Source organism: Zonotrichia leucophrys, chromosome 12 (assembly GCF_028769735.1).
Source record: "Zonotrichia leucophrys gambelii isolate GWCS_2022_RI chromosome 12, RI_Zleu_2.0, whole genome shotgun sequence".
In the NCBI taxonomy this organism is placed as follows: domain Eukaryota; kingdom Metazoa; phylum Chordata; class Aves; order Passeriformes; family Passerellidae; genus Zonotrichia; species Zonotrichia leucophrys.
The window spans coordinates 18,044,220-18,186,086 of NC_088182.1; the positions used below are offsets into that span (position 1 = coordinate 18,044,220).

General features: G+C 44.6%; 4 protein-coding genes across 7 annotated transcripts; 3 read left to right on the plus strand and 1 right to left on the minus strand.

The window, feature by feature from the left end:
• Positions 1 to 11,375: 11,375 nt before the first annotated feature.
• Positions 11,376 to 69,600, plus strand: PPARG (peroxisome proliferator activated receptor gamma). Its single transcript, XM_064724262.1, has 7 exons — positions 11,376 to 11,492; positions 45,183 to 45,410; positions 48,346 to 48,515; positions 51,648 to 51,786; positions 56,478 to 56,677; positions 60,642 to 61,092; positions 69,011 to 69,600. Exons 2-7 carry the CDS (start codon positions 45,191 to 45,193, stop codon positions 69,256 to 69,258), a joined length of 1,428 nt encoding a protein of 475 aa, XP_064580332.1. The 5' UTR covers positions 11,376 to 11,492; positions 45,183 to 45,190; the 3' UTR covers positions 69,259 to 69,600.
• Positions 69,601 to 111,583: 41,983 nt separating this feature from the next.
• TSEN2 (tRNA splicing endonuclease subunit 2) lies at positions 111,584 to 121,922 on the plus strand. Of its 3 annotated transcripts, none has more exons than XM_064724306.1 (12): positions 111,584 to 111,637; positions 112,634 to 112,823; positions 113,521 to 113,602; positions 114,524 to 114,560; positions 117,158 to 117,620; positions 117,717 to 117,794; positions 118,213 to 118,263; positions 118,880 to 119,018; positions 119,983 to 120,019; positions 120,670 to 120,781; positions 121,158 to 121,247; positions 121,637 to 121,922. In XM_064724306.1, exons 2-12 carry the CDS (start codon positions 112,650 to 112,652, stop codon positions 121,694 to 121,696), a joined length of 1,323 nt encoding a protein of 440 aa, XP_064580376.1. In that variant the 5' UTR covers positions 111,584 to 111,637; positions 112,634 to 112,649; the 3' UTR covers positions 121,697 to 121,922. The 3 variants fall into 3 exon arrangements, with proteins under 3 accessions (XP_064580376.1, XP_064580377.1, XP_064580378.1); XM_064724307.1 differs by having other exon boundaries at positions 111,631 to 111,960; XM_064724308.1 differs by lacking the exon at positions 111,584 to 111,637 and having other exon boundaries at positions 112,732 to 112,868.
• An 821-nt stretch (positions 121,923 to 122,743) lies between these two features.
• MKRN2OS (MKRN2 opposite strand) lies at positions 122,744 to 126,690 on the minus strand. Its single transcript, XM_064724303.1, has 4 exons — positions 126,473 to 126,690; positions 125,655 to 125,704; positions 124,983 to 125,145; positions 122,744 to 123,420 (listed from the first exon to the last, which is right to left on the minus strand). Exons 1-4 carry the CDS (start codon positions 126,667 to 126,669, stop codon positions 123,171 to 123,173), a joined length of 660 nt encoding a protein of 219 aa, XP_064580373.1. The 5' UTR covers positions 126,670 to 126,690; the 3' UTR covers positions 122,744 to 123,170.
• MKRN2 (makorin ring finger protein 2) lies at positions 126,659 to 141,549 on the plus strand. 2 transcript variants are annotated; one of them, XR_010441845.1, is made up of 9 exons: positions 126,659 to 126,834; positions 127,448 to 127,576; positions 128,476 to 128,621; positions 132,143 to 132,459; positions 134,460 to 134,674; positions 136,243 to 136,353; positions 136,769 to 136,913; positions 137,968 to 138,170; positions 141,420 to 141,549. XR_010441845.1 is itself a non-coding variant. In XM_064724302.1 (8 exons), exons 1-8 carry the CDS (start codon positions 126,809 to 126,811, stop codon positions 138,118 to 138,120), a joined length of 1,242 nt encoding a protein of 413 aa, XP_064580372.1. In that variant the 5' UTR covers positions 126,659 to 126,808; the 3' UTR covers positions 138,121 to 138,429. The 2 variants fall into 2 exon arrangements, 1 of the variants encoding a protein (XP_064580372.1); XM_064724302.1 differs by lacking the exon at positions 141,420 to 141,549 and having other exon boundaries at positions 137,968 to 138,429.
• Positions 141,550 to 141,867: the final 318 nt, after the last annotated feature.

Below are 141,867 nucleotides of genomic sequence, written 5' to 3' on the forward strand. Positions count from 1 at the left end.
TGGAAATGTCTTTATTTTCTTATATTCCAGGAATAACTAAAGGAATTTCCCAAATTCTGCTTTGAGCAGAAAACATTCTGGAAACTTTGGCTATGGCAATGCTTTAAAAATTACCCCCAGCCTAATTAACATCTGCTTCAGGAGCTGAAGTTATTGCAGGGCCATTTATCGGCTCCAAGGATCTTGTTCACAACTGATTTTTAATGTTTAACATTTTAATGTTTAACATTTCTGCCCATAAACCACCAACGAGAGCCACTCACCTGAGGTTGCATGTAAGGGGTAATTCAGGGCTGTGTTCCTCATCAACATTTCCCACTAATTCCAGATTTTCTGCTCCCAGGAGAGCTGAGAGCACCCATATCAGAAGTGCAATTCTTTTTAGAAAGCTCAGAGAAGATCTTGAGATTTTAGCACTGGAGGATAAACGAAAACAACAAAAAATATTAAAATATAAGTATTAAAAACCAAACTGAATATTCAATAATTGAGAAAACTCTTTCTGCAAAAGGCCTGATGTGAATGGTCTCAGGTGCAGTAGGTTTATGAGGAAATAAATATGGAAATATGTTTTGCTCCAAAATGCAGCTTTGCCCACCTGCAGCCTGGCTTTTCTGGGACATGGCTGGTCAGAAGGTGACAACCAAATCTTCTGCTATCCTCAAGTTTTGGGGGAATTTTTCCTCTATCAGGGGAATTTCATTTGTTAGACTGGCCAGGAGAAATGGAATTTTGGGGCACGAGGCACAGGATGCACCATCCAGGCAGGGAATAAATTCCAGAATTTGAGAAGATTCATTTCCCTCAGCTCAGGCAAACTGCAGCACATCCATGGTGTCTCCAGGACCCAGAAAGCTCAGATTTTACCAAGGGTGATTTCAAATTTAAGAGATCTGAAGTCAACCCTTCCTCAATTAACTTTGGCTTTTCCTAATGTTCTCATTATGCAAATCAACCTAAAGCCTTTGCAAGGACTTTTTGATCATTATTCTGCCTCTTCCTTCAGTTTTGGTTTGGTGTTTGGGATTTTTCTTCTTATTGCTGTGCCTTACATAATGAGCATAAATTTCTAGAGTAAGGAAGTATTTCTTCTACCTGGTTGGTGTAGAAACAAAGGGTAAAAAGAGGATTTTTAAAAATCTTGGGGGCTGCTGATGTTCCTGCAGCTGAAACCCAACAGGTAAAAGGTGGTGGGTGAGCAAATCAAAGATCCCCAAACAATTTTTTCAGTCCTGTCTCACTTAAAAGGGATTTTAAGCCTGGCTTAAGTCCAGGGCAGCTCTCTACCTTTGAGTCACACATTTGAATTTGAAATGAGTGCTGGGGAAGGTTTGTAATTTATTTAAATGGCCATTCAGAAGAGCTCCAGCAGCAGCTCCATGGGTGTTATTTAAGCTCAAGGGGAACAGATAATTGGCTTCTGGAAAAGCAGAGCTCTGGGAAAGTGGGAAGGAAAAGTGTAGCTGGAAGCCAACAACACTCCAGAAAAAAAAACATCTATAAACCAGGGTTTAGACAGGTGAGGAAATAATTATCAAATATTGTCTCATAAATAACTTGAGCAGGTATTGGAGAAACACAAATTATTTAGATAATCATTTTTAAAAGATGGAAATAAGTGAATTTAACAAGTGGATTTGCTGCCATGCCCACAGATCCCAGAGCAGCTTGTGCACATTCCTACTCTCACCTGGCCACCAGAAATCATTATTTATTTTCTCAATTTAAGCAGTTTCAGAGTTTTAGAGAACCAAATAAATGTCTCTGGGAAATAAGTTTTAATGCTGTCTAGTTGAAAAAAAAACCCAGATATTTTTATAGAAACTGTTTCTCAAAAATACAAACATTAAGTAAAAGCAGTTTAAAACCATTTAAAAACCTGAGCTGGTAAATGGATCAGACCATCAGAGATCACATCACACAAGTTAAAAATAGGAATATTGTAAAATTAAAACAGCTGAGGCAAAATATCAATGGAGCTGAAATTCCCAACAGCATTTAAAAAAAAAATCAATTAAATTAAAATGAATAAATGACTGCGAATATGAATGAATGTGAATAAAGTTTTATGAATAAAACTCCAGCCAAAACCAGCCTGGAGCTGCATGATGAGTAAACAGGAAACTGGAACCAGAGAGCACAGAATGGGAGGAGGCTGCTGCCATAGGTGAGAGCAGTGACCCCAAGTTTTTTCCTTCTCCTGACCTAAGATCAGCAGGTTTAATCACTCAGTTCCAAGAAACAGCCTGAATTCTTAAAACAAATAAATTTTTCTCCCAATTTCTAGTAATTTTTTGGATGTATATCTGCAGACAAAGGCAATTTTTAAATCTTTTTTGTTCTCCTGATCTTAATGGAAGTTCAAATCCTGCATTACTCCCGCTCTGCATTGCTGCGTGGATATTAAATCTGAAATTCTGCTTCTCACTTCTTGGGCATTTATTGTCCTGCTTTTTAAATTCCGTTATGAATCCTTGTTATTTTATCCTGCCAAAATGTCCTCGTAGAGCAAAGCTGCCCAAGCCCCAGCACACTTTTCCCCCAAAAAAGCCATTTTCCCCCCAAAAAATCTCTCCTGTTGTAACTTCCCCCTGCTCTCAGTAGTGACCCATCTATTTCTAGGAGTGAAAGTGAGAACTGCGCCCAGTGAGCTGAAACTTCTGTGCTCTGGCTGGAAGGAAAAGGTGTACATTGGTTTTTACTCATATTTAAATAAATGTTTTGCTCTCTGGAAGCAGCTGTAAATTATTCCTGAAAAAAAACCCAAAATTATGGAAAAGCAGCTGGTACCAAAAAAGTGATTTCAATTGTGACCTGATTGGAACTGTCACACTCTGAGGAGAGGGGTTATGATAAGATAATCTTGATTTCTGATACTCTTTATTATCTGTATTTTATCCTTTAAAAACTCAGCTTTTCAGTGATTTATGACAGAAATTGATTTACCTAAAAAGTCTATTTAGAGAAAAAAAAATTCAGCAAAGGGCCAAACTCCACCCAATACAAAAAGTTTTTACAAGTGGATAGTTTGTTGCTAAGCATATTTGAGCAGGAAAATAAATAAAATAAACGATTCAAAGGCACAATAAATTACAATGTACCATGAGAATTTCCCACTAGAATCCAATTTTCTGTCCTACCATTCTACCCCCATTTTTGCACTTTTCGTCCACAGGTTTGGCTCCAGGTTCAGCTGCTGGAGCACAGAACAACGACCAGGCCCAAACCTGCACAATTCTCAAATAAAGCAGGGAATTGATATTAAATTTACTGTGGTTCACTGAAACAGCAGTGGACTGCCAGGTTCTACTCCATGGTGTACTGAACTGCTGCATTTTGTTATTTATTGCTTTATATAAAACTCAAATGCAGAAATCAGCACAACGTCCTCTGTAAATTGCCAGAATTTCATCGTTTTGCTCACACAACCACAGGGGAAGAAAATGCTCTTAATGAAGTTCACAAAGAAAAAGGTTTCTGTAGGAAAAATGAGTTTGATGACATCTGCTCCACATCCCATAGAAGGGATGCTTCTATATTAACTTATGCAAATAAAATTAAGCATGCTAGCGTATGCAAATGAGCTATTAATAAAAAATTACCATACCTCACATGTGTATAAAAGACTTTTTGAAGAACTTTTTCAGCTCTCCTCTGCTAATAGTGAGGGCTGAGAGCCACAGAGAGCAATTACAATGCTATTGCAATAAAAATAACTCCAATTTCATTCTGAAAAATATTTTAAAAAATGTTATTTGCATTATCAGCTAGATACAATCTGAGGGAATAAAAAATCCCAGCAATGTGGAAATATTTTTAATTGGGCTTTGAAACATATTAAAGCCATCAACCACCACTACCCTCTACTCTAGAGCTGCCTTTATTCAATCAATTGCATCTTGTAACAAAGAAATTTTCAGCAGGGAGTATTTATATCCCAAATTAGAAATACCAGGTTTCTGGCTGCTTTGTGTGTTGTTCCTGACCCAGTGTTATTTTTCCTCCATTTCTGATCCAACCAGCTATTTAAATTCACCAGGATGTTTGCACATGCTTCCTAACTCACTTTATAAGTTAGCTAGCACTTTTTTTTTTTATCATTTTAAAAACTTTTTTGGCACTCAACCCTCGACATGAAAAGGCAAATTCTATAGAGCTCAGGTTGAGTCAGCAGAAGGGCTGCTGCTATAGAATGGCCAAAAAAACCTCCACAGAAACTGTCAGATGTCCTGAGAGAGCAAAACATGACAAACCCAGGAGCTTCTCCAGTGATGATGAAGGGTTTCAGGCACACAGTGGGCAGAAGTCCTAAAACACTTGAAAAATATTTAACTGAACAATGATGGAGCAGAGCCAAATACTAAAAGTTACCAAAGATAATTTTAATTGTTGTAGATATAATAGTGTTCAATGACAGCTGTTTTGGAACAAAAAGGTTATTTCCTGAAAATTATTGTAATATTTTTCTCCCCAAAATAGCCCCTGATTCACTGCTCAAGTTACCTGGCATCCTCTAATGCTCAGCACAGCCTAACAACCAGTTATTAACTCTATTTTTTAGGAGTCTTCAGATCTTAAATGAAAATAATGACTTATTTGAAGGACTACCAAGAGTCAGTTGAGCAGGGGAGCAGACAAAGCAGGAGAGCAATTTGCATGGCTGGAACACGATGCCTTTAATGTAACACCTATCCCAAGCTGCTTTGCCTGGCCATATTCTGTTTTCTTGCACTTCTGCAAAGCATCATTCAAGTAAGGATTAAACTCCCTGTTTCTCTGCCCAGCAGAATTCCCTGCACGTTTTTATGATGAAGGTTTAATCACGGAGTAAGGAGATATTTATTACACTTTTTAAAATCTCATCTGAGGCCTTTGGGTTCAGCATCTGAGTGCATTTACACAAAATAACCTGGGAATGGATGAAAAGGATAAATATTGGGGTGATTTTTCACTGAGTTCTGTCTGGATCTGCCACTCCTGACTGGATAAATCAGAAGGCAGAGTTTGGTGTGTATTTTGTCAGCTCACAACACCTGTGGATAAAGAAAAGGATGCTCACATTTTATTGTGATCCTTTCAGAACTGACAGGACTAAAATGGCATTGTTTTAGGATACTCAGGGTTATAATAATGTATATTAATTACAAAAACAATCAAGAAACTGCTGTATTCAATCTTTGGTCTTTTATCAAAAGCCATGCAACCCATTCACTGTAAAGACTAATGAAGGCATTCCAGCAAACATCATTAAATCTATAGGATAAGCTGAATGTCATCTACTTCTCTTTCAGTCTTTGTCACCTAAGTAATTCCAAAATGTCTTTAAGCCTTTAAGTCAATAAGTCTCATTCACAGGACATTTGGAAGAGACCCTGATTTCCTTGGTTTAGAACCTCTTTGCAGCAGAAATGCAAACTGTGGTGATGGGAATGAGAGCTCTGTGACAGGAGTGCTGAGAATGCTCCTCAGGAGGAGGAGATGTTCCCATTGCAGGATTTCCCTGGGATTGAGGAGCTGCAGGGAGAACTGCTGCTCTGCAGCATCACCAGCGTTTCATGGGCAGGCAGCGTTTCCTACGTCCATCCCAGCACCCTGGAGATTTGGGGAAAATATGTAAAAAGCAGGGGGTTTAAAAATAGTGCTCCAAATTAACTCCATCACAACAATGTATAAAAACTATAAAGCAGGACAAAGGTTATAGGAAATGGAAGTACCAAGAGATCTTCAAGCAGTCCTCCAAAAGAAACAATGGCAGGGGGGGGATTAATTATTTTTTCACGATTATGAGGGAGTGAGTACCTTTCTCATACTCTGACAAGGAAAACACAATCCTCCTCGTGAGCAAATGTCTGATTGCAATCTGGAGGCAAAGTTCTCCAGGTATTTTGAGTAAAAGTTTGTACTTTGGAGTTTTTTTGTCTTTACTGGAATCATTGACTTGCTGTGTAAGACAGCAAATTGTCCACAGGAGTTACTTTAGGAATGTAGCTTTATAACTAGATATATATTCCTAAAAATTTGTGAATATAGCTTTATAACCAGATATATTCCTATGAATTTAGGAATATAGCTTTATAACTGTATACACTTTATAAATTTAGGAATATAGCTTTATAACTAGATATATTCCTATAAATTTAGGAATATAGCTTTATAACTATATATATTTCTATAAATTTAGGAATATAGCTTTATAACTAGATATATTTCTATAAATTTGGGAATATAGCTTTATAACTACGTATATTCCTATACATTTAGGAATATAACATTATAACTAGGTATATTCCTATAACTTTAGGAATATAGCTTTATAACTAGGTATGTTCCTATAACTTTAGGAACATAGTAGTGATCTGCTGATACAATTATACACAAATAATGAGCATAAAATAATTGTATAGACAGCAATGGTTTGGCTCACAGTGCTTTAGCAATGCAATATTATTTCTATTTTGTATATGAGTAAAATGAGCAGTCCTCCAAAGGAAATAATGGGGGGGATTAATTATTTTTTCACAATTATGAGGGATTGAGTACCTTTCTCATACTCTTACAAGGAAAACACAATCCCTCCCATGAACAAATATTTAATTGGAACCTGGAAGAAAAGTTCTCGAGACATTTTAAGTTAAAATTTGTATTTTTGAGGTTTTAGTCTTTAGTGGAATCATTGAATTGCTGCATAAGACAGCAAATTTTCCAAAAGGAGTTACTTTAGGAATGTGGTTGTGATCTGCTGACCCAAATTTCTTTTCTGAGCATAAAACAATGGTACAGACAGCAGCGACTTGTCTCGCAGTGCTTCAGCAATGCAATATTATTTCTTTTTCATAAATTAGTAAAAAGAGACAGAGCTCAGTGACTGCAGTGACCCACAGGAAGTCAGTGACACGACCAGGAATAGAAGCAGGACCTCTCAGCAGCTCAGTCCCATGCTTTAACCACAAGCCAGCCACCTCCTTCCCATCTCAGATTAGCACAACCCCGAGCCCTGGTTGCATCAGCTCCTCATTTCAGACGCCTAAGCATGTATAATTGTAGAAATCTGGATTTCTGAAGTTAACTTACATTCATAAATCTGTCTCAGCTCAATCAGCCAAGAACTTCGGATAAACTGGTTTTAAATGAGGCTCAAAACCACCTTTTGGTTGCTTTAAAAGGATTCCTTCAGAAACGAATTTGGGATGGATTAACACATCTGACACATCAGTTTGTGCTTGAGCTCCTTATTCCTGTATTTCCTTTTGCCTGCCAGCTGTCTGTGATGTGCAGTTTGGGCCCATTCAATCAGAAAGGGACTGGAACAGCAATATCATATCCCACTAGAGAAGAGCCAGGCAGTCCTAGGGAGAAAGTTATTCCCTCCAAGAAGAAATCAGAGAAGAGCTGGGGGGAGACTGAAGATGAGGAAGAAAACCATTAAAATCAGACAAGAAAGCCTCCCTAAAATTAGGTAGGCAGGCTGGTGTGATCCTGGCTTGAGTGCATTTAAAGCAGGCATGGGTTGGATTTTGCTCTCTTTTTTATCCAGGCCTGGAAGTTCAGGCAGAGGAGGCTCATTTCGAAGGGGTTCTTGTTTTGACCCGCTCTGCAGTTATCTGTGCAAAATCTGCACCGTGCCTGCCGCTCTCCCTCCTGCAGGATCCCAGCAGGGACTCACCCAGCTCTCTCCCCTGCCCAAGGAATGCACTTTACACCGAGCTCATGCAGTGGATCTGTGTAAAATGCCACTGATAGCAGCCGAAACTCGGAATTCCCTGCAAGAAAAGAGTGTGCAAGCCGCAGATAGCAGCGTGCTGTGATATTATGACTTGCTTTTTCAAAACAATCCCTTCCCAGACCAAAAACTGCCAGAATGAGATATGCTGAGGCAAATAAGATATGTTTTTTATCAATAAAAGGACGCCAGATATACGAATTAAAATATTGCATTACCCAAGAGACAGAACACGGGGTAGCTTTTAAAAAAAGGCAGCAATACAGGACATTTTTAACTTATTGAAACTCCATTCCTTTAAAGCATTGCATTTTGCACAATCAGGGCTTGCTGCTGAGGCTGTCAGATTTCTGGCTGCACTCTCAGAGCAGGAGATTGCCCTCTAGATGTTAAAAGTTTGGCTCCTTCTCCACTGCATCCCAGAGCACCAGGATGGGACACACTGCGTGAGGGGCGGTTTGAAACTTGAGTAATGCACCCAGAGACTGAGCACAAGCCCAGGGGAAGCATAAAAAGTCAGTAAAAAATGGAATTTGTGTCTTTGCAGAGATGGGAAGGGGTAGAAATCCTTGCGAGGTTGCCAGCGTGTTCAAAAAAATTGTCAAAATCACAGCATCACCTCCAATAAATTAGTTTTTCTAACCATAAATGCCTACCTGGAATTCCTTAGGAATTGTTGCACAGAAATTCCTTCACCAAGATGGAAAAGAGAAATGAAACCACTCAGGGGAGGTTATTTTGTCATTGCTAACACCCTGATCCATCTGGAGATTCCACAAAGTCCTCATTTCAGTTTCTCATCTCAGTGAGAACTATTTTTGCCACATGATTCAATTTAATCTACTTCAAATTTTCTGAATAATTGAAACACATCATGTACAGCCAGTCAGTAATAACTGCAAGCAGAAATAATATTTTTTTTTCAGATGCAATAAATGCTTCAAAAAGACTCACCCTGAAAAACGGGCTGATTAAAGTGAGTTTAAAATGCAATTCTTTCACATGAAAAGAATTAGCTAATGCTTTTATACCCAATAAAAAAAAACAGAGTATAATTGATCTTGTGTGAAGGCAAATTATCTTCTAATTTTAAAACCAGAACTGATGCTGAGAGAGTCTTTTCTGCTTGTCTTTGAACTTAGGGCAGAGCTGCCCATGGTTCAGCAAGGCCTGAGCCTGACATTTCATTCTTGTTTCATAACTCCCAGAGCTCCCAGCCAAACTCAGGAATCCTCTCAGATAAGCAGGGGAGAAAGTCTGGATCATCAAAAACTGCACAGCCAAACAATGCAAACAAAAACTTACCAGAAACTGATAAATGTCTTTATTATGACCATTTCAGTACTGTATAAAGCAACTTGATTACAGAACAGATAATACATTTGTAGCCTGTTTTATTTCTTTGCCAGTATAGAAATTACTAAGTTTTTCTACAAAAAACACACTCTTTGTTAAGGAAAAAAAAAAGAAATAAAGAGATTAATTCAAATAATAAGTAAGGCACGCTTTTAATTACCAGAGAAAATGTATGGGCTCTTCATCTCTTCATTCTTCAAATTAAGATTAGCTGTCCAAAAGAAACATTTAATAGGATATCAAATCCTACCTAAAAATCCGTGTTAAGCAGGAAATCAGAGTAAGTAATCTTTTCCTTTCCTATCTCCATCTGCTAAAATGCATATTTACAAAATCTAAGTAATTTTTACATAAGTTATCACTCTGGTTTTGCTTTATATTTAATGAGTTCTGTTCAAAAGATGAACTTGCTAAAGAAAACAACGCTTAGCACAGAAACAGACTGAGAGTGTATTTGCAATATTTCTGTGGAAGCTGTGTTTGGCTGATTTCTCTGGACTGACAGAGATATCGGTCTCACCCGTGCCATTTAATTAAAATCCAAACTGTGCTTTGTATTTCTGCCGTTATTAAAAGCCTGGGCTCAAAGCAGGGCTGCCCAGTCCCCACTGGATGTTATCAATACCTGCCAATTTTTGGAATGCTTCCAGTTGCAGGGGGTTTGAAAGAGTTTGCAGGTTAAAACCTCGATTTTGGGGAGGAATCCCCTTTTTTCAGACACTTAAACTAAATGGGGAATTCTCCAGCAGCAGAGCAGCAGTTCTGCTCTCACCAGGGGTAAATCAGAATTCTGTGAGGGTCCAGCTTAGATCCTTCTCCTTTTAACTTTCTATTGAAACTCCACCTCTGCTATTGCTGTAAAGTGGTAGAAATATTAATAACTGAGGCATTTAAAACCTCTTTGTTAAGATTGTTTTACCCACATTTGCTTCTTTGTTCATCCATGGTAATTCTGAGGGTTTGTTTTACTTGTTTTCAGGACCTGGCTTCTAATTCTGAGCCAGGGTATTACTGGAATAGGTTATTACTGCAGTATGTTAAAATAATTTTTCAAATACCCAACCCAAACAATAAAAAAGAACCACTTAAAAAAAATATTTCCACATTTCCAAGGCTAAAAAAATTTCAGATGAAAGGGAAAAAGCAGGAATTGAAAAAAAAAAATCCTTGATCTGTCAAGGCAGAGGTAACACCTCAAGCCTATACAAATAGACAGATAATTCTCATAAAAATTAACACAAGGCTTCAAGCCTCTGCAGACAGAGAGATTGTTCTCATAAACAAAAGGCTGGAGGCAAAGTTAGTATCTGTAGGTAGTCCAGGTATTTTGACGTGTTCAACCCTAATCTATAAATTGCCTTCAGTATACAAATAATAAAGCAAATGTGGGCTCTCTTTCAAAACTCTTGATGACTAAGAGACATAATGAGGCAAATTTGGGATCCTCTCAACCTTGCAGTGATGTCCAAGGGATCAGGAGTTTTTCAAGATAAACTGTTGTATCCCGGGGCACCTCGAGTTCCAGGATGACTCTCTTAAAGCCTGTTGATCTTATGCCTTTTTTTCCACATCTGACTTCTTTTTCAAAGCCTCAGAGGCTGAGATAGAGGAGGTGACAGGCTTGTCGGGGCTTGCTGCCTCTGGAGAGAGGTACCGAGCACAGCCTATACCATAGCTCGGCTCTGCATTCCTGGCAGGGGGGAAGAGCGCCCACAGATAATCTCAAGCAAAAAAAAAAAAAAAAAAAAAAAAAAAAAAAAGAAGAAAAAAAAAAGTTAAAAGAATTTGCTTTACCTCCGTTACTGCTAAGAACCTTGTCAGAAAAGCCTTTACTCCTGTCACAGCAGGACACAGCCTGACGTGAGGCGAGCCGGCCAAAGCAAACCGCGCAGCGCGGAGCGGAGCCGGCTGCAGCATGGCAAGGCAAAAGAGAAAGCAGCCGGCAGGCGGAAAAAGTGAATTTTCAGTTACGGGAGATTACAGGGAGCAGAGATCAAACTCCAGCTGCGCTGCGGGGCCGCGCTCTGCCCTCGGCTCCACGCGGCCGATAGCGCTGTGCGGGCCGGGCCGGGCCGGGTGCAGGACGGCCCGAGGGGACAGCGAGGAAGGAGCCGCCTCCTTCTCATCATCATCCTCACTGCCCGCTGCCTGTCCCGTCCCGCTCTGCTTCGCCATCCCCCGGTCCCCATCCCCGTCCCTGTCCGCGTTCCCGTGCCCAGCCCGGCCCGTTCCCGGCCCGGCCCCGCTCGCTGCCAGCCCCGCTCGCCGTGGGCCGGCGGAGGCGGCGCCGGGGGGAGGCGGGCCCTGCCCGGGAGGCCGGGCCGAGCGGGGGAGTTTATCCCGCTGGAAGGGAACGGCTGCTCCCGCTGAGAACTGACAGCGCCAGCGCCGTGCGGCTGCGGGGACCGGCCCCGAGGTGAGGGGCGGCGCGGGCAGCGCGGGGCTGAGGGAGCCGCGGGCCGTGAGGGCACCGCGGGCTGTGAGGGCAGGGCCGCCGGGGCTGCGGGGCTGCGGGGCTGAGGGGGCTCGGGGCGGGCAGGACGCGGAGCCCGGGGCCGCCGGGGATGGATGCTCGGTGTGCCGGCCGGGCGGGCCGGGCCCCTTGGAGCGGGCAGAGCGGAGCGCTCGCTGGCGGAGCCCGGGCGGGATGCGGTGCCCGGAGCGCCCCGGCCGCGCTCCAGGTGCGCTCCCGGCGCTGCGGCCGGGGCAGCCCGGGCGCTGTGTCCATGGTGCTGCAGCAGCGGGTCCGGCACGGCGGCAGCGGGGAATGCTCGGGGCCGCCCCGCTGAGGTGAGGCGGTGATGGGCAGGAGGATGCATGGATGGATGGATGGATGGATGGATGGATGGAGGGATGGATGGATGGATCCGCTGCGCGCCCTCCATCCCTGCCGCCCGTGGGGGAAGCACCGCCAGGGCACTGCTGGGCTCACCTGGCTGCTCTCGTAATGAATGAACAGCTCGTTCCTCTTTTTTTTTTTTTTTTTTATCCTTTCCTTCAATTTCCCAATCGCAGAAAGTCGGGGAGCCTCTCACAGCCTGCAACAACCGAGATGCTATGTTGAAATATATTGTGTCTTGATGGCATGCCTCAGGTTCGCAGGAGCGTTTTGTAATCTTCCTGGTGTCATTTCTCCCCAGGGGATTCTGCAGCTAGAGAGTGCAAGTTCCTGTGGTGTTGTAACTTTGTGGCCCTGTGTACACACGACAATACTATGCTGACTTAACAGGGATGCGTTATTAATATCGGTGATGTAAGGCTGGTATTTATTGTCATCAAAAGCTCAGGGAATTATCAATTTCTGGATGTCCTGTGGAATTTAGGTTCCTTTAAATCAGTTTTAATTCTCCTTGAAATAACCAGGGGTTTGGATTCATATTTGTGATTGGCTATCCCATCTCTGAACAAGCTTTTGCTGTAGAACATTGTTACAATGTTCCATTTAAAAATATCTATTTTCTAGTGGGAATAAGCCTATCATTTAATAAGTAATTTACCTTTTAAAAGGTTACTATGATTTGTTACTAGTTAACCAAAAATTCCCAGCGTACACCAAGCAATTGTGGCATATGATACTGAGTGCTCTCCTGTGAAAAGAAGTTTCACGTGGTGTGCTCTCGTTAATATCAGAATTGGGTGCATCAAGTGATGTGTTTGACATCATTATTCACTTTGGCTGTCACAAAAAAAAAAAATTGCTGCAAAAATTGCTCAGAGATTTAATTATGAGATTACAAGAAATCACTGCTAGCAGTGTGTTAAGGCATGTGGCACAATATAAGCATGGGCTTGTCAAGGGGAGAGAGAGCTGAAAAAAATAGTTGGCACTGACTTTGAATGATAACCAATCAGAAATATAATATAAAGGCATTTTTACACAGACAGCTTTTGAATTTGAATGGTTTTAGGCATCAGTTTTGTAAAATATCTCACTAACTTGTAGTGGTTCAGAGATTCTGTACTTCCAAACAGCCTTAAGATGGTCTGTGTTCCTTAGAAATGCCAAATTCCTGGATAATACAATGTATTTAACATCAACATTCAACGAAACATCCATTATAACACAGAATATACAACTAATATTTTTCCTGATATAAATTTGTGTTCCATGTAACGAATCTGAAATGAAGGCAGTGAAATATTAGAATTTAATTGAAGGATATCGAAGCTGTGCCTTTTAACCTTCCTTGTGGGACTGATAAATGCACTCCTTATCAACAGTGCTTCTGAATCTGACTCTTTTGTGGACTTTTTTAAATAACCATAAGTCCATTTCTAAGTCAATAAAATAAATTTAGGCACTGTTTCAATCACTTTTAGTGTAATTTCCTCCTTATAGCAATGGCTAATAAAATGAATTTTGAAAACAATTTTGTTGTAAAAACAAGAAAAATTTAAAAGTGGAATGAAAACTTTGTCTTGTACAAAGCCAGATCAAATAATGAAAAGTGAAATTAATGCTTTTTTTCAACTTGATTGGTGAGGCCCTCTTCAGGTTTTTTTAAATGTAATCTGCTCAGAGTGGAGTTGAAGATCTTTCCTAGGCTAATTGTGAATCACCAACTGTGTGTGTTTGATATTGAGAATCTGAGTTTCTTTTACAAGCTTTTTCACGAGGATTGTTCCCATGTCCTTCTCTGCCAAGCAGTAAAAGTTTGCAGTGCAGTTACTCAAGAGGAATCATCCCACAATTACAAATTCTCCATGAGGCTTTTGAAGTCATGGACACAACACTTTCCATTAGTTATTGCTGCTGGTTTCATTTTTTAATCACTAATAGGTTTGTTAAATCCAGCATGGTATTAGGTGATGAGTGCTGATTATTTCACTCTGTATTTCCATAATGGTGTCTAGTTTTTAACAGCAGGATCTGGTTTTCAGGGACTTTGTGCCACATGTTCTTTGTGTGTCAGGTCACTTGGTGTGAACTAACAAGAGGAAGAGTTAGAAACAATCCAAAGCAAGAGAACATTGATGCACTCAGTTCTACTCCTCACGCCTCAGACAGAACTTGGGGGTTCCCAATAACAGGACAAGTTAAAGGAGGTAATTTACAATTTAAAGGACTCCATTTACTTGGGGAAAAGTCTCCTCCTCACCCCTGTCTTTTTCCCTGTGGAGGCTTTTCCAAGGCAGCTTGAAAAATGGAAAAGCCGTAAGATTTGTCTTTGGATTCTTAGGAATATGAAACATCAATTGATTCCTTCATTAAATTATAAACCTTTTCTATTTCTTTCGTCTCTTCCCCCTTCCACTTTTTATTTTCCACAAAGAGAAGAGCTCAGGGAGTTTTTCCAGTTGTGCTTTGTTTTAAATGTAGGGTAGTCCACCTTTTTCCAGTGGTGCTGCTCTCAGGCACCAGGGACAATGCAGAAAATGCTGGTGCTAAGCAAATTATCACCCTGCTACTCAGCCCTGTGGTGAGTGGGCTTGGGATACTCCCAGGTCTTGCAGGTATAAGGAAATAGGAAGGAGAAAATAAATGTGGCAACCATAGGAAACATTAAGTTTCTACTTCAGCATCAGCTCTTCTGCTGCAGCATGCGCTTCCCTCTTCCTCCTGCTGCAGGGTTGTCAGCTCTGCTCACACTGCAGGGCAAATTATAATAAATCTGTCGTGGAGTTTTGCTCTGTAAATTTAGAGGGGGAAAAAAAAAAATTGAAGCAAGGCCTATTCTGCAGTCTTCCCATCCGGAAACTTTCGCAGAACTGAAGTCAGTTTGATGATGTTCACATTTTTCTCCCACTCCACCCACACCTTCCATTATATTATTTGGCCTGTTTGCCCTCTCATAAACCACTCTATAGAACTGAACTAAACAATGACATCATTCCCCAATTAAAATTCGTGATACATGAACTATATAGATATTTTTAATTACCTGTGTTGCAGTAGTACCGAGCAGCCTAGTCAAGACTGGGGCCATCTTCTTACTCAAATGAAATAATTGAATAATTGCCCCTGTCCTCAATACAGTGTGATCTGGGATGTGAGAATGCAAAGAACTCCCCATTTGCAATGGAGAAACAATACAGGAGTGAGACTGAGGCAAAAAATGAAATTGAAAATTTTAACTTGTCCATTTATGCTTGCAAGAGTAAACGATGCTGATAATGGTAATAGATTCTAATCAGCATTATAACAGAAAAAGTTAGGGGTTTGTGTAATAAATCTCTAAATTTGCAGCAAAAAACATCTCAACTTCTAAGCAGTATCCTCTTTTCTTTACCTGGCAGTTTCTAAGCTTTCCCTGGAGACAGGGGAATATCCCCCTTGGACAGGGGAGGAGGAGGAGCAGCTCCAGAGCCGGGCTGTGAATTTCTGGAATGGACTAGCAGGAGATGCTCTGTGGACTTGCATAAGCCACCCCCTTTCCTCATGACTAAGCAGATCTCCTCCATGCCATGCAGGCTGCACATTCAGGACAAAGTCTATGAATCCAAGTCTCTGAATCCCAAAGTCTACTCTGCTGGTTGATAATTAGCAGTTTACAAAACACAAAGTGCCGCAGCTCTGGGGGTGTACGTCCGGCACTGCGTGGGGTGAACATCCCTGTGGGGTTCTGCACATGCTTACAGGGGATGTGTGTGTGTAGGGAAGGGATTAACCCTGTGGTAGGAATGGCTTCCTGCTAATCTCAGCACTGCTGAAAGGCTCTGTGTAATTTCTGATAACACAGGATAATAAATATTAGGTAATATCCCAACAGAAAATACACAGAGCACTCCACGCCAGCGAAGGAACTTCTTGGTTTCGTGGGAGATGCATAGAATCTAAAAACTGGATCCAAATCCCAGCTTCCTTGAGGTCAGTGGTGGATGTGCTGTCTCAGAAGGATCAGGTTTGCAGTGATAAAAGTTCAGTCCTCTGTACAGTTTGCTCCCTTGCAATTACTGCTGGATTCCTGCGTGGCTGTGGGTTTAGCGTGCTCAAAATTGAGGCTCCGGCTCTAAAGGAATTACTGCTTGCCCTGTGAGACTAAATGCCTGAAATTAAATAACCATGAGTATGTATTATAGCTCAAGTCCTACATATTTTGCTTTAAAACTTGTGAGAAATGCCAGTGTAACAGGAGGAGTAAGTTCATCTGCCTTTTACATGATCAATTGCTTAACGTATTTCAGCTCCAAATGAAACGCCAACATTTTGGTGCAGACGTTGCAGTTGGTGTTAGTTTATTCTAGACTTCCAATTAGGCATGGATTCTACTTTTGGTCTTCTCACAGCTCTTATTGTGCCATTGTAAAATCGTCTCCTTCGTGCTGCTTTACGGGCTGCTGGAATTTCATGGGCTCCATGGGGATTGGTGTCTTTCCTCTTTATCACAGATCAGATTGGGACATTTTTTAGATCCCCTTTTGCCAGAATCCTAGAATATTTTGTAGACCTCCAACTTCTCTAACTCACCTGTGTGTATAAAATCCAAAATATGTGATTTGCATCAGTCATACTACTTTCAGCTGTATGGAATATTTATAGGATAAAGCAGAGCAGTGGAAGTTTTCTTCTTGTATCTTGTGTTTCCCTCTGAGTTTCAGCATTTACAGATGAGATTGGGACATATTTTAGAATCCCTTTTGCCAGAATCCTAGAATTTTTTATAGACCCCCAATTCCAACTCCCTTAACTCACCTGTGTGTATAAAATCCAAAATATGTGATTTGCATCAGTCATACTTTCAGCTGTATGGAATATTTATAGGATAAGGCAGAGCAGTGGAAGTTTTCTTCTTGCATCTCGTGTTTCCCTCTGAGTTTCAGCATTTACAGATGAGATTGGGACATATTTTAGATTCCCTTTGGCCAGAATCCTAGAATTTTTTATAGACCTCCAACTTCTCTAACTCACCTGTGTGTATAAAATCCAAAATATGTGATTTGCATCAGTCATACTACTTTCAGCTGTATGGAATAGGATAAAGCAGAGCAGTGGAAATTTTCTTCTTTCATCTCGTGTTTCCCTCTGAGTTTCAGCATTTACTCTGCAGAGAATTTCATATTTGCACAGAGCAGTCCTGCCCAGAATTATGATCTCGTCTTAAACTTTTTACACAATACGTGATTACAGCGCGTTGCATAAAATGGGATTTTTTATGTTATAATATTGCATGAGGAGTCCATAGTACTTGTGTGTTTGTTTAGATTTATTGAACTGAGAGGTTGTGTAACTGCTGTTAGTATTTGTGGCCGTGTAGCAGCAGTTCTGAAGTTTGAGAGGCTTTGAACTCAGGTGCCATCTGTGTACAAACAGAGGAACATTTTCACTCCCTGTGCTGGGGGAGGATTGAATATTGCTGTGAGCTCACCCATGGCGCTGTGAGAGAGATGTCAGCCTACCAAAAGACTCAGATTGTTCCACCAAAAAAAGGAACTATGGAAAGAAAAATGTTAATTACAGGCTTTAACACTCACACCAAGATCTTCTAGAAGGGGTGGTCAGAAAAACAGGTTTTACTACCTGGACCTGGTGCTTTGTGGTGCTATCTAATATGGGGGCTTGTGGAAAAATGCAGCCACTTCTATTTACTGCCTTTCATAATGTACATATTTCCTCATGATAGGTTTAGGTCCTGACTTTTTATGTCTACAGTAAATAAAACTGAGAGTTTATCCTTCCATCTCGAATGTGTTTTCCTTGGAGTTGCTGTTCCCTACAGTGGTATTTCAGTATTTCAGCTACAGCATTTTATGCTGAATCTCAGTTTTTAAGCTTCATGGAAGCATGTTATTATGTGGTACGTTGCTAGATTGATTTTGAATCCTACCTATGAATGTAAAAAAAAAACCAAGAAACCCAAATTTTATTTTCAGTTACACCCAAAGAAATCTATAGATAAGCAAGTACAGAAGTACATGAGGGCAAAAGGTTGCTTTATTTACTCAGAGTTTATCTGTATTCTCTAAACTTATTCAGGGAGAAATTTTGAGTAGCCTGCAGCAGAGGGTCTCATTCCCTTCAGGATTAGGAAAAAAATATAATATTTATTTGCTTTCTAGCAGTTATTATGTCTAAAACAAATTAATGAATTAATGATGAATGCTCCAGTCTCCCTGGAGTTAACCAGTGACAGGGGATGGATTTATTTCATGGAGTCACTGAAGTCCTGCAAGGCTTTCACTGTTTTTCTTCCCTGTTGTCACTCCCAGATGCCAACATTTGCACTTAAACTGCATTTCTGGCATGCCTTGTTTGTACATCAGGGCATGGTAACGTGTTTGAGGTTTGAAATTATTGGGAATACTAAGAAAAACAGGCAAGTGTTTTATTTCTTTTAAAGATCCCGCAGTGTTGGCAATATAAATTGAATTTTACAAATGGATGCATATTTGGGGGTACTCATATGGAGGTGCAGACTTTTAAATTTTTTCCTAGAACAGGATTAGAGAATGTGGAAACAAAAGTTCTGCAAATGTGCTTTCACTTTCAGAATTTCCAGCTGTTGCTGAAGCTGGTTTGAGAGGATAAACAAGAGGAAACTTTAAGCCTTATTTAAAACAAAAGGATTTCACATTAAATCAGCTCTCTGAATGAAACAAGCACCATTTAAAAGGTTTATTTTCCTGCATTTGGATGTTTTTGCATTTACATTACAGCTATTGCCAGAATTGCTGAATTGGCCTGGAGTGGATTCTTTAGTAAAGATCTCATCTAAATAGGAGTTGTTCATTTGAGTACAGAAAACAATTCTCCAAATTGGTGCTGCAAAAGTTTCAGGTCTTGAATTTAAAATAGGAAAAAAAGCAAATATTCAAGAATTCTATTGAAAGGCTCAGGGTTTTTTACCAACAGCTTCAATGTATTTTTTATTAGTAAGGCAAGGCAAAATAATTTTTTTTAATCTGATGGAAGCTCAATTAGTCGTTCCTACCTTGCTTCTTTGGGTTATTGTTGTTGCTGCTGTTATTAGTATTATTACTATATTTAATTAATGCTACTGGAAGCAAATTCCAGCCCTGCTTTGCCAGCTTTTGGAGCATTATTTGTGATGTGAGCTCGCCAGTTGTCTCAAGCTGGTGAATTGTTTTTGTGACACAGAACATTAGGCCATGATGAACAGGAAACTCAGGAGGGTTCCTTGCACGGCTTCCTTTGGGCACTGCCCAGATTTTGTTCCCTGACCCTCCTGTGGCCAATCCAGCAGGATATTTATGTCCCCAAAATCTGCTTTAGTGTCAGGTTTTTAGCAGGGATCCAAGCCCTTGGATAAAACCCACACTTGGAATCCTTGCACTGCTCCAGGTTTTCAGACAGGGTAACGCATCAGGTTATGCAAGCTGCATTCTGACACAGGTAATGACATTTGAGGAATTATTTTCTTAGATCAGGATTACTGATTTATTAAGAAATCAGTGATTACAGCACAGCTGGCGTGGGCAGGAACTCTTGACAGTGCTTGAAGTACTGGGAAACCCTTCAGCACCAAGAGCCCATTTTCCTAAAGCAGAGATATTTTCTTGTAGACATCTTCTTGAAAAAATGTTGGCAATGAAAATCATAATCCAAAAATAGAATATTAAAGATCCACATGCTTCATTTATATAAAAAACCCACTTAGCAGGGGAATGTCAGAGTCCACAGCAGCAGGTCCCATTATGAAATGAGCCTATCACTGTTTTCATTGGTATCTGTCAATTTTTTCATGAGTCACAGTTTTGTTGAGAAGGGCATTTTTTATGCAAGGCAAGAGTTGCACCCAGCGCAGCAGCTGTGCTGTACACCGTGAGCTGTACACAATCTGCTGTTTCATCCTTCATGATGTAACACCGAGGATGTGGAAGTCATGTGCACTTCTTGCCATTCTTCATTTTGGTGCCAATTTCGAGTAGGTGAGAGATCAGACAAAAGCCCAGAGAACTCCTCTGTATATTCTCAATTCTGCTTTTACAAGACAACAACATCACCAGTGCCCTCCTCTTTTCTAATATTCAGAAAACAGAATTTATGCAGAATAGGTGGAGTAATGTGTGATGTTAAGATTGGCTCTGGCTTTTTTAATCTTGTGAAATAGCAAGATTATCTTTAATCTTAATGGAGGCTACTGGTGTGCAGCGTGATTAGATTAATTGCAGTGGTGGATTAGGGCAGGGATCGAAGGCCAGTGTGGGACTCTGGAGGCCCAGCAGAGCAGGGACTTGGGAAAATGGGAAGAAGCTGTCCACAGTGAACATCAGGAAAGGAAGTTAATTGATTAATTAATTAAAGGAAATTTCAAAGGAAGGCAGTGGGCAGATTAGCTATGCCTGCTGGGTTTCTGTATTTGTTTAGCCCTTTTTTTTTGCCAATGAAAAGTATTAAAAAATGGGAAAATTCTTTAAAAAACTACAGATGTTTGAATTTCTTTCTCAAAGCCTAAAGTTTATTGTTGGAACCTTCTTGATTTTGAATTCTTCTCTCTGGTCTCTTATGAGATTTTCAGCTTTTCTTGGTTTCAGATATGCTGACAATGCCATAACGTGGTCTTTCACTGTATTTTGGCATCCTTGCTCATTGTTCTTTTTCTGCCCAAGTTTGCTCTGTTTTTCAAATCTAGCCTTACTTACGACTCCTCAGAGAACAGGAACTGTGTGATCTGCTAACAACAAGTGACAGCTTTCCTGTCCCTGGGGACAGCAGGGCAGGCAGGGAGCGTTGCCGCGCTCGAGGTGAGTTCAGAATAACAATAACTCGTCCGTAGCCCCAGTTGTGTGTGCTGAGCGTGCCTCTGACGCAGGCTGGCCCGCAGATTCCTGTCTCCTCCCCACCAACAGGAAGGCACAGCACACAAACCATGTGGCAATTTGGAGTTTCTGCTCCAGCTTGACCCTTAGACACGAGGGTGACTCTTGGTGAAAGAGCTGGACTGGGCATCTCCACAGAATGGCAGAGTTTTCATTTGAATTTCTAAAAAAAAATTTAACATTTTTTTATATTTAAAAAAAAAACCAAACCCACAACAAACTGCTAAGTGTGAAAACATCAGGACCATCTCTCCCTTTCCTCCCCAAAGTTTTGAAGAGAGGAATAAAGGGAGGAAAAGGGTTGAGGTGAACAAAGGAAGAGAAAGTAGAGAGAGCCTTTCATTGTCCTGGAAGGCAAGCAGGAAAAAGCAAGGAGGAAGAAGGAATTGATGCAGGCATGGCTGCCACTTTCCTGACAATTACTCCAGGAAAGGCTGATGAATGTAGTAATTATACCTGGCAGTGACTCTGTGAAATAAAGGGATTCTCTGGAGTTCAAAACAGCCAGAGTGATAGAGCGCTCATTTAGCTATGAATATGGAAATGAAATAAATGAAATAAAGACAATGTAGGCTAAGTGCTAAATAGCACTGCTGTCTACTTCCAGGGTGTCATTTAAACAGAGGAAAACATCCTCTGAGTAAGAATTCCTGAAATTAAATCAGAGAAAAAAAAATTGGAAATATGCTGCAAAAGGGAGGGTGGCAGTGGGAAGAGATACTGACAGAACCCACACGATTTTCCTCCCTTCATCTTCTAAAAGCCATTCTTCAGAACAAATTCCCTTATTTCCTTTGGTGCTGAGCAGCAAATCTGGTGAAAAGGGAATTTTCCTCTACATCCATGGAGAATGTGGGTTATCCTAGAAGCTGGGGGTGATTTTGGGGTGCCAGTATGTAATTCACTATTTCCAGAGTAGGAGATGAGATTAATATTTAGAAATATTAATATGAATATATTAATATATGAATATATATTATATATATATATATATATATATATATGAATATATCAATATAATAATGAATCATTAGAAATATGAAGCCTTAAAACTGCTTTCCAATTCACTGCAGTATTGCCATTCTTACATTGTGGAGTCTTGAAGCAGCAAAACATCTCCTGTGTCTTTATGAGACATGAAGATGGATGGGTAAATGCCTCTGTTGGATGGCAACTACAGGAATTTGATCATTATCAAGAATGGAACTTGTGGTTTAGGGTTTTCCATCTGTACAGGGGTTTCTGCACGGATATTTCACTGAAATGAACTGCAAATTTGGGATAAAGAGGTCAGTGCCTTTGTTAGTGCTCAGTAAAGTGATGGACAAGAGAAAAACATCCTGGTGGGATTCAGGAGAGCCCTGTTCATGTTCACACTGGGGCTGAAGCTCCAGAGAGGGGAGAACCCCCCACAGCAGAACTGGGAGCACGGGTAGGAGAAAAGCTGCTTCACAGTTGAGTAAAATTGGAGTTAAACCCAACAAAACCCCAAAGCAATGATGTTCCCCAGTCTCACCAAAGCCTTGGAGCCACCAGTAAATCAGAGAATGCTGAATTTGGGCACAGCTGCAGGAGGGAAGGTCCAATGGATGCATTCTGGACCTGTCCCTGCTCCAGTTCTAGCCCAGCTAATTAAGAGCCACTCAATCACTGCCCTGAAATAATTTAGGAGCCAGCAGAGCCCATGGACCATTTGCAAAAGGCCATTCACAATTTCCACCCAGGTTGATAGCATGGCCAGAGTGGGAGCCCTGGTGAAATTCTTCAGTTTGTTGACATGGAATCTGCTGAAACATCTCCCAGAGCTGTCAGCATTTCTTGTTCAGTTTCTTCCTGCCCTCAGAGCAAGATGAGCTCTGCTTAAAATTCTACTCCTAGATTTTTAGCTCTAAAAGAGGAGTGATTTGTAATGTGGAGATCTTTCTAAAAGAGCTTGTGGCACCCAAGACATCATTTGTATGTTTGGTAAAGTAGAGGTTGGAGTTTCACGAAAAGAAAAATCTCTGCAGGTCATTTTAGCCTTTGTTGCCTGTTTATTTGGCTGCCATGTAAATAAATAAAAGAGATAAAGCCCAGAATTTTTTAAATTACTCCAATTTTTTTCTCACCCCTGATGAAACAAGTTGCAGGAGTTTGTGGTGTGAATAAAGAGCAATAATTTGAGCTAAACTTGTAAAAAATATGAATTAAAAAATCCAAATGAAGAATTAAAAAAAAAAAAACCCATAGGCAACAAATGGAATTGGTTCTGATGCTGAAAGAACTCTTTGGATAAGGGCAGAGCCCCACTTTTTAACAGCCACAATATTTCCCAGATTATTCCTTTTATTTCTCCTTTTGTGTTACTCAGTCCTATTATAAACCATTGAAGTTGGAAAATTTTGATTTTATATTAACACACCAGATATCCATTTTTATGTTTTATTTTCCATTTTAGCTTAAGTAAATACAAAAATTTATTCTCTTTATTCATCTGTCCTGAGCAGATCTTAGTGCAATACTCGTATATGATACAGTCACAGCTCTGAAAAAATAATTTGAGTTTTTTATTATCCTACTGTCTGTTCCAAGAGCCAGAGACAACATTGTAACTCACCTGTAAAGAATATATTACAAACTGTTTGCTCTGAAAATTCCTCCTGGCTCCAGTGAAAGCGCAGAGGGCAAACAAAGCTCGGAAATGTGTGCACAAGGTGTGAGAGCAGGGGGTTAGGCCTGGCTTTAATTCCTGCTCTGCTCACCATCCCCTGCCCTCACTGGCATTGCAAAGGACAGCAGGGCCAAACTGTGTCACCAAATAAACCATGGAATTTTCATTTGGTGGTCATTAAATAGAGAGCATTTCACGCAGAAGTGTAAAATCTAAAAGATGAATGTGTATTTTAACACCTGAAAATTTGAGAGGTGAAATATTTGACAGTGTCGGCGCTGTTTGAAATTTCATTTTTACCTTAAAAGTTGATAAATATTTTAAGTGGTAAATTCTTTCAGCTCTGTGATCACTGATTCAATTAAAGGAGCTGAAATTATCATGTTTTGTTGAGACTTAAAAAGAAATGTCAAGAACCTTGTATGGGTAATGAAACAGGTGAAGCATTCAAGAAGAAATGCAGAATAAGCTGTAAGATTTTTCAAAATAATTAGACATTTAATTCATAATAAAAATTGGGCAATTCAGAGACTCAAAGCACAACTTTAGGAGAAAATTTTAATATTTTAACTTCAAATAATTGACTGGGAGGAGGAATCTGTTTCTCTTTGTAAGGCTTTCCCATTGTCTTCAATGGGAAGCTAGAGATGGGGAAAGCATTTATTTCTACAGAAAAGCATTTATTTCTATAGGAAAAACACCCCAACACTCCCCAAGCTCTTTTATTCTTAATTAAAGATGAATTTTTAAAGGAATTTTTTAAAAACAAAACTTGTCATTTTTTTCCCACTGAACTGAAAGAAGGGGATTCTGGTTGGGTATTAGAGGGAAATTCACAATTGGGAGAGTGGGGAGGCCTTGGCACAGGGAAGCTGTGGTGTTTAATAATATGTGGTGTGTTAATGTCAAATCAAAATTGTCCAACTTCATGGTTTGTAATAGGACTAAGAGTAACACAGAAGGAGAAATAAAGTTAATAATGTAGGAATTATTGTGGCTGTTAAAAAGCGTGGCTCTGCCCTTATCCGAAGAGTCCTTTCAGCAGTAGAACCAATTCCATTTGTTTCCTATGGGTATTTTTTTTTTATTCTTCATTTGGATTTTTGGAATTCTTCATTTTGGAATTCTTAGTTTAATTTTTTTTTTTTTTACTAGTTGAACTCAAATTGTTGCTCTTCCAGTGGTGACACCAACAATGATATCAGCCCTTTTTGTTCAACCTCCTCTACATTTTTAGTCAGTTCTGGCTGAAAAAACCCAAGAGTTTCCAAAGCCCTCAGGATGATGAGAAAGAGCCCAACAAAGACACAATAGGAGTGAATATTTTAAGCTTATTTTCTTTACAATGACATTGTCAACTGAAACATTATTTTTTAATGGGAATTATATGAATCAATCTGTTAAACAAATATTGGTGTTTTAGGATGCATTCCAAAATCTGAAGTATTCTGCATACCTTTGGGATGTGCTGGCAGCTTCTGGAGCCACTGAAATCCGGGGCTTCCTACACGTTCCTCATTTCAGAATGAGTCTGGATCTGAGTATTTCACTACAGGGAACTGGGAGCACCAGAATTCCCACAGGGAAACATTTCCCTTTTGCTAAATCAATCATGGCTTCCAGAGCAGAAGGCCCAGAAAGGCATCTAAACATTTCCACTTCAGCCTCAACTACTTTGTCCATCTTTTGAATTTCCTTCCTCGGTATCTGAACCACGAGCTGCTATTCAAAAATTGTGTCAAATCATCAATTCATAGAGCCTGAAACTTTTCCAAGAGAATAAAAAAGCAGTTTGTGGCCTCTGGGAGAGTAAATTCCAGGGTTAATTTATAACTAAAGCAAATGTATCTATAAAAAGAAGAAAAGCTCCATAAGAAATATGTTAACAAATGACAAGAAAAAAGAGGCTTGATAAAAGATATCAGGACTTGTTTGGCACCAGTGATTTTATGACTGAGGAATTCAATTATAGGTGTGTTGGGAGTAGCAAATCACAATCCTTTAAATTACTAATGGGAGACAAAGCTCTTTATCATGGCCTGAATGTGCTCACATGAAATGTTCAGTCCTGCCCTCTGCAAATAAACTTTTAGTGCCTGCACTGTGCATCTGCACCAGCCCTGTGTCACCGCCGTAAAAAAGATACCCCAGTCTGTTGAGTCACTGCTCAAACACTGCTGGAGCAGGAATGATGTTATCCAGGAGATTCCTTCCTGTAACACGGGCTGTTCAGCTGGCCCTTTTTCCTGCTGTAGTATTGTTAGTTATTATTATTATTATTATTATTATTATTTTTCTGGAGTGGTGCTGGGTTGGTTGGCAGCAGAGCCGGGCTGTGTGACCCCAGGGCTGGCGGCGATAGGCACTGAATGCTATCGGCGGGCATTTGTTTGCTCTCTTGTTGGACACACGAGTGTCACAGAGCTCCTGGGCTGCTGATGCAGATAATGACTTTGGACTTGCCCAGGAGAGGCAGATTAGGCCGGGATCATTGCAGATTGAGCCCTGCCTAGAGCCTGACACCATGGCAAGGCTGTCAGCTCCCTGCTGTGGGAGCAGTGAACCCGCAGCAGTGTCAGCCTGTCCGGTTTATCTCGGCTGTTTGAGGGGCCTGAAAAGGCCCGAGGTGGCCTTGGGGCAGCCCGCGTATCGAAGGACGAGAAGAGGCTTCAGTTCTTCTTTCGGTTTTTATGTTTATTAATTGTTTATCTAAAAGATTTTCTTTCAGCCGAACAGAGCTCTGCTCAGCAGTCAGCCATGAGCACACTGTGCTGCCCTCCGGGGCAGCCACCTATCTTTATACCCATTGTTACGTGTACAATATTTATCATTTTTCCCCAATACCATTTATTCTTATTACTCGGTGCACTCTCAGTAATAACCAATCCAAAGGTGCCACCATCACCACAGAAGATGGAGAAGAAGAAGAAGAAGGACAGGACACGCCCCAATTCCTCCATCTTACTTCTCTAAACCCCCCTGTACAGAAATCCTAAACCCTGTGTCTCACCCTCTAATTAACCAATCCCTTCACCATTCACCCCGGTGAAACCCTCCTGTCCTCATACAGGTGTCGTCTCCTGTGTAGGATCAAAGTCCAGCCACCAGACACTTCTGGAACATTCCAGGACTCCCGAGCCCCCCAAGGTGGTCTCGGTGGCTCAGCACCTCAGGACTGAGATCCTGAGATCCGACATCAGCCCTGCGAGGAGGAAGGGCTGCTGCTGGAAATGCAAATTCCCTGCTGGGGAGATCCCCCTGCTCCCAGCTGGGCCAGGGCAGTGCAGAGAGCTCCTCCTGAGCCTTCCAGACACGGAAACTCGTAAAGGTGGCGGGGCTGGTTTGAGGCTCCTTTGAGTCTTTGTGGGCTTTTGTTGGTTTTGGCATTGCCGTGACCTCCTGACCCTCCCTTTCTACTGGGCCGTCCTTGCACCAATGTTTTATGCCCACCCCAACCTATTAAGGCAGCCAGTTATACAAGTAATAGTAACAAAAATAGTAAAAGTAACAAAATGTAATTCACTTTATTTCCTCATCGCTTCCTTTTCTTCTTTTGGCATCCATATAGCTGACAAAAAAAATGTTGTTTGCCTAGCAAAGGTTCAATGCATAAAGCTTTCACCCTGAATATCCAGAAAGCAAAACATGTACTTCTTTTGTGTTGACACTTCTTTTTGGTTGTCTCTTTATTGGCCAATGGGTTTTAATTTTAGGAAGAAAGTTTAAGAGCTTATTAACAGTTCTTGGTTTTTACCATCTTGAGCATTTGAAAAATTTTAAAATATAAGCAATATCATTCAACTTCTAGTTATTTAACTAATTGTCTTTGTTGGTTTCATTGACATAGAGGCAGAAAGATTAAGAAGTGTTGGAGTACCCCTATTTTAAACTATTAAAAATGTTTATTATACACAATATATAATAAGTAAGTAACCACTGTGACTGGTAGCTGGTAATCAGCCCATAGCACAAATATGGAGAATTAATTTTACAGCCTCCTGCTTTTAGAACAGGTTCACGAAATCCCAGGGAAGTGTGTGGATTTCTGAGCCAGAATCTGTACTGTGAAGAGGAAAAAGCATTGCTGTAGAGGCAGATATTCCACACAGGAATAGGAATGTGTTCCACAAAGCCAGTGCTGCCCTGGTGCTCTGCATGCAAGCTCACAGGCCTTAAAACTCCTCACAGATGAGACTGAAAAAAAAATTTAAAAAAAAAAAAAAGGTGAAAGATTTAGGGAAATACCTTTGTTAAAATACTGTTTGTTTTTGGGGTTTTTTTGTTTAACTCCCTCTCAGCCCCTAGGAATGCACTGGATGTCTGTCAAGCCCACAGGGCTGTCCATGCTTCAGGAGTGTATGAATTTGTCTCTATGCAGAACTGCCATTGCTATTTTCCTTATCTGTGAAGGAAACACAGCAACTCCCACTGGGGAAATTTCATCTTAACTTGATCTTAAAATAAAAAAAATCAAGGGAAAGGTCATATCCTAATAAGCTGTGCAAATCTAAATTCCCAGGGAGCTTCAAAATGACATTGTATGACTAGGGCATTAACAATTTTCCAGCATGTATTTTTGAACTGCTTACAATAGTGGTTTTTACATCCCAGAACAAATAGTAAAAGCAAGACACAACTGGCAGGATCCAAGATGTGATTCACAGCACGTGGCCCATTGATAATCCAGGGGAGCTGACAAACACAGTGGGATTGGCAACTTACTCTGCTTCCATTGAGATGGAGATCTCAGGAGGAAGCTTTTTATTGCTCACTCCGTGTGTTAATGTGATGGCAGGATCAATAATTTGCACTTTTCCCCCAGTCTCAGATTTTGGAGCAGTGATTCCCCCAGGCTGGCTGAGGAAGGATGAGCTCTGTGGTACCTGCATGCTCTGGATGGAGATTTTGGGTTGTTCTGGTCAGATATTGAGCAGGAGGCCCAGCACTCCTGTTCCAAACAGATGCTGCCATTGCTGCCCTGCAAAAGGTAAATTGAGTGCACTGGTGGAAATTTTACAGCCAGGTTCAAAGGAGCCAGTGTTTGTCTGCAAACTATCTCGTCTGACTCAGTGGCCATATGCAGAGAAAGCTGTAAAAATAATCCATAGTTCTGAAGTGAACCAAGCCCAGTAGCAGATTACATCAGAAGCAGTTCAGAAATCAGAATTAGACCAATTTCTGGTTCTGTTAGTTCTGCACACCACCCCACAGAGGTTTCAGCAGCCCATCCCCTGCTTTGGGAAGGTGTGCCACGAGCCCAGCACTGCTTGGAGCTCAGTGAACACCTGTCTGCCCCACAAATACTCTGCTTTAACCTAATTTGTGATTTGCTGTATGACAGCAGAAAGGGAAGGTGAGAGATCTACCAGGCTCTACATTCACAAGGCAGTCTGGGTGGGTGGAATGGAGTTAGATCATGGGTGTGCTTATTTCCATGCTGGTCATGTCCCTGTACAGCAGGCACATCGCTGCTGGTGAGGAGTCAGCAGAGCTGCTGCAGAATCCCTGCTCAGTTTGCCCAGAGAGCAGGGGTAAGGTTTAAAGCAGATGTTCTCACTTTGTCAGCAGGGGCAGGAAGGGTGTGGGGAGCACTGGAGACCCCTTGTGACCTCAGGGACTGCAGCTGATCCCACAGCTCCAGGGGCAGCTCTGCACCAGCACAGCCTCACCCTGACATCCAGCAGTGCTCTGTCACACTCCCCCTCACTGGGTGGGATCCAGCGTCCCTTCCTGCTTCTTGGTGATATTCTCAACAGTATTTTAACATAATTCTTTTTAATTACAGCTGGATCACTAAAGAGATCAACCAATAGAGAAATTTGTAACTACTGAGCTTGGTTTGGCAGCTAAAGAAAACTGAGAGCAGTAAAAAGTGCCAGGAGCTCACCCTCAGTGCACATCAGAGCCACATGTTTGGCTGTTCACACGCCTGCTCCAGGGGTTACAGAAAGTCACAGAAATCACTTTTGGTTCCTCACACCAAACTTGCTTGCCTAGAAAAGGAATCTTCTAAAAAGAAAAATGGGGTTAGGACAGTAATCATTTATTGCAAAGTTAACTGTTGGTATTCTGGCCCAATTGAGGATAAATTGCTGATTTAAAAATAAACCAGTCCAGTTATCAAATATCCCAGAGTCTGCGGGCAAAATTGCAGTGTGTGATTTGTAGTTTGTGTGTGAGAATGGCACATGCATTTAGATTAAAGAAATATACTTACACATAATTATTCAAAACAGCACTTCTCAGGAAGTTAATTAATATATTTTTCAGTAGAAAAAAAAAGGGCAAGAAATTAGCTATTAATGTTATCAAACATAGCAAATTGTAACTCTAGTTTTTTTGTTTTCTAGTTTCTAGAAACTACATTTTTGGCTTGAATTGTGGTATATCCTTATATTTAGCACAATATGAAACTGAAGGATTTGCTTGGTTGCCCTCTTAGGTTCCTTGCAGAAGAAATTCCTACAGCAATTTAAATATAGCAAAAGCCAAGACGATGACAAGAACACATGACAGAGAAGGGAACTGAAATTTTCTCAATCTCTTTCTTCCCCTCTTTTTAATGCTGTTAAAATTTAACACAGCTGCTTTGCTGGTACCACTATTGTTAATGTTGCATAACCCTATAATTATTAATCTTTTTGAAACACTGTTCAAACTTGATTATACACTTTTCTCCTCAAGTGAAAGCAGCAAATGCTGTCAAAGACAGGATGGCAGCTGAGGTTTTTAATGACAGCAGGTGAGTTTCCATGGGCTGGGATCTCTGTGAGCTCCCATCTCAAATTCAGAGTTTGGGAGGATTCCAAATCCATGGGAGCTGGGGCACCCTGAGATTGCCACTCTCTCCATGAGATTTGTGTGTAAAACACAAACTGCAGGGGCTTTACTGCTCCACTCAAGCACTGGGAGATTCTTTCCAGCTGCAAACACATCTCCAAAAATGACTGGTTAGGAGCAGCTGTTAAAAATAGCAGAATTGTGAAATTGGCCAGAAATAGCTTTCTCCTGAGCTGCTCTCTGCGCGGATCCTCCGCTTTCCGTCGGTGTCCTCGAGTGATGTCACTTGAGCTCTCGGACATCTCAAAAATAGCAAGGCCAGTTCCCATCTCCTTGAACAGTGGCTGGGACAGTGGCAGGGACCCTGGGGGTGGCACTTGCCACCTGCTGACTCTGTGGGCCAAAGATCACCAGTGTTAAGAATCACATCAAAACCACTTTTTAAATGTTTGGTTTAGTGCAGAGACAAAGAACAGTAGCAAAAGCCATGGAATTCTGTTTGGCAGACACAAATGTTTCATTTATTTACTTATTATAGATATTATTTTATATTTATTTATTTTAAATGAAATAAATTTATTCATATATATTTATTTTATTTATTTAAGCAAATATGAATACAAATAGCCCCTGCTTTGGGGATGAGGGACGCTCACAGGAGTGACAGGCAGCTCACAAGTGTGGAATCATTTTCCACACCTTGGCAGGTGAAAATCTTCCTTCCTTCCTTCCTTCCTTCCTTCCTTCCTTCCTTCCTTCCTTCCTTCCTTCCGCCACTTCCTTCCTTCCGCCACTTCCGCCACTTCCGCCACTTCCGCCACTTCCGCCACTTCCTTCCTTTTCCCATGGGGGTATTGAAAAAATTTTACTTCCAAACAGACAGGTTGACAAAAGTAGGAACAAATCACACCAGATATATTCTTAGGATATTAATAACACAGAGGAAGAATAACCCAACAGAAAATAAGATCAAAGAAATGTCTTCCTTTTACTTTTCAGGCACATTATAAAATCCAAGCCATGCCAGATACTTTATTAGAAAATACAGCAGGTTTATGAAACTGTAACTAAGTCAGGACTTTGTAGATTTTCCCATTAATGTATCATTATGCAGGTTATATTTAAGTTCTTTTTGAAGTGCATTAGTGATTTTGAAATTAAATAAAAGATGAAATCGTGTCCTTTCCCCACAAATATTTTGTCTTTTTGTTGTTATAAAAGGGCTGCAGGGGGAATATTCATCTCTTAGTTCAGGTTCAGACAGCACTACCCCATTGTGTTTTCTGTAAGTTCCTTCTGTGTTCTGAAGGGAATGGTGTCTTGGGGTTTTTTTCTCTTGAAAAGTACATTTGGAAAAAAATTCAATATTTCCATCAATTCTGGGCTGTGTTGCAGGGGAGCTTTTCTCAGAAAATTTTGAGGGGGAGTGGCAGGAGGATTCAGGTCCCCTTCTTTAATTATCACCTAAAGTGAGCTGATAATCCCCTGTCTGATCCATGGATTGTGGCATTTTCTTTTTGAGTGGTAAATGGGGTTCAAGTTTATCAATTTCAGAAGGAAAATCACATCACTGAAAATAATTTGATTTGCCCAATGTATAAAGTGACATCCAGGACTACTTGGAGTTTGGTAGGGAAACTGTTGCTATAAACTTACAATATTATCCAATATTATAAACTATTAAATTGCGGTATTAATATTATAATATTAATGATAATTGTTTAGTTTGGAGCTCAAGACGAAGCAGTTCTGTTCTGGGGCTTTCTGGTATCATTGCTTCACAGAAATTCAGATCCTGGGTGCTGGATCTAAGGGTATTTAGGGGTTTTTTTCTGCTGCTCAGTAGTTACTATAGTTTCAGGTACCAGTTTGCACAAAGCTTTTCTGAAGTATGTAAACCAGAAAAATCCTGATGAAATTCCTCTGTTTTTTGCTGAAAGTTAGAAATACAAAAGGAGGTGTCTTGGTGCTAACTTAATTCCCAGTTTTTATAGCTTTAGCATTCTTTAGAATGCTTTAGCATTCTTTCTCCCAGTTTGCTATTATTTAGTCAAATACAGGCTTTAAAATTAATATTTCTGATACCAATTCCCAATGCTTAATTTCCTTCAGAAATTCCCCACCTCTTTTTCTTCTGGAATAAAACACTGAGCACAACATTACTTAATATTATATTTTATATTGACCCCCCTAAAAAAAAGAATGGGGAAGATTCTCTTGAAGCTTGCAGTCTAGTAGAAGACTGAAAACTGTTGAAGGCCACTTAAATCTGGAGCAGAACTGCACATTAATTTCCTGGTGCTCATGAAATCCTGCCCAGAGTGTTGCAATTGCAGTTGCAGCAGCTCACCCTCCCCGTGCCCCGAGCCACCTTGACTTGAGGACACCCTGAAAGCTGCCTGGAAAAAATTACAGCTCCCAAAGAGGGAGCACATGGCAGGCAGAGAACATTGATCTCAACCTGTGATAAGCATCCAGCACTATTGAGAGCAATCGCTCTCGGATCACATGTGAAAACATGTCAACATGCTTCAGCTGGGAAATTTTTGGAGGGTCAAAAGTACAGGAGTCAGGTGACAAGGGATTGCTCTGCTGCGGGAAAGTGGCTGAGCAGGTTGGATGCTTTGCAGTCTGTACAGTTGAGAAGGTTAATTTTATTTTTTTTTTCTAATTTAAAAGATGAAAGGGATCCATTTGTGCAACAGATGATAGGTGTGCAAAAGTTCATGTGTGTTTATTATTACATTATTTAATTGTAATGAATTATTACATTATTTATCGTGTGTATTTATTATTATATTATTTAACCCTACTCAGTGTAGGGTAGAAAGCCTGCTGTTGGATATAGACAATTTTGGGGATCCTTTTTAGTTTATCTGGTCAGAATAATGTTGGGATGTCACCTCTGCTTCCCCTCCAAGCTTAGGAAAACGTGCTTGAAGAATTGCAACCCCTAATGAAAATACCCTTCAATAACTGCGTCTAAAATCCAAAATCTGATGATCCCCAATAAATTAAAAACAAACCAATCCAGTTATCAAATATCCCAGAGTCTGTGGGCAAAATTGTAGTGTGTGATTTGTGATTTGTGTGTGAGATGGTGAATTTGGGGGCAGCTAAAAGAGGAGAGGGGTGAATGCTCAGCCCTCTTTGGTGCCATTTATCTGCTTTCTCAGGATTGGTGTGTTGGATTTATCTTGCCATCCCAGTGGCTGCAGAGGCACACAGAGCATGGTTTTACCCTGGATGCACAGAAATCCTATAGAATTCTGTAGAGGAAAGTGTGTTTGCTGTTTCTCTGAGCTCCCTGTGTTCAATGCAGAAATGCTCAGCATGTTTACGTTCATGAATGAGTTTTGCAACATGGTTCTTTTTCACTTTTACAACTTGGTGATTGTCCAACAGATTAAATATTTAGCCAAAACCCAGCGCTCAGTCAAATCACGTGGGCCCTCCCTCCAGTCTTGCTGTATTCAAATAATTTTGCATTTTTAGTGTTGTGAAGATGAGAATGTGATGGAAACGACTCATCCCAATCAGAGAGTTGCATTTTTATGGATTATTTGCAGTGTGTTTGACTTCCAGGAAAAACTCTAAAAGTGGGATTTAATTCAAGGAATGAGTTTAAATTCATGTGGCATTTTTTTCCTCCTCCACCTCCTCCTCCTCCTACTCCTCCTCTTCCTGTGGGAGTATTCAGTACTCTGCCATGGCAGGGAACTGCATTTAGGATATTAATGAGTGTATTTCACCCCAGTCCAGTTGTGTGCCTTATTAGCTCATCTCTTGGAAACAATACTGAAGTTTACTGTCTTGTGAACATTAAAAAGCACTGGCATGACAGAGTCTGAGGAGAGAAAATAATCCCAGGCTTCTTCCCAACAGAATTCTGCATCCTTAAATTCCCTATTACTACAGCATGGATTGAGAAAACTTGGTGGGGTTAGTTCAGTATTAAAATTACAAAAATTCTTCAGGGTTAGTATCAAATTTATCACATCCACAGTGTTTTAAAAGAAGAAGATTAACTGGATATGGTGCACGTAACATTTACTATGAAAGTTATTAACATTTCAAAAACAAACGCAAACTTTGGGTTCTGAATTCCATAATGGACTACAACCATTTAAAATCCCATCCTAAATTGATACCTCAGCTGTTAATTATTGGCCAAGCACCATTTCCAGAGAATGGAGTCTATTATTAATTTATTAAACTGCATTAAGAGACATGTTGATAATGCCCTAATGAAAGCAGATAAGCAGTGCAGCAGCAGATTGTGCTGTCAATAGCTGTGCGCTCACACAGGTTTGCGCTCTGAAATCCCGGAAAATCACATTTTCATACAACACACCCTGTGTGAGCACAGGATAAACTCCTGTGTGAGCACAGGATAAACTCCATGGATGTTTTTGTGCTGTGTTTGAAGGCTTCAGACAGAGCTGTTCGCTGTTGAAACATCAGCAGGCTGCTGGCTGACAGTGCCGCTGGGACTCTGTGGTGCTGGGAGTTTGTTTCATTAACTCTGGGCACAGCCTTGCCACTGCAGCAGTCGTTCTACACAGGAAATGGAGCATTTTATGAGCCCCTAACTTCTGATGGATGTGTGTTACGACACACATTGATTTATCTGTCTGTAGGAGATGTAATTTAATCATGTATCTTGGCCAAAGAAGTCCTTTCTTGGCCAAAAACTGAGGTTTTAGAAGTGTTTAACTTGAGGCAGGTGTTTGGATGCCATTAGCACCACTGTAATATTCAAAATGAGCGTTTTTCTCAATTTTGAGCCAAACACTGAATTTCTGTCAAAGCTGGAAAACTTTCTGTTGAGTTCAAAGCAAGTCTGACTCCTGAAAGCACAGTCACAACTCGTGCAGATGAACCTTCTGGATGGGTCACTTGCTCTTAAAATACTTTTAATGTCAAATATGATATTTTGGAATTCTATTAATTCCTTGTAGCTGGTAAAACTTTTACTAGAGCCAGCAATACGAAGCCTGCCCAGTCGAAATAAATGCCAATTATTAAAGTATGCTGAGCCTTGGAGCCAAGCACAGGCCTGAGAATGTTAACACTCTTATCAATTGAATTGTGTGCTGCTGTTCCAGCTGACAAAGCCCTGCTATCTTGTGTCCCACACGGCGTTTTTGGGGATATTTTAGAATCAATGACTTCCTTCAGCCTGGGGAGGCACCTCCAGGGCTGGAGCAGACCTTCCCTCAGCTGCCTGCCAAAGGGGGCAAAGGGCTCTCCCAAGAAGTCAGCCCTTGCTGATTACAAAATCCAAAGTGATTCATTGCCTGTCTATCAGGATCCTATTTTAAATCACAATGATTCATCGAGAGCAACGCCCACATTTTATATAATGAGGCACTTTTACAATACTGCCAGCGCAAGGCAGGGACGTGCTGCTTGTTCCTGCTTTCCTCCAATCCCTCAAAACCAACAGGAGCCACATTTCACTTCTGCTGAGGCACAGTGTAAATGCCAATTTATGGTCTTTGCCCTCAGAATCCTACAGGGGTTTATTCTGATTTTATATTACCAACCAAATGATACCTTATTTTTCACATTTTTATTCTTCTTATGATATATAACATCATTTTTTCCCTCAAAGAACATAAATAATCATCTCTATTTTGAAGAGTAGGAGAGATTTTGAAGACATTTTCAAACAAAAGGCTTTGGAAGAGAAGCCTTTCTTCAGAATCACACATGGTGCCTCACAAAGCACGACTGGAACTAGCAAAGTGCAGTTTCTCTGCTCAAGGATTTCTAAGAACAGTTTGAGGATTCTTTCCCACAAACTTTGAATCTGATTTAACAGAAATCATCTCCTCATCTCCCTGTTCTGCCAGTGCTGTGGCTGCAATAGAACATTTTATTTCTCTTGTAGTCAGATTTTACCACCAGGAGCCCAACTCTGTCACTTCCAGGAATTTCTAGTTAAGTTCTCCATGATTTTGAAGTGCTTTTCCTTTTAAATCTGAGCTGCCTGCCCGTTTTTCAGATCCATAAATCAGTATTTCTTATACAGAAATTTCCCATTGTCCAATATTCTCAATTTCTATGGAAGCTCCTTGAGCACAGCCTTGCAATCAGTTTCTTTCACACCCTGGAATAACCTGAAGTTTCGTGGCTCTCTATCCAGTATCAGAATGCAACAAACCCTACATTAACAAATTAAAGTAGGATGGGAAAATTTGTAGCATATCTGAGTAGCCTGTGGCATTGTTGAACTTGTTTCTCATTTGCAATTATATTTACAAGGGTTTATGTTGCTGCAAGGGTATAGAATGCTGCTATTCCAAGTAACCCAGGCCACTTTGTGTGAATTCCATGGAATAGAAAATTTATTTAACATTAAACAGCTCTATTATTCCCTGAATGGGCTTTTCTTCCTTGTTTCTATTAACAACTGCCTCTTAAACATTGTGGTAAATTTTATGGACTGTGCTTTTAGTGAGCACAGCTTGTAGTTATAATTCAGCTATAGGAATAAAATACATTTCCCACTGATTTATGAGTTGCTTTCTTTTGCCCTTTCCAAGTGTTTGGATTTATACAGTTTCTCCTGGTGTTTTACTGTGCAGCCTTGCTGAGAGGATGAATGGATTACCTCCTCTTTTACCTTTTATTTGCCTTTTTGAAGGATGTGGTTTTAAACACAAGCACTCTGCAGCCCTTGCACCACTGGGATTTCTGAGGCACCCTGCACTGGTCAGATGGGAGATGGGGCAGAACTGAGCATCCCCAGCAGTGTTTGATTTCTGAGGCACCAGCCTGGTCAGATGGAGATGGGCAGAACTGAGCATCCCAGCAATGTTTTTGATTCTGGACATCCAGCCTGGTCAGACTGGGAGATGGGGCAGAACTGAGCATCCCCAGCAGTGTTTGATTTGTTTGTTCTCTGAGCTTCCCAGCCCTGGTCAGACTGGGAGATGGGGCAGCAACTGAGCATCCCCAGCAGTGTTTGTTTGATTTCTGGACCATCCAGCACTGGTCAGATGGGAGATGGGGTAGCAATGACCATCCTCAGCAGTGTTTGTTTGTTCTCTGAGCCTCCCAGACCTGGTCAGATGGGAGATGGGGCAGAACTGAGAATTCCCAGCAGTGTTTGTTTGTTTCTGGACCATCCAGCACTGATCAGACTGAGAGATGGGGCAGAACTGAGCATCCCCAGCAATGTTTGTTTGATTTCTGAGGCATCCAGCCCTGGTCAGACTGGGAGATGGGGCAGAACTGAGCATCCCCAGCAGTGTTTTTGTTTTCTGAGCCTCCCAGCAGTGGCCAAATGGGAGATGGGGCAGAACTGAGCATCCCCAGCAATGTTTGATTTGTTTGTTCTCTGGTCAGACTGGGAGATGGGGCAGCAATGAGAATCCCCAGCAGTGTTTGTTTGATTTCTGGACCATCCAGCACTGGTCAGACTGGGAGATGGGGCAGAACTGAGCATCCCCAGCAGTGTTTGTTTGATTTCTGGACCATCCAGCACTGGTCAGACTGGGAGATGGGGCAGAACTGAGCATCCCCAGCAGTGTTTGTTTGTTTCTGGACCATCCAGCCCTGGTCAGACTGGGAGATGGGGCAGAACTGAGCATCCCCAGCAGTGTTTGTGTTTTCTGAGGCACCCAGCCCTGGTCAGAGGGTAGATGGGCAGCAGTGAGCATCCCCAGCAGTGTTTGCAGGTGTTCCTGGGTTTGCTGGCACACCTTGAACATTCCTGTCAGCCCCAGGTCGCTGCTTTTCCTTTTGCTCTCAGGGTCTGGCCCCTGTGCTGGTTCTGCAGGTCGGACAGAGGGTGGGAGAGGAGCTTTCTTTCCTCAGCCCCCTCCCCTCCTACTCAGTGATTAACCCTTGAGGTGTGCCCTGGGCTGACAGAGCTCCAGAACCCTCCTCTGCTTTCATTGATTACAAACACTGAGTGTTTATTTCTCCTTTCCAAAGTGTATTCTCTGGGTGGCTTCTTTTGGGGGTTTTCAGGTGGATGTGTCAAGTTTTTGGGGCCATTTTTAGATGGCTTCAGAGCTGGACCTGATGAACGGAGAGGAAAATGTCATCTCATGTGCTTGGAGTCAGCAGTGCTTTTAAAGTCATCTATGTCAAAAAATGCCATTATTGGTCATTTGTGAACTCATTTTTTTCATTAAATTACTTTTTATCATGGACCTGTTTTGGCACCCAACATTTGCTAGAGATCCTGGATATTTTCTTTGTTTTCACAGCTAAATTAAGGTGCAGGGAACTCTCATTTGCAGTTCTTTATTTGAAACAAACCCATGAAAATTTGCTTCTTCTGTCCCATAGTGAGGTCAGTTTTCATTCCTGTGAGTGTTTTTGATAAATTCATGCTTGAAAAGGAAATTCCCAGGTCTGGTGAGGCTGTGGTGCCCCAGGAGTGTGCCTGGCTCTGGGCTGGGTGCAGGGGGCAACACTGTGGCTTCAAAAACACTTTGAATTTCCAATCAAAAATTTAACTGCACTTATCCTCTCAGTAGCCTGGACCCTTTTCCCACATCCATAGTGGTTTCTAATGTGTGATTTCTTTGGGAAATTAGTAGTTTGGATAATATTTTAATCCTATCAGTATTGCTGTTCAGTGTGTTTGTTCATCATCACATCATTGGAACATTTTTGCTTCATTCTAAAAATGTTTTGAGTGTGTGTGGTGTGTGGATAAAAACTAAGAAAAAAAAAATCTTTCTATCTCTCCTTTTAAATAATAAAAATTCTGTTGTGGTTTTTATAAAGCAAGGCTTTATAGGTATTTTTTGTTGTTCCTTTGCTTTTCCTGCTGCAGTTGGCAGAGCACTGATTTTGTCAGACTCAGAATTGGGGGCATCAGCCACCGAGGCTCTTTCTCCTCCCTTTTCGTGCTTGTTTATTTGTTTAGGAGCATCTCTGGCTGTGCCAGCGGAGTTCTTGGAAAGAGGTGGTTTTTTTTTTAGTTAGGTTGTGCTCCCTCTGCTGACTCTGCAGCAACAGGACACGGAGAGGTTCGGGTCCCGTGCCGGGAAATGGGGGGAAATCGGGAATGCGAGAAACAGCAACGGGCAACAGCTTTGAGTCATTGTTTGGGACACAAAATATTCACAGTTTGGTAAATCCGAAACAAAATTATCTCTGCTTGATACAAACGATGTCTATTAGATAAAGTTCATTATAGTGGCGGTTGCTATTAGTGAGAAATATATAATTTTTGTTATCGAGGAAGGTGTCTCCTAAAGATTTAAAGCTTAGAGCTCCACTCTACTCTGGCATAAACAGGAATATTCAAAATCTGTGGGGTAATCCCACACCTGCTGAGAGGAGAGATGTTCTATGGGCAGCACAGGGAACGGAGGGAAGTTCTCTCACTGGAAAAGCAGAGAATTGAAGCAAGAACCTGAGGGGGTTTGGCCAGGAAAAATCAAAGGCAGTAAGATGGGATTTTCTCTCAATAACCTGAAGTTCACATCCCTCACATCTGGGAGCTGAGGGCAGCGCTGATAAATGCAGAATTGAGCTGCTCCAGCATTGCCACACAGAATTTGTGTGTCAGAGGCAACGAGAGAGCTCAGTTATTGGGAGGGGAAGTGCCGGTGGAGCCATCGCTTAGGGGAGATGTGCTTTTACAAGGCACACATAAAATGTGTTGTTTTCTTCCAAATAGATCAATAAATTGGATCTATGGGGCACCAAGCTGCCCCTTCACCATCTCCAAATTCTTCCTAAAAGCTGAGGATGATTGTATAATCTTAACCAACTTTTGTAGAGATTATTTCACAGAGGGTCTGAGCTGCCTTAATTAAATTAATTGGGGAAAGTTCCATTAATTTCTGTAGGACTTGTATATGAGTTTACTTGACAAACTCTGACACATTTATACATGAGAGGAAATCCAAACTATTCCATGAAATTTGTCTTCATTAACAAAAACCCACAGATTTTGAAAAACCCATGATTTTGAAGTGCTTTTCCTTTTAAATCTGACCTACCTGCCTGTGAGTATTTCAGATCTATAAATCAGTATTTCTTATATAGAAATCATATTATTTAGTGCACATATTTATTTTAACGCATTTATACATGAGAGGAAATCCAATCTATTCCATTAAATTTGTCTCCATTAAAAAAAAAAAAACACTGTTTTGAAAAACCCATGATTTTGAAGTGCTTTTCCTTTTAATTCTGACCTACCTGCCCATGAGTATTTTAGATCCATGAATCAATATTTATATAGAAATAACATTATTTAGTTCAGGTATCAATTTGTTCAAATTTATTTCTGCCCACGTCTTGTCATTATACCTTCCTTGATTTTAATAAAGCTGAGAGGCTTTACCTATTTATTTTTGTATTCTTATTTTCTGTAACTCCTGTCAGTTGGGATATTCTGGTTGCTTCATTAAATACCTGTAGGGTCATATTTTGGTAGTTTTGTCTGGAAAGAGCGTGTCCAGAATGCAGCACAACAGGCCCTTCAGGTTACCTGAGCACAGGCAGTGTTTATGGTAAGGAGCAGCTCGTGATCCAGGATGTTTTTCATACCACGGCGATCTCCTCTGTTAGATTTTATGTTCTCCCAGCAGGGAATAACTGTCTGAGGAGCTGGAGAGCAGATCAATCGGGGGATGATGAGATGAGATTTCTGCCTCTCAGCAGCAGAGTGACCAGGGCTGGCTGTGCCAGGTGAGCTCAGTGCCTTGAACATGACCCTGAGCAGCTCCAGAGGGATTAAACAGGGTGAAGGCACTCAGCAAGCTCCGTATCTCAGATTTAAATGTTACCTCAGCAGCGTTATCTCTTTCACTCCTGCTCTTTTGGAGGATTTAATGTCCAAGCTCCTCCATCTGACTTCCCAAATAACATCTCTGCTGCTGTTCTGCACGGCCTCTTGCAGGCTGAAGAGGATTTTGTACATGAGGATCTTCTAAATCAGAGAAATACTTACAGATCCATTACCTGGATGTCACAAAGCAGCTTTGAGTTATGAAAGCATTCTCTAATCTCTTTGTTGGACTTGTCCATTGGATTTTTAATCTTGGTTTGTTGGCTTTTCAGTCTTTTAAAGCCATGGAAGACAACAATTAGTTGATTTTCTCTTTTCCAGAGGGAAATGTTGTCATTCCCCTGGCACTCAGCAAGCTCCGTATCTCAGAATTAAATGTTACCTCAGCAGCATTATCTCTTTCACTCCCGCTCTTTTGGTGGGTTTAATGTCCAAGCTCCTCCATCTCACTTCCCAAATAACATCTCTGCTGCTGTTCTGCACGGCCTCTTGCAGACTAAGAAGGGATTTTGTACATGAGAATCTTCTAAATCAGAGAAATATTTACAGATCCAATACCTGGATGTCACACAATCAGCTGTGAGTTATAAAACCATTCCCTACTCTGTTCGTTGGACTTGTCCATTGGATTTTTAATCTTGATTGTTGATTTTTGGGTCTTTTAAAGCCATGGAAGACTACAATTAGTTGATTTTCTCTTTTCCAGAGGGAAATGTTGTCATTCCTCTTTCCTGGGGAGGAAAGTACAAAGTACACAGCAAAAATCAAGTAAAGCTACATGCAAAATAGAAGTGTTTGTAAAATAACCATTAAACACAGGAACAGTCTTCATATTTTGGTTTTCAATAATAATACAAGAATAAAAATAGCATGGAAGATGTTTCCTTCATTTGAGTATCTCTAATATAAATTAATCTGAAAAAAAATTTATTTCTATTGTCATAGAAAATTTTGTTAAATTGAACAAGATACTCATAATTTGCTTAAATCATATGTGAAGATTGAAACTTTAAAACTTCAACAAGATGCTTTGTGTTTTATACCCAAAACCTGAGCAAATCTGGAAGTTCCCATCATTCAGAAATGCTTGTTAACAGTATAACTGTGGGATCTTGAGAGTCATGGGACGTTAACCTCTGGAAGGGGTGGAGTTTACAGGCTTTACACTAAAGATTTGTAAAGATTTTATTACCTTGCAGCAGAAAGAGGAGCAGGATAAAGCAGAATTGCTCAGTGCCCTGCAGTGGCTGATAGGTGCAGCCACAATTCCCTGGTTTTCTCTTCAGGGTGATCTTGGCATTTGTGTTTCCTCTGTTCTCTGTGTGTGATTTGGACAGACACAGAGATAAAAACAACTGGCAGGGGAAAAACATGAAACCCAATCCCTTCTATTCAATAATGCTTAAACAACAGGTTACTTGCTAATTATTACATTTTATTTTGTTTCTTCTAAAACATAACAAAAATCTAAACCATCACACTTGTAGGCTAGAGATACTTTTACCACAAAACCACTTTGGCATTTTTTGGTTGACTTTGCTGAAATGATTTGGCTGTGCTGACTGGGAAATGAGATTTCTGATAAGGAATTACTACAAGCTCTTAGATTTTGGAGCTTGTGAGTGGCAAGCCAGACCTCTGGACTCACCTGCTTATCTGAGTTTGTCTGAGCTGTGAGATATCTGCACCCAGGGAAGTTCCTGCACTCTCTGGGTTGTAATGATGCAGGAGTGTCACAGAATTACTCATGTTCCACATCATGGACTTCTCCAGAACGTCCCAGCCATGGGCTGAGTGAAGTGAAACCCAGCTCAGCTCTAAATTGCTGCTCAGCCCACAGGGGTGTGAAACTGGAGCTTTTTAACTTGAAAAGACAAAAGTGCTGAGGTCTCCAGGTTGTGAGGATGTTTTTCAGAGGTTTGATGGAGAGTGCAGCAAAACTGTTCATTCTCCAGTGGGATCAGGGGCAGGTGATGGAGTTCACCTCTCCTCAGAGAGTGGCCCCAGCTTGTCCTTGCCTTTGAGCAGGTGCTGAACCTCTGCAGGAGGGGCAGGGAGAGCAGGGAGGTGTCTGTGCAGGGGCAGCTGTGCCTGTGGGTCCTTTTGATGTTTTGGCTTTCCTTGTCCACACAGCAACCTGGGAATTCCTGGGATGAACCTCCAGCCATCCTTCACCCTTGAGGCAGAGCGCCAGCACAAAGCAATAACCCTCAGTGTCTCTTGTCTAAAGGGCTATAAACCAATTTAAAATGTCTCTTGGTTTCTGTATTTTTTAAAGATGAGTCTGGCCATTGCAAGAAATGGGTTCCTAAGAAGGAGTCTGTCCTGGTTTATTGTTTCATTGGGAAATCTGGTTTGGGAAAACATTTCCCAGTGCTCATGGCCAGGGATTTCAGTTTGTGCTCACAGAAAATGTCATCAAATCAGAGAATCCCCTGAGCTGAAGGGACCCTAAGGACCATCCAGTGAGAAAATGTCATCAAATCAGAGAATCCCCTGAGCTGAAGGGACCCCAAGGACCATCCAGTGAGAAAATGTCATCAAATCAAGAATCCCCTGAGCTGAAGGGACCCCAAGGACCATCCAGTGCAGCTCCTGGTCACCCCAACAATCCCACCCTGGGCATCCCTGGGGGCTCCTGGAGCTCTGGCAGCCTTGGGAATGTCACCATTCCCTGGGCAGAGCTCGTGGTTTGAGCCCTGCACTTGAAACTTGGCCGTTTGGGAGATAACACCCAACACCAAGGTACCCTGACAAGCTGCCATGGATTGCCCCAGGGATTTGTGACAATTTTACATCCTGTTGTTTCCCTCCTTTTAGGAAGGATAACATCCCTGATATCCCATCCAGTGGGACTGGGGGTGGCTGGGGTGCAGCAGCACCTCTCTGTTCCCACTGCAGTGAGAATCTCTCTGCTCAAATTTAAGAATTTAGAAGATCAAGGTCAAGGCAGAACAACTTCAAGGTTGTGCTGGGAGTCCCAAAAGTGGGAGGAATGCTGGGGGCATTCCTGAGGGAGGGCACTGGCATTCAGCAGAGCTGATGGGAGGGCAGGCACAGCTTCATTACCTGTCAAGAACAGCTGAGCTCCAAACTCTGGAGCGCCCCTGTTCCAATGTCTTTATTTTGCAACAGCACTTCTGGCCGTGTGACGGAGTGGTTTTGATTCAAAGCAGATCAAATCAAAGTTTCTGTTATCTGGAGGTTAAAGGCCACTCACTTGATTGGGTTTAAAGTCCAAATTAAACAGCCAAAGTGACCAAGCTATTTTAGTTCTGAAACATCTCTGCTATTTTTAGGGTAGAATGTTCTTTTTATAAATAGTGGAAAATTAAACACAGACACTGGTTATAAAATAGCCTTTGCACTTGCTGTAACTTCCAGACTTTTTCATTGTTGAAATCTGTCTAAATCAAGGATTGTGGTTTATTTGCTGTAACTTACAAACTTTTTCATGGTTGAAATATATCTAAATCTAAGATTTTGGTTCCCTTGTTGTAACTTAGAAACTTTTTCGTAGTTGAAATCTGTCTAAACAAGGATTTTGGTTCACTTGCTGTAATTTACACACTTTTTCATAGTTGAAGTATATCTAAATCAAGGATTTTGGTTCACTTGCTGTAACTCACAAACATTTTCAGAGTTGAAATATATCTAAATCAAGGATTTTGGTTCAGCTATTTGTCAAAAGAGGACTTGGAGAAACATTTCATATCTCAAACTAAATTCACTCAACTTGCAGAAGATTTTTGCAGACAGAAGTATGTTATTTGTTTTCTGCTTTTAAGGTTTGCATGAATATATATGGAATTTGAAAAGTCATAATTTACATTTCCTTGATCCTTTTGGGATTAAACTTTTGGCAAACTCGAAGGAGCACAGTTTTCAAATATTTCTGGTTTTTTGGAGGAAAACCACCACTATTTAATACCAGCCACTTTGGGGCTTTTTCTTAATATAAAAACTCTTGAGATTTTCAGGCACTTGGGAAGAATGGTTCTTGGAATTTGCAAAAATGAGAATTATTTGTGGAAGACTTCTAATTTTATTGATATGCATGCTATGGAGAGATGCAGTTAAAGTTTTAATGCTGAGCCTGTGAACGTGGGACACTTGGAGCTCAGCTTGGGGCTGAACAGACTGGAGATAAACATCCTAAAATGTCATTTTCTTGTTGGTGTTTGCAGGGATTACAATGGTTGACACAGAAATGCCGTTTTGGCCCCTGAATTTTGGAATCAGCCCCGTGGATCTGTCAGCCATGGATGATCACACACATTCCTTTGACATCAAGCCCTTCACCACCGTTGACTTCTCCAGCATTTCCTCCCCTCACTATGAAGATCTCCCCCTTGCCAGAGCTGACCAGTCAGGCCTGGATTACAAATATGACATCAAGCTCCAGGATTGCCAAAGTAAGCTCTGCCTTTTTCTGAAGCGTTTCCCTCGTGTCCGTGTGTCGGGTTTTCGGCTGTTTGAGGGGCCTGGAAAGGCCCGGGGTGGCCTTGGGGCAGCCGCGTATCAAAGGACGAGAAGAGGCTTCAGTTCTTCTTTCGGTTTTTATGTTTATTAATTGTTTATCTAAAAGATGTTCTTTCAGCCGAACAGAGATCTGCTCAGCAGCCATGAGCACACTGTGCTGCCCTCCGGACAGTCACCTATCTTTATACCCATTGTTACGTGTACAATATTTATCATTTTTCCCCAATACCATTTATTCTTATTACCCGGTGCACTTTTAGTAATGACCAATCCCAAAGTGCCACCATCACCACAGAAGATGGAGGAGAAGAAGAAGAAGAAGAAGGACAGGACACGCCCCAATTCCTCCATCTTACTTCTCTAAACCCCCCTGTACAGAAATCCTAAACCCTGTGTCTCACCCTCTAATTAACCAATCCCTTCACCATTCACCCCGGTGAAACCCTCCTGTCCTCATACAGGTGTCGTCTCCTGTGTAGGATCAAAGTCCAGCCACCAGACACTTCTGGAACATTCCAGGACTCCCGAGCCCCCCAAGGGTGGTCTCGGTGACTCGGCACCTCAGGACTCAGATCCTGAGATCCCACATCCGTGTTCCCTTCATTCCCTGGAACGCGCGCTAGCAGCAAAGGGATTTGGGATTCAGATCTCCTGTGTCCGCAGAGATGTTCTTGAGGGCAGAGAGAAAAGGGAAAATGCTCATAGCAGACCTTCACCCTGCCAGAGCAGCAGCTGGAGTTTGGGAGAGGTACCATAAATATCCAAAATTACTGTAGACACATTTTAGTAGAACATGGACCCCTGTGTTGTCGCCCGCTCCTGCACCTCGTGTGCAGCTTTTTCTTTGAACTCAGTGCACACAGTGCAGAATAAAGTCCCTGAATGTTGAGCATAATCTGAATTATTAATATGTGCAGCTTTTCAATTCCAAACAGCCTCAGAAAGGGATGGAGTAGAAATGTTGGCTGCATCTGAGGCACAGCATTGTTCCAGCTCCATCACAGGATGGTTTACCTGCTGTGAAACATGCTGCTCTTCCACAATTTACACCGAAAAATTACACTCAATCCTCCTTTTAAGAAAGGAAGAGACCTATTCCTAAATAAATTGTCACTGCATTCCTGCTCTGAGTAGGAATGTGAAGGTTTTTATTGAGGATCCACTTCTGCTTAGATCTGACCTCACTTTTATTTGTAGTGATCTGTACAAGAACTCTTTCAGGGAATTCTTGCTGGGGGAATTGTGGTGTTTAATTTGGGTGGTACAGTGAAGCAGGAGCTGTGTGTCTCTGCACTAGTACTGTAATAAATAAATGGACATTTTTCCTCCAGACATTTCTTTTTCTTTTGTTTAATTAGAATTATTCATAACACTTTAATGCCAAGTACTTTAAAGAGTGCAGCAGAGTTTAGACAGCATAAATCCTCCTCATCTTTACTTAGATAATTTCTTCTTAGTTTATATAGGAATAAATCTTTCCAGTTGGTTAAGTATAGCCAATCTGGAAAAATAAAAATATTCACCTTCCTTAAAGTTGAATAATTCTTCCTAATACTCTTCTTTAATAATCTTCTTTCTTAATACTCTTCTAATTCTTCTTTAATACTCTGTCACATCCCCCTGATGTAATGTAACTTTCACATTTCACAGCCCTCTTCTATGACCACTGATGATTGATTTAAAGACATCCTATTTACTTGTTTGAGACCATTCAATATTAGAAATTGCTCTCTTAATTAGAAACTTTCAGAAGAGAAAATTTGTCTCAAAACTGCACCCAAAGTTGAAGAGTTTTCCCCAGGAGAGAGCTAAATTTCTGGAAATGTCTGAAATTATTATATATATATATGAATGATATATTATTGGATATTTATTGAATAATATGATAATATAGTATATGGTCTATAGTATATATACTATATACCCTATACTCTATACTCTATACTATATACTATATACTATAGACTATATAATATTATATAATATTTTATAATATTATTATATACAATAATATATTATTATTGAAAAATATATTGTTGAATATACAGCTCTACTAGACACCTGAATATGTTTTAAACTAGATTAGACACTCCAGCCCATCTCCCTGTAGGAGTTTTCAACACCTTGAAGGAATAAACCAGGTGGAGACAGAGTAAAGCCTGAGTTCTCCATACATTAATTTTTAGTATCCATCTTGAAACCCTTGCACACTCCAGAGCTGAAAGCTGGGTCTGTAGCACCCTTTGTCCAGCAGAACCTGCCCCTTCCAGCTTTTGCAGCCACTGCAATGCAGCTCCAGCTCCCAGCCCAGCATCCCTGGGATCTTTTGGGCTTATTCCTCACTACTTCTGGTGCCTCAGGTTTTGGCTTTTGTATTTTTCATATTCTGTGCTGCTTTAGTGTGTGGGTCTGGGTTCATATGAGGGCATGGAGAGCTCTGTGCACAGAGCAGGGAGACAAAACAATTCCTGCCCCAGCTGGGCACCAAGGACAAATGATCCCAATCTCAGCCCAGGAGCACAAACCCCGTGGGCTGGAGAGAGAAAAACAAGGATGGGACTGGATGGGCTAAAGCTGGGATGGGACAATGAACTGCAAGGTGCAAATGGAGCAGAACTGATCCCAGGGACAGAGCCCGTGACTGGTTGTGCATTTTGAGACCATTTTGGGCCCATTTTGGTTCACCTTGGGTGCAGCCCTGGCTGGGCTCTTGTGCAGCCCAAGGTGGATCCATTGAGGAGATCCTCTGAATAAATCCCCTTTATTCTTTAGCTCTGCCCAACCTCTGCTCTAGCTCAGCCTTCCCAAGGCATCCCTTGCTCCATGAGTGCAGCTGGAATTGACCCCTCCCCTCTCCCCTGTGCCCAGGTGCCATCAAGCTGGAGCCTCCATCCCCGCCCTACTTCCCGGAGAAGGTGCAGCTGTACAGCAAAGCTCACGAGGAGGCGTCCAACTCGCTGATGGCCATCGAGTGCCGCGTGTGCGGCGACAAAGCCTCCGGCTTCCACTACGGCGTGCACGCCTGCGAGGGCTGCAAGGTGAGCCCCAAAAACCCCTCGGGCTGACATCTGGTGCTGCGTTCATCTCAGTAACCACTTGGGAAAATCACACCTTGGTGCTTTTTTTAAAAAAAAAAAAAAAGTTTTAGGTCTTTGCGTCAGTTTTCCTGCGTATAACTTACGGGTTAATCAGCAGGAGTTTCTTTACACCTTGTTTTTTTAAAAACCTTGCTTTTTAAAATCTTGCTTTTTCAAAATCTTGTTTTTTTAAAACCCTGCTTGTTTTTTAAAAGCTTGGTTTTTTCTTGTTGATTGTATTGATCTATTCAAATTTTTCATGCGTTTTCCCCTCTTCTTTCAATCATGCAAGTACATTTCATTCCCTTCCTTGGGTGTCATGTGCAGAAAATCTGAATTCTTAGAATGCACCAAACTCTTGCCCAACTCCAAAGCTCTAAACAACTAAAATTCAGGCTCTGATATTCTGATTAATTCAAGTTTTTTACCCATTTTACACATTTTGGGTGACTACAGAATGGTATTGAGGAATGTGCTTGCTGCTTTAAAACCCCACTGATTTTTTATGTCAGTGATATTTAGTGTTTATAGTATGTAAAGGACAATGGTGTAATAATTGCAGTCCTCAAGAATGAAGGAAGAAATGTCAGAGAATTAAATTATAATATTTCATTGAATTCAAAGAAAAACATTAGAGTTTAATGTGAAAACTCCATTTTCAGTATCTTGAGGAAAATAACAAAAAGGAAACAACCATTCAGAGCTTAAATAAAATTCTTAGCAGTGAATTAGGAGCACACATAAAGCAATAAGTACAAAGTACATTACTTAAATTACAGTTAATTATATAAATAAAAGTTGGCATCATCTTTGTACTGTTATTATTCCCTGTGAGGAAAAAATAATTTTTACAAGGAAAAAAAGGGAGATAACTGTGGATAAACTTTATTAATTAATTATGACTGATCCAAAAAAACAGCTTTAAACTGTAGAAAGAGAAATAAGAACCATTTTCATTTACCAGAAATTGAACTGCTGTTGGCAGAATTTTTGGTTTGTTTTGTTTTTAATGAATTTTCTACACTGGTTGTGAACTTTATATTTTGAAAATGTCCCATTTGGTTTGTAACAATTTTCCCACAAGCAGTGGGACAAACAGAGCTTTGCTTCCTTTGGAGTTGTGCCCTTAAATGCCATCCCTAATGTTCTTTAAACCCCACTGATTCCCTAAAGCTTCTCCAGCTTTTTGGGAATTTTATCCCTCTATTGAATGGGGTTGGAAACACAAAAGAGGATCAATAGGAGCAGAGAGGATGGTGACAGGAGCTGTGCTTCCTTTGGAAATCCATCTCTCAGGTGTCCTGGGTGGATGGAGCAGGGCCAGGATGCACTGCAGGCTCCCTGGTTCCATCCCTTTCCCTGTTTCCTGGTCCCATCCCTTTCCCTGTTTCCTGGTCCCATCCTTTTCCCTGTTTCCTGGTTCCATCCTTTTCCCTGTTTCCTGGTCCCATCCCTTTCCCTGTTTCCTGGTTCCATCCTTTTCCCTGTTTCCTGGTCCCATCCTTTTCCCTCTTTCCTGGTCCCATCCTTTTCCCTGTTTCCTGATTCCATCCTTTTCCCTGTTTTCTGGTCCCATCCTTTTCCATGTTTCCTGGTTCCCTAATTTTCCCTGTTTCCTGGTCCCATCCTTTTCCATGTTTCCTGGTTCCCTAATTTTCCCTGTTTCCTGTTCCATCCTTTTCCCTGTTTCCCTGATTCCATCCTTTTCCATGTTTCTCTGGTTCCATTCTTTTCTCCGTTTACTGGTCCCATCCCTTTCCCTATTTCCTGGTTCCATCCCTTTCCCTGGTTCCTGGTCCCAACCTTTTCCACATTTCCTGTTCCATCCCTTTCCCCTGGTTCCTGTTCCATCCCTTTCCCTGTTTTCCTGGTTCCATCCTTTTCCCTGTTTCCTGGTCCCATCCCTTTCCCTGTTCCCTGGTTCCATCCCTTTCCCTGTTCCCTGGTTCCATCCTTTTCCCTCTTTCCTGGTCCCATCCTTTTCCCTGTTTTCTGGTTCCCTAATTTTCCCTGTTTCCTGTTCCATCCTTTTCCCTGTTTCCTGATTCCATCCTTTTCCCTGTTTCCTGGTCCCATCCTTTTCCCTGTTTTCCTGGTTCCATCCTTTTCCATGTTTCTCTGGTTCCATTCTTTTCTCCGTTTCCTGGTCCCATCCATTTCCCTGTTTCCTGGTCCCATCCATTTCCCTGTTTCCTGGTCCCATCCATTTCCCTGTTTCCTGGTTTCATGCTTTTCCCTGGTTCCACCCTTTTCCCTGTTTCCCAGTCCCATCCTTTTTTCTTGCTTCCCTGTTCCCATCCTTTTCCCTGTTTCCTGATTCCATCCTTTTCTCTGTTTTCTGATTCCATCCTTTTCCCTGTTCCCATCCTATCCTTTTTCCTGTTTCCCTGGTTCCATAATTTTCCCTGTTCCCTGTTCCATCCTTTCCCTGTTCCCAGTCCCTGCAGGGTTTTTTCCCTGACCCTTTTCCATCCTGTCCCTGTTCCGTGTCCCATCCTGTCCCTGTTCCCTGTCCCTGTTCCCTGTTCCCTGTTCCATCCTTTCCCTGTTCCCTGACCCATCCTGTCCCTGTTCCCTGTTCCATCCTTTTCCCTGTTCCCTGTCCCATCCTGTCCCTGTTCCCTGTTCCATCCTTTCCCTGTTCCCTGTCCCTGTTCCCTGTTCCATCCTGTCCCTGTTTCCTGTCCCTGCAGGGATTTTTCCCTGTTCCCTGTCCCATCCTTTCCCTGTTTCCTGTTCCATCCTGTCCCTGTTCCCTGTTCCATCCTGTCCCTGTTCCCTGTCCCTGTTCCCTGTTCCATCCTTTTCCCTGTTCCCTGTCCCATCCTGTCCCTGTTCCCTGTTCCATCATTTTCCTGTTCCCTGTCCCTGCAGAGTTTTTCCCTGTCCCAGCCTGTCCCTGTTTCCTGTCCCTGCAGGGTGTTTTCCCTGTTCCCTGTGCCATCCTGTCCCTGTTCCCTGTCCCTGTTCCCTGTTCCCTGTTCCCTGTTCCATCCTGTCCCTGTTCCCTGTTCCCTGTTCCCTGTTCCATCCTTTCCCTGTTCCCTGTCCCTGTTCCCTGTCCCATCCTGTCCCTGTTTCCTGTCCCCGCAGGGATTTTTCCGCAGGACCATCCGGTTGAAGCTGATTTACGACAGGTGTGACCTGAACTGCCGCATCCACAAGAAGAGCAGGAACAAATGTCAGTACTGCAGGTTCCAGAAGTGCCTGGCTGTGGGAATGTCACACAATGGTGAGTGATGGGGACTCTGGAAAAGAGCATGGAGCATAGCACAGCTCCTGAAAGTGCTGCTGGAATGCCCACACCTTCAGCTTAGAGAGAGATTGCCCTGATTTGGGAGCCTCTCCATGATTTAAAATTGCTTTCACATCAAAATCAGATTGGTGGAGATTTGCTTTTCTTGCTTTAATACATAGTGTAACATGAGTTGGTTTTACTCTCCACCACTCCTGCTCATTGGAAGTTCCTCCTGAATATATCCCTTGTGTAATTGCTATTTTTCACTTCACTCTGTCATCTTCTGACCAGACCTTTTTTCCTGCTGGAGCTCAAGATGCCTTTCTTGGAAGCCAAAGACTTTATTAGGAAATATGGATCAGAGAATCTGAAGCCTTGTGAATAACAGCAACTCGATTCTGATTTAAAATTTCTTTCACATCAAAATCAGATAGATGGAGATTTGCTTTTCTTGCTTTAATACATAGTGTAACATGAGCTGGTTTTACTCTCCACCACTCCTGCTCATTGAAAGTTCCTCCTGAATATATCCCTTGTGTAATTGCTATTTTTCACCCTTTTTCCTGCTGGAGCTCAAGATGCCTTTCCTGGAAGCCAAAGACTTTATTAGGAAATATGGATTAGAGAATCTGAATGTGAATAACAGCAACTCGAATTTGCTGCACAGGTCACTTACCAAGGGCTGTTGGCATCACTGAGTTAGCACTTCTCATACTGAAACCCAACAAATTGAAATGAAAATATTCATTTTCATGAATTGTACAGTTTTAAAAATTCCCATCCTCCTCCTTCCTAGGGCACCTCCATCTGTGGTCGCCTCCTTTACCATAAGTAATGGCAGGAAGAATATCACAATCCTGCTCTAGGAGAAAATCCCTCTAAACTTTAAAATTACCAGAGCAATTCATGTGGAAATACTTATGAATGTTTGGGCAGAAGGACATAATGAAGATTCTTTGTTGCCTTGCTTTGGCAAAGCTGAGTAAAAACAGGAATTAAATGTCATAACATAGAGACTTATGTAATTCTAAGGGTAAAGAATTGCAAACATGACTGGGAAAATAATTTCTCTGTGGTTTTTTTAGAACTTTCATTATTTTCAATATAAAAAATGAGTGTGCTGTCCCCAAGAGGGAAGCTGGATTGTGGTTTGCAAAGTTTTTAATACATGCACTGAATGTAAATTGGTCTGGGAAATGTTTTGCTAATAGAAAATATGGTTTTCAAATTCCTGGGATGCAACAGTAACACTTAAAAATAAATCTAATTTTGAAATGCTACTGTGGGTATTTTTATAGTAATTTTTATAGTAATTTAAGAGGGTTTTTTATTATTATTTTCAAGGTGCATGCCAAATTCTCCCCTGGCCTGGCAGCACAGCTCCCAGTGGTGTCTGTGGGATCCATGGGCAGCTCCATCAGCAAGGGATGGCCCAGACCATTCTCCCTGCCCTATAACATCTAGAACAGCTTTAAAATTCACATTTCACCTGCATTTTTCCCTCTTCAGCCACTGCCCAGGCAGAAGCTGTGGCAACAAAAGGTTCTAGGATTTGGGGAGGCAGGAAAAGAGCAAAACCATTTGCCCCAGGGCTCCAAGGAACATTTTCCTTTGCTCCAACCAGGAGTTCTCCCAACAAGAACTCGGTGTTTTGATTCAAACATTGCTTTCCACACTTGCCCTTTTTTATTCTGCCCTCTCTGGTTACAAAATACCCTCATTCCTTCATAATTTATAAATTAATTAATCAAAAAAAAAAGCTGAATTTCACTTTTGAGGACCCAGAAGCTTAAAGAAACTCAGCAATGGATGTGTTCCTACCCATAGCTAACAGACCTTTAATATCTTAAATATTCTTTTAATATCTTAAATATTCTTTACGTTTCATGTAGATTGGAAGTAGAACCAGGGTGTTTCACCAATGACACTGAGACACATTTTAATGTTGCATCTCCAGATTCCACTTCAGCCACTTGTGTAGGGAAATTATCAGAATTTTGAATGCTTTGAGGCAGAATGTGGGTTATTTGTGCCTCAGGGTTCCAGCCTTGTGTGGATGTATTATTGCAAAAGGATCAGGACAAAAGGGGGACTGCAAGGGGACACTCAGCAGCTACAGCCACATTTTTTCACGTAGAAATGCTCCCTAGCACTTGGCTAAAGGTTAAAAAAGACAGTGGTGTTCTCATTGCTGGAATATTGTTTTCCTTTCCTTCTCTAGCCACAGTGCAGCTCTGGCCTTAACCCTGAGTGGTGCAGACTGGGTTCTCAAGTGCCACTGAGCAGCAGCTTGGTTCTTTTTGTGTTGAAATGTCATTTATTTTGTTCTATTCTGCTGAAAGTGCTGCTGGTGTTAGCTCAGCTACTGGAATGGGAAAAAAGCACACATGGCAATGCCTTTGTCATTGGGATTGCTCAATCTGGGCACATCTCCACCACCAAAATCAGACAGGTACCCAGCCTGGCTTTACCTTGTGTTTTCTAATGTAACAAACTGCATTTATGGCCTTTTGGGAGTCTCCTTTATGCCCAGAATTAATCCAGACAATCAGAAGAGCAGTGCCCTACAGAAGAGTCTATAAAAATCATGTTTTTTACATTTAACTTCTCCAAGAGGCAAAACTGGGGTGAGGATGAATATTGTAGTCCTTCACAGAAAGGACAGAATGCAGCACGGGGGACTGACTGTGTTCACTGTTGGCTTTGTGCTCCTGACATTTGGGGAATGCTGGAATTCAAGGAAAAGGAGGAACTGCCCAAGGAAAGAGAGAAATCCACGCTCCAGCTGCAGGCTCCTGCCCAGACCTGCAGAGTCTGGGATTGCTGGGAGAGCAGCTGGGAGAGAATCCTCTCAGCCAGATTTCCAGAGCTCTCCAGGCTTTTCCCAGCCCTCCTGATCCCTCTCCAGGCTCTCCTATCCCAGCCTGACCTCTGGCAGTGGCATCATCATCAGCTCCTCCTCCTCCTCCCATCCAAAATCCTCCTTTCCCAATTCCTCCCATCAACCTCTCACTGCCTGAGCTCTCCCTGGTTTTTGTCTCTGCCCCTTGAAAATGACAGGGACAAGGATTTTTATAAAAAGAAACTGCTAGGCTGGTCCCACAAAATTGATTTTGCCCCAAGTTTTGCCTGCAATGCTCACAAACATTGAACAGAATCTGCTGCATCTGATATCTCACCAATAAAATATATTCCAAATACATTTAGAATAGTTTATTCTATGGAAAAATAAATCCTACACCTATGAAATTGTAAGATAGGATTTCTTGATTCACAAATATCCATGTTATTAACAAATCATTACATTTAAAACATACTTTATAATGAAATGTTGTATTAAAAATGCATTTGAGTCTTGATCACCTTTTCTTTTGATGGAATGGCCAGTGGGATTCCAGATTATGGATCTGCTTTTGCAAATCTCAGCTCTCAGGAGCAGACCCACAACAGAATCATTTCCTGGTGGTGCTCAGCATCATTTAATATCAAGGACACCCAGGTAATTCTGAAATATCCAGCAGGTCTCACTCCCAGGTTGCTGAAAGTGTTCTGTCATAAAAATAAACAACTTTGTTTCTACAGCCATGAAATAAGACAGCTGATCAATAAATATAATATAGGAAAAACTGAGAGGGGGGATGTGTTCTGGCATAATTATTTATTCTTGGAAAAAAAAATGTTCTGTTTGCCCATCAACACATTGCAGCAAACTCGTAGAAAAGTGGCTGCTTGTTTCCAAAATAAACATCCCCAGTAAAATCATCTCTATATGATCTTAGCAGCACTTTTCCTTTATCCAAGGAACACACTAATCACTGGAAAAATATTCATAATATTTCTATTTCCCCCTAGGGCCAAAATGCAAACCTTGATTTCTTCCTTCCGTTTCTTGTTTAGATGCTCTTTTGTTCTGTTTTGTTTCCATAAAACAAAATAAATTCTGTTTACTGAAATCTCATGTGATAAATCAGTCTTGATTTTGATGGCTCATTTGAAACATTCAGTCCCCACATGGGTAAATAATCTTGGCTAGGAAGTACACAAGAAAAGTAGGAGGTGCACAGGAGATCTGAGCAATTTTGAGCTCATCTGATGAGGTAGAACCATTCCTTGGTTTTTCAATACTGCAGATACAACAACTCAGCCTTTTCCAGCTTTTTATTCCCTGTACAGCCTCCTTCCCCATTCCTTCATTCTGATGTTAACAATTTATAGCCCTTGCTGCGTTCAATTCTGCTCAGCTGTTTAGGAATTCCTTCCTGCAAGGCATGTGAGGGTTTTGTTTCTAAACAAATGAAGAACCTCAGATCCGTGTGGTGATTTGCCCAGAAAAATACAAAGCTCAATGGTGGTTCCCACCCCGAGCCAACAGAACTTTCATATCTTAAATATTCTTTGCATTTTATGTAGATTGGAGGTAGAACCAGGGGGTTTGCATTTCTAAGCAAGGTATGATAATGGGCACAGAGATGATTTGTTTGTTTACATTTCTTTAAAGCTCCCCAGCTGTTTTGCCTAAATGCAGAAAATTCTCTTTCCTTGCTTGCCTAACCCCGTTCAGCACAAACTTCAGCACCGAAAGGCGACAAAAACTCAGAAGTGCTTCTTGAGGGGCAAGTGCAGGTGCAGAGGTGGCAGGAGAGCCCCTCGGGTGCGGGGTTTGGTAACCCTTGTGTTGCTCTCAGCCATCAGGTTCGGGCGGATGCCGCAGGCGGAGAAGGAGAAGCTGCTGGCGGAGATCTCCAGCGACATCGAGCAGCTGAACCCCGAGTCGGCCGACCTGCGCGCGCTGGCCAAGCACCTCTACGACTCCTACATCAAGTCCTTCCCTCTGACCAAAGCCAAGGCGAGGGCCATCCTGACAGGAAAGACGACAGACAAATCAGTCAGTTCCCTCTTCTTTCTGCTTCTTCCTTTTTTCCGAGCAAATGATTCGCCGAGCTGACAGCGCAGCTCTTAAAAAAAGCCAAAACGCAAAAACACCGAAACTAAAAAAAAAAACACCACCAAAAAACCCCGCTTTGCTGTTGGCAGTTACACACTTCAAGCTGTCTCTGAAACACAGGAAATGTTTTTAGATAGGATAAGTAAACATTGTTTGAAAAAACTCCAAGTTCACCTAATAAAATACTTGAAACCAGGACAAGAATTTGAAGGTCACCTTAACCTTTTTGTATTCCCTGATCCTCTCTTCCCGTTTTCCCTCTCCTTGCCCAGAGGTTATCTCCCACACTATCTGTTTAAGGTGGCTCTCCAGCTGTCAGGAATTGCTGCTCCCTGAGGAATATCCCTTTTCCTAAGTGGCAAATGATTCCAGCCCCAGCACATTCTTATGTGATGCTCGTTCTTATGAAGCTCTGATGAATTCCTGCTTTTCTCTGGGTTAGCTCAGGTCACATCAGTGCCCTGTGTTGGTGCACTTGGAATTTTAGGAGAATGGACAGGAAAATCTTGGAAAAGCAAGGAATAGGGATAAGTGGATTTGTGGGTTGCCTTAGAAACTTCATTTGGCATCCATAATAATCTTCTGTATCATTGAGAGGAGCATAAATAATATCTGATCATGTTGGTAACAGTATTTTAATACCTAAAGAACAAAATAGTTTTCCACAACTTAAAACTCTTAGCGTGATGCATTTTCTAGAATCATTGACAGAAATTTTATTGTCAGGATTACAGCAGAGAGTGTATTTTATTTTCCTTAATAATTTCAAAGACATCACAGAACTCAGAGATACTTCAGGCCCCAAAAAGGCTTCCTTTCCTTAAAGGCAATTAAAATAACAATTTTAATGTTGTCCAGAAATTGGTTGACCCCTCACATAAAAGATGTGATGGGCACTAACAATGTAACTTTTCAGCATAAAGTGTGAATTAACTAAGTTTATTTATTCTGCAGAAACTGATGTACAACCTGTTCATGCCTGAAAGTTCCACCACTGCAATTCTCACCCAGTAAATGTACAATTGCATCAATTAATTCTCCTTTTTTTCTTGGGAGTTTTTAAACTTTGGCACATTAGAAACAGCAATAAGGCAGTAAACAGAATCCAGCTTTTCAGTGCTGCCAACTTTCAAGTCTTTCTTGAAGATACCACTGAAAGAGTGACACTCAGGATTTAATGGTTACAACTTTCATGTTTTTATCAATGGATTTGGTGCTCTGGAGCATCAAACTGTTTACTATGGGCATAGTTTAAATTCATGTTATTTTTTAGTTGCTGTATGATCTGAATTAATTTGAAATGTTTGGATATGCAAGTGAGTGTATCAAAACTAGAATGAGTTATTTATCATCTCCCAGGGTACACAGAGCTCATTTGACATAAGAGTCTACTCTCAAGTTCATCTTAATCCTTATATTAAAAAATCTTTGACTATTTTGAGCTCTTTCTTGATTTTCATCTATCATGGATAGGCCAGTGGTGTAATATCAGCTTTCTAAAGCACGTGGGCATGGACTAATAATGACTTTTTCTTGTACTTGGTGCTCCCAAAGAAAGAACAGGAAGAAATTGCCCACTAGAACCAAAATATGCATTTTGAAAGCATCTGCTGCAGTTCTGTTACTCCACTATTCCACATGTGCAGATATGTATTTAATGGCTTTGCTGCTGCCAAAATGCCATTACCTGAACAATTCCTGCTCTCCTGGCTTTTCTCAGTGCACTGTGTTTGTTGTTTCAGTTTCACACTGAAATCCTCAGTGCAAGTGGGAAAATCATTTAATCCCTCCTGGAATGTCGTGGTGTGGAGCTGTAAACATAAAACCATGAGAATCAGCATCCCTATTACAATCTGCAATCATAAATGATCCACTATTTAAAACATTATTTCTTTAGTCTGATTGTTGGAGTATAATCCCTTGTATTTTCATTAATTAATCAAGTATGTTAACAAACCTATTCCTATCAGTGAGATTTGTTCAGTGCAGCAATGAACTATTCAGTCATTAATCTTCTTGAGGAAAAGATTCTTCAAATGAATTTGAGAAATCCTCTCATAACCACTTCTTTAAACCCAGGAACTTCTTTTGCATATTCTAGAAGAGATTGTTTCCAGATCCTAATGCAAGTATTCTGGCACAACTTTTGCTAAGCTGCTTTCAAAATTGATTTGTTCCAGTTGAGTTTATTTCACAGTCAGCCTCATTTTTGTGTTCTGAATTGTGGTTTGTAGCATGGTATTTGTTTTTGCTTTCCCAAAGACAAGTTGAGTGGGTTTAAACATGTCCTAATGTTGTTATTTTTACATGAGTTAACAGCAAAAGTCTCATTTATCAGTTAATCAATACCATAAAATTGATATTACTTGCAGTGTTTCCTAGGATAGAACATGAAAGGAACATGAAAGTAAATAAAGGAATCAAAATGAGAATTTTCTCTGTCTTTGTGGGAAAAAAAGAAGGTTCCTTTCCACTCATTAGATTCTCTTTTATAGAAGCTGGTATAATTCAGGTAAAAGTAGTATCATTTTAACCTTTTGTTCAACATTCCAAACTTTCAATTCTGGAATTATAGAAAATTCTATAAAGCAAAAAGCAAACAAACAAAGGAAAAGGCAAAACTCTGGGTACTTTAAAATAGTGCTCCTTCCCCCCCCTTTACTTGGCCTTTTTGTAAATCATTTTAACATCGTGAGGATATTTGTTTTCATAGGTTTAGGACAATTTAACTCTTTGGGGAGCCCTTGATGGGTTCCTCAGGACAATTTAACTATTTGGGCAACCCTTGATAGGTTTTTCAGGACAATTTACCTATTTGGGGAACCCTTTAGGTTTCTCAGAACAATTTAAACATTTGGGGAACCCTTTCAGTTTCTCAGGACAATTCAACTATTTGGAGAGCCCTTGACAGGTTCCTCAGGACAATTTAACTATTTGGGAAACCTTTTAGGTTCCTCAGGACAATTTAACTATTTGGGAAACCTTTTAGGTTCCTCAGGACAATTTGGGGAACCCTTGATGGGTTCCTCAGGACAATTTACTTATTTGGGGAACCATTTAGGTTCCTCAGGTCAATTTAACTTTTTGGGGAGCCCTTTAGATTCCTCAGGACAACTTACCTATTTGGGGGACCCTTGAAAAGTTCCTCAGGACAATTTAACTATTTGGGGAACCCCTGATTGATTCCTCAGGACAATTTAACTATTTGGGGAACCCTTGATGTGTTCTTTAGGACAATTTAAGTCTTTGGAGAAAGCCTTAGGTTACTCAGGACAATTTACCAATTTGGGGAGCCCTTGATAGGTTTTTCAGGACAATTTACCTATTTGGGGAACCTTTTAGGTTCCTCAGGACAATTTGGGGAGCCCTTGATGGGTTCCTCAGGACAATTTACCTATTTGGGGAACCTCTTAGGTTCCTCAGGACAATTTGGGGAACCCTTGACAGGTTCCTCAGGACAATTTAACACTTTGGGAAACATTTGATCCATTCCTCAGGACAATTTGGGGAACCCTTGACAGGTTCCTCAGGACAATTTAACTATTTGGGCAGCCCTTGACAGGTTCCTCAGGACAATTTAACACTTTGGGGAACATTTGATCCATTCCTCAGGACAATTTGGGGAACCCTTGACAGGTTCCTCAGGATAATTCAACTCTTTGGGAACCCTTTATGTTCCTCAGGACAATTTACCTACTTGGACACCCTTGACAGGTTTTTCAGGACAATTTAACTCTTTGGGGAACCCTTTAGGTTTTTCAGGACAACTAAACTCTTTGGGAACCCTTGATGGGCTCCTCGGAGATGTCTGAGGAGTTGCTGCTGAGTTCTCTTGGGGTTCCTCAGGAGCCCGGCGCTCTCGGGGAGGACATTTGTGAGTAACTGGACTTTCCCTTTGTTTCAGCCCTTCGTTATTTATGACATGAACTCTTTGATGATGGGGGAAGACCAGATCAAGTGCAAGCACGTGTCCCCGCTGCAGGAGGAGAACAAGGAGGTGGCCATCCGCATCTTCCAGCGCTGCCAGTTCCGCTCCGTGGAGGCCGTGCAGGAGATCACCGAGTTCGCCAAGAACATCCCGGGCTTCGTCAACCTCGACCTCAACGACCAAGTGACTCTGCTCAAATATGGGGTCCACGAGATCATCTACACCCTGCTGGCCTCGCTGATGAATAAAGATGGGGTTCTCATATCCGATGGACAGGGGTTCATGACGCGGGAGTTCCTGAAGAGCCTGAGGAAACCTTTTTGTGACTTTATGGAGCCCAAGTTTGAGTTTGCTGTGAAGTTCAATGCACTGGAATTAGATGACAGTGACCTGGCAATATTTATAGCTGTCATTATCCTAAGTGGAGGTAAGTTCTCTCTTATTTATGTGGGATTTCAGAGAATTTATATAGAATTGACACCTTTAACTCCTGCCCAAACAGCAAAGTGCTCAGCACTGCAGGCAGGGAGCGAGTGCATTTACACAGAGCTCTTTTTAGTCATTTTCAAATCTCTTTTTGTTGTTCACCTTTCATTCAATTCCAGACAGAAACTGAAAATGGAAATACCCTGATATTAGTGATGGAGCTGGGAAATGCCTGCTGAGTCATCAGTTCATTTAGGCACAAAACAAAATCAGGGCTATCTTTTGGAAAACAGGAAGAGTGGAATTTTGCTGCCAGGAGCTAAAATTCTGTTTTTTAAACCCTCAATTAGATTGTGTGGCTTGATAATTGCCCACAAACAGCTTTGGCTCCAGAACAATTCCAAAGCATAGGTGGTGTTGGGTTTACAGGGTTATGGTGCTTTTCATGGTTCTTCCATTTGTGCAAGGTTTTGTTTGCCTTTAAAAGAAGGGGGAAATGCATTTTTCAGGAAAATTGTGGTCCCCTAAAAAAAGAAAACAGACTAAAAAAAGAAAACACACAAAGGTGTTGTGTGCTTGTTCAGCTTTCCTCAGCTGTATCTTCACACATCATGCTTTGAGCAAAGCATGAACCTGAAATCCCAGGTATCAGACTGCCCACATTCAACTGAAAAATCACTGAATTTCAGCTTTTCTGCAGCCAGCCAGTGTGCTCTGTGCTCCTGAGGTGATGTCACTGCTCTGGTTTGGGAATTAGTGCTGCCTACCAGGATTTATTTCACTCAGACACCTCCAGATTTATTCCAGGCACATTGAAGCTCTGCTCCTTGGGCCAACACTCCCAAGGCAGCGATGTTGCACAAATAAAATCTTGCCCCACTGATTTGTGTGTATTTTGGCCCAAGGTGGAGCTGCACACATCCATGGCAGGAATGTGCTGAATGCTCTGGATTCGGCTCCTCCGCAGAGCAGCCGAGGATTTTGTTATTAAATTACATTTCAGCAATCAGAGACAACCTCGTGCTATTGTTCTGAAAGCAGCCCTGCTGCTGGGAGGACACTCTGAGGTATATCTGCGTTTAAATTCACCTCCAGCTCCTCCTGGCACTGGGTTTCATTCAGGAAAAATAAGGGATCACAGTAGAATTTGTCCCACTGATTCTGCTCCCAACAAGAATTCCTCCCAGGAATTTCCTTGTGCAAACCCCAGGGCTCTGCATTCATTCAGGAAGGAAAACACCTTGCTGAGGTATTTTTGGTTGGTTTTTATGAGGAGAGGAACAGGAGAAATGGCACAAGCCTCCCAGGGCACTGCTCAGAACCTGCCAATATTTTGTGGGTTTGGTGTAATGAAATGCGACAGATGAGCAAAGGCCTCTCAAAATTCACTCCTCGCTGCAAAAAGGGAACTTGTGTTCAGCAGAGCCCTGTCCTCAGCAGGGCTTGGTTTCCACCAGAGGAAACAGGAATGATGTAACCAATGTCAGGTTTTAGATTGCAGGAGGACAGTGATTCACACACAATAATTAACTGGCTTGAACCAGATTTATCAGAACCAGATTTATCAGCATGACTCTTTTTTTTCCCAGAATAATTTGTAAACAGAGGCTTGTAAAGAACTAATGAATTCCAATCAAGTCACTGTAGCAAAACTCTGAAACAAATCTGTAGAGACATATAAATCCATATAAATATAAATCAGTCCTTTCTAGGAAGATCCTTTAATTTCAACAAAGACCTCCCTATCTTTTTGCAGAACTTATTTTTTTCCAAAAACCGTGACATGCTTGAAAAAAAAAAGTTTATGTTTTGAAAACAATTAAGCTTTGTTGCCAATTAAAGAAAGCTTTTATCATGGAATTTACAGCCAGATATGACATCTATTGAACTGGGTGTTAAAATATCTTGTGTGATATTAAACTAGGTCCAATTGCTCAGCTGTCTCAGAGATTTCTGTAAGAGCAACACCCTTGCAAAATTGGATTTGTGTAAGAACTGTTTGAATACAGCAGGGTGATTTCACTGAGAACAGGATTTCCAAAGCAGAGCACCCCGAGGACTTGATTGCTGCAGGAACCCTGCAATGCTTAAATCCCTTTACAAAATCCTGTGTACAAACATCTCCAACACAAAACCACTTTGTGAAACACAAAAAGCCCTAAATGTCAGTGAATCTGTGATTACCTGGTGAAATTTTGCTCATTCTGCTGGCTCCAGGGGGACTGGCTCTTGTGCAGCTCTAACAGAAGGGGAGAAAGGAAAGGGAAAGATAATTCCAGCTGGAACATCACACATGGAAAGCTTTTCCTTGGGAAGTGTTTGGAATTTGCCACAAATCCTATAAAACTCTTTAGCCTTTTGATAACCAAGCAGCTGCTTGTGCATGTTATCTCAAAAGGCAAAAGGCCCAAATCACAGCAATAAGGAGCTGACAAATTAATTGTAATAGCAACAGATGGGAAATACTCCCACAGTGGATTTTACCGTTCCTCAGTGCAGCCTTTCTGTGCCTCAGTTATTCCAAATGTTTCTCTGAACTCATTTCTGCAGAGCTGCTCTTACTGTTGGTGCTGTAAAACAGAGTCAGTGGCAAACGAAGTCTTGCATTCTGAATTTAACAAAGTCTTGCATTCTGAATTTAACAAAGTCTTGCATCCTGAATTTAATGCTGATCAGACAGACAGGCTGTGTGTGAGCATGGGATTTCACCTGGTCTGTACAACAGAAATGCTTTTGGCCATCAGCAGCAGCAGCAAACCCTCCTTACAACATCTGTGTCCAGCTATGGTGACTTTAAAGGACACACTTTGGTTAAATGAGAGATTTGGAAGGATTCTTTTAGGATATTTTATTCTTCTGTGCCACTGAGACTCACCCTCAGTCAGTAGTGAGTGCTCTGCTGCACATGGAAAAGAACTGAAGCATCTTTAAAAAATCCCATCCACCCGAGCTGAAACTGAACTGTGCCACAAGAAGGTTTAGGGAGAACGAGCTGGATGGCTCAGTTTGGGCAGGAAAGATAATCTTGCAAACTTAATGGAATAATTCACATTTGTGACCTGGGCAAACTCACTCAAGCAGGCTGGTATCAAACAAAGAAAAAGCTCAAAAGGGAATTTTGCAGCATGGATGGACTCGAATTTTTGTGTATTATCTTCTGCAGTGGTTGGATAGAGGAGGAATGTTTGGATACAGGAATTTTGGGATACAGAAATGTTTGGATACAGGAATTTTAGGATACAGGACTGCTTGGATACAGCAGTTTTGGGATAGAGGAATGTTCGGATACAGGAATGTTTGGATACAGGAATGTTGGGATACAGGAATTTTAGGATACAGGAATATTTGGATCCAGCAGTGTTGGGATAGAGGAATGTTCGGATACAGCAGTGTTTGGACACAGGAATGTTTGGATACAGGAATTTTAGGATGCGGGAATGTTTGGATGCAGGAATGTTGGGATACAGGAATATTTGGATACAGGAATGTTGGGATACAGGAATTTTAGGATACAGGAATGTTGGGATGCAGGAATATTTGGATACAGGAATGTTTGGATACAGGAATTTTAGGATACAGGAATTTTAGGATGCGGGAATGTTTGGATGCAGGAATGTTGGGATACAGGAATATTTGGATACAGGAATGTTTGGATACAGGAATTTTAGGATGCGGGAATGTTTGGATGCAGGAATGTTGGGATACAGGAATATTTGGATACAGGAATGTTGGGATACAGGAATTTTAGGATACAGGAATGTTGGGATGCAGGAATATTTGGATCCCTGTAAAGACCCACACCCTGCCTGTCCATGTGCAGTCAAACTGGTATTTAAATGCAGAGATGTTTCTAAAGCCACTTTTTCTGTTTCCTGTGTGGTTTTTACGTTCAATTTTAAGCCACAAGTCCCTGCTCCTGGTGTATAAAACTATTCAATAATTTTGCTGCATTCTCAGCTCAGCAAAATTTGAATTTTTATCCCTGACTATTACCAAGAAGCAGTTCCCATTTCAGTGCCACACAAACCCTGCTCTCTGGTTCAGTGCCTGCAGTGATGATCTGCAGCTCTTGCTCGGATTACAAAGCATTTCTTTGTTCTGACAAACTCCTGGTGACTCCAACACATGTGACAGTCTCAGAAGACAAAACCTCAAAGTGCTGAGTCACATCTGCCTCAGCAAAAGAAAAAAGAAGGAGCACATGTGTTCACTCAGCCAGATCTTTGAGATTTTAAAATGGGCATTTAAAAGCAAAATGCATTTATTCAAAGATTATAAAATGTAAACACATGCAGGTGGCAACTTCATATGTGAGGACCTGGTAAAAAATATTGTAATTATTGTTAGGGACATGAAAAAGGCATCCTAATAAGTAAGAACAAACAAATAAATTACTTTCCCCTGAGACAGTGTAGAATATCAATTTGCACGAAGTGGTGCTGCTTGCTCTCAGAACTTTGGGGTTATTGGCCTTTCCCAGTCACTGTGAACATTTTTTAAAACAATTGAAGCAGCTGTATGACAATGAATGAAAACATAAAGAAACTGTGAGTAAATAAACATGATAAATAGCAGGAAACTGTGGTGCTCTTTTTCCTGCAAGGAACATCCCTCTGCAGCTCCTCACCACAAAAAATTCATCTTTTGGTACAGAACCAAATTGGTCTGCAGCAGATCTATATTTAAGAGCATTTTAACAGCTTGAAATATACCATAATAGCTGGATGTTTAAGCTTTTGCCTCTTATTTCCTTTTTGTCCTGATTTAGATAAGTTTCTTGGAACAGAAGCAGCATTTCCCTCTGTGAGAGGTTTTTACTGAGAAAGTAAAGCAAACTGTCAACACCCAAAAAACACTGCCCATATCCTGAAGTTCTCATTCATGAAAAATCTCCCTTGCCTTCAATGGGAATTTTCCTTCCTCTTGAATTGCCTTATACAAAAATAACATCTGATGATCTCCTAGGCTTTTGTCAGAGTCATCTTTTCTGCCTCTAGTCCCACTGGGTCATTAAAAAATCATCAGATTGGGGTTTTTCGTGGGGTTTTTTCAGGATTTTATCCACTGCAGTCTCAGGCACCCAAATTCAGGGGGCTCCTGATAAATCCCAGACCCAGAGGAGATTCCTCCTGGGCTCTGAAGCCCAGTATTTGAAGTGGGATTGGCTCCTGAAAAGCTCACACCCCAAAATGTTCCCAGCCCAAAGGAGCAGGGGCAGGGGGAGCTGGATCTCAGGGGAAAGCGAGGCCTCGTCTTTGTGCTCTCTGATCCACTGAGTCTGTCAGAGCTCAGCTGCAGCACACCCGGGCAATTTAAAGCTACCACATCCCCAAATGGTTACCAGCTTTGCAAAGCTGAAATCTGGCAATTTTCAGAAAGACTTCAACTCAATTCTGCAGCCCATTCAGGTAATCGGAAAATAAATATCTAATACTTATCCAGAATTCTTTAGGTATCCTTAAAAAACTGCTCAAAAATTCCTAAAAATGAACCTTTTTTATATTTACTCCAGCCTTTCTGAACTAGATTTTGTGTTGTTATCAGTTGGATGGGATAAATAAATTATGTCTGCAAGACGAGCACACTGACAAACAAATATCCAGGTTCACACTCAGAATTACTTTTATTCCTATCTTTGAAAAAACTCTGCTTAAAGCTCCCCTCCTGGAGAGCTGAGAATCCTTTCCTGATCAGTGACCTTCGTTTTCATGGCTCCCTCACTGGTTTTCCTGCCAGCTTTGCCTTTTAGTTTACACTGCAGTTTTTCCCCCATGAGGTAAAGCCGTGTATTTATAAAGGGCTTTGTTTGCTCCCTGCCTTTCTGCCAGCACAACTCGAGCTGAGTTAGGAGAACTCTCTGCTCAGAAAGGTTACCAAGATCACAGGAAATAACAGCTTATTTTGGATGTTTTTAATGGAGATCAGCCTCTCCTCCTTGCTGAAATGGAATTATTGCCTCAGGGAAGTGATTTAAGGCTTGCAGTAGGCACTGCTTTTCATTGATCAAGCTATGAAAATAATGTCATAGCTACACAGCAAATTTTATTTAAATTATTGACTATTTTCACGATTTATTATGATATTTGGGATGTGTTACCCAGTATTAAGTATTTTAGCAGTAACAAATTCATGGTGGTCATTGTCATATGTGAGATTTAAAGTGAAGTATCTTTCATTGCTTAGACATTCAACATTCCATTAACTTTCAGTACTGGAGAATCAAATAATCTGCAGGAGCTGAGTTTATGCTTTCCTTTTTTTTTTTTTTTTTTAATTTTGATGAGTTCACATCCACCTTAGCAGGAAACATTTTTAGTGGCAGCAGCCACATGCAAATCCATCAGTACATATTGATTTTCCAGAAGTGAATTACCTGATACAGATTGTTTATCCCCCAGCAATCTCACTCTTTTTTTCCCACACTCACTCCCAGTTTACTGTAGAAAATCCATTCATTTAACCCACTGCAGTAGATTAAACCCAGAGAAGTGTCAGTGGATAAAGCTAGTCCTAGAGTATAAAACTAGTGCTAAAACCTCTCTGAGCAATCCCAGTGAAATTTTACAAACTAGCTGATGGTCAGGCAGTTCTTAGGAAATGCCATCTGTAAAGGCTTCATTTGCTAAGAAATGGGTAAGAAATTAACGCATGGGATTTATGCTATGATGCTGATAAACTCCCAACCCTTTTTTATCCCCAGACCAGCTAGGGGAAACGTTTCCAATCTAAAATTGGAATCTAAATCTAAATCCTAAAACTCCTTTGAGCAGATCCCAGGGAAAGTACCCTTTGCAAGCAGATCCCTTACAAAGTACCTTTGTAAGCCAAGAATCACATAAGAAATTAATGCAGAAAATCAATGTTTTGGTGCTGATAAACTCCCATCCTTTTTTTCCCCCAGACCACTAGGGAAAATATTTCCAATTCTAACATTGGAATCTAAATCTAAATCCTAAAACTCCTTTGAGCAGATCCCAGGGAAACCTTACAAACTGCCTGATGGCCAGAGAGCTCCCAAGCAATGCCGTCTGAATTTGCTAAGGAATACATAAGAAATTAATGCATAAAATCAATATTACAGTGCTGATAAACTCCATAAACTCCCAAATTTTTTTTTCCCCAGACCACCTAGGGGAAATATTTCCAATTTTAAATTAGAATCTAAATCGAAATCCTAAAACTCTTGTGAGCAGATCCCAGGGAAACCTTACAAACTGCCTGATGGCCAAGCATCTCCCAAGCAATGCCATCTGAATTTGCTGATAAACACGTAAAAAATTAATGCAGAAAATCAATGTTATGGTGATGATAAACTCCCAACACCTTTTTTCTCCAGACCATCTAGGGGAAATGTTTCTAAGACTAATCCTAAAACTCCTTTGAGCAGATTCCAGTGAAACTTTGCAAACAAACTTTTCTGATGGCCAGAGAGCTCCCAGGCAATGCCATCTGAATTTGCTAAGAATCACATAAGAAATTAACGCAGAAAATCAACCTTATGGTGCTGATAAACTCCCAACCCTTTTTTTTTGCCCAGACCACCTAGAGGAAAAACTAATCCTAAAAACCTTTGAGCAGATCCCAGTGAAACTTAACAAAGTACCTCCTGATGGCCAGACAGCTCCCAGGCAATGCCATCTGAGCTTGCTAAGAATCACATAAGAAATTAACACAGAAAATCGATGTTATGGTGCTGATAAACTCCCAACCCTTTTTTTTGCCCAGACCACCTAGGGGAAATGTTTCCAAAACTAATCCTAAAACTCCTTTGAGCAGATTCCAGTGAAACCTCACAAACTACCTGATGTCCAAGCAGCTCCCAAGCAATGCCATCTGAATTTGCAGATAAACACATAAGGAATTAACGCAGAAAATCGATCTTTTGGTGCTGATAAACTCCCAACCCTTTTGTTCCCCAGACCGCCCGGGGTTGCTAAATGTGAAGCCCATCGAAGACATTCAGGACAACCTTTTGCAAGCCCTGGAGCTGCAGCTGAAGCTGAACCACCCCGAGTCCTCGCAGCTGTTTGCAAAGCTGCTGCAGAAAATGACGGACCTGAGGCAGATCGTCACGGAGCACGTGCAGCTCCTGCAGGTCATCAAGAAAACCGAGACGGACATGAGCCTCCATCCTCTGCTCCAGGAGATCTACAAGGACCTGTATTAATGAGCAGAGCAGCTGTTAATCCCCTGACACGATGTATGTTCTTCAGATTGCACTATTTCTAAGAGGGAAAAACTTGGCGTACCTAAGAGATTACTGTGAAACAGCATTTAAAAAGAGAGAGCTTAGTATAGTAGATCTATTTTATGCATATTGTTTATAAAGACACATTTACAATTTACTTTTAATATTAAAAGTATCTATATCATGAAATTGTTGGCAGTATTTTCAGAATTAATTTTTTTAACTACGTTATTTCTTACAATCGCTTGTCCGAGTGTGATCGATGCTTCACTCAAGCACGCACTTAAATTTTCAACTCAATAAAAACCTTTCTCCTTGAGCATTCCCAGGGAAATGTTTGAAGCATTAACGTTCAGTTCTGTGCTCCTGAGGCAGCAGCACAGTGAAATTCAGTCCCAGATTGGTGCAGCTTCCCAGGAGAGCCTGCAATGCCAAAGGAAGAAGTGTCAGGTGTGAAAATGTTTGTGCCTTCCATAACGAGGTTGGACACTGGCAGAGCTCTGCAAAGGTGTAAGGAGAGATCAGGGCACTCCTTTGGGGGCAAACTGAGAAATCAGATGCCATTTCAAGAGCTCATTAATGAGGAATATGCACTGCTCAGCACTCCCAGGAAACAGAGACCTTTTGATTCCTCTGCAGGTGGAGCAGCAGCTACTCCAGTTCCCACCCCACAGCAGCCAGGGCTGAGCTGGAACGGGCTGGTACAAACCCCTTGGCCCAAGACCTTCCCCAGTTATTTCATAAACTGCCCTTGAACAGCAGTCAAAATATCATGGAAAACTGGGAAATTGTGACAAATTAACTCCTAAGCAAAAGCAAGGTTTAGATTAATTCTTGTGTAAATATAAAGCTGTGATGGAGACTCTGCACCCCAAATCCAACTCGAGCTCCAGGTGCTCATCCAGGGTGCTGGGAGATGTTCCTGCTGTTGAGGTTGTTGGCTTTCTTGCACGTGTTCCCCTGTAATGTCACCTCAGAGTTCCACAGGGAGCAGAGCACAGCAGAGTGAACAAATTTAACAGAAGATAAATTTCCTAACAATGTCATTTTGGGGTATTCTTGGTGCTGAGGTGAGAGATTCACATTTCACCTGCCCACCTTTGATAGTTTGTGAATGTGACCCCTGACTCCATCAAGCAGGGAGGACCCACAGTGGTGGAGCAGGAGAGGGAACACTGGGGAAAAGCCACTTTTTGTAATTTATATATCAAAATCAGGAGAGGTCCCCAATACCCTTGGTTTCCTCCCCATGTCTATATTTTATTTATGTAGCAAAAAATGTGCCTTAAACTGAGACAAGGGGAGTGGTGGTTCCCAAGTGGACAAAGAGGTGAAGTAGGTGTGAGCAGGATCTTCAGGGAGTAGAAACTGGCTCTGCTCCTAATGCAGGCCTTAAAACTCTTAAGCCAATGCAAATTATGCAATAAAGGAGCTGAGAGAGGTAAATATTAACATTAATCCTTCAGCTCATGCCTGCTGCACCTGGAAAGGTTTCCTGCTGCAGATTCCAGGGAACCTCTGGGCCTGAGGTCAGCAGTGAGCGCTGTTCCCACCAGGAAATTTGGGGAATTGGATCACTCAGCTCCAGGTGTGCAGCCCAGGGGTGGAATTGCACTGAGATGAATCCCTGCCAGGCTGCAGAGAGCAGCTCTGATCCTGCCAGGCTGGCACTGAGGGCATCTCAGGGGCCTCAGGAGGGGTGGCCCTGGAGCACACAGAGGCTGCAGCTCACGCAGCTCATGCAGCTCATTGGAATTCATGCAGCTCATGTAGTTCATTGCATCTCATGCAGCTCATGCAGTTCATGCAGCTTATGCAGCTCATGCAGCTCATGCAGTTCATGCAGCTCATTGCAGCTCATGCAGTTCCTGCAGTTCACTGCAGCTCATTACAGCTCATGCTGTTCATGCAGCTCATGCAGCTCATGCAGTTCATTGCAGCTCATGCAGTTCATTGCAGTCATCATCTTGCAGTTCATGCAGTCTTCAGGCATTGCGTCATTGCAGCTCATAGTTTGCAGTTCATTGCATCTCATGCAGCTCATGCAGTTCCTTCAGGTCATTGCAGCTCATTGCAGTTCATGCAGCTCATGCAGCACATGCTCAGCCCTGCAGCCTTGCTGCACATCCCTCTGGAACGTTCTCCCTCTGGAGCGTTCTCCCTCTGGAATGTTCTCCCTCTGGAGCGTTCTCCCTCTGGAACATTCTCCCTCTGGCTGGAGTCATTCCCCCTGTCCATTTGCAGCGTTGCCTTCCCTCCGTCGGGGGGAGAATTCCCAGAGCTGCCCCTCCCGTGGCAGGGGGGTCACAGATGGGCTGGCCCTGGGATGGGCCCCAATTCCAGCTCTCAGTTCCTGCCACAGCAGCACCCAGCAAGGACCAGGACTCTGAGCCTGCGTGTCTCAAACAATCCCATTTCCCACTGGCTTCCCTTCAAATGGAAGCCCAGAAGTGGCTTCAAACAAAAAGGAATTTTAGGGCGTGTCCTTACAGAAGTAATATTCAAATTAAATTGAAAATAAATGGCAGAGATGCTCTGACAGGGAAATTGAGTTCAGTACTTTTGTAAAGCACTGAAAAAAATCTGTGTAAGCCACAGCACATTAACCAAAGAGCTTCATCCCTCTCCTGCAAGGGGTGATATTTCTGAAACCGTCCATTCAGCAGTGACAGTGCCTGAGCCACTCAGTCCAAAAATCCTCACATTCTGAGAGTGGTGATGGAGTCAGAACCAGAAGAGTTTTGCAGGAATGGGGGTTGTTATCTTTGTGAGGATGAAGGCACTGAGTGCCCACAAGCCTCAACTTTTCTTTCAACTGTATCAGCTGCTCTAATAAAATCTGTTGTTCTCCCCACACCCTGTCTGCTCTCACATTTTGGTATTATTCACCACGTTTTCCTCAAGCCATGCAAAGTGTTAATATTTTCTGTGAGTTACTAATCACTGACATGCTCTGATTCTGAGTGGTTACATCATGGTTAAGAAGTTTTGCCTGAAATACTTTTCTACAAGAATAGGTCTTAAGGGAAAAATGTTCATTTAATGGACAATTGCTATGTACCAATTTAGAACAAATGACTGTTATGAGGATATGAAAACATCTTCTCAAAAAATAGCATTTTCTCTTGTGAATTATATTCAGAATTTTGATCTAATTGTAAATACTTTCTGTTTCTATGGGACTTTATTTATTAAAAACACAAACTTGCTAATGGGAGTTCAGCAGTAGGTTGTAATACTTTCAGACTCTCCGGAGTTTTGGGTAGAATGGGCTGTGCCATAAATGAACAATTTGGGTTTTGATCTTCAGTGCTACTAAAAACATTTAACAACTCAAAAATAGCAGCTGGTACATGCTGCCTTTGAGGTGACCATTTCTCCAGCAAAGGTTGCTGTGAGGGCCTGGAATGGAAATTGAGAGGACAAAAAGAATTTCCAGCATCCCCATTGCTGCAGCCCAGACCACTTTAGTCACAGTTTCCATAAAAGCATGGAAAACCTTTTTGTGCATCCCCTGGTGCAGGCGCTTCACCTCCCTTCAGCCCTCCCTGACAGAACCTTCTCCCAGCACTCCAAACCATGGGAAAATGGGAAAAAATGGGAAATGGGAAATGGGAAATGGGAAATGGGAAATGGGAAATGGGAAAATGGGAAATGGGAAAATGGGAAAATGGAAAATGGAAAATGGGAAATGGGAAATGGGAAATGGGAAATGGGAAATGGGAAAATGGGAAATGGGAAATGGGAAATGGGAAATGGAAAATGAGAAATGGGAAAATGGGAAATGGGAAATGGGAAATGGGAAATGGGAAATGGGAAATGGGAAATGGAAAACGAGAAATGAGAAATGGACTTGCCAGGAGCTGCTGAGCCCCTTCCCCAGCTAACACATCTCAGGTCCAGCACTCTAAAACATGGGAAATGGGAAAATGGGAAATGGGAAATGGGAAATGGGAAATGGGAAATGGGAAATGGGAAATGGAAATGGAAATGGAAGGAAATGGAAATGGAAAATGGAAGGAAAATGGAAATGGAATGGAATGAGAAATGGGAAATGGAATGGGAAAATGGAAAATGGGAAATGGGAAATGGAAATGGGAAATGGGAAAATGGGAAAGGGGGAAATGGGAAATGGGAAATGGGAAATGGGCTTGCCAAGAGCTGCTGAGCCCCTTCCCCATCTAACACATCTCAGGTCCAGCCACTGTGGGCACAGACAAGCCCTGAGGAATCAGCATTTAATGTTTGATTTGTAGCTGTAAACTCTGTCTTGAGGTTAAGAGCATTTCAATGGGACTTTTTTGCTTTTAAATAAGAGGTGATATGCTTAAATGGATGTCACACCAACTTTGCAAACACAAGCAATACAAAGCTGCAGCTAGAAGAAGGAAAACAAATATGAGGGGGAAAATCCCCAGCAAACCCCTCCTGGCTCAGCAGCTCAGTCCCACACCAGTCAAACAACTCAGATTCTCATTCAAACACTGGAAAAAATTATGGGTCTCGTCATAAATCCCATTCCAAGTGGCTGTTCTGAAAACCAGGGGTTAAAAATCAGCTGCACAGAGCTGTATCCAAGCCTACAGACACAAGGAATGTGTAGCTCCACTCTTCTGAGCCCTGGAAATGGTGGGAGCAGGAAAAACAATTCCTGAATTTCTGGATTTTCCTTTGGACACGCAGGGGATGCAGAGGAAATTAGGCAGCACATCTTCACTGGCCCAAGGTAAACACTCAGGAGGCAAAGACTGAGCCAGCAAAGGAAGAAAGGAGGAAATGATTCCACAGCTTTGGATGCAGTGTAATAGGGTTAGATCTGTGTGTGCAGGATTTTACTTTTATTTTTTCCTAAAGAGCCAAATGCCCCATGGACTTGGTGTTTGCAAGAAGTTTCAGTGCACCAAAGCCAGTAAACAGCACCTCTAAATTTATAGGCTCCCAAAATAGGAAAGGTTTCCTCAAATCACAATCTCTTTTACTGCATCTTTATTGCTGAATGTGGTGAATAGTGAAGTATTGCAAGTCTGTAGCTTGGCAGGATCCTGGGGCAGGAACTCTCTGGGCAAGTCTTGCTCTGGGCAGGCATTAGTCAAGGCAGCAGCTCTCAGATTTTTGGGGTTAAATGCTTCAGGACTCCTTTGAAATGTGCAATTAATTTGCTTTGAGAGCTCTCTGCGAGTGGCTGAGATCAGCTCCCAGCTCTCAAGCAGGACGAGTTTCCAGTTGGGATTTTGCAAACTGAACGTGGCTCCAAGCCCTGCTTCACAAAGGGGTAAAGCCAAAAAAAGAGCTTTGGCTGCCAGTGAAAATAGCCCTTCCATTGGGACACAAACTGGTTAAGGGCTTTCTTTTCAATTTTTGAGCTCCCTGGTGGTGCTGGAAGTGGGGAGCACTTTGAGCAGAGCCAAGAGGAGCATCCATTGCTCATTCTGTGCTGTGCTGTTACCCAGGGAGGCTCTTCCAGCTCTTGGAGACAGCAGGGAGAGCTGGAGTCTCCAGAGGCAGGGAGGGAAGGAGGAGCTCGCTGCTCCATTGGTTCTCACCCTGGGAAGAGCTGGCAGAGCCGGAGAGGATCCTGTCCTGCTGCTGCAGGGGCGATTAAAGCGTTCTGTTGTGTCAGCATATCCTCAGCCCGTTAGTGCTAACTCTCAGCTGGCCATATCCTGCCAGATTTGCAAGCAAAGCCTGCCAAGCCATCTCAACAAAAATGTAGCTTTAAATATTATAAATGATGCTGCATTTTGCTGTGGAAATGTTTCCTGAAAAGGCTGTTCCAAAACATCCTTTATTGTTGGGGGAGGGGAGCGAAAGGGGCCTGGGAGAGGGAGGAGGGAGGAAAAAGAGCTACTTTTAATAGACTTTTTTTTTTCCTTTTGAGGCCACAGATTCATTTCACATCATTCTGTAAGACCAAATGGATATTTTATTTTTTTTCCCAGTGACTATAAAACATTACAGTAATAATTTTGTATGTAAGTTTTGGCAAGTGAGCCGGAGTGGGAGGAAGGACAGAGGGCATCTGATTTTCTGAAGGATTGCAGTGAGGGATTTTGCAATTGATCAGTTAGCAAAACCTTCTTGGTGAACATCTGCTTGCTGGCAAGGGAGATCTGTCCTCTGCCTGCTGCAATAAATGAGAAACCTCAGCAGAGGGGAGGAGGTGGCTGCTGGAACAAGGGCAAGCTTTGGGTTCTGGACCTTAAAAATGGATTTGGGTCTCCATTGGTAACGGAATAATATCAGGGACTGATCAGTGAGATCCCCTTGAATCAGCTGCTCCTGGTGGGGTTTGGGCTCCCTCCATGGCACAGAACCCAAACCTGAGCTCTGACCCCCAGCAGAACCCTGAACACAAATTTGTGCAGGGACACAAATCCAGAGCTGTTCGTGGTCACAGCTCCAGGGAGATCCTTTTGGGAACAATGCAGACTCCCAAAATTCCCTCCCAGCTCAAAGCAGAATCAATGAAAGGAGAGCAATGATCAGAGTCAGAAGAAAATTGAGATGCACAATCCAAAGGAATGGGATTGTTGCTGTGCGTTGGAATCCAGATTATGTTAAACTCGCTGTCTCTTTGCTGAACTCCAATCAAAAGATCCAGGAGCTCTTTAGCTGAATATTTCCCCAGCTGAATATTTCTCCTTTTCTCTTCAGTTTTCACATTTTAATGTGGATTAATGGGATTCATTCTAGGCTGGTAGGAAAGGCACAGGTTCCTCTGCATCTGGACTCTGCCTGAACAGCTTGAGTAAAATATTTGATATTTTTAGTCCATGCATTTTTACAGTAAAATATAAACAGAGATCATAAAGCCAGATTCAAAGATGGGACTTCCAAGGTGCTTTGACTTTCTGAGATAAATTTATGAAATTAAATTCCCTGAGTTTTCCTATTAAGCTTGGACTCACAGTTCTGTGGGAAAAGACAATGAAAAATGACTACCAGAGACAGGTTTGTTCTAAGTATTAAAAACAAAACTAAATTAATAGTAAAAAATTTTAGTTTTTTTACCTTGTAGTTGTTATTGACAAAAAATAAAAATAAATGAAGGTGGTGGACATTTAACTGGGAGTTCTGCCCCTTCTTTTCTGGGAGGACTCTGCACTGAGGACTCTGCATTTCCCACACAATTCCAAGGTGCAGAGTCTGCTGCAAGTGCCATTCCAGAGCTCAAATGGCCTGGGGGCAGTGGCTTCACACCCAGGCAAAGTGACAGGGATGAAGTTGTGCTAAGAAATGGATTTTGGAAACACCACAGGGTTGCAAATGTGGCTTGCAGGAGTTACCTGGAGGGCTGGGTGCTGACAAGGGCACTGGCAGCAGCCAGCAGTGAAAGTTCTGTGTCACAAAGAGGGGATTTTTTAATTTTCTGATTTTCTGATGGCAGCTGTCGCTGGTTCCCAAAGGCATCACCTTTCATTTGCTCCTTGGATTGTGGGGTGTTCATGAGAGGTACCACAAGAAATTGTCAGTAGTGGAAATTGTACAATTTAACCCAGATGTTGTCCCAGAAAGGGTTGGGTTGGGTTGGGTTGGGTTGGGATCTTTAGGAACATCATTTAACTCCCATGGGCAGGGATGTGCTGTGAGGGAGGAGCCAGTGGGCTGTAAGGCACCCAGTTATGAATTTTATATAAAATCTCTCCTCCCTGTTTGCTCTGCACTCCCTTTGGTGCACAATTAATTGTGCTGAACCAGCACCAAGGCTGGCACAGAGTTAACCCAGAGTTTCACTGGAAACTGCTCAGTGCAGGGGCAGAGCCTCAAACCTGGGATCAAACCAAAAATGGGGAACTGCTCAAGTTTGGAGAAAAATCCCATTTGTGGCACCACTTAGGGGCTCATGGTTTGGGGCCTGTCCACTCTCATTCAGAGGAGCTTTCAAGGAGAAGCCTTTGAGCCAGGATTTGCAGGATTGGCCCCCATGGGATGATGCACAAATGGGGTTTGTGTTCCTGGCAGGAGGGGTTTGGGTGCCCAAAGGGAGCAGGATTGGATCCTCAATGGAACCCTGGGGGTACCTGCCCCAAAAACGCAGAAGGGGTGTCTGAAGAACAGCAAAGGCAAAGTGATTTGAAGGATAAATCAGGCCCTGGGCAGCTCCAGCAGGGCAGAACTGTTGGGAGAGCAGCTAGGAATTGGAAAAGCCACAAGGCCGTGGCTGATTCCGAGTCCTGCACTTGCAATATAGCGAGTCCTTGGGCCTAGCTGGAGTGTGATAACAAATAGTGAAAGAGACATGAGAAAATTCATTATCAACTTCAAAATGTCACAGGCATCTTTTTCACTAAAAATCCTTTCTTTTAGGATTTTCCCTTCTGGGAAGCTGAGGCCCCAGAAAAAGAATGGAAGCAATGGTTATCTGCTGCTGTGGAGTGCAACAGGTGGATTCTTGATTGGGCCGTCTTGAATGTTTATAATTAATGGCCAATCAAGGACTGAGCTCTCTTGGACAGAGTCTGAGAGGGTTGGCTTTGTTATCATTCTTTTCTATTCTATTCTTAGCTTAGCTAGCTTCTGAGGAACCTTTTCCTTCTATTCTTTTTAGTATAGTCATAATGTAATATACATATATCATAAAATAATAAATCAAGCCTTCTGAACGTGGAGTCAACACTCTCGTCTCTCCCCTCACCTGAAAACCCCTGTGACCACGGTCACATCCCCATCAGCCTAAAAACAGATTTCTAGTCCCTTCCCTTCCTCCCCATTGCATTGTTGGTACCATGATCTGTCCCACAATTTACAACTTGAGATACGGCCTCAGACCCCTGCATTACAACATTTCCCAATCTGCCACGCTCTTTGTTGCTTGGTTTTTGGGGGTTTTTTTAAATTCTTTTTTAAAAGACGTTCCAAAGTGCCCTCCAGAATTTTGGAGAAACTTCTTGCGCGCATTTTATATTTTTTTTTCCCGTTTTTCATTTAAAAAAAAGGCAACAAGCAAACAAACGAGTCCCTTGCTGCAGATCAGACGATGTTTCCTCACAGGGTTTGGAAGCTGTTGGTTACACAAACACAATTCCTGCTGCCAGCAGCGAGCTGGCACATCCCTGGCATGCCTGGGGAGCCTTAAATCAGTGGGTGCATCCTGCCTGACAGCAGAGGAGAAACATCCCCCTGGATAGGTGAAAATCTCCTTGGATAGAAGAGATTTTTGTTGAAAAATATTTTTTGTTGAAAATCTCCCCCGGATAGGTGCAGGGGAAGTGTTTTTGAGGAAAATCTCCCTTAGAAAGGTGCAGGGGAAGAATTTTTTTTTTAAATCTCCCTTGGATAGGTGCAGGGAAGAGTTTTTTATTGAATTCCCCCTTGGATAGGTTCAGGGATGAGATTTTTGTGGAAAATCACCCTTAGAAAGGTGCAGGGAAGAGCTTTTGGTGGAAAAGGATTTTTTGTTGAAAATCTCCCCTAGATGGGTGCAGGGGAAGGGCTTTTTGTGGAAAATCTCCCTTAAAAAGGGGCAGGGGAAGATCTTTGTTGAAAATCTCCTTTGGATAGTTGCAGGGAAGGGTTTTTGTGGAAAATCTCATTGGACAGGTGCAGGGACGAGCTTTTTGTTGAAAAAGGTTTTGTGTTGAAAATCTCCTTTGGATAGGTTAAAATTCTATTTCCCCAGCTCTCTGTTGACTTGGAGGTGAGCAACTCTTTGGTGTTCAAGCGTTTTTTTGGTTTGATTGGTTTTTTTTGTTTTGGTTTGGTTTTTTGGTTTTTTTCTTTTGTTGTTGTTGTTGCTGTTGTTTTTTGGGGGTTTTTTGGTGGTTGGTTTGGTTTGGTTTGGTTTGGTTTTTTTGGTTTTTTTTTGGTTTTTTGGTTTTGACTTTTTTGGGGGGTTTTTTTGGTGTTTTTTTTGTTGTTTTTTTTGTTTGTTTGTTTGTTTGGGTTGTTTGTTTTTTTGTTTTGTTTTGGTTTTGTTTGGTTTTGTTTTGTTTTGTTTTGTTTTGTTTTGTTTTGTTTTGTTGGGTTTGGTTTTTTTTTGTTTTTTTGTTTTTTTGGGGTTTTTTTGGGTTTTTGGGTTTTTTTTGGTTTTTTGGGTTTTTTATGTGGTTGTTTTTTGGTGTTTTTTTGGTTTGGTTTGGTTTGGTTTGGTTTTTTGTCTTTTTTTTCTCCATTTTTTCCCCTCCTGCTGGTTTTGAGTGTCACATTCCCATGTCCTGAAGTGTTATCCAGGGTTCCCTAAATCCAGGCACCCTAAATCACCTCAGGTCCCTGCAGCCGTTAATAATTAAAACGAATCTCTCTGTAAATTAAATTTCAGTAAATTTAAATTAATCCCTCTGGTGATATGTCCTGTCAGCAATGTGATGCCCTGGATTCCGGGCTGGGGGGCATCACTGCAGTTTTGTGGGGCAGCTTTTCCCACCCTGGCTCTCCAATCCAACATTTCCCTCCCGTTTGTGCAAGCCCAGGGTGGGAAATGTCCAGTGGAGTTCCAATATTAAAGCAGAAAATGACGGCTTGGAGGAGGAGAAAAATTCTGTGCTTTAAAACAAAGAAAAATATAAAAATCCCAGCAGCGCCAAGGGAAGACGAGGAAATTACAGAAGAATAAAGATTAATTGTTCAACGGTTTCTTTGCTTGAGCCTCCACAGCAAGAGGTTAACTCCCACCAGAATAATTCAAATTACAATGAGTGCAGAGAGGAGGAAGAGGTTAAACTGAAGAGGTTTCATTTTAATGTGTTCATCTGGGGTGGATTCACTCAAGTGAGGGAGCTGCAGGGAAATTCACCCCGGAATCTTTAGGAAATGCTGAAACGTCCGAGCATTCCATGATTATCTCTAAGAGCTCAGGATCATGGAGGCCTCAGAGGACTCAGGAAGGAAAATTTCTTCCATTCTTTTCAATTACAGGTTACTCCAGCTTCAAATAACTGATTAATCACTGATTTATTTAACTGTCCATCTCAGCTATCCAGCCAACAGCAACAGAACAAGTATTTCTTGTCAGGACTGAAACTGTGCCATGTTAATTTAATTTAATTTCCTTTTCTGACAGAATAATTGACCTTGTGAGTGTAGGGGAAGCTGTGCAATGCAACATTCCTATGAACAAGATGGGGAAGCACTGAAAGCTGAAACTGTTGCAGGTGTGAAAATGGATTTAAAATCATTTTTAACAGATTTTTGGAATAGTTTGCTGCCAGACTGGGAGGTCAATCCCAGCTGGGGTGCACGAGGGGTTTCCTGGGTGCCATTTGATAACAAAATACAGGATAACAAAATCCAGAGTGCACCTAGAAATTCCCAATCCCATCAGACCTGAGCATTCTGGTTTTTAATCCCTGAGCTGCTGGGATCAGTAAATGCCTGGGACCCACCTGCCAAAAGCTCTGCTGGGTGGCCAAAAAATTGGCTTGGTGGCCAAAGCCCCTGCTTGGTGGCCAAAATATCTGCTTGGTAGCCAAAATATCTGATTGGTGGCCAAAATATCTGATTGGTGGCCAAAAGCTCTTCTGGGTGGCCAAAATATTGGCCTGATGGCCAAAAGTTCTGCTTGGTGGCTAAAGCTTTGATTGGTGGCCAAAATATCTGATTGGTGGCCACAACATCTTCTTGGTGGCCATAATAACTTCTTGGTGGCTAAAGACTCTGCTTGGTGGCCAAAATCTGTGCTGGGTGACCAAAAGCTCTGCTGGGTGGCCACAACATCTTCTTGGTGGCCAAAATATCTTCTTTGTAGCCAAAAGCTCTGCTTGGTGGCCAAAACATTGGCTTGGTGGCCAAAAGCTTTGATTGGTGGCCACAGTATCTTCTTGGTGGCCAAAGCTCTACTTGGTGGCCAAAACCTGTGCTTGCCAAAGGCTCTGCTGAGTGGCAAAAAGCTCTGCTTGGTGGCCAAAATATCGGCTCGGTGGCCACAACCTCTGCTTGGTGGCCAAAAGTTCTGCTTGGTGGCCCAAACACCTGCTGGGTGGCCAAAAGCTCTGCTTCATGGCCAAAATATCTGATCGGTGGCCAAAACATCTTCTTGGTGGTCATAATAACTCCTTGGTGGCTAAAGCCTCTGCTTGGTGGCCAAAATCTGTGCTTGGTGGACAAAAGCTCTGCTTGGTGGCCACAACATCTTCTTGGTGGCCAAAATATCTGATTGGTGGCCAAAACACCCTGTTTGGTGGCCAAAACATTGGCTTGGTGGCCAAAACATCTTCTTGGTGGCCCTAATAACTTCTTGGTGGCTAAAGCCTCTGCTTGGTGGCCAAAATCTGTGCTTGGTGAACAAAAGCTCTGCTTCATGGCCAAAACCTCTGCTGGGTGACCAAAAAGCTCTGCTTGGTGGCCACAACATCTTCTTGGTGGCCAAAATATCTGATTGGTGGCCAAAAGCTCTGCTGAGTGGCAAAAAGCTCTGCTTGGTGGCCAAAATATCGGCTCGGTGGCCACAACCTCTGCTTGGTGGCCAGAACTTTGGCTTGGTGGCCACAACATCCTTTTGGTGGCCATAATATCTGCTTGGTGGCCACAACATCTGCTTGGTGGCCAAAAGCTCTGCTTGGTGGCCAAAATATCTGATTGGTGGCCAAAACATTGGCTTGGTGGCCAAAACATCTTCTTGGTGGCCCTAATAACTTCTTGGTGGCTAAAGCCTCTGCTTGGTGGCCAAAAGCTTTGATTGGTGGCCAAAAGCTCTGCTGGGTGGCCAAAAGCTCTGCTTGGTGGCCACAACATCTTCTTGGTGGCCAAAATATCTGATTGGTGGCCAAAAGCTCTGCTGAATAGCAAAAAGCTCTGCTTGGTGGCCAAAATATCTTCTTTGTGGCCAAAAGCTCTGCTTGGCGGCCAAAACATTGGCTTGGTGGCCACAACCTCTGCTTGGTGGCCAAAAGCTCTGCTTGGTGGCCAAAATATCTGATTGGTGGCCAAAACGTCTTCATGGTGGCCAAAAGCTCTGCTTGGTTGCCAAAACATCTTCTTGGTGGCCAAAACATCTGCTGGGTTTTGGTGGTGGCCAATACCTGTGCTTGGTGGCCAAAGCATTGGCTTGGTGGCCATAATATCTGCTTGGTGGCCACAACCTCTGCTTGGTGGTCAAAAGCTCTGCTTGGTGGCCAAAACATCTTCTTGGTGGCCAAAGCATTGGCTTGGTGGCCCAAGCCCTCCTTGGCTGGCACCTGGGGCTGGCACCATCCCTGCCAGGGCTGCCCCAAATCCAGGCTGCTCCTCTTGGAGCCCCTTTGGAGCCCGAATGTGGCCGAGCCTCCCTGGGCTGAGCCGCTGTTCCCACGAATTGCTGCACGGGGAGGACTTGATGTTCCCCAGCGCAAGAAAAAGCCTCAGGAAATTGCAAAAAGTCCTAAAAAGCCACAGTTTGTTTTCATAACATTCTTTTCCTTTTAGAGAAGTCTTTTTTTTTTTTTTTTTCTCCTTAATATTGTCTCTGATATTCCAGGAGTTAATGGACATCAGCGATTTAATCACTGCAGAAGAAAGGATGGCACAAGTCACTGGAAAGGTGTCCTGGCTAATTAGCAAGGCTTCATTTATGTAGGAAAAAAGATGTTTAAGTTGCACCAAAAAGACTCAGATTTATTTTTTTCTGCCATCATCTCATTGTGAATGAATTTCTAGGCTCCCTCCAGATCCTCTCCTCTAACACTGTGACTATTTACAAAGCAAAAATGTGCATTTGTGCCATGCCTTGAGTTCCTAATCCTTAATTTAGGTCTGTGCAAAAGCCAAGGAGCCAATCAGACTCATTCTGGGATGGGGAGCTCAGCCTGGCATTGATCTCCTGCAGGGATTGATGGCTCAGGCTGGCTTTGCCTCGTTCTCTGGAGGTGCTGCTCCTTCTGCAGGCTCTGGATGGAAATTCGAGATGGCTGAATAAAGATGAGACAAATCCCAGTCCCCACAGCCTTGTGCCACCCAAATCTGCTTTCCAGTCGTGTGCAGAAGCTTCTTTCTCTCATTTAATGGGTGACATTTTAAAGAAATCTGCTGCTATAACTAAATAATATCATTTATGCCTGGAACCTAGCAAAGCTCATGTTGTTAATTCATTCTTCTCTCTTTATTTTCCTTCTCAGTTTCACATCCATGAGATTTGTAAAACAACCTTGGGTTAGGCAAAAAAACCCAAACCTGAGGCACGAGAAATTTTGGGTCTGGCTGAAAAAAAATCCCAAATTTTACTCTAATTTCCAAAACCTCTACTTGGTGTGACTGTATTTGCTTCTCCCCTGCTGGAATGGGGTTTCCAAGGCTGCTCCTGAGCTTTCAGGGTGCCTGAGTTCTGCAAGGACTTTGTGGCACTGCAGGCATCTGTCCCTGGCTTTTCCTGTGAGCTGCACCAAGCCTTGCTGGAAAAGCTGGGATTTGCTCAGTCCCAGCCAGCAGGAGACCCTTGGGGGGGATCTTTACCATCCCTGGCTCTTTATTCACAAGAAGATGGCAAAAGAGCTTCCAGAATTTTCGGAAAACAAAATAAATCCTAAGATCAGGATTCAGAGCTGTCGGTGCGGATCTCTCCCATCACAGAGGATCACAGGGAGTTTGTGGCACAGGTGGGATCTGATGGCAATATTTATCATAATAATCAATAAAAATTGTTCAAATCTGCCCTCCCAAAAGCCTGGCCCAGCCTTGCCTGGCTGCCCTGAGCACGTTCCTGGCCCTGTCCCAAAGCCCTGGGTGCTGGAACTGCCTGTTCCAGGTGACAGTTCCCCTCTTGCATTTGTTATCAGAGCACAAGCAACAATACATTAAATTCTTTCTTAATGTTTGTTTCTCTTAGGCAATGGCAGCTGCCATGGGGATAGCGTGCAATCAGGGCTGGAAGGAACAGCAGAGTTTGCAAACCAGGGGGGGCTGAGCTGGAAATCCTCTCTGGGGGCAGCCGGGAGCAGAAGGGGAAGGGTCTGCAAGGCTGAATTTGCACCCAGGTGTGGGGAATGTTCAAATGTGGGAATTGCTCCTTTAGCAGGAAGGACAGAAAGCCATTGACAGGTGGAGCTGGGCAGCAGATGTCACCTTCAGCTGCTGCTGGGTCCTGGAATGAGCTGGAATTTATTGCTCTCAAAGAGAGAAATGTTTGTTTATATGTGTTTACATTTATTATATTATATATTTCTTTATTATAGATTTATTATAGATTTATATATATTTATATAAGTAAATATTTATATAGTATATTTCTATTTATGTAATATAATTATTTTAATTTTCTATTTTTATATTTGAATATTAATATTTTCTATTTATATATTTAAAGATATGTTTTCTATTTATGAATGTATATATTGTATTTATATTTCTTTTATATATCTATATTTATTTATAATATCTATTTTGTATGTTTCTATATTTTATATAATATATAGGTCTATAATTATTTTTATAATAATAATATAATAAATTAATTATAATAGTAATATATAATATTATAGAATATATATTTATATAATATAATTTTTATATTTATATTTAAATGTGGCTGTTTTGTATATTATTTATATATATTATTATTTATATGTGGTTGTTTATATGTTATTATTTATTATACTTATAATATAATTATTATATTATAATAATCTAATGTATAATATAAATTATAATAATGTAAATAATATAGTTAATAATATAAATACAATACTCTAGAAATATATTAATATAATTAATATAATTAATATATTTAATAATGATTGAATTAAATATTTAATTGTATTACATTGTATTTAATAATGAATAAATAATTATATTTAATGATTATTATGCTTATAATGTATCATAATTATTCTATTTCTATTGTTATATTTCTGTAATTATTTCTATTATTTATTTAACATATATTTCCCTATTTTATTTAATAGAATATTTGTATATTTATATGTGTTTATATATGTCTTTATGGTCTCACTGGCAAAGGTCCAAGCACTGAAACAAGCAGTTCCTGCGTAACTGTCCTTGATGGCAGGAGCAGCAAGCCAAGGGGGTTTAATCCAGATGTGCCCTTAATTTACCTTCAATGTCTTGGGAAAGCTTCTGCTTTCCCTCTCAGCCCACCAGGAACAGCTCAAGGCTCTCAGCTCCTTGGGACAGGAGCTCTGATCCCCTTCTAACACTTTTCCATGAATTCTCTGCTCTAAATGTGATATTGATGTCCTTTACCACCCTGCTTTTCTCAGATCCTTCCCTGACAACCCCAAGTGTTCTCTGCCGCGAGCTCCTGTCCCTCAGAACAACACCTGGATTCTCCATTTCACCTGAGTAACAGTGGGCACCTTGTTTCACTCAGCCTTCCTTCAAATCCTGGATTTCACTCATTTTTCCACATCATTTCTGTCCTCAAGTAACAGAAAATAAAAACCCACACAGGACTGGGTCAGCAGAGGCTGAGGGTTGCAGCCTAATAATCACCGCAGATTTCCTTTGATTTAGTGATTGATTTCAACAGAAAGAAAATAGAAGCATAAGAAAGAAATCATTCTCCTGGCTCAGTGTTCCTGGAAATCTGTTCCTGAAGCGAACCAAGGAAATCAGGGTTTATCTCTTTTTCAGCACAGCTCTTTTCCCTGGAATCAGCAGCCTGAAAAATGTGTGCAATAACCTACAGCTGAAGGGAGCCTCCCAGAAAATAAAATGTCATTTCATTATTGCTCCCACACTGCCTGGGCTCTGTTCTGGAATGCTCTGAGCCTAACACACCACTGGCCACACTGTAATAGAGGCAAGCAGGTGGAAAAATAAAATATTATTTCAGTTTCCAACCATCCACTAGCCTCTTACTACACCCCAAGCAGCAGAGAGGGATTATAAATAAGATTTCTCTTTTTGTTTGTCACTTGATTGATGAGGTGTTTAAGTAATCCTCAGTGAATGTATTTAAAGCATATTTCTCCCTGCCATGGCATGCTCTGGGGTTTCTTCTCTGGGAGATTTTGTTTACAGAGCTCTGCAAATCCTCAAGAGCTGGAGCTGAGTGAGCAGAATCCCTTGGCTGGATGGTGCAGGACAGGAGACAAAATAGTGGAGAGACAATGTGGGAGAGACAATATCTGTGAGCAGGGTGCGCTGCCACACTGATAGCAGCTGCCCTGCCCGCTGATAAGGAGGGCACAGCTCTCAGCCAGGGGATTTTGTGCCCTGCAGGCTCTGCTGGCCCTGCTGTGCCTGGAGAACCCAGGGTGGGGAATGTGTGACCAGAGCAGGGCAAAGCCCAGCCCAGAGGGGGAGACTGATTAACTGGTGTAAGAGCCGAAATGAGGGATGTGGGACTCAGGGGCTCTCCAAAATGCAGTTTATTGTATTCAAAATGCAGTTTATTCCATCCAAAATGCAGTTTATTGTATCCAAAATGCAGTTTATTCCATCCAACATGCAGTTCATTGTATACAAAATGCAGTTTATTCCATCCAAGAGGTTACAGCAGTGCAGGGTTGTGGGTGACAGAGCTGTGCCCACAGCTGTCAGCTCCAGCTGCCGCCAGGCCTGGAGACCCTTTGGTTTTGGTTACAATGCATTGGACACTTTTCTTTGCTGAGCATCTTCATACAGAAGAACCAATCTATACCTTAACTTTTATCTATAGCCTGTCATAACTACTATAATTACCATATTCATGCTACTGTTCCCCGATCACTAAAAGTTAATACATTACAGTTTAAGATAGAAGCTGCTTTTTAGTTTTCTTGCTGTAGAAAATTCTGAGACCTTTTTTCTGCTTGCCACATTTGCTGCCTTGTTTGACTGTGCTGTCTTTCTGCTTGGTAAAAACATCTTCTTGGCTGAGGTGGGTTTGAGCCATAAAAACCCCCTTTTAACCAACACATCCTCTGCCTCCTTGCTTATCCAGTAAGACTGGCTCAGCAATTCTTTTCTTCTACATCAAAACTTGCTTCCATCTCTATTCCTTCATCAGACTCTACATTCAAAAATCTTTCTGCCAAGCACACACATCTGTGAGACTTTCTTGTCACACTTTCATCCTTCCCAACAAGCTGGGGAGCAGAAGCTCTGCAGGAGCAGAGTGAGAGGCACAAGCTCTTCTTTCCTCCTTGTTCTGTTTGGCAGCAGGGTCTCTGTCCCACATGCACAGAAAATCCAAATTCCTTTTTCCCTCTGCTCAGAAGTGCAAGGTGCAGGCAGCTTCTCACAGGAACATCATTCCCTCTTCCCAGGCTGAGAAAAAACATACATTGTGTTGCTTCACTAAGCCAAAAACCCACGAGGGAGAATTGCTCTGAGGGTCAGAAAAAATGGAGTGAAACAGAAGCACTTTTAATAAAAATAAATGCTGTTTTGATTCCCCGCTAGAAAATTTCCCTGTCCTTGAAGGACAGAGTATTCTGTGACAAATGTTCTCATTCCTCTTTTATTTTTAATCCAAATTCCCAGCTGTGATTGGCCTGGGGTCACATGCCGTTTGTTCTGCCTGAACATCCTCAGATGGTGGCAGGAGTGCTGTGAGTCATGTTCTGGAGAGGCTCTGCCCAAACCAGGGCACAACCCAGGGAGCTCCTGAGTGTGCACAGAGGGGATTTGGGCACATTGTGTCCCCCAGAGACAGGGGCATGGAGCCCTGGCCCTGCCTTGTCACAGACATCTTTTATGAAAATCCTTTCCTTAGGATTTTTCCTCCTGAGAAGCTGGGAGGCCTCAGGAACAAAATGCAAACATTGATTATCTGCTGCTGTGGAATGCAACAGGTGCATCTGGGATTGGTCTCATGTGGTTGTTTCTAATTAATAGCCAATCACAGTCAGCTGGCTCAGACTCTCTGTCCCAGCCACAAACTTTATCATTCTTTCTTTTTCTATTCTTAGCCAGCCTTCTGATGAAATCCTTTCTTCTATTCTTTCAGTATAGTTTTAATGTAATAATTGAATTACATACTTAATGATATTAAATTGTATTTAATAATTAACAAATAATTATATTTAATAGTTCTTATTATACGTATAATGTATCATAATTATTCTATTTCTATAATTATTTCTATTATTTATTTAATATATATTTCCATATTTTATTATAATGTTTATATATTTATATGTGTTTATATATGTATTTATGTCCATAATGGTCCCACATGTCTTATATATAATATTATTTATTATATGGTTTATTTATTATTTTATTTAGTATATTATTATATAATTTATTGTATTATTAATATTAAAGCTATTGTTTATTCTATTAGTTATTCTATTATTTATTATATTATTTATTATATTATTATATATTAAAACTAAATTCTTTTATTTGTTATCATAAAATAATAAATCAAGCCTTCTGAAACATAAAGTGAGATCCTCATCTCTTCCCTCAACCACAAACCCCTGTGAACACGGTCACACTGCCTGGCTGCTCAGAGGGCAGGAGAGCCATCCTGGCACGCAGGGGACAGCAGAGGGGACAGCAGAGGGGACGTGCCAGCTGGCAGGGACCCCTCCTGGCCAGGTGCTGCTCTGTAAACACAGAGTCACCCTGGGATGAATTAGTGCCATCCTCTGACAGCTCAGCAGGATGGGGAACACAAACAGCCGGGGAAATGCTGAGCAGAGAGGAGCTGGGACTCCTGCTTGGAACATTTCTGCTGCAGCTCCTCTCCTGCCTCCTGACTGTGCATTTCCAGCAGCTGCTGACATCCAAACATCCTCAGTGGGCTAAGCTGCTCTGATCCCTGCGTTTCTCCTCTGCTTCCTCAGCCTGTGAATTTTGGGGGGCTGATCACTCAGTGTCACTTTGTTTTATGGACAGGAAAAGCCTCTCCAGACGCTGAGCAGCGCTGAATTTATGGCTGGATGCCACTGCTCTGCTCCTGAACATTTGCTCCATGAAATATTTGCTATTTTTTCCTAATTCAACAAAAGAACAACTCATTTTAAACTTCATGGCCTCTGAGGCATTTTCTGCTCTGATGCAGGAGAGCACAGGGTGCCTCATAATAAAGGATTTATTGGGACCATGGTGTGACCAAAGGGACCCAGGAGTTATGGGGAATCTTTTCAGCCTGGTCCTGGATGTGGTTCCACGTGTGCCACCCCAGCAGGACACAGAGCTCTCCTGGGGGATTTTGGGACATCTTTGACAGAGCCATTCCAGATAACAAATCCTCCAGATTTAATAGCCTGGATCTACCTCACAACCAGGAGCTGGGAGATTTGATAGGAAGAATTTTTATTGTATTTTCCCAAGGAGCAGAGCTAAGAAATGCCATCAGTGGGGTCTGCAGATTATTTCAGCTGCTTCTGCCACATTCCTCCAAGGATTTGAGGAGAATATCTGGATTTATAGAATCTTACTCAGGTTATGGCTAACCCATTTGTTTCCTCCTCTTTTTATACAGGTGAGATGGATCAAATCCCTGGGGAATGAAGCCTGCAGAACAGTGGGATCCAGCAGCAAGGCTGGCTCAGAAGTCCCTCGCTGCAGAAACCACCCTGGAAAGTCACTTTTAGGGCCCAGCTTAATCTAGAATTTTTGACCATTCTGCCCTGGTCCTGTTGAGCCTACTGACAGCAGTGCTCACCAAATTTCTGCTCCTTTGCTGTAAGAACAGGGCTACAACCAGGCTGTTTTCTGTAAATTTGGCTGTGCCCATATTTCATCCTCTGGGCAATAATCAACAGTTTTGCTGCTGTGGAAGATCTCTTGCTTCGTGTCCAATACATGGGGTTTTTTTTCAAGGAACATTTGTATGAATTTTTAATGCAATTTTTCCTTTACAAATTTTATTTTTGTAGCATTTGTATGAAGCAGAAATAACAGCTGCCTCCTGAAGCAAGGCCAGCATCAGCCTATTTTCCAGGTTCTGGAATCATCATAATTTAATTTAGTGCAATTTCTGGAATCCTTTTGCAATGAGCACAGCCCCAGCTCAGGTTCCTGTGGCAGCCACAGACACCTGCACTGAACTGGAACCCTGAAATTTTGTGCACCAGAGGCTGCAGATAACAGCAGAGCTGAGCTGCTGCTGATTAGAGATAATTATAGATTGGCCTGATGATTCCAGAGCCGTTTTAAAGCTGTCACAGAAGAAGGAATGGAATAATTGGAATATTTTTCTGTCTGATCAAATGACAGCTGTTTCTATGTAATGGTGCTAAGGAGAGCTTTGCATCCAAAGTGGTGACTGGAACAGAGCCAGAACTCAGAGGCAATCAGTGGGGATGGCAGGATGCTGGCTGAGGGGACAAGTGACAAATCTCTCCTCTTCCCATTTCAGCCAGCAGATTAAATACAGAGAATTTCAGTTGCCTTGCTCTTCCAAGGCCCAGAAATTGCTGTGCCCTGACTCAGCAGAGGAGGGAAATTGCCTTTTGCAACTGCCCCACGTCAAGTACTGAGCCTGGAGAGCAAAATTAATCTTTTACAGGCACTTCTGGAAGTGAAACCTGTTGACCAAGAGGGTTCAGGGCCTTGTCACCACAGGGGTGACTCAGCAGGGGACAGGGTGGCAGAAAGGAAGTGATGGAGCAGCAGGGACAGCACTGTCAGGTGACACTTGTGCTGGTCACACGACACTGATGGCACAAGGGGCTCTGGGGTGCTGATTTCAATGGCCTGGTTTATTCTGGAATTGGATACAGAGCCCTTGTCAATGAAGAATCACCATGGGAGAAGCTGAAGGGTTCACACAGAAAAATGTTAAATTATGCAATATTGCTTTAAAATTTGTTTAAGTTCTAGAAGAGGCTGTGCATGAAATAACAACCTGGTTATACTTTATCTGCTTGTGCCAGAGTGGAAAATAAGTTGTGGCAGGATGGTTCATGCCTTGGTTTTGGTGCTTCTTTGGGACAAGGGGACAAATGGGGAGGAGCAGGGCATCACCATTGTCAGAGCTGAGAGCCTCAGTGTAGCTGAGATGTGACGGTGTTCACAGGGGTCCCAGGATGAGGGAAGAGACCAGGATCTGACTCCATGTTTCAGAAGGCTTGAGTTATTATTTTATGATATATATTATATTAAAACTATACTAAAAGAATAAAGGATTTCATCAGAAGGCTGGCTAAGAATAGAAAAAAAAAATGATAACAAAGGTTTGTGTCTCAGCTCTCTGTCCAAGCCAGCTGACTGTGATTGGCCATTAATTAGAAACAACCACATGAGACCAATCACAGATGCACCTGTTGCATTCCACAGCAGCAGATAATCAATGTTTACATTTTGTTCCTGAGGCTTCTCAGGAGGAAAAATCCTAAGGAAAGGATTTTCCATAAAAGATGTCTGCAACACTGAGACTTCTGCTTCAGTCTTGAACTGAAATTCTTGGTGAATCCTGAACACCATAGCCAAAAAAAACCCTCTGGGGACACTCTTGGAATAATCCTGGTGCTGCAGAAAACCAAAGGATAATTCTTGGCAGGACTGCACTTAATGAGGACCCTTCCAATTAAACAGAGAAATTGCTCTGGATTCTCCTTCCTCCAAATCCCAGCCCTGTCCATGTCCATGGAGCCGCTCCTTCCTTCCCCCAGCACCCAGGCTGCCCCATAAATCACACTTGTACAGCAAATAGGATTAATTACGGAGCCAGAAATATTCCTGCCCACATTCCCACCCCTGCACAGCCCACAAAGCCCTGTGGCAATTCAAATATGTGGATTATGGGTTGCTTCCCCAGGGTCACTGGCAAGCTAAGGACAGATGCTTGGAGTCCTTTGGCTGTCAGGAATGCTGCTGCTCTTTTAGACATTAGTCCCAAATAAATAAATAATCTAAAGCCAAGTTGGTTTTTACTCTATTTTGAAACCTCACATTGATGCAACAGGGCCTTGCAATAGGGCTGCTTGAAACAGGCAGTGAAAGTTTCACCTCAGGAGCAGACAAAATCTCATTGCTTCTGTCAGCAGCAGGGCTTTGGTGCAAATCCAAGCTGGGAGGACCTGCTGGTGGTACACTGCCCTTGGTGGCCTTCCCAGGTCTGGAGAGCGATGGGAATCACAGAATTCCCACAGGTTGGGGTTGAAAGGGACCTTAAAGCCCACCCAGTGCCACCCCTGCCATGGCAGGGACACCTCCCACTGCCCCAGGTGCTCCCAGCCCCAGTGTCCTGCCTGGCCTTGGGCACTGCCAGGGATCCAGGGGCAGCCAAGGACTTTAAATGGGTTTTAAGTAGGTTTTGAAAACAGTTATCAGGGTTTCTGTAAGGAGCAGGGGAAAAAATAAATAATAACAACAAAAATAGTTAAACAACAGGCTGAATATTTGACAGAAAGCAAAAGGACTGGGATTTGATGCTGTTCTGTGGAGAAGAATTCATTGATATCCACTGAACTAAACAAGAACTTCCTGCTGCATTGCTTACATTATGGTCACCGTGGTTTAAAGGCCAGAAATTAGAATGGATTTTATTTCTGTCTTTGTTTATGTCCTGTGGTCTCAATGACTCTTCTTCCTTGCTTGCTTTGGTTTTGGTTGCTTTACATCGTTGTTGTAGCTTTGTTTCTCCTTCCTCAGGAGTAAGGCCTGAGAGCAGGCCCTCTCCATGGCCTCACAGGAGGGTGGAGAGGAGCAGACCCTCCATGCCATCACAGGGGGGTGGTGGAGTGGAGATCTTCTCCCTGGCATCACAGGAGGTTGGAGTGGAGCGTCGAGTGGACCAGATCATCTCCATGGCCTCACAGGAGGGGAGAGAGGAGGAGCAGGCCCGCTTCATGTCCCCACAGGAGGGTGGTGAGGAGCAGATGTTCTCCATGGCACCACAGGAGGCTGGACAGGACCAGACCATCTCCATGGCCTCACAGGAGGGTGGTGAGGAGGAGCAGGCCCGCTCCTTGGGCTCACAGGAGGGTGATGGGCAGGAGATCTCTTCCATGTCACCACAGGAGGATGGAGAGGAGACGGCCTCACAGGAGGGTGGAGCAAACCAGACTACCTCCAAACCCTCACAGGAGGGTGGTAAGGAGCAGTCCTTCGCCACGTCCTCACAGGAGGGTGGTGCCTTCTTCTCCACGACCGGACAAGGTGGGCAGGCCTCACAGGGTGGTGGAGAGGAGGAGCAGGCCCTCTCAATGGCATCACAGGAGGGTGGTGAGAAGGTAGGAGAGGAGCTCTTCTTCTCCGTGGCCTCACAGGAGGGTGGAGAGGAGGAGCAGGTGTTCTCCATGGCCTCACAGGAGGGTGGTGAGAAGGGTGGAGAGTAGCAATCCGCCATGGCCTCACAGGGCGGTGGAGAGGAGGAGCAGGCGTTCTCCATGGCCTCACAGGACGGTGGTGAGGAGCAGGCCTTCTCCATGGCAGCAACGGAGGGTGGTGAGAAGGGTGGAGAGGGGAAGACCCTCTCTATGGCATCACAGAAGGGTGGAGAGGAGGAGCAGGCCCTCTCCATGGCAGCACAGGAGGGTGGAGAGGAGCTGTCCTTCTCCATGGCCTCACAGGAGGGTGGAGAGGAGGAGCAGGCCTTCTCCATGGCAGCACAGGAGGGTGGAGAGGAGCTCTCCTTCTCCATGGCCTCACAGGAGGGTGGAGAGGAGGAGCAGGCCCTCTCCATGGCAGCACAGGAGGGTGGAGAGGAGCAGGCCCTCTCCATGGCAGCACAGGAGGGTGGAGAGGAGCTGTCCTTCTCCATGGCCTCACAGGAGGGTGGAGAGGAGCAGGCCTTCTCCATGGCCTCACAGGAGGGTGGAGAGGAGGAGCAGGCCCTCTCCATGGCCTCACAGGAGGGTGGAGAGGAGCTCTCCTTCTCCATGGCCTCACAGGAGGGTGGAGAGGAGGAGCAGGCCTTCTCCATGGCAGCACAGGAGGGTGGAGAGGAGGAGCAGGCCCTCTCCATGGCCTCACAGGAGGGTGGAGAGGAGCTCTCCTTCTCCATGGCCTCACAGGAGGGTGGAGAGGAGGAGCAGGCCTTCTCCATGGCAGCACAGGAGGGTGGAGAGGAGCAGGCCTTCTCCATGGCCTCACAGGAGGGTGGAGAGGAGCTCTCCTTCTCCATGGCCTCACAGGAGGGTGGAGAGGAGCTCTCCTTCTCCATGGCCTCACAGGAGGGTGGAGAGGAGCAGGCCTTCTCCATGGCCTCACAGGAGGGTGGAGAGGAGCAGGCCTTCTCCATGGCAGCACAGGAGGGTGGAGAGGAGCAGGCCTTCTCCATGGCCTCACAGGAGGGTGGAGAGGAGCAGGCCTTCTCCATGGCCTCACAGGAGGGTGGAGAGGAGGAGCAGGCTCTCTCCATGGCATCACAGGAGGGTGGAGTGGAGGAGCAGGCCTTCTCCATGGCAGCAGAGGAGGGTGGTAAAGAGGAGCAGGCCTTCTCCATGGCAGCAGAGGAGGGTGGAGAGGAGGAGCAGGCCGTCTCCATGCCCTCACAGGAGGGTGTAGAGGAGGAGCAGGCCTGCTCCAGGGCCTCACAGGAGGGTGGAGAGGAGGAGCAGGCCTTCTCCATGGCCATGGCCTCACAGGAGGCTGGAGAGGAGCTCTCCTTCTCCATGGCCTCACAGGAGGGTGGAGAGGAGCTCCCCTTCTCCATGGCAGCACAGGAGGGTGGAGAGGAGGAGCAGGCCTTCTCCATGGCAGCAGAGGAGGGTGGAGAGGAGGAGCAGGCCCTCTCCATGCCCTCACAGGAGGGTGGAGAGGAGGAGCAGGCCTGCTCCAGGGCCTCACAGGAGGGTTGGCCTTGCCAGAGGTTTCCAGAGAGCACCCAGTGCCACCCTGAGAGACCATTGGCACTGCAGGAGGCCACACAGGGAAGCTGCTCTGGCAATTCCAGCCCAGCCAGGAATTCCCAATTATTTCCCATCCAGCTCTGCCCTCTGGCAGTGGGAACCATTCCCTGTGTCCTGTCCCTCCATCCCTTGTCCCCAGTCCCTTTCTGTCACAGACATCTTTTATGAAAAATCCTTTCCTGAGGAATTTTCCTCCTGAGAAGCTGGGAGGCCTCGGGAACAAAATGTAAACAATGGTTATCTGCTGCTGTGGAATGCAACAGGTGCATCTGGGATTGGTCTCATGTGGTTGTTTCTAATTAATGGCCAATCACAGTCAGCTGGCTCAGACAGAGAGCTGAGACACAAACCTTTGTTATCATTCTTTCCTATTCTATTCTTAGCTAGCCTTCTGATGAAATCCTTTATTCTATTCTTTTAGTATAGTTTTAATGCAATATATACCATAAAATAATAAATCAAGCCTTCTGAAACATGGAGTCTGATCCTCGTCTCTTCCTTTATCCAAGAACCCCCGTGAACACCGTCACACCTCTCCAGCTCTCCTGGAGCCCCTTTGGGCTCTGAGCTCTCCCTGGAGCTTCTCCTGTCCAGGTGAGCCCCCCCAGCTCTGCCAGGCTGTGGATGAAGCTCAGTGACCAAATGTTCCCTGCTGAGAGCTCAGGGGACGTTCCCATGGGGAAGGACACGAGGGGCTGGGTTTGCAAACACAACTGGAAATAATGGAACACAGCGAAGACAAAAAAGCTTGGGTCAAATCATCAGGGAATGCTGCAAGACCATAAATCAGAGGATTTTTTTTCCATGAAGTTCTGTTTCTTGGGATCTTAAAAGCAAATGTCTCCTGGTATTTAGGGTAAACATTGAAGTCACCTAATCTTCCTGAGGTGCCCCTTTCTTACACAGGAGTTCCTCACAACTGGAGAAGGCCCTAAAGAGGAGTCAGGGATTTGTCCACTGCATGGAATTCCTGACATTTCTCTCCTTCTTTTCTCTTCAGTCATTTCTCTGCCCTCAGATTATTCCCTCCTCCCTGGCAGCCATGTGAGGAGCAAATCAATGTTTCAGAGCCAGGAAGGGTAAAGGGCCCAAGGGTGGGATTGTGCTGGCACTGCCTGTGTCACATTGCTCAAACTCTAGGAAGCTTCAGAAACACTGAATTTTTCTTTATGGCAAGGAGCTCTTCTAGGATTTATCATTCTATTTATGTTCAGGTCAAAGAATTACACAGTGGCAGATTATGGAGCCTTGAAAGAAGCTCAAAAACATTTCAGAAAGGCAGAGCAGGAGATGATGCAGATTAGGTTTGCTTTCAAAGTCCTCTGTGATTTTCTCAATTTTAGCAGAAGGGAGGAATTCACTTCAGCACCATCAGAAAATTTATTTTGAGGACATATTGATATTAATGATCAGTACAGACCTAAAGAGACCCAGCAATTTTACTGTAGAAAACTGCTCTGTGTGGGCTAAAAATCCTTTTTATCCCTTTCACCTCTTTTCTGCTTGTAAACATTGCAGCACTAGTTCCATAAAATGAACATTCTGGACCCTTGTCTGGAAAAACATCTCCTAGAATTAATGCCATCAACGTTGTTCTGTGTTTTAAAGCATTCATTTGCTGTGACTGCTTGGATTTTTGAGAGCAGCTGATGCACCAACACTCCCCTGAGGGCTGGGTTTACTCCAGTTTCCAGAGCTGACTGGAAATTCTGCAAACAGGTGGGAAATCCCAGGTCCTGGTGATGCCAGCAGGGGATTTTGCTGTCCCTGTGTGTCCATGGCACTGCCCAGGTCAGCACTGAGGGAGCTCCTGCTCTGGCACCTCCTCTTTGTTTTGGCTGTGCAAGGATAAGATCCAGCACACTCCTGGTTTGCTTGGGATAACTGGGCACCCACTGCCTGCTTTCTTCACTGATAATTAGAATTTAACTGTGAAAAAATGGTAAAAATGGTGTTTCACAGAACATCCTGCACAGCCACCCCTGAACTCCAACTCAGCAGCCTGGACTTGGCCATCCTGGTGCAAACAGATGTTGTTGTTGTATCTTGAACAGGAAAATCCATATATTTAAGATACTTCTGTGCACTGGCATGATTTCACATTGCAGAGACTAAACAGTGGGGTTTGCCTTGAGCTCCTGATATGGGGAAGCACCAGGGGTGAGATTAAACTGAGCAGTCCAAATTCCAGTGAGGGGCTGCAGATCTTGCCTGCCCCTAAATCCCTTGGCTGAAAAAGGAGAGGCAGAGCTGAGCTGGGTGCCAGGCACCTTGCAGGGCTGGGTGGATCTCCTGTAGCCCTGAGTGAGCAGCTGGCACTGCAGGGAGAGCACAATTCCCAAATCCAGCTGGGTTTGTGGGCACAGAGCTTCTCCTGCTGCATCCACCCAGAGCTGGCAGCCAGGGGAGGATCCTCCCTCTGAAATATGGGGTAACCTGGCTGGTTTTGGGTGAGAACGAGCTCACACCCAGGCACTTCAGGCCTGTTTGTCAAATTTCACTCATTTCTCCCACAGCCATGGCTCCCATTCTAGCAGACAGAAATTTCTGCAGAAATGCAACATTTGACATTCATTTTTCACACCTTCCTTTGAAGCAGGAGGAAAGCTCACATTGCAGGTTAGAAATACCTGGGGGCTGGTACAGTTTAGTAATTCCTAAAATTCTTAACTTTTTTTTTTTTTACTTTTTTTTTTCCTCATTTGGATAGTTCAATTTGCCATCCATAAAAATCTGGATTTCCAAGGGAAGACTTTTTGATTAAGAGTGTTTTTCAAATTCCTGCTGCTCACCTAGGAGAGCAGAGCATTCCTTAGGGAGCAGGGAGGTTTATGGGGATTTTAAATGTGCATGATAGATTTTAAATGGTGCATGATAGATTTTAAATGTGCATTATTAGATACTTAACAGATTGAAGGAGTAAATTTGCATTTAGTTAGATGCTACAATTGCTGTGAGTACATAATCACTTGGAAATGAATTTTTGGCAATTAATTGCTTTTAAAAGAGTCTTAAAAGGAATTATAAGAAATAATAAGTCTCATATAAGACTACTGTTCTCTGTTAATACCAAAGTTAGTGGAATGGGAGTGACTTCATTCCTTTTTGCAAATAGAGGAGTCAGTAACTGAGGTGTTCCTCATCCAGCACCTGTCAGAATGGGCAACAGGACCCACAATTCAGATTTTTTATCTGCCTAGACCCTGGTGCCTCTAAAGCCTGCTGGAAAGGTGTCAGAAATGTGGCATTTTTGTGAAAGTCTGTGAGGAAAGTGTACAGACCTTGCACAAGAGCAGTTGCTGGTTTATTTATCCCAAGTACTGGAGTGGAGCCACGTTTTAATCAGCCCCTGCTCTCCTGGGGGCTCAGGCACCCATTGCAGGAATTGATGCAATCCTGCCCCACTCTTGCAATGAGCTGTGGTCAGAGTTTGCAAGAGTTTCCCTAAATTCCCATTTCTGCCATCAGGCTGTCACTGGGTAACCCTGCTGGTAACACAGATGGGATCCAGCACTCACATCCCAGATTTTTGCCTGAAAACAAGGATATTTCCTTTGTATGGTTCAGGTTTCCTTTGTATGGTTCTGTAGTGATTGGCACATCACTGTGATGGGTGTTAGAAGACAATAATCACATATTTATGTGTAAAAGAAATTACACTGATCCAGCACTCACATCCTAATTTTTTTGCCTGAATCCAAGGATATTTCCTTTGTATGGTTCCTGTACACATTGACACATCACTGAGATGGAGGTAAATAATCACATATTTATGTTTATAAGAAATTACACTGATCCAGCACTCACATCCCAATTTTTTTGCCTGAATCCAAGGATATTTGTATGGTTTCTGTAGTGATTGGCTCATCACTGTGATGGGTGCTGGAGAACAATAATCACATATTTATCTGTACAAGAATTTACACTGACCCAGCACTCACATCCCCAGATTTTTGCCTGAATCCAAGGGATATTTCCTTTGTATGGTTCTGTAGTGATTAACACATCACTGTGATGGGTGCTGGAGGACAATAATCACATATTTACGTTTATAAGAAATTACACTGATCCAGCACTCACATCCTAACTTTTTTGCCTGAATCCCAGGATATTTGTATGGTCCTATAGTGATTGACACATCACTGTGATGGAAGACAATAATCACATATTTATTTTTATGAGAAATTACAGTGACCCAGCACTCACATCTCAATTTTTCTGCCTGAATCCAAGGATATTTGTATGGTTTCTGTAGTGATTGGCTCATCACTGTGATGGGTGCTGGAGAACAATAATCACATATTTACGTTTATAAGAAATTACACTGACCCAAAAAATCCCATTTTTTTTGCCTGAATCCAAGGATATTTGTATGGTTTCTATACTGACTGACACATCACTGTGATGGGTGTTGGAGAACAATAATCACATATTTATGTTTATAAGAATTTACACTGACCCAGCACTCACATCCCCAGATTTTTGCCTGAATTCAAGGAAATTTCCTTTCTATGGTTCCTGTAGTGATTGCTGGAGGACAATAATCACATATTTATGTGTACAAGAATTTACACTGATCCAGCACTCACATCCCAATTTTTTTGCCTGAATCCAAGGATATTTGTATGGTTCCTGTAGTGATTAACACACCACTGTGATGGTGCTGGAGGACAATAATCACACATTTATGTGTATATGAATTTACACTGACTACAGACATTGCAGAAACTTTTTGGTTTGGCCTTCTCAGAAAAAACTGCACCAACAGCCTAAAAAAAAAAATCTGTATTTCCCACCTGGTTCACAGGCTGTCATTGGTGGAGGCAAAACTTTTGTGAGCTGTTTCCTGTGTCCCACACCCTCTGATATTTCAGTTCTGAAAGGGCAGAGTGAGGACTGTGCCCACTCCTCCCCACACTTCCACAAGGAATAAATAAATAAATAAATAAATAAATTCATTAATAACAGCCTGTGCCAGGCAGTTCTGCAGTCAGACCTCTACCAGGCAAGGAAAATGAAATTCCTGCTCGCTCTGGCTCTCCCAACCAGGAAATTAAAACCCTGGAGCTGCAGAAGTGGGAGATGCTTTCAGCAAGATGGGAGCAGCTCTGAGGAGCTTCAGATGGGATTTCAGGGCCTTTTGTGACAGAAAGGAGCTGAGCCACAGGAGATGGATGAGCTGACAGCCAGAGTTCAAGTGTGGGGAAGTTTATTTGGCCTGCACACGTCCTGATTTCCAGCCTGCTGTCTATCCCCTTCTTGGGACTAAAAATAAACCTCCAGACACAGTAAAAAAGGCATTTGCTGGCACTTGGGCCTGATTAAAGAATTAAAAAAGAAGGAAACATTAGTTGCATTTCTGGAAAAAGCACTTAATCAGCAAACCAGAGTTCCTTTAAAACCTCACTATGGTTAATTCTCCTTCCTTTTACGAAGCAGCCTTCCCCTTCAAGCTTCAATAATCATTTCTTTTCCCAACAAAAGACAGAAATAGTTTCAGAACAACTTTTACTCATGTTTACTGTGGCATATCGTGCTTATAAAATCTTTTTAATCTGTAACCATTTAACTTTTCTTGGCGAGATAAATCCAGGGCCATACAGATATTTTGTAAACACCGCTCCAGCTCAGCATCTGAGTCAGAGCAGATGATAAAAGAAAGTGGCATTTCAGACAGCCTGGGGCTTGCAGGGCAGCAGGACACGTTGGGAAAGCATTTGGGGATGAGGCAGAGTTGAGAGTTCAGGATGTTGTGCCCTGTGCTGCCATGGGGGCATCTCTGAGCTCAGCAGCCCTCCCTGGGGAAGTGAGTCAGCAGCAGCCTCAGGGATTTCAACACCTTTGGTATAAATTCCATCCATCTGTCCTAGGAACTTTACAAAACTCCTGCTGACTCGGGGGCTGTGAGATTTCCAGGGAGTAACTGTGAAAATGCCCCAAAATCTGCATGGCAGCAGCACTGGGGGCTCCTGCAGCACCAAGGGTTTGAAACCCACCAAACTGCTGGGTTTGGAAACAGCCCCTGGCCCACAGAGCAAAGCCTGGCTCTCTGAGCCTGATATTCACCTCTGATTTTTGTGCCAGAAATTTGCTCTGTGGCTCAGGGAAGGTGCAGAATCATCACCTGTGCCTGCACCTAAAAAGGCACAAAACACTCAAAAATCACCTTTAAATTGCACATCTCAGACACTCAAACCAGTCCTGTAAGGGCTGGCAGATTTTTCAGATATTGATTATTGCTTCTCTTGCTTTTTCTAATGTTTTTCAAATTATTACGTGGTTTTTATTGACTTGTAGGAACAAACAGAAGAAGCTTTCCAGATTTTTAGTGGGTTTTTTAATCTTGTAAAATCCTCCCCAACTCACACTCAGGCACGTGAGATGCTCCCAAACCCCACAAAAGCCCCACAACTCTGCCCATTCTTTCCAGCCTACCTGTCCTTTACACAGCTTGATAGATGGAAATGAGATTTCCCTGCTGTTTGCACTTCCTTTTATGAGTTATTTACTTTTTTTCTTTTTTTTTTTTGAACCTGGAGCCTGGCTTTGAGACACTCCTGTGCCCACAGTTGTGCTCCTGGGGAATCCAGTGCGTGGCTGTTTGTGGTTTAGTCATTGTTTAAACAGCCCCACAGCACACTGAGCTGTGTGAAGAGAGCTGGCCTGCTTTATTCCGTTTATAGCTCTGTCCTACAGAAATAAAACTGCCTTTTTTTTGACATTATTAGACCCAAATTTGCCACAGTTACTGCATTTGCCACAACAAAAAAGGCAGGGCCAAAATAAGTTCAAACACTTCTGTGAGAAGATTTGAAAGCTCTTTGTCATTATTTCTTCCAGAGTCCATTCCAAGGAAAAATCAGCCCTTCAGTTCCAGGTTTGTGACAATATTCAGAATATTGTCAGAATATTCAGAGCTGGAAAGGGCCCACAGGAATCACCAAAATGTGGATCCAGCAGCACATGGGTGATAAACCTTGAATCCAACATTCCCACACCAAGAGCAGCAGGTGATGGGCAAATGGAAAAAGGGATTTAAGGAAAAAAAAGAGATTTAAGGAAAAGGGGATTTAAGGGGAAAGGGATTTAAGGGAAAAAGGGATTTAAGGGAAAAAGGGATTTAAGGAAAAAGAGATGTAAGGAAAAAAGGGATTTAACCTGCCCTGGAATTCAGGAGGAGCAGATCACAGGAAGGGCAGAGCCAAGGAAGTGCAAATGACACAGCCAAGGCATCAGGAGCTGCTCCCTGGGTTTATGGCAGCAATTGTTTGCCTTTGTGTGCTCATAAAGGCATTTCAAATAAACAGAACATTTCCTACTATAGGCCATGGCACTGTTTTCTTCCTGGTAAAAGTTTCAAGAATACCAGAGGAATATTAAGATGCTGACATGTGAAACTCAACAAAAGAAGCAACAAGCCTTTTCCTGTTATTAAACAAACGGAAAGTAAATATTCCAGATTGGGACAGATTCCATAAGAGGATGTTCTTGGTAGTTTTTTTTGTATTTAAGAACATATATACCTTTGGCAACAAGTTGGTTTATTTATTTCAGTTCTTAGAATGTGATGATTTGGGGGTTTTCCTTGATTTGTTTGTTATTTTGTCCTTCTGTCAGCCGTGACAGATGACCCTAGAGAGCATTTGGGACAAGCTCTGAGACACATTTCAGGTAAAATCTGAGCTCCACAGGATTGTTCCTGGGCAGAGAAATCTTAAAGCACATTCCTGGATCGGGCACAGTCCCAATCAGAAAGAGTGACACCAGATTTTGGTTTCATTCTATAATAAAAGAACCTATTCTGCTTCCCTAGCATTGTAAATGAGGTTAAAATTTTGGAGTCAAACTCAGTTTTAGATGTTGCACTCGCAGCAATGGGAATTATAAATCACCAGAGCCTCGTCTGCATGTGGTCCTGGAAGCTGCCTCCAAATGCTCTGGCACATAGCATTCCCTAAAATTCTAAAATATTAAATATTCTGTCCCTTACATTTAACAAAAATGCCTGGGGAACCAGAAAAAAATCAGCAAAGAAGAAGAAGAAGAAGAAGAGAAAAAGAAAAAGAAAAAGAAAAAGAAAAAGAAAAAGAAAAAGAAAAAGAAAAAGAAAAAGAAAAAGAAAAAGAAAAAGAAAAAGAAAAAGAAAAAGAAAAAGAAAAAGAAAAAAAAAGGAAAATAAATATAAAAAATAAAAATAAAAACATGAAAGAAAAAAAAAATATAAGAAAATCTGCTAGGTTATTCCTAGAAGGGAATCCAGTAATCTTAAATAAATCCTTTTTTCAGCTCCTTGGAATTCCCTGATATCTGAATGAAATCCCTGCTCTCTGGCCTCTTATTAATGAATGGGGTTGCAAATGACAAAAACAAGCAGTGAAAAACACCTTCAATAAATGAGCACTAAAGGCTGCTGCCTGCAGTTTGTTTGAAATTGGGAGCATGAAAAAGTCCCTGAGTGCACAAAACTCTGCCTGCCAGCATCCATTAGACAGCCAGGAAAAGTGGGTAAATATTAGGCATCAATATTTGAAGAGAAATGTAATGAGCAAAGGAGTTATTTGACAATTAAGCAGGTGCTTCTAAAATTCTGAGTCACTGCTTTAGGGCTCTGTGCTCACCTGAATGCAAAAAAAAAGGCTGTGCAGAGAAAAACTGGGAGTCAAATAAAAAAAGACTTTAAAACCCACTAAAAATCTGGAAAGCGTTTTCTGTTTGTTCCTACAAGTTAATACAAAGCACATAATAATTGGATGTGGAATTCTTGCAGGATCCATCCCATTATCCCATCCCATCCCAGAAAACCTGGAAGTCAAATTAGAAAAGACTTTGAAAACCCCACTAAAAATCTGGAAAGCTTTTTCTGTGTGTTCCTACAAGTTAATATAAAGCATGTAATAAATTGAAAAACATTTTAAAAAGCAAGAGAGGCAATAATCAATATGTGAAAATTCTGCCAGCCCTTGTAGGACTGGTTTGGGTGTCTGAGATGTGCAATTTAAAGGTGATTTTTGAGGATTTTGTACCTTTTGAGGTGCAGGCCCAGGTGCACCCCTGACTGATATAAAATCTATCTCCCATTTCCATCTGGCAGTGGAGCAGAACAATTGCTGTGCATTCTGCAGGGCTGAGTGGAGCCCTAAATGAAAATTGCAGAAACATGGACACCTAGTGGAGACTCCCAACCCTTACTGTGCCCTTCCCAACTGGATACACACCCAAAAAATGAACTTTTGCTGCTCATCTTGCTGGAACCTGGAGGTTTTTGTGCCCAGCTGTGTGCTGAGCCACACGAGGTGAAGGTGAGGGAGGCAGGATTTGGCCAAAGAGAGGATTTGCCTCATTGAGCAGCTCAGCCAGGGACTGATGGAGCAGAAAAACTAATGAGGCACGCAGAAACAAATGGTTCTGCAGCTAAAGGTAAATAAATGTGGCACTGGAGCTGCAGGGCTGGGAGAAAATCAGCGGCTTTGAGTGCCCTTAATTCCCCTGGAGTGGCCAGCTCAGAGCTGTGGCCTTTGTTCCCAGGGGGAGAAGGGAAGCAGGGCTTTGGGGGGCTGGGGCAGAGAAAATCAATGTTCACATCATTTCAGTTAATTAATGTTCACATCATTTTCAATTAATGTTCACATCATTTTCTAACACATCTGGAACAGAAATTGAGGGCAGGGAGTGACTGGGATGACCTCAGAGAGCCCGGATGGGATGGGATAATGGGATGGGATGGGATCCATGGGATCCATGGGATCCATGGGATGGGATCCATGGGATGGGATGGGATAATGGGATGGGGTCCATGGGATCCATGGGATCTATGGGATGAGGTGGGATGGGATAATGGGATGGGGTCCATGGGATCCATGGGATCCATGGGATCCATGGGATCCATGGGATGAGTGGGATGGGATGGGATGGGATGGGATCCATGGGATCCATGGGATCCATGGGATCTATGGGATGGGATAATGGGATGGGATGGGATGGGATGGGATCCATGGGATCCATGGGATCTATGGGATAGGATGGGATCCATGGGATCCATGGGATGAGGTGGGATGGGATAATGGGATGGGGTCCATGGGATCCACGGGATGGGATAATGGGATGGGGTCCATGGGATCCATGGGATGAGGTGGGATGGGATAATGGGATGGGGTCCATGGGATCCATGGGATCCATGGGATCCATGGGATGAGGTGGGATGGGATAATGGGATGGGGTCCATGGGATCCATGGGATCCATGGGATGAGGTGGGATGGGATAATGGGATGGGGTCCATGGGATCCATGGGATCCATGGGATCCATGGGATGAGGTGGGATGGGATAATGGGATGGGATCCATGGGATCCATGGGATGAGGTGGGATGGGATAATGGGATGGGGTCCATGGGATCCATGGGATGGGGTGGGATGGGATAATGGGATGGGATGGGATCCATGGGATCCATGGGATCCATGGGATGAGGTGGGATGGGATAATGGGATGGGATCCATGAGATCCATGGGGTCCATGGGATCCATGGGATCCATGGGATGAGGTGGGATGGGATAATGGGATGGGGTCCATGGGATCCATGGGATGGGATGGGATCCATGGGATCCATGGGAAGGGATGGGATAATGAAATGGGATCCATGGGATGGGGTCCATGGGATCCATGGGATGGGATGGGATAATGAGATGGGATAATGGGATCCATGGGATGGGATAATGGGATGGGATGGGATAATGGGATAGGCTGGGATGGGATGGGAAGGGATGGGATGGGATGGATGGGAATGGACAATGGGATGGAGGGATGGGATGGGATAATGGGATAGGATAATGGGATGGGATAATGGGATGGAGGGATGGGATGGGATAATGGGATAGGATAATGGGATGGGATAATGGGATGGATCCTGCAAGAATTCCACATCCAAGTGTGTTTAATCTCCAAGAACGCACAATCACTCTCCATGTCTGAAGCAAACACACCCATGCCATTCTCATCTCTAAAATCCTCTTTTCTCATGCTGCTCCCTTCACTGCCATCCTCCTCGGGATTGCTGCTATTATGGGATTCCTCCCTGGGTTGATGCTTGGCCAGTATTTGACTTCTCTTTTTTTGTCTCCTGTGAAAACCATCTGAAACTAAGCAGAAACCAACCTTGATTTATTTCTTTAATAAACAAAATTAAGATGCTGCATGTTAATAAAAATGAAAAGTATTCCCTAGTTGTTGGTGTTTTTTTAAAGTTTCCAAAAACAGTCCCATATCTCTGTCAAAGTTAATGTAACCAGAATTTCCATGGGAATTTCTGTCAGTCTGGGGAAACTGGAGCTGGCTAATGTAAATAACTACAGCCCATCCTCCCACTGCTGTCTGCATCACCTTGTGAGAAAGAAAATCCAGAGAGGAGAGTGTCATCATGGGGGCTTTGTGGATTACAACACGGATGGGATAACAAAATTTTACAGGAACGTTCTGTCAAAGCCAGACAGAAATTATTACAATGACAAATCATGACTTGAATTTCATGCAAAACCCTTTTATTTCTTGGCACGGACTCCAAAATTACCTAAAGACACTGTAAGAACAGATCATTCTTTTATGATTTTATGAGTGGCTTTCTACATGGGCAAATAGTTTTACAGGCTGACATTTCTGTTTCTTTTAATAAGCCTAAGCATGTAAAATATGTATTTAAGGAGTACCTGGCCTGTATGTTTTGGCTGAGGTAGGACTGAGAATTAACTCCCAACTGCCCCTAAAACCCCCAAACACTCAAAAAACCACTTTGGATAACAAAACCTCCCTGTGCCTTCCTGCACATGGCAACTCCATTTTACTGGGGTAGAAACTTCACAGCACAGCCACTCGTTAATATTAGCTGTTAAATACTAGTTCATATAATATAAAATGAGCTCCTATTTTATAAGGGGAATATTTCTTCCAGATGGGCTTCACAATGAAACAGTGCCTGTGGAAGGACACAAACCACAGGCAGGCTGAGAGCACAGCGCTGCAAATGTTGTGCAGATTTTGGAGGAAATCACCACGTGTGTGGCCACAGGAGGAGTTCAGTGAGCCTGGCAGGGACATCATGTCCTGCCACTGGAACTGGTTTGCAGCTCTGTCTGAGAAATCCTGGGGCAGCACAGGGCAGGAGCATCCTCCCCTGGAAAGGCACTGGGAGTTCAGAGGGGTTCCTGTGGATCTGACATGGATGCCATAACACGTCTGTATTTATACCCATATTTCTGGGATTTATATCTCAATTTCTGGGGCTGGCAGGGCAGACAATGGGGCATTGAGAGTCAGGCAGCAAAGGCAACTGTGCCAGGGTTGAAGGGTCACAGCCACGGTGGTTTAGGAGAGAGTCCTATCAGCCTTGGCAGGAAGCTGACATTGCCTTGGACCTTAATTTAATAATGCAATAAATCAGCCCGGTATCAAGAAATGCTGTGTGCAGTTCTGGGCCCTCAGTTTGGGGAGGACATTGAGGGGCTGGAGCACATCCAGAAGAGGCAACGAGGCTGGAGAGGGGCTGGGAACACAAAACAAACCCTGTGAGGAAGCCCTGAGGGAGCTGGGGGTGCTGAGCCTGGAGAAAAGGAGGCTCAGAGGTGACCTTATTGCTCTCTACCCCTTCCTGAAGGGAGGTTGTGCTCAGGTGGGGTTTGTCTCCGACAGAACCAGAGGACACAGCCTCAGGCTACATCAGGGAAGGTACAGGTTGGATATTAGGAGAAAAATTTTCACAGACAGAATAATAAAGTACTGGAACGCTCTTCCCAGGGAGGTGGTAGAATCACCCTCTCTGGATGTGTTTAAAAAAGACTGGACATGGCACTTGGTGCTAGAGTACATTTGAGGTGTTAGGGCATGGGTTGGACTCTATGATCTTAGAGGTCTCTTCCAACCTCATCATTCTGTGATTCTGGGATTCTGTGGTTCTGGGATTCTGGGATTCTGGGACTCTCACATTCCGTGATTCCAGAATTCTGTGATTCTGTGATTCTGCGATTCTGTGATGCTGTGATTCTGGAATTCTAGCATTCTGGGATTCCGTGATTCTGTGATTCTGGGATTCCGCGATTCTGCAGTTCTGTGATTCCGGGATTCTGGGATTCTGCAATTCTGTGATTCTGGGATTCTGGGATTCTGGGATTCTAAGATTCTGGGATTCTGGGATTCTGGGACTCTGAGATTCCGTGATTCTGCAATTCTGTGATTCCAGGATTCTGGGATTCCGTGATTCTGGAATTCTAGGATTCTGGGATTCCGTGATTCTGGGATTCTGGGATTCTGGGATTCCGCGATTCTGCGATTCTGTGATTCCGGGATTCTGGGATTCTGGGATTCTGCAATTCTGGGATTCTGAGATTCTGAGATTCTGAGATTCTGGGATTCCATGATTCCGTGATTTTGCGATTCTGTGAAACACCAAGCAACTGGATGCTGTGACTGAGAGCCCTGAAGCAGCCGGGGCAGCAGGGAATTCCCTGTTCCCGGTGCCATTCCCAGGGCGGGAGGGGCAGAGCGGGGATGCCTGGCAGGAGCTGCTCCCTGCAGGGCACAGCTGGAGCACTCCAGGGAGCAAAAACCCGCCCTGAAAACGGCCAGCAAAGCGATCTGCAGGGCTTTTAGCGCAGCCCCGTGTCTGGAGGCAGCATGAGCTTTATTTGTTCTGCTCCTGAGTGTTTGTTTAGCCTGTGAAAAGCCCCGGTGAGGGACACAATCCTCACTCACAGGTACAACTTTGTTTTGCTCCTCCCATATCCCAGTGGTCCTGCAGGACAATGCACGTCTGTTCACATATTTACTAGGAACTAATATTTAAATCCCATTTTATGCATTCATTTTTTTTATCTTGACTTTTTTTTAAATTAAATAATTAAACCATATATCCCTACATTATCCAAATCATTTATCATCAATTGTGACAGTGTTCACAGGGGTTCTTGGATGAGGGAAGAGACGAGGATCTGACTCCATGTTTCAGAAGGCTGATTTATTATTTTATGATATATATTACATTAAAACTATACTAAAAGAATAGAAGAAAGGATTTCATCAGAAGGCTGGCTAAGAATAGAATAGGAAAGAATGATAACAAAGGTTTGTGGCTCAGCTCTGTGTCTGAGCCAGCTGACTGTGACTGATTAATTACAAACATCTAGGATGGGCTAATTAAAGATCCACCTGTTGCATTCCACAGCAGCAGATAATCAATGTTTACATTTTGTTCCTGAGGTCTCCCAGCTTCTCAGGAGGAAAAATCCTCAGGAAAAGTTTTTTCATAAAAGATGTCTGCAACAATCAATACACTTTCAATTAACCTTCCTCTATATTTCCTAGTGTCAAAAACAACAACCAACCATCATCATCACTCCATAACCACCCCAAAACAAACCTAGAATTAACCCCAGAACTAACCCCCCCCAAAAAAAAACAAACAAAAATACAAACCATGATCATAAATCATCAACCAATCACCCACCAAATTTTACATTCTTGTAGCTTATAAAAAGCAAGACACTGAAGATGTCAAGAGGCTGCCACACACACCCAAGGACAACAGACTTAGTCCTAACCTCACTGTTAGTTTTTGCTAGGTATATACATGCAAGTATCCATGCTCCAGTGTAGACACCCTGGACACCTTAATTTCTGTACAATTTCTAGGCTGGGTGATTTCAGCCTGGTGCTGTTGTGTTGAGACACAGATTCTTACATTGTGGCTCCTGACAGCAGGGTGACATTCCTGGCTCCCTGGTGACCTCGAGGGCTGCAGCTCAGAGCCTGTCACTGGGTGCTGCCTCATCATCGTCAGGGACATGCAGACACTGCTGAGAGCGTCTGCACAATTATTGATACAGAAATTGATAGATAAAAGAAACGAGGTGTGACTCATCCAGAGCTTGTCCTTCAGACAGCAAGTTCTGGCTGCAGCTTATCAGGGACGAGAGCAGATAATGGGTGAAGAAACAGGAGTGTGAGTGAGTTAATTGAGGGGCTGGCCGTGGGTTCTGTCCAAGGCTGCAGGCTGATAAGGAAATGTGAGTGGCCTGTAGCTCCTCGTGTTTTGTCTGCCTCTCCCTGCAGGGAATGTCTCATAGTAAATGTGTCTGCACAAAGAGAAAATCCAGATATAGCTAGCAGAGATAAACCTGCTTTCATTCAAGTGAGACTTGGTTTGACCAATTTAGGAGGAATTTTGAATCAGAGTGACATCTTTGATGCTGGGTCACTTTCATTTTGTTGCCTGGAATATTTTAATTTGGGTATTTCAATGGCAGAGCTCTGAGAATGAACCTGAAGTTACCAGAGCATCTCTGTACTTTGGTGACAGGAGCACATCAGGCCCCTCTGAGGTTTGGCTTCAACACTTTTTATGCAAATCAACATCAAAAAGCCCTGAGCTGGTGTATCAAGCACACCTCTGCAGGCGATAACTGTGAGAACACAAGCTGAGTGTTCTCATGTTTTGTGCAATAACTCCTGTCTGGCCTTGTAATTGCTATTGCCTGCCCTTTGCCTCAACATAAAAAAACAGGAACAAGATAAAATACCTCCTAAGAGGGATGTATTATTGCAGCTTTCCATCCCTGATCTCTGCTGGGAATCAGAACTCTCTGCTGAGAGTCTGCAGCCAAATTGTCTCGCTCCTCTTTGGTGACAGTGGCACCTCGCAGGTGCCTCAAACAGGAGCAGGTGAAGGTGTGACCGTGGGTTGGACAAGGTGTAAAAAAAAGAGACCAGAGACCAGATCCTAACAGTGAAAATGCTTTGTATTTTATTTTGTATTTTATTCAGGTGCTTTTATTTTATAGCTGCACAAGCCCGTCGTGCCGAGCTGGCTCTGAGCTGCGGGATCAGCCTCACCCGGCGGGACAGCGGTGCCTTGTCCCGAGTGCCACCGAGCCACGGGCTGTGTCCCGGGGCCAAACGAGCAGAACATTGTCCCTGTGTCCCCTCACCGCTAATTAACCATCTCCGCGCGTGCCTCTGCCGCTGCTCACGGAGCTCACCGCTCACTCCAAAAGCTTCTCTCACTTTGGTCACACTAAAGCCGCCAATGTGATTTGTCCCCGGGAGGGACATCAGCACATCCCGGGGGGACAGCCCGGCAGCAGAGCCGGGAGAAACATTCCCGGTCCTTCCCTGCCGGGAGCATCCCTGGCTCGGGGCCGGCAGCCGGGGCCGGACAGCGCGGCCTCACCTCTGCCGGGGCGGGGACCCGAGCGGGACCGGGCCCGCACGGCGGGGATGGAGTGGGACCGAAACCTCCCCTGGACCGGGGATGGAGCGGGACCGGGGTGAAGCAGGACCGGAACCCCCCGGCAGTGACCGGATCTTCCTCTGGGCTAGAACGAAACGGGACCGAACCCCCAGGCGAGAATGGAGCGGGGCGGGGGGGGGGGGGGGGGGGGTTAGATCGGCACCCGGAATAGAGCGGGGCCGATGGGCGGGGATGGAGTGGGGCAGTGATGGAGAGGGACCGAGGATGGAGCGGGACCAGGACCGGGAGCGGGACCGGGGCTGGGAATGGAGCGGGACGGGGATGGAGCGCAACCGGGGACGGAACGGGACGGGGGATAGACCGGGACCGGGGATGGAGCGGAACCGATTGGCGAGGACGGAGCGGGACCGGGAATGGAGCGGGGCGGGCTCGGGGCGGGGCCGGGGCGGGCTCGGGGCGGGGCCGTTCCCGCGCGGGCTCAGTGCGCAGGCGCGGTGGCGGCGCGGCGGTGACGGTGCCAGTGACGGTGCGTGGCGCGCGCGGGCGGCGGGAACGGCCCGGCTTGGTCTGCCCGAACCCAGCGGGACCGGACACTGCCCCTCAAACCCACCGGGACCGGACACTGCCCCCGAGCCCACCGGGACACCCTAGGACTGGACATTGCCCCCGAGCCCACCGGGACACCCCGGGACCGGACACTGCCCCTCAAACCCACCGGGACACCCCGGGACCGGACACTGCCCCTCAAACCCACCGGGACACCCCGGGATCGGACACTGCCCCCAAACCCAACGGGACCGGACAGTGCCCCTCAAACCCACCGGGACACCCGGGACAGCCCCGGTCCGGGTGCGGGTCTTGCAAAAGGGCCCGGCCGTCCTGGCGGGACTCCCGGGGCAGCCCTGAGGGATCCCGGGGCAGCCCTGAGGGGATCCGGGACAGCCCTGAGGGGATCCCGGGGCAGCCCTGAGGGATCCGGGGCAGCCCTGAGGGGATCCCGGGGCAGCCCTGAGGGGATCCCGGGACAGCCCTGAGGGATCTGGGGCAGCCCTGAGGGGATCCCGGGCAGCCCTGAGGGGATCCGGGGCAGCCCTGAGGGGATCCGGGACAGCCCTGAGGGGATCCCGGGGCAGCCCTGAGGGATCCCGGGACAGACTTGAGGGGATCCGGGGCAGCCCTGAGGGGATCCGGGGCAGCCCTGAGGGATCCCGGGACAGCCCTGAGGGGATCCGGGACAGCCCTGAGGGGATGTATTTTAGTCCTTTATTTCTGGAGTTTCCTTCATGAGCTCTGGGCGGAGGAGCAGCCCTGTCCGATGTGCTGGGGATGCTCCAGAGGCAGATCCGAGATCTCCAGCACATCCCTGCCTGTTTATTTGGTGACAGAATTGCAGAATTAAACCTGTGTTACCCTGCAGCATCCACTGAGAATGTGCTGCTGTAGGAGGGGTCTTGCTGAAATACAAAAATAAATGGGCGAACCTTAATTCCCGGGTGTTAAATCTTTTCTTTCCACTCCTTAGGAGGATAAAGTAAGACATGGCAGAAGCAGTTTTTCACCCCCCAAAAAGGAAAAGAAGAGTTTTCGAGTCCTACAAGGCTCCCTTTCCTGTGGATGTGGGGGGGAAGGATTTCAGACTCTGCCAGGCTGAGATCATCAACAACAATGTGATTGTGAGGAACCCCGAGGATATTGAACAGCTCTACAACAAGGTGCTGCACCCTGTTTGCACAGTATTTGTAGTGTTTTAAATGCAGGTAAAACATAATACTGGTTCAAATCTGCTGCCTTTATCTTATCTGCTCCTTCAGCCACCTGTGATTCTCCATATTTCCTTTCTCTCCTGAAATCACTGCAAAAAAAAAAAAAAATTCTGTATCAAATGTGAAAAGTTTCTTATCCAAGGAAATAAATGTTGGAATGAATTGACATTGTGATCTAAGAAACAGCTGCAAAGCCTTCATGTTTATGTCTCCTTTCAACATTTCAAACCATTTTCTTGTTTTTAAAGCTTTATTAATGTTTTATAAGTGCTTGTATAATTCTTTTAACTTCAGAGTGATTTATTCCTGTGTGAAACAAGCTGTGCTCAGTTTTTTGTGTCTGACTACCATTCTAATGCTCTGCTATCTCCTTGGTTTCAGGTGTTGTTTTCAAACATTTCCTGGGAGGTTTTAGATATTTAGAGTTCAGGGAAAAGACCCAACACACTCCAGGCTAAATGGGATTTAACCACTTGTTTAAATCAGGTTTAATAGTGAACCAGCAGCTAAACAAGCTTTAGGCAGGGCTGACATGCTGCAGGAGTTGAGCTGTTTGTTCCAGCTGGTGTCACCATTGCACATTTTATAAGTGGGAAGAAGTTGATGTGTGTGCCATGAGGTGATTTGGGGTTTTCTGTCCTTGCAGGGCTATTTTGGCAAAGGGATCCTCTCCAGGAGCCGCCCCGTGTTCAGCATTTCAGATCCTCAGCTGGAGGCCAAGTGGAGAGGTAAATGAGGGCTCTTTGGAGCCCAGCACTGCTCTGGGAGCTCTCCTCACCTTTCCTCACCCACTGAAGGTAGATTTTTATGAATTACACACAGGATAATCTGCTGGATTGGATCAGGTGAAGGATATCTGTCTCTCTCTCTCATGCCTAGGAAAAATCCAGGAGTTGGAATCCATGTGGATAATTCCTTAGGCTGAAGTAAAGGGATCACTCTGGGGCTTTTCCCCCCTTATTTTCCTTGGGTTTATTCTGCAGCTTTTGGTGTCCCTGCAATGATGAGGGAAGGATTGGTGAAGGTTTCAGTCACACCCAGCCTGCTCTTGGCCATTTATGTAAAAACTCATTTTGTACTCACCTCTGCCATGGCAGTGAATTCCAGAGGCCATCACTGGATTTTATCCTGTCCCTCCATAACTGTCTGGAGAAAAAAGTGTATTTAGTTCTCCTCTGTGCAGGCTGTGACATTTGTACCTTTCTGTCACTATGGTACACAAAAAACACAAACACACACTGATGTTCTCAAGGTGAAAAAAGAGAAGTTTATTTTCTGGCTCCAACATTTATAGATTTCCAAAAGTGGCAGTGGATTGGAGGGTGACAGTGCCACCTCTCCAATGACACTGCACAAACCAACAGCCCATCAACTCTCTCCTCCTCCATAAAAGAATGCAAAACAATGAGTTATTTACAGAAAGTGTGTGAGAAAGTTCGCTACAAGAATGTCAACATCAGAAAGCTAAAAAATCTTTAAAAACCAAAACAACACATTTTCTGGTTCTGCTTCCTGCCTGAAAAATGGCACCAAAATGGCTTTGAGGACTGAAAATGGGGACAATTCCCAAGTGCAGATCACCCAGTGACCAAAATCACACAAAACCAGTTTCTATTGATGAAACAATGTATGGTTTTTTCTTTACACAGGTGTTAACACAAACATGCCCATTATTACAGCTCAAAAGTAAGTGAATTTGCTTTTTTCTTGGTGTTTTTAGGAAACAGATTGTTGTGGTTTATATTTCTGGGTTTCAGGTTGTTTGCTGTATGAATTAAGCCAGTGACTTGCTTCCATTTCTTTTCTCATTATTTCATTTATAAATCACTTTAGAAGAAATAGAAATAAGGTAGGGATGATCCTCAGGGTGGTTTTTCATGCAGGCTTGTAGGTGTTGATTGCTGAATAGCAGCCAAAGCTCAGTGCATGCACAGAATGGGTAATTAATTAATAACAATTACAATTTATTAATAACAATTACAAGCATAATAAACGTTCTTCGGGTGAGGAGCAGGAAAAGAAATTTCTGGGGCAGGCTATTTAAAATATCTCTTCTATATCCATATTGGGTTTTTCTCTTGAACTTTTACAATACTTTGATATTTTACCTTTTTTTAAGTCTCAGTTAACATTGGTAGTTTGTACACTTAGCAGAACTTAGTGTTGGACCACATATTTATTTTTGTTCTGCTTAAATAGTGTGTAAACTGTTAAGCATGTGCAGGTGAGGTACTCAGTTGGTTTTAATCTTATGATAACTAAAAAACTTCACTGAAATTTGAAAATTTTGCTCTCAATTTTAGGTAAGAAAAACAGTAACCATATTATTACTAATGCTGCTACAGCTAGTGCTGCTTGCAGAGGCTGAGCATCAATAAAAGTGTGATTTTATTGGTGCACAAAATGCTCTGCAAGTGCAAATGAAATGGTAATTAAATAATAGGACAGAGAGGAGTGTCCTTTATATACCAAAGAGCAGAGCCCTGAATTATCCAGCTTTATCAGGAGCCTGCAGGGGCACTTTTGGTTGTGTTGACACATGGAATTTGCATTTAATGCCCTTGTTACCTGGGCTGAAATTGCTGCCTGAGGATTTTGTTCAGGGAAATAAAAATGCTGTACAAGATTTTCACCTTCACAGAGTGAAGAGTCCTGTTTCAACTGCCTTCATGTTATTTTAATAACGTTAAATGTTATTAATTATTAATTAATGTTATTTTCCAAGAGAAAAGGCACTAAAAACTCTGTCATGATTGAAAACTATTAGAAGTAGTAGCTGAAAGTTGTAAATGTGTCAGTGGTGGGGTTTTTGTAGTTTCTGAGGGATATAACTGAGGGGTTTGATTCCAAAGGGTGATTTCTGCTGGAGAATTTTCCACTGCTGTTCCTGCAGTGCCATTGCTGTTTCCAGGGCAGTTACAGCAGAGTTTGCAGCTCCTGCTCTCAATCCTTGTGTATAAGCTGAAGTGGGAGGGCTCTTGTTCCACGTTTCAATCCTGCAATTCCAGTTCCAAATTTGTGGGGAATTCAGGCTTAAAGCTTTCATGGGAGAAGGGACTTTGTGCCTGGTGAAGCTGCTGCTCCTTGAGCCTGCCCAGCACTTGGTGCTCATGAGGCTCCCTAAAAAACTGGAGCCCCATTTGTGCCCACAGCTGCTGGGGGTGTTTGTGCACTGTGCTGAGCCTTCTGGGGTTTGCAGTGTTAATAAAGGCTCAATCCCTGCAATTCCCCATTTCTGTGTTCAAACTGAGGGGTTTAGTTCCACAGGGTGATTCCTGCTGGAGGATGCTGTTCCTGCAGTGCCTTTGCTGTTTCCAGGGCATTTACAGCAGAATTTTGCAGCTCCTGCTCTCAATCCTTGTGTAAAAGCTGAAGTGGGAGGGCTCTTGTTCCACGTTTCAATCCTGCAATTCCAATTCCAAATTTTTGGGGAATTCTGCCTTAAGGCTTTCATGGGAAAAGGGATTTTCTCCAGTGAAGCTGCTGCTCCTTGAACCTGCCCAGCACTCGGTGCTCATGAGGCTTCCTGAAAAACTGGAGCCCCATTTGTGCCCACAGCTGCTGGGGGTGTTTGTGCACTGTGCTGAGCCTTGTGGGGTTTGCAGTGTTAATAAAGGCTCAATCCCTGCAATTCCTCATTTCTGTGTTCAAACTGAGGGGTTTAGTTCCACAGGGTGATTCCTACTGGAGGATGGTGTTCCTGCAGTGCCATTGCTGTTTCCAGGGCTGTTACAGCAGAGTTTGCAGCTCCTGCTCTCAGTCCTTGGCTGTGTAAAAGCTGAAGTGGGAGGGCTCTTGTTCCACGTTTCAATCCTGCAATTCCAATTCCAGATTTGTGGGGAATTCAGCCTTAAGGCTTTCATGGGAGAAGGGATTTTCTCCAGTGAAGCTGCTGCTCCTTGAACCTGCCCAGCACTTGGTGCTCATGAGGCTCCCTAAAAAACTGGAGCCCCATTGCACTGATCCCATTTGTGCCCACAGCTGCTGGGGGTGTTTGTGCACTGTGCTGAGCCTTGTGGGGTTTGCAGTGTTAATTAAAGGCTCAATCCCTGCAATTCCCCATTTCTGTGTTCAAACTGAGGGGTTTAGTTCCAAAGGGTTTCCAGGGCAGTTACAGCAGAATTTTGCAGCTCCTGCTCTCAGTCCTTGGCTGTGTAAAAGCTGAAGTGGGAGGGCTCTTGTTCCACGTTTCAATCCTGCAATTCCAATTCCAGATTTGTGGGGAATTCAGCCTTAAGGCTTTCATGGGATCAGTCCTGCAGTTCCTCATTTTGTGTCCCCAGGTACCGGCGGCGCGTGCAGTGGGCTCGGAGTGTGCTGCAGGAGCAGGGCCTGGACAGCTGCTCCATCAGCAGGATCCTGGAGAGTTACACCCAGCCCCTGGGGCTGCCCTCCTGCACAGGGGATGGGGATGGACAGGCTGGGCACAGCTGCACCACAGGGAGCACAGGAAATGCAGAACTGGGCAGGAAATGTGGCAGGGAGGGAACCCAAAGCCCTGAGAGTCACAACCAGCACTCCCAGGAGGGAGGAGATCCTGGGAGAGCCTCCAGGGCCCAGGAGCACCCCAGGGAAATGGCTGAGGGCTCCTGCCACAGGGACCCTGCTGAGGGGAAGCAGAGCCCTGAGCAGAGGGCTTGGCAGGGGATGGACTCAAGGGAATGTGCTCCAGAATATGTGCTGGTGCAAGAGGAGGAAGAAGGCAGCTCCTGTCCTGAAGATGACTCCACTCATGCACAAGAGAATGTAAGAAAAAAGATCTAATCTTTTAGACAAAGCTACTTTCAGAATTCAGTATTTTTTCCAGTTCAGCATTTTAATAATAGTCAATTTTTCTTGTAGCTTGTCAAGAAGGAAGTATTAGTATGCAGAAAAAACCCATTTAGGATTTTTGAGTACTTACAACTCAGCTTGGAAGAGGTATGTGTCAAACACAGTGCAAGTGAGTTTGCATTTCATCTGTAAAAGTAAACCTTAATCTGTGTCACACTGTCATTTAAAATATGTTTCTAAAATACAGAGTCCTATGTCTCCTAAGGACCTGGATTGTCTTAGTCATTAAACTTGGCTTTAATATGCTGTGCTAATTACATGAGATGGTTAAAAAATAGAGTCCAGTCCTGTTTGCTTTAGGTGAGTAATGGCACTGACACAGAGACCTGTGACAGGACTGGAATACAACATTTGTCTGAATCCTCTTTCAATTCTGCTGCTTCTCATTATATTTAATGACATTGTAGGAAATGAATGAATGAAGCCTTTGTTCTTTCAAGGTTTTGTGTATAAACTGCAGGAGGAATGTAGCTGTCACTTAAACTGCCTCTGTTTGTTTTTTCAGGCTTTTTTCTTGGTGTATGCTCTGGGATGTTTAAGTATTTATTATGGTGAGGTAAGAGATTGGATTCATTTGGGATTACTGGGGATGGTTTTTCTCTGGATATGGTTTGGTCTGAATCTTCACCTTGTGACAGTGATTTGTGCTGGTAATTCTGGAGGAGGAAATACCAAACACAGGGATTGGGAAGGTTTTCTTACAACTAATGGTATTTCTGTTTAGGGAATACAGCTCTGAAAGCTTTGAGTTTACCAAGACCAATATAATTAAGCACTGTCTGTCTGCAGAGAAAGGATTTTTGTTGTAACTTAGGCAGGAAATACAGGAGAAATAATATGGTAAATAATCACACCTGAGATGGCAAAATTCCTTGGAGTTTTAAGCATTAATTCTATCAAGCTGTTATACAATAATAATTCAAACTTGAGCTTTTAGTTAAAGATTTATCACCCTTTCCTTTAACAGGGGTGTTATGGGAATGATTGTGAGCTGCCTAAAAGAGCCACTAAGTGGAGCAGCAAGGCCTGCCTTGAATCCAGGGCTTGTTTCTCTGCTCTGTGGCTGTGCCATTTGGTATTTGGTGCTGTGGAATTTGGTATTTGTCCTGCATTTGTGCAGCAGGGCATGGCTGGTTTCTCTCAGTGCAGTGACCTTGCTGTGTGCTTTGCAGGAGCCCCTGAGCATCGTGAAGCTGTGGGAAGTGTTCAGTGAGGTGAAGCCTGATTTCAAAACCACCTACATGGCCTACCACTACTTCAGGGGCAAGGGCTGGGTGCCCAAGGTGGGGCTGAAGTATGGCACGGACCTGTGTGAGTGCCTCCCCAAAAATGGGGTCATTTCCTGGCCACCCCTCCTCCAGGCAAGGCAGAACTGCAGAGGGAGCTCAGTGAGGAGCTGCAGCACTGCATGGAGCAGCCTTTGCTGCTTGCATTGGCAGAGGACATTTGGGTTAGCAGTGAAGTTGGGATGTGAGTGGAAAGGAAGATCCCATATCCAGGAGGTGAAGAGACACCTTGGAAGGCCTGGTTTGCTTCATGAGGTTCATAACTCCTACAGGATTGCACTGAAATTCCCTTCCCAACTTTCTCTGTCCTCTCCTAAAGACATCTCCTGCAGTGTTAACATAAAGCCCAGATCCCAATGCACGCTGAAGTTCATGCACCTCATTCACCCAGCTCAGAGCAGCTGAACTGCTGAACTCACTGCCAGGACTGTTTGTTTGTGTGGGTTTGGGGGAGCTAGAGAAGGGACTTGGCTTTGTTCTGTTATTGGTTGGGGGTTTAATATTCCAGAAGTAATTAGTGGTGTCCTTGCTGAGGAACCCAGGAGCTCCATTTGGCTCCTGTCAACAGAATGTGATTACAGAACATGCATTGAAGTCGGGTGTTTCTGGATGTGAGTAACCCTGCAGGTGATTTAGTGCTGCTGAAGTGGTGCCACAGCTTGGGGGGTGCTGAGCAAATCCTTGAGGTCAGGGTGTAGCTCTGGCTGAATTCACCATCCCTGCCAAGAAATCCCATCCTAAACTCTCTCCTACCATTGCCAATTCCTCTGGTTCTTCTGCCTTGCCTTTGGCCTGCCCTGCCCTGAGTCACTCTGCTGCTCCTCCCTCTCTCCACTTGCTGGGACAACCTAACTCTGAGCAGAATTCACAAGAGTTGAGGTTTTTTTCTCATGTAATTAAAATTTACAGAACATTTGACAATATTGATGGCCCTGGTGTTAAACCCACTGTAACTCTGATGTGACTGAGGTGTTTCTGTTTCGTTTCAGTGCTGTATCGGAAAGGGCCCCCGTTCTACCACGCCAGGTTTGACCCTCCTGTTTCTGCCTCATTTCCTTCACTTAAATTTCACTCACTCCAGTTTAGCATCTTCACTGGTTCAGCACATACTCACCACTCACAACACATTGTGTTCACACTGGGAATGTGAAAATCCTTTCAGCAGAGGAGCTAAATGACACCATTTCTTTGAATATAAATAATTCATTCAATATCCCAAGCTGCAGTGGATTTAGTACTCAGATAATGATGGACTCAGGAAAATAATTGGATTTTGTAATACTGACTTAGAAAAATACATGGTCTGGGTAATTTGGGAGAACTTTTAAGGGATGATAATTGTCTTTATTTGTTGGCTAGCAGGTTGAACTCCTAGATAATAAATTGGTTATAAATGTCAGCTTGGCATTAACAAAGAGAATGCTACAAACATCAGGAGGGTGGGAGGGAATGCACTGCTGGGCACATGCACAACTTCAGTATTTCTCCTGTTTTTCTTATAGGAAACTCAGTTTCACAGCTTGCAAACTGGCAGATTGTTTAATGGCAATTTTTAGCCCCTGGTTCTTGAGTTGTCCTCAGAAAATGCCAGTTTCCTTTCTGACTTTTCCTGCCTGCTGTGTTTTCAGAAAATGCCAGTTTCCTTTCTGACCTGTCCTGCCTGCTGTGTTTTGCAGTTACTCTGTCATTGCTGAGTTGGTGGATGATCATTTTGAAGGTTCCCTTCGCAGACCCCTCAGCTGGATGTCGCTGTCTGGGCTGAACAGAACAAATGCAAATGCTTCCAAGGTACAAGCTCTGGGGTAAAAGCAGCTTTGGCATGGTAAAGTTTGGCTCCAAAGGGCAGGGACTTGACTGAGGCTGGGAAGAGAATCCTCCTGCTGAGCAATATGTTGAGCTGCCAGTGGGAGAGAAGTTTCCAGGTGAATCCTGGAAGAATTGTTGTTAAATAATAATTATGGAAGTTCTGCCATTTGTAGGAATGTTAGAAGTTGTGTGAGGAGCAGCAAGACCTGAGGACCCTTGTTTCCTGATTGCCACTTCTGTTTTTAAAGCCCTTGATTTCCCTTTGAGCAGTGAGAGTGGGATTCCCCTGACATTGTCAGTGTGAGCCCCACGGTGCCTCCATAATGCCCTGAAATTCTGTGTTTGCTGCTGCCCACAGGAGCTCATGCTGTGCTACTTGATCAGACCTTCTGACATGACAGCAGAGGAGATGGCAAGCCCAGAGTGCATGAAGAGAATCAAGGTTCAGGTGAGTGCTCCCTGCTTTGTCACAGCTCCCTGGGAGAGCTGGGCCTCCTTCTTTGCCTTGAGCTGGGTTTTGCACATAAAATCAAATTCCTTCATGCCCCAAGTGCTTTGCAGGGTCTCTGTGAGCTGAACATCTCCTGCTGATAACAGTGCATGTAAACATTTAGGGATTCCTAAAACCCTGTGGAGATGGCAGGGCTGAGGTAAGGTCAGAAATAAAAGGGGAAAAATGTGAGAGCTCAGCTCTCTTCAGGAGCAAACAGAGTCATCCACTGAAACACCTCAGTGGCCACAAAATGCACAGAATCAGTTTTACAGACCTGTCCCCATCCCTCACTGATTTCCTGCAGCTTTTGGGCTTTTCCCTCCTGATTGCAGGGTTTATTGCAGGAGCTGATCGTGTCCCGCTGGGTCTCCTCCCGTGAGCGCAGCGAGCAGGATGAATTTTAACTGACTGCACAAGAAAACCTTTTTAAAATCCACTTTTTTGGTGGTTTTCACCTGATCTCATGATGAACTGCTGCCTCAGAACATTTTCTACCAACATAAAATGTGTGTATAAATGCTGTTTAAAATGAGGTGTATCATGTTTACTGGAGAGAATGTTTTACTGAAAAATGTGAGTGAACTGATGAAAAGCTGTGTCCTAACTCAAAATATAAAATATAAAAAGGTGCATGTTTGAGTGGTGCTTACACTGCAGTCATTAGGAACAGTGTTCTGGTATTATGGCAGCACAAACCTGACTTCACAGTCTTGGACCCTGGAACTTACTTCTACAACCACAGCTCAGAATTGAGGAACTCTCCCCAGAATTTAAATTTATTCTGGGGCCTGGACACCTCTCCCCATCTGAGTGAGAAGTGTTTCTTCCCTTGGCATTTGCAGCTTCACATTCAGGTGTCTGAACTCCACCTTGGCTTCTTTTCTTTACCTTTACTTTACACCTTGGCTTCTTTATTTTACCTTTATTTTACATCTTGGCTTCTTTAGCTTTATTTTACACCTTGGCTTCTTTATTTTACCTTTATTTTACACCTTGGCTTCTTTACCTTTATTTTACACCTTGGCTTCTTTATTTTACCTTTATTTTACACCTTGGCTTCTTTTCTTTACCTTTACACCTTGGCTTCTTTACTTTACCTTTATTTTACACCTTGGCTTCTTTATTTTACCTTTACTTTACACCTTGTCTTCTTTACCTTTATTTTACACCTTGGCTTCTTTCCTTTACCCTGCTTTACACCTTGGCTTCTTTACCTTACCTTTACTTTACACCTTGACTTCTTTACTTTGCCTTTATTTTACACCTTGGCTTCTTTATTTTACCTTTGCTTTACACCTTGGCTTCTTTACCTTTATTTTACACCTTGGCTTCTTTACTTTACCTTTACTTTACACCTTGGCTTCTTTACTTTACCTTTACTTTACACCTTGGCTTCTTTACTTTACCCAGTTCAGAATGGAAAAAGAAATTTGACAGGCAAAGAGGCTGGATTTATTTGTTGGTACATTTATTAGTAATTAACAGACAGGAAAGGAAATGAACAGTCAGACAGGGATGGGATTTAGAGCACACAAGCACACGTTGCCTTTTTTCACTCAGTGTTATACTATATGACAGGAAAGGCCATTTTGGTTTGCTACAGCTGATGTTCCCACAGTTCATCTGTAAATCCCTGAACTCCACAGCAGTTCAGATTTCTGCTGTGAAGTGTTTTTGCAGAACAGAGCACGCAGTGAATGTTAAATCACAGAACATTTTTCCACAGGAATAGTTCCATGGAAATTCCCTGTAGTGGGTACATTGTGTGTGTGTAAGTTCCCTGAAATGCACACGCTCAGTACCCTGAGCTGCAGGGTTTAGGTAACGGTGTTTTTACCCACATTAAACCTTAACCCCTGCTGTGCCCCTCGTTTCCCATCACTCCTGCAGCGGGCCGTGGTTCCCGGGCAGGCTGTGCTGCTGCTGCTCAGCCAGGGGCACGATGTGGATGTCGCTGTGCTGCAGCAGCTGCTGCAGGCGCAGGTAGCGCGCGGCCTCCCTGGAGCGGGGCAGCACGAAGCGCTCCGTGAACTCCGCCCTGCTCAGCGCGGCCCCGCCCCGGGCCTGCCGCACGCGGTTGATGAACGCCAGGGCGAAGGTGAAACAGTTGTGCTGCTGCTCCTCGTACCTGGGAAACACCTCACTCAGCGGGGCAGTGTCACTGTCACACACCCCTCAGCAGGGCAGTGTCACTGTCACACACCCTCAGTGTCACTGTCACACACCCCTCAGTGTCACTGTCACACACCCTGAGCAGGGCAGTGTCACTGTCACACACCCTCAGTGTCACTGTCCACCACCCCTAGCAGGCATGTCACTTCCACACCAGAACTCCCCAGTGTCACTGCCCACACCCCCTCAGTGTCACTGTTCCCACAACACCTCAGCAGGGCAGTGTCACTGTCACACACCCCTCAGTGTCACTGTCACACACCCCTGAGCGGGGCAGTGTCACTGTCACACACCCCTGAGCGGGGCAGTGTCACTGTCACACCCCTGAGCAGGGCAGTGTCACTGTCACACCCCTGAGCGGGGCAGTGTCACTGTCACACACCCCTCAGTGTCACTGTCACACACCCTCAGTGGGGCAGTGTCACTGTCACACACCCTCAGTGTCACTGTCACACACCCCTCAGTGTCACTGTCACACACCCTCAGCGGGGCAGTGTCACTGTCACACACCCTCAGCAGGGCAGTGTCACTGTCACACACCCCTGAGCGGGGCAGTGTCACTGTCACACACCCCTCAGTGTCACTGTCACACACCCCTGAGCAGGGCAGTGTCACTGTCACACCCCTGAGCGGGGCAGTGTCACTGTCACACACCCCTCAGTGTCACTGTCACACACCCTCAGCAGGGCAGTGCCATTGTCACACACCCCTCAGTGTCACTGTCACACACCCCTCAGCAGGGCAGTGTCACTGTCACACCCCTGAGCGGGGCAGTGTCACTGTCACACACCCTCAGCAGGGCAGTGTCACTGTCACACACCCTCAGTGTCACTGTCACACACCCCTGAGCGGGGCAGTGTCACTGTCACACACCCTCAGCAGGGCACTGCCACCCACCACCACTCCCAAGGAGCACTTACTCCAGGAATACTCTCCAGTTACTCCCCCTCCCTCCCAGTTGTTCCATATCTTCCTCACAAGTGGCACATTCTGCTCTAAATCAAATTTTCCATCTCTTTTGGGGGGTAATGTTTGCTCCCTGAAATTTTATAGTCAGCACATACAGAATTGCTTAAAAATGCTTTTGATTTGATAGGAGGGTTTTTTGTTTTCTTTAATGGTGGCACCCAGGCAGGCTCTGAGGGACAATCCCAGGAGTGCTGCTTTCCTGCCCTGTCACCAGCAGAGCAGAGATCAGCCTGCTCTCCATTGCTCACCACAACAGCTGGGCAAGCATCCCATCACTGTGCTCAGCCTTTAAATGCAAACACACCTCAAACTGCCGGAAAAATAATTATGGAGTTGTGCCTGGACTTTTGTACTCAGCAGCATGCAGGTGATGTTTCACTGAACTGGGGCTTTAGTGCAAAATTCCCTAAACCTCTTTCTTTAGAGCTTTTATGTTCCAGCAGCTGAGTTTTACCTAAAGTTCAGCCCATTCTGTGCAGGCAGGCCAGGAATGGAGTCCTGAGTGAGCCCGGAGCCCATCCCAAACGCAGCCCTAGTGCCAGCACACACCTGTGGGGGAGCCAGGCCTCTTCCAGGGAGAACTCCTGCAGGAGGCTGTCCCAGTGCTGCAGCAGCTGCCCCGCGTCCGGCTGCAGCAGGGGGATGCTGATGCACTGCTCCCAGCCCCTGGCATCCCTGTGCACGCCCTCCTGGTCGTAGCTGTACACCACACCTGCAAACACACACACAGAGCTTCCTTCTCACCCAGCTTCCCACCATCAGAGCAGGCAATGCAGCCCTGGCTCCCTGCAAACACCCGGGCTCGTTCTCACAGCGTGCTTTGAAAAAAGGGTTGGCTCTTCAATAATCAGAGCAACTATCAGGCTTCATCTTTAACCCCCAAAGGAGACTGGCTCTGTATGAAATGTACATCTAAATGTACAATGTACAGGGTGGGCCTGCTCTAGGTAGAGCCCAATAGGATCTGTAATGTGGCTTTTAAAAATGTTTTTTAATTAGGGGTGTTTTAGAATTAGCAAGAACTGTGTTAAACTCAATTAAAACTGTAATTCCTTTAGAGCAAGCCTAGCCTTTCATTCCAGGGGCACCTGTGTATTCCATTCAGTGCCTGTTCAATCCATGCAGGGCAATGGATCTGCTCTGGAGCAGTGCTGCAGGGTGAGACCATTCCCAATGAGCCTATCCCGGGATATCCCGAGCTGGGACACCCGCGCTGCTCACCCTGCGAGCTGCTGATGCCCACGTGCAGGTCGCTGTGCCCGTCGTAGCCGCTGCGGGAGGGGCAGAGCGGCGCTGAGGGACAGCGGGGCCCGGCACAGCCCGGCAGGGCTGGCCCTCACCTGCCGGGGTGGCAGCCTGCCTTCCGCAGAGCTGTGAGCCTGACCCGGCCCTCCCTTCCCTTCCCTCCCTTCCTTCCACTTCCCTTCCATTCCCTTCCTCCCTTCCCTTCCCTTCCCTTCCCTTTCCCCTTTCCCCTTTCCTTCCACTTCCCTTCCCTTCCACTTCCCTTCCTTCCTTCCTTCCTTCCCTTCCCTTCCCTTCCCTTCCCTTCCCTTCCCTTCCCATTCCTCTTCTCCTTCCCATTCCCCTTCCTTCCCCCTTCCCTTGTCTTCCCATTTCATTTCCTTCCCCCTTCGTTTTCCATTCCCTTTTCCCGCCCATTCCCTTTCCCTCCCCATTCCTTCTCAGCGCCCGCCCCTTTTCCATCCCTATTCCCCCTCCCCTTTTCCCTCCCATTCCCCATTCTCCTCCCTCTTCCCCTCCCGTTCCATTCCCCGTTCCCTCAGTGCCCGCCCCTTTCCCAATCCTTTTCCCTCCCTATTTCCCTCTCGGTTCCCGCCCCATTGCCATTCCCCATCCCGTCCTCGTTCCCATTCCATTACCCTGTCCTTTTCCCTCCCCATCCCTTATTCCCATGTCCCGCCCCCTTCCCTCCTCATTCCCGTTCCCACTCCCCTGTCCCGACCCATTCCCGTTCCCACTCCCGGTCCCGCCCCGTTCCCGCCCTTTCCGCTCCCTCAGCGCCCCCTGGCGGTTACTCCAGGAAGGTGCCGTGGGTGGGCCTGATGAGGAAGGCGCGGGGCTGCCCGTGGCCGTGCCGGAAGGGGCTGTCCAGGCGCACAGGCGCCGAGGCCAGCCCGGCTCCGCGCAGGTCCCCTCCGCACGCGGGACAGCGCGGCGGCGCGCGCCGGCAGTACAGGAGCGCGCGGCAGTGGCGCACGCGCAGCACCGCCATGGCTCGGCGCGCCGGCCTAAACCGTCCGGCCGGAAACGCGGCCGCGGGGCGGGGCGGGGCCGCGACCACGCCCCCCCGTGCCGCGGAACCTCCGTGCGCGGCGTGAGGAGCCGGGCGGGCTGGACAGTGCGGCGGCACGATGAGCACGAAGCAGGTGACGTGCAGGTGAGCGCGGCCCGGCCGGGCCAGACCTGCAGAGCCCTCAGAACCCTTACAGCCCGCACGGCCCTCAGAACCCGCGCAGCCCTCACAGCACTCACGGCCCTCACAGCCCCCGGGCTCCCCGCCGGCACCGCCTCCGCCCGTGCCCCGCGCCTCGTTCCGCTCTCACGCCCCCCACGCTCCGCCCGGGCCCGGAGCCCTTAGAGCCCTCAAACACCGGCCCGGCCCCTGTCCCGCTCCTCACAGCCCTTCGCTCCGCTCTCCCCCGTCGGGACCGGCCCGTGCCGAGCTGGGGATCGTGGCTGCCCCCCTGTCCCCTCCTTGTCCCCAGCCCTGCGCTCCCCGGAGGCTGCCCGGGATCCCGGCCGGGGGTGCCCGGGTAACAGGCGGGGTCAGCCGGGACGGCTCCTCCAGGGCTCCTCGGGAGTTTTGTTCATGAAGGGGCGCTGGGTCCCGAGGGGCCGCCGGCAGTGCCCATCCCTGCAGTGGGGCGCTGTGCTCGGGCACAGCTCGGGCTCCAGGGCTGGGAGCGCTTTGCCAGCCCCGCTGCTTCTGTGCAAACAAACAAACAGCAAAGGCAGCGCCCGCCCTGAGCGAGCCGTGTGTCTCTCCGCAGGTATTTCTTGCAGGGCGTGTGTCGGGAGGGCAGCAAGTGCCTGTTCTCCCATGACCTGGCCACCAGCAAATCCTCCACCATCTGCAAGTACTACCAGAAAGGGCAGTGTGCCTACGGCTCCCGCTGCAGGTGAGCACCGAGCCGGGCACCGCGGGGCTCCTGGGCAGGAAATCATTTCTTACATGTGAGTTTTGCCCTCAGAGCCTAAAGCAGCTTTCACCTGCAGCGGTGCAGTTGTGATCTGGCTCAGTGTCAGGGCGTGTTTTGCTCTGTGGGAATGGAGCTCTGGGGGAGGGCTGAGCAGTTCCACAGCTCTCCCTGGGGTCTGCAGGTTAAATCTCCCAGGGGAACGCTCTGAGGAGAGCCGGGAATGGACTGGCCGAGGCTCCTGCAGCTCCCTCAGCTCCCTGCCCATGTGCCAGGCCGGGGTCAGGCCCTGGAGCTGCTCTGGCTGCTCCTGAGGGCTCAGGGAGGTTCTGGCTGTGCTTCTCCTGCCTGGGGCACAGCTGGGGAATATTTCTGTCCCCTGAAAATATTGCACACGTGGCTGTGTCCATGGAGCAGCTCCTTCACTCCCCTGGCAGCTCCTGCTCTGCTGCTGCAGTGTCCCCAGTTCTACCGGAGTGTGTCCCCATTTCCCTGCTTTCCCTGGGCTGTCCCCCCGGTCCCTCGCCCTGTCCGAGATCCCGTCCCCCCCCGGCTCAGCCATGTGTCCGGTTTCCCAATGCCATTTCCGTGTCCCGGTTTGTTTCCCGGTGCCGTTCCTGTCCGGTTTGTTTCCCGGTGCCATTTCCGTGTCCCAGTTTGTTTCCCGGTGCCGTTTCCGTGTCCCGGTTTCCATGTCCCGGTTTGTTTCCCGGTGCCATTTCCATGTCCCGATTTGTTTCCCGATGCCGTTTCCGTGTCCCGGTTTGTTTCCCGGTGCCGTTTCCGTGTCCCGGTTTCCGTGTCCCGGTTTGTTTCCCGGTGCCGTTTCCGTGTCCCGGTTTTCATGTCCCGGTTTGTTTCCCGGTGCCGTTTCCCCGCAGGTATGACCACGTGAAGCTGCCCCCGGGCGGAGCCGCGGCCCCGGCGCCCCCCGCGGCCCCGGGCAGCCCCCGGGCGCCCCCCGAGCCCGGCGCCGGCGCCCCCCGCAGCCGGAGGGAGAAGAGGACGCTGGTGCTGCGGGACAGGAGTGAGTGAGTGGGAGCGGCTGTGCGGCCGCGGGCAGGGAGGGAGGAGGGAGGAGGGAGGTGCTGTCCCCGGTGCTTATCGGAGCCCCAAGGCCTTGGAGGGGACAGCTCCCGTCGGGCTCCCTGGGCGAGGGAGGGAGGGGAATGTTCTGTCCGGGGTGTCAGGCTCTGCTCCCGGAGCTGGGTGAGCCCTCAGGCCTGGGGAGCTCCAGGCCGGACATCAGGAAGAGTTTTTTCATGTTGGGGGTGCTCAGGCATTGGGAGGGAGCCCTCATCCCTGCAGGTGTGCAGGTGTGCCCTTCAGTAAGAACTGATGTCTCCTTTCTCTGTAGTTTAGTATAGCTTTAGTATAGCATTTCTTTTAATATAATATCATAACATAATGAATCGGCCTTCTGAGAACATGGAGTCACATTCTCATCTCCCTCCTCACCCTGGTCTGGGCTGGCAGAGCTGCCTGCAGGAGCAGCTGGGTGCCCTGGGTGTCCCTTGCTGCAGTTCCCTCCATCCCACAGCCCTGCAGGGCAGCTCTGCCCTCCCTGGTCCTGTGCCCAGTGGGCACAGAGGGCTCTGGAGCAGCTGGGACCTGGCCGAGCTCTGCCCTTGTGGGAGTGCTTCATTTCCTGCTGAGGCTGCAGTGCTCTCATGTGGCAGTGTCCTGCTGTCCCCAGTGTCCTGCTGTCCCAGTGTCCCTATGTTCCCATTGTCCTGGTGCTCCCTGTGTCCCAGTGTCCTGCTGTCCCAGTGTCCTGCTGTCCCTGTGTCCCAGTGTCCTGCTGTCCCTGTGTCCCAGTGTCCTGCTGTCCCTGTGTCCTGCTGTCCCTGTGTCCCAGTGTCCTGCTGTCCCTGTGTCCCAGTGTCCTGCTGTCCCTGTGTCCTGCTGTCCCTGTGTCCCCATGTCCTGCTGTCCCAGTGTCCCTGTGCTCCCAGTGTCCTGCTGTCCCAGTGTCCCTGTGTCCCAGTGTCCTGCTGTCCCAGTGTCCCTCTGTCCCAGTGTCCCTGTGCTCCCAGTGTCCTGCTGTCCCTGTGCTCCCAGTGTCCCTGTGCTCCCAGTGTCCCTGTGTCCCAGTGTCCTGCTGTCCCTGTGTCCCCGTGTCCCTGTGTCCCCGTGTCCCTGTGCTCCCAGTGTCCTGCTGTCCCTGTGTCCCAGTGTCCCAGTGTCCTGCTGTCCCAGTGTCCCATTGCTGACCAGCAGCCCCAGAACCTTTAGGGCCCCCTGTGCCATGAGCTGCTGGAGCAGCTGTTGTCCCTGCAGTGCCCCCTCAGTGAGGGGGCTGCCCTCAGAGCTCCCATCTTTTCCTATGGATGTGCTTCATTCTGGGCTTTCTCCCTCAGGTCCAGCTCCAGGTCAGTGTCCCACTGACCACACTTGTGCCTGTCTCATAAATGCCTTTATCTTCTAGCTCCACAAAAAATGGGTTCCAAACCTGTTCCCCCTCAGAGAGAATCTAAAACATCCATTTAGGGAAGTTTCCTTCTTTGAGCATCTCAAGTTACAAACATGCTGAAGGAAAGGTGGGAATTATTTTCAATCTTCTACCCAAACAGACTTTTCTGCACAACTTTTACTCCAAATGTCACTGAAGTGACCATCAGCTCCTTGCATTTCAAAAGGCTGAGACATCTTAATTTGTGTTCTTGGCTTCCTGCTGCACTCCCAGAACAGAGTTTGTCTCTGCACAGGGGAGCAACGATAGAATTTGTGTTATTTTTAGGGCTGTGCTTTGTTCTAGGGGGGTTGGCAGTTGCATCTAAGCCCTCCCCTTATTATGGGGTGCTGGGGCTGGTTGTAGCAGCAGTTGTAGGGTGTGGTTGACTGGTAAATTTGGGGGTTTCTTTTGTCTCCTTGTGCTTGTTATGGTTTACTATGGGGGGAATTGCTCAAGTCCAGAAGTAAACGCAAGCCCTGAGTGTCCTGAACTGAGCAATTCCCCTGGAACTCCCACTGACCACACTTTTACCTGTCTCATAAATGCCTTTATCTTCTAACTCCACAAAAAATGTGTTCCAAACATGTTCCCCCTCAGGGAGAAGGAGTCCAGGGCTGTCCTGGGGTGCTGGCTCACACCTGATGATCTCAGAGCTCTTGTCCAGCCCTGGTGATTCTGTGGTTTCCAATGGGTGTGTGACAGAGCACCCCTGAACAAATGCTGAGCTCCTCAGCAGGCAATCCCTGTGATTCACGAGCAGAGGGGTGTGATGGTGTTCACAGGGGTTTTCAGGTGAAGGAAGAGACAAGAATGTTAACTCCATGTTCAGAATGTTTGATTTATTACCTTATATATTACATTATAACTATAGTAAAAAGAATAGAAGGAAAAGTTTTATCTCAGAAGGCAAGAAAAGAAAAGAAAAGAAAAGAAAAGAAAAGAAAAGAAAAGAAAAGAAAAGAAAAGAAAAGAAAAGAAAAGAAAAGAAAAGAAAAGAAAAGAAAAGAAAAGAAAAGAAAAGAAAAGAAAAGAGAAAAAAGAAAAGAAAAGCAGCTGGCTTGGACAGAGAGAAAGAGCCAGCTCTGCCATGACTGGTCACTAAATCCCAACATCCACACGAGAACAATCACAGATGCATCTGTTGCATTCCACAGCAGCAGATAACCATTGTTTGCATTTTGTTCCTGGAGCTTCTCAGCTTCTCAGGAAGAAAAAAATCCTCAGAAAGGATTTTCCTAAAAAGGTGTCTGTGACAGCCCTGGGTGCCCTGAACTGGGCAATTCCAACTGGAACTGCCACAAAGTTCAGTGCTAACATGGGAGGAGGTGTCTGTGCTGCCTGAGGTGACAGATCCCCTCTCTGGGGAGGATCCTCACTGCTGGGGCAGTCTGAGGAGGGTTCCACTGTGGGGAGGTAGCAGAGCATCTCTGTGTCCTGGGGTGCTGGCTCACACCTGATGATCTCGGAGGTTTTGTCCAGCCCTGATGATTTCCAGTGGTTTGTGACAGAGCACACCTGCACAAACGCTGAACTCTTCAGCAGGCAGCCTGGGGAGATCCCTGTGATTCACAAGCAGAGGGGCTCAGAGATGAGACCCCACTGGGGAGGAAACTGTAACCCTTAAAGAGTCAGGCACTGCTGGGGCTGAGCCCAGTGCCTGTGCTTGTCCCACTGTTTTGCAGAGACAGCCAAAAACTCCACAACTTAGTGAAAGTTGTGAAGCCGATATGTTTATTACAGCGCTGGACGCATGTGGGAGTCATTCCCCTGAAGTGACATGTGTACTTCTGGGAACTTCAGGTCTCTTCTTATCCCCCTCTCAAATACATATGCATACAATTTCACAATGGGTTCATACATATTCATGTTTACAAATTTCACGTGACATTTGCTGCTAGTTCTTTATCAGAAGGAATTCTTAGGTCAGGTTGATATGCTGTCACAGCAGTCTCTCTTTATCACCCTCTGTCTCCCCGCCCTTACCTCTGCCCATCATGGAAGCAGTTTCCCTTGAGCCTAGGCTTTGCAGATTTAAAGACGTACATTTCACCCAAATCAGTATTTAGGAGAATCCCTGCTGTGTCTCCCGGCAGAGCTGTGCGGCTCCAGCGAGGAGCAGGCGCCGCCCTCGGTGGCCGGGGCGCTGCCGTGCTGCCCCGAGCCCGGCGACGGCGAGGAGGAGGAGGCGCCCAAGCCGCACTCGTACCTGGAGGCCATCTGCAGCGGCCTGGAGGAGGCGGCGCCCGGCGGCTGCCCCAGCGCCCCCGCGGAGCAGCTGTGTCCCTACGCCGCCGCCGGCGCCTGCCACTTCGGGGAGCGCTGCCTCTACCTGCACGGGCAGCTGTGCGAGATCTGCGGCCTGCAGGTGCTGCACCCCTTCGACCCGGAGCAGAGGAAAGCCCACGAGATGGTAAACGGGAGTGGGGAGCTCGGGGCAGGGCTGGGGCTGCTCTCGCCTTAGAGTACAGCAGGTTGAGTGAAAAGTGTTGTAATGTAGGAGTCTGAGCCCATGTATCACCTTGGAAATTGTAGGATTGGCTTGGTTTGCAAAGCCAGGAGTCTGCTAAGGAAGGAGAGCCTCTCCGGAAATGGAGAATGTAAACCCTCCCCACCCCTCTGAATTGCTATAAATTTGAAATGAAGGGGCTCTGAGGTAAAAATATGGGAGCAGGAAATAACAGTTCTTTAATAGGGAAGAAAAATAAAATTATAAAATAAACAATGCAGTGCACTAGAACAACACTGACAGAGTCAGAACACAACCTGACACCCTATTGGTAGCAATCCAATTGGAAATGTGGCTGCAGTTCTCCTGCAGTGTCAGGGGTGGTTCTGCTGGAGCAGGATCCTGTAGAGAAGGATGGATTCTTCTTCTGAAGATCCAGTGGAAGGAGAGGCAGCTGCTGTTCCTCTGGGGAATCCATGGAGGGAAGATATGGGGGCCGTTGCTGGGTATCTCAGAACCTCTGGGTTATATCTGGGCAGCAATGCTTGGCTCCTCCCTCTGGGCTCCCATCTCCCAGTGGGATGCTGTAGTTCTTATCAGCCATGCAGGGACATTCAATGGCTGTTATCAGCAATGTCCCCTGCCCAGGGAGGTGTGAATGTGGTCACTCAGAGAGAGATAAGGCAAACTGCCCACTTGGCAAAGGTAATCTGCCATACAGGTGGGAATGGAAAACATCTGCATGGCAATCTTCAACAAGGACAGATCATGGTAGGAACAGTGCAATGGGGAAGAAGATAAGGGAGTAGAAATCTATTTTTAGGCTGATGGGGATTCTGAAGTTTATAATGAATTTTCATTCTCAGAAGGAGGTGAGGCTTTCTGTTCTGGAGTGGATGGAGATTGTTATTTGGATTAGGCTGATTAAGAAGGAGATTTTGACTGTGTTTGTGATTGTGCTGGGAATGTTCTTGAGGCTGTTGGATAGAAGTGGAAATAGGTGGGGTGGAGTCCTAAACACATTCATACTCTTAACTCTAGGGTTGAGAGTGTGGCTGTATTTAGGACTGGTGAGAGGTCCAGCTCAGCGTGGAGCTTCTCCCACAGAGCTCCTGCTGTGGTGCTGGGCCAGCTCAGGCCTCTGGAGCTGAACTGGCTGCAGGCAGCAGTTTATGGGTTTTGCCTTTTCATCCTCATCAGAGACTGAAGGCCTGCAGCTCTCCAGGGGAAGGGCTGTGGGAGGTCTCTGCCTGAGGCACCAGCGCACCCTGCAGTGCTGTGGCAGTGGGGAGGCCTCTGGATTGTCTCTGCTGGGGTGAGCAATGCTGGAGGAAGGCTGAAATAAGAGACTGATTCCTCACCTGGGTAAAAATGAGCCTCTGGTGAATGAATGTGGCCTTAATTGTAATCAGAGGAGCACGAGTGTGGCCCCTATTCAGTGAGGTGTTCTTTGGGGACATTTGAAGCACCAAATAATTCAGTACCTGTTCTCTGACAGAGATACAGGAAGGGCTGGATGAAGCACCCTGGCATCTTTATTTCTGACAGCTGGGAGAGCACTGAAGGCTCAAACACATGATTGAATTTAATGTTCTTTAAATTAAACTGTGCCAGTGACAGGTGGGAGTGGTGCCCTCAGTGAGTGCTCCATGCTTTCCAGAGGGAGCTGGCTGTGCCAGGCTGGCATTGGTGCCCTCAGTGAGTGCTCCATGGTTTCCAGAGGGAGCTGGCTGTGCCACTGCCTGGTGCCCTAGACCCAAGTGGCTGTGCCGGACTGGCACTGTGCTCTCAGTGAGTGCTCCATGCCAGAGAACGGCTGGCCAGGCTGGCATGATGCCTCAGTGAGTGCTCCATGCTTTCGAGGAGCTGGGTATGCCAGGCTGGCATGATGCCTCAGATGCTCCATCTTTCCAGAGGGAGCTGGCTGTGCCCTGTGTCCCTGACAGTGCCCTGTGCCCTGACAGATGTGCATGGCAACCTTTGAGCACGACATGGAGAGGGCCTTTGCCATCCAGGCCAGCCAGGACAAGGTGTGCAGCATCTGCATGGAGGTGGTGTACGAGAAGGCCTCGGCCTCAGAGAGGAGGTTTGGGATCCTGTCCAACTGCACCCACACCTACTGCCTGTCCTGCATCCGCCAGTGGAGGTGTGCCAAGCAGTTTGAGAACCCCATCATCAAGTGAGTGCTGCACCTGCCTGGGGGTGGGCTGGGCACACACAGGGGCTGGGCTGCTCACACACAGGGGCTGGAGCTGCTCTCACACAGGGGCTGGAGCTGCTCTCACACACAGGGGCTGAGCTGCTCTCACACAGGGGCTGAGCTGCTCTCACACACAGGGATGGAGCTGCTCTCACACACAGGGGCTGGAGCTGCTCTCACACACAGGGACTGAGCTGCTCTCACACACAGGGGCTGAGCTGCTCTCTCACACAGGGATGGAGCTGCTCTCACACAGGGGATGGAGCTGCTCTCACACAGGGGCTGAGCTGCTCTCACACACAGGGCTGGAGCTGCTCTCACACACAGGGGCTGGAGCTGCTCTCACACACAGGGGCTGAGCTGCTCTCACACAGGGGCTGAGCTGCTCTCACACACAGGGGCTGAGCTGCTCTCACACAGGGGCTGAGCTGCTCTCACACAGGGGCTGAGCTGCTCTCACACACAGGAGCTGGAGCTGCTCTCACACACAGGGGCTGGAGCTGCTCTCACACACAGGGGCTGGAGCTGCTCTCACACAGGGGATGGAGCTGCTCTCACACAGGGGCTGAGCTGCTCTCAGGGGACTGGAGCTGCTCTCAGGGAGTGGAACTGCAGGTGTCAGCTCAGCAGAGCCTGCCCCAGCTCTGCCAGGCCCAGGGCTGGCACCTTGGTGTTTGCTGAACAATCCCTTCACCAGGGTTTCTTCTCCTGGGAAGCTGAAAGGCCTTAGAAAAGAATGAAAACAAAAATTCTCTGATTCTTTGGGAATGTGGTCTGGAAATCATTTACCAACAGGTCAATGTTTGATTGGTTCCATGTGAATTATTTTTAATTAGTGGCCAATCACCATCAGCTGTGTCAGACTGAGTCAGGAGCTTTCATTGGCATTCTTGTTTAGCCTGCAGTGCCCCCTCAGTGAGGGGGCTGCACTCAGAGCTCCCATCTTTTCCTATGGATGTGCTTCATTCTGGGCTTTCTCCCTCAGGTACAGCTCCAGGTCAGTGTCCCACTGACCACACTTGTGCCTGTCTCATAAATGCCTTTATCTTCTAGCTCCACAAAAATGGGTTCCAAACCTGTCCCCCCTCAGAGAGAATCTAAAACATCCATTTAGGGAAGTTTCCTTCTTTGAGCATCTCAAGTTACAAACATGCTGAAGGAAAGGTGGGAATTATTTTCAATCTTCTAGCAAAAGAGACTTTTCTGCACAACTGAAGGGACCATCAGCTCCTTGCATTTCAAAAGGCTGAGACATCTTAATTTGTGTTTTTGGCTTCCTGCTGCACTCCCAGAGCAGAGTTTGTCTCTGCACATGGGAAGAATGTGCAGACTTTTGCTCAAGTGCAGAAACAAACACAAGCCCTGGGTGCCCTGAACTGGGCAATTCCAACTGGAACTGCCACAAAGCTCTGTGCTAACGTGGGAGGAGGTGTCTGTGCTGCCTGAGGTGACAGATCCCCTCTTTGGGGAGGATTCTCACTCCTGGGGCAGTCTCAGGAGGGTTCCAGTGTGGAAGGTCCAGAGCAGCTCTGTGTCCTGTCCTGCAGGTCCTGCCCCGAGTGCCGCGTCATCTCCGAGTTTGTCATCCCCAGCGTGTACTGGGTGGAAGAGCAGGAGAAGAAGAATGAGCTGATTGAAGCATTCAAGCAGGGAGTGGGGTAAGTGCAGCAGCCACCCACACCCCTCACGTTGTTCTTTAGCTGCTCTAAGGCTCAGTCAATTGCTGAGCCTTTATTTTTAAATTTAATATAATTACAGACCCCTGTGCAGAGAGCTCCTTGTGTCTGCTCACAGCTTGCTTCACTCTGTGCCTGTGCAATTGTAGGTCAGACACTCAGCCTCAGAATGTTGAAAATGCTCAGAAATGTTGAAGCTGCTTCAGCTCACTTGCCTAAACTGGCTCTGTGTGGATCCCTCAGCCATCACTGCTGGTGCCTGAGGGAAGGAAAATGGGAATGTCCCCTGCTCTCAGCTCAGTGGCTGTGTTAGCAGAACACCACTGGGGCTGTGGGCATGAGCTGCACCTCCTTCCCTGCCAGCTGAAGGCAATAACCTGTGTTGTGATTCCCTCAGGAAAAAGCCCTGCAAGTACTTTGAGCAAGGCAAGGGGACGTGTCCCTTTGGGGGGAAGTGTCTGTACCTGCACGCCTACCCCGACGGCACCCGCGCCGAGCCCGAGAAACCCAGGAAGCAGCTGAGCTCCGAGGGCACTGTCAGGGTAAGGAGAGCCCTGCTGCCCCCCTGCAGCCCCCCTGCAGCCCCCCTGCAGCCCCCCAGATGCAGCCCCACTGCCTCCTGCCCTGCAGGATAAGGGGGAAAAGCCCCTCAGTGTTCCTGGGCCAAGGGTTTGTCCTTGGAGACAGAAAGTCTCATTATGCCTGGATTTTACCAAATTTCTCTAGTTATGAGCCAGATGTGTATTTCTGATCAGTATGAACTGACTGATGTGGGAGGCATTGTCCTGTATGAACTTTGGAGCAGTGTGTTATTTGTGCATGATTCTTGCCTTGAGAAGGGAGCTCACCCCTTCAGGCTCTCTGAGGGGCTGTGCCATGCTGTCCATGGCTCTGGGGTTGGGCAGAGTTCCTGTCTTAAGCACAGCTGAAGCTGGGGAAGCTTTGGTTCATTTTCTCCTCAGTGTGCTGCAGACAGATAATAATCCTACTAAACACTGGCTGAGTCTGTAAAGAGCAGAAGTGCTTCTGAACATGTTTGTTTTTGTGACCATTCCAAACCTTTCCTCACAGGGATTCTGCCCTTAAAGCTTTCACCCACAGTGCCACAGCTCTGCTGTGCTGGCACTCAGGGCAGCTGGAAGGGACAAAACCTCGTGTGCCCTCCCCTGGCACACAGAGCTCACAGCCAGCTCTGGGGCTGGGGTCAGTGGGGAGGTGCCAGCCCAGGCCAGGGCTGGGGGGTGTTCACAGCACAGGGAAGAGATGAGAATCTTGACTCCATGTTTCAGAAGGCTGATTTATTATTTTATATTAGAAGTAAATGATACACTAAAACTATACTAAAAGAATAGAAGAAAGGATTTCATCAAGGAAAGAAAAGGGATGATAAAATCTGGTGGCTGCTCACAGCCCCGACACAGGTGGCTGTTGTTGGTCATCAAGTAAAAACAATTCACATGCTGGGTAAACTGAGCAAAACATGGGGAAGCTGAAGTTTCTCAGCTTCTCAGGAGGAAAGATGCTGGCAGAAGGATTTTTTATAAAATACATCAGTGCCAAGGAGTGCTCAGGCTGCTCTCTGTGTCTCTGCTGCAGTTCTTCAACTCCGTGCGCCTGTGGGATTTCATCGAGGACAGGGAGAGCCGGAGCGCGCCCGGCGCCGACGCCGAGGTGACGGAGCTGGGGGAGCTCTTCATGCACCTCTCTGGGGCTGAGCAGGAGCCCAGCGAGCCCCCAGAGCCCCTCTGAGCCCCCTCAGCTGCCTGCCTGCCTGCCAGGCTTCTCTCTCTCCAGCACAGGTAGAGCAAAACGTGCCCTGCTGCTCACTTGTGCAGTCCTGCTAAAGTTTTCAGATCGTTTTTATATGGCAACAACAAAAAAAGACTAAAATATATTTAAAAGAAAAACCAAAAAAATTGGCTGCATGGAAAAAAATCCCTTAATCCCAGGAGGGTTTTGTCCCTCTCTGGCCTAACATATGCTGTCTTGTGAGCTGAGTGGTAGTGTAAATACAGGTCCAGTGAAAGCTTCAGCTGGTAAAAACTGTTGCTAATTAGAGTTTGGGTGCTTTTGGGTTTTTTTCTCCACTAAATCAGCTAAATGTAGAAGTGCAAAACCCACTGGGAATAATGGTCAGTGTAGGGTTTTCTCCTTAATGATACCTCAGGCAGTACCTGGAGCTGGGAGTGGAGGCTGGTGGGTTCTGTGGAGCCCCCAGCCCTGTCTTACACTAATTACAGTGTGATGAGCCTGTTTCACACTAATTACAGTGTGATGAGCCCGTTTCACACCAATCCCAGTGTGATGAGCCCGTTTCACACCAACCCCAGAGCTCAGCAGTGGCTTGTGCTGCACAGCAAATGCAGCTGCACTGATCCCTGCACTCCTGGAGCTGCAGCAGACAGCAGTGAGGTGTCTCACAGAACTGGTACTGAATTCTGCTTTGTTAGAAATGTGATTTCTGTTGGGTTGTGAAATCTGGTACCAGAAGTTCATTCTGCCAAGGCAACTGTTCTGACTTGGAATTTAACCCAAGAATTCAGTGAGCACTGCAGGAACAACAGCATGGACACAGCTGAGCAGGAGCTGTCACTGAGCAGTGTTTGCAAACACCAACAGAGATGTGGGGTTTGTTTTACAACACTTGGGTTGCCATGGAAGGTGTGAACTCCTTTGGTTATTATCTATAGCAATATAAAAGCATAAAAATAATACTTAAAAATGTGTAAGAAAGAAAGGCCAAGGACAGGAAGGTTTGTAATCAGGGGTGGGAAATGATGAAGCAAAATGTGTTCAGAGAGCCCTGGGCACACAGGGAGGGAGCAGCAGGAGCCTCAGCCTGGCAGGGATCCAGGATGATCCATTCAGCTGCTGGTGGCATTTCTGGCTCAGGAGCTCCTCCCCTGTGCCAGCTGTGCCCTCTGCTCTCACTGGAAATTAATTTTTCCATCATTTCCCCGTGCAGTGATTGTGGCACAGCCAGGGCTGCCCTTGCATGGCTGTAACATCGATTCCCTCTCTTGGCCCAGCAAAGGCTGAAGTGCAGTTGGTCAGCACTGATGACAAAGCAGAAGGTGAATTATCCCTGAGAGGATGTCACACACCCAGATCAGCGTGTCAGGGACACCCAACACCCTTTCCATCCCAGAATGCTTCCCAGCCCTCACCCTCCCTCTGAAGCTCATTTCCATCTGCCCTGCACCTCAATTTTTTCCCCCAGAAATAATTATTGGCATGAATACACTAAAAAAAAAAAAATCAATGGAGAGGATGTTCTTTACCCTGAACAGGACAGTCCTGATTTACTCTGCCCCAAGAAGCCATGAGGGATAGTCTGAAATTAAAAACATGACTTGGTTTTCAAAAGTACCAGGGATTTACCATGTCTGGGTTTGTTCTTCACTCAGCACCTTTCATTTAACTGGACATCAGTGCTGGTTAAAATAAACCTACTTATCCAAAATACTTCATTTTTTCAAGAGACACATGATCTGGTTTAAAAACCACAGCTTAATGGTTTCTTTTGGGAAATCAGAGTTAAAGTAAAAGCAGCTTACCTCTTCTGGGATTTTCCCTTTCATGTTTTAAGCTTATAATGAAGTGACAATTAGAGATAAATAATGTTTAGATTTGCAGTCCAAATACAATAATATTGATAAAAACCATGCAGAACTAAATGGAGACTTCAAGTCCCAATTTCCTGTTTAGGTATCAAAGCTCACAGAATTCTCAGTTGCCACCCAGGGGTTCACAGCCTGCCCTTGCCCTGTTCCAGAAGGTTCTGAGGCCAGACTGGGGCTGGTTCCCCTCTGCCAGGAGCTCTGTGGGCCTGCAGGGCTGTGGGGCCATTCCAGGGTCTGTCACAGCCAGCCCTGACCCCAGTGAGGCAAAAACCCCACACGGGCTCCATTTGTGCCCCAAGAGCCACATTGCACATTTCACCACCTGCTCTGTGAAAAAATCCCTGTTCAGATTCACCCACCTGTTGTGTCCTCCTGCAGTTCAGCCAACACAAAACCCTCCCTTGCAGCTCAGTGGAGAAAATGGAGCCAGAGTGGGGCAGGGCAGGGGCCTGGGAGCTCCTCAGGGTGTCCAAGGCAGCTGCTGCTCAAAGATCACTGCAGCACAAACTCTCTTGTCATGACTGGAAATGTACACGTTGTTTTATCAAGTGTGGTTTTACTTGCACTGCTGTTATTTATCAGTTACTTTTTAAAACCTATTCAGAAATGTCATTTCTTGAGTTTTCCAAATGCAGATGTCCCACTAAGAACTGTGGCTGACTCCCATTAAAATGATGACATTGAATCTTAAACCTAAAATTTAATTTATTTTATTAAAATAAGATAATCAAGAGGAACCTTGGCTTACAATAAATGCATTTTCTCAGGAGCAATAAAAACAAAAAACAAAAAAAAATTAAAACCCAAATCAACAAGAAAAACTGTATATGCTCAGTTTCCTCTTGCTAGTGCATCTCTTGGACAACAGCTCCTGCTGGATGCAGCCTCTGCAGGAGAGGGAACATCCTCAATCCTCAATCCCTGCAGGAGAGGGAACATCCTCAATCCTCAATCTCTGCAGGAGAGGGAACATCCTCAATCCTCAATCCCTGCAGGATGAGGGAACATCCTCAATCCTCAATCTCTGCAGGAGAGGGAACATCCTCAATCCTCAATCCCTGCAGGATGAGGGAACATCCTCAATCCTCAATCTCTGCAGGATGAGGGACCCCCTCAGCAGGAGAGGGGACCCCCCCAGGCTCTCCCAGCCCACCCTGCCTGGGCTGCACCCCCAGCAGGTCCATAGTACCAAAGGCAGCTGGGAGGCTTCTCCAGATGACCAAAGCAGGACTTGGCTCACCTCTCCTTCTCTCTGAGCAGGACAATTCACGACAGATTCCATCCTTTTGCAAGAGTTTTTCTTCTATGTGCAAAACTATTGCAAAACTATTTTGTGTTGAATTAGCATTTGAACTTATTTCATTGGCTTGGTGAAGCTCTTAGGCAGGAGCTGATTTCCAGAGTTATTTCCTCTTCCCACTGCAGGCACAGCTCCCCGGGGTGAGGTGACACTTGGCAGTCAGAGCACCAGAACATCACCTGTCCTCAGAGCCCCTCACTGAGCCCAGAGCAAAGCAGCCACAACCACTGCCAGACAAACAGCCATCGCTTCTGGGAAGGGGAAAATAAGGCTCAAGTGCATCTATTAAAAAAATAGTAATAGATCTCTTGATTTGTAGTCTGTTACCTCTCCCAGAACAAGAGATGGTAGCAAAGGCAATGAGGAGCTGTGTCCCTGCAGGCTGAGAACTGCACCAATCCAGAGCAGCTTCGTGGTGGGGTGGGACACGGAGTCCTGCTGGAGGAGCCTGGGCAGCTCGAGTTCCCCCTGCAGCCCCAGCGTGGAGCAGGGCAGGAGAGCTCAGAGCAGGGGCAGGAGCGCTCAGAACACGGGCAGAGCGCTCAGCACAGCCTGCTGGGGGCAGGGCAGAGC

Coding starts and splice junctions, on each gene's coding strand:
- PPARG (XM_064724262.1), top strand. CDS start 45,191: ATGGTTGACACAGAAATGCCGTTTTGGCCCCTGAATTTTGGAATCAGC. Junction 51,787..56,477: donor TGTGGGAATGTCACACAATG/GTGAGTGATGGG, acceptor TGTTGCTCTCAG/CCATCAGGTTCGGGCGGATG. Junction 61,093..69,010: donor TGTCATTATCCTAAGTGGAG/GTAAGTTCTCTC, acceptor TTTGTTCCCCAG/ACCGCCCGGGGTTGCTAAAT.
- TSEN2 (XM_064724306.1), top strand. CDS start 112,650: ATGGCAGAAGCAGTTTTTCACCCCCCAAAAAGGAAAAGAAGAGTTTTC. Junction 112,824..113,520: donor TTGAACAGCTCTACAACAAG/GTGCTGCACCCT, acceptor CTGTCCTTGCAG/GGCTATTTTGGCAAAGGGAT. Junction 121,248..121,636: donor TGAAGAGAATCAAGGTTCAG/GTGAGTGCTCCC, acceptor GGTTTATTGCAG/GAGCTGATCGTGTCCCGCTG.
- MKRN2OS (XM_064724303.1), bottom strand. CDS start 126,669: ATGGCGGTGCTGCGCGTGCGCCACTGCCGCGCGCTCCTGTACTGCCGG. Junction 125,705..126,472: donor ACCCACGGCACCTTCCTGGA/GTAACCGCCAGG, acceptor CCCCTCCCGCAG/CGGCTACGACGGGCACAGCG. Junction 123,421..124,982: donor GAGGCCTGGCTCCCCCACAG/GTGTGTGCTGGC, acceptor GGTGTTTCCCAG/GTACGAGGAGCAGCAGCACA.
- MKRN2 (XM_064724302.1), top strand. CDS start 126,809: ATGAGCACGAAGCAGGTGACGTGCAG. Junction 126,835..127,447: donor ACGAAGCAGGTGACGTGCAG/GTGAGCGCGGCC, acceptor GTCTCTCCGCAG/GTATTTCTTGCAGGGCGTGT. Junction 132,460..134,459: donor AGAGGAAAGCCCACGAGATG/GTAAACGGGAGT, acceptor GTGCCCTGACAG/ATGTGCATGGCAACCTTTGA.